The 133,832-nt window shown below is 41.1% G+C and overlaps 1 protein-coding gene across 1 annotated transcript; it reads left to right on the top strand.

Annotated features, from left to right (window-relative positions):
• The first annotated feature begins 20,566 nt into the window (after positions 1-20,566).
• LOC149289639 (centrosomal protein of 192 kDa-like) lies at positions 20,567-72,992 on the top strand. Its single transcript, XM_089490436.1, is given in 46 exon segments — positions 20,567-20,651; positions 23,110-23,159; positions 23,554-23,686; positions 39,772-39,902; positions 42,525-42,596; positions 42,715-42,863; positions 43,102-43,265; positions 44,245-44,408; positions 44,694-44,780; positions 45,202-45,322; positions 45,414-45,563; positions 45,946-46,098; positions 46,410-46,474; positions 47,025-47,231; positions 47,974-48,103; positions 48,584-48,717; positions 50,793-51,738; positions 51,927-52,044; positions 52,685-52,814; positions 53,662-54,481; positions 54,682-54,830; positions 55,095-55,325; positions 55,971-56,096; positions 56,517-56,657; positions 57,396-57,456; positions 57,732-57,871; positions 58,478-58,570; positions 58,747-58,862; positions 59,014-59,196; positions 59,938-60,028; positions 60,138-60,317; positions 61,813-62,073; positions 62,221-62,342; positions 62,729-62,838; positions 63,128-63,272; positions 63,366-63,541; positions 63,772-63,909; positions 64,021-64,115; positions 66,620-66,821; positions 67,170-67,249; positions 67,528-67,623; positions 67,740-67,859; positions 71,263-71,378; positions 71,688-71,811; positions 72,317-72,375; positions 72,860-72,992. Coding segments are annotated over 46 exon segments (7,497 nt in total).
• The last annotated feature ends 60,840 nt before the right edge of the window (positions 72,993-133,832 follow it).

Here is a 133,832-nt window from a genome sequence, read left to right as displayed (position 1 = left end):
TCTGTCAACTTCTCTGGCAAGACATCATCACCCCTTCCACTTTCGGTTGGTGTCCCCCAAGGTTCAGTCCTTGGCCCTCTGCTGTTCTCTCTTTATACTTCCTCTCTTGGCAAACTAATCAACTCATTTGGCCTCCAGTATCACCTATATGCAGATGATACCCAAATCTACCTGTCTTCTCCTGATCTCTCTCCATCTCTCCTGTCCCGTATTACCAATTGCTTGTCTGCTATTTCTTCATGGATGTCACAACACTACCTGAAACTTAATCTTTCTAAAACTGAACTCATTATCTTCCCTCCCTCCATCTCCACTCCACTACCTGAATTCTCTATCACCATTAACAACACGACTATCTCTCCTACTAACCAGGCCCGATGCCTTGGGGTCATCCTTGACTCAAACCTCTCCTTCATCCCTCACATTCAGTCCCTCGCCAAATCCTGCCGCTTGCACCTAAAAAACATCTCTCGTATCCGCCCATTCCTCACCCAAGAATCCACAAAAACCCTCGTTCATTCCCTTATCATTTCCCGTCTTGACTACTGCAACACTCTTCTGGTTGGCACTCCACTGTCTCGACTCTCTCCTTTACAGTCTATCCTAAATGCCGCTGCTAGGCTCATCTTCCTTGCACGTCGCTCCTCTTCTGCTTCCCCCCTCTGTGAAACCCTCCACTGGCTCCCAATTACCTTTAGAATTAAATTTAAGATCCTGGTACTGACATATAAGGCCATCCATAATACTGCTCCTCCGTACATTTCTGACCTCATTAGCAAATACTCTCCTACTCGATCCCTACGTTCCTCCCATGGGCTAAGGCTCTCCTCCTCACTCATCACCTCTTCCTTTTCCCGTCTACAAGATTTCACTCGAGCTGCCCCATATCTCTGGAATCTACTTCCACCGAACCTTCAGCATTCTCCCTCCCAACTTTCAAGAAACATCTAAAAACCCACTTCTTCAGAGAAGCATACCATCTTAGCTGCTAGAACTTCCTTGTCATCGATACAACCCCCACACTACCTCTCATCCTTTCTCTATGCCTTATGTTTGTCACCCCATTCCCTCAAGATTGTAAGCTTGCGAGCAGGGCTCTCTCCACCAAATGTATCGGTTTGTCTTAGTCTGTCAATTCTTGTCTTGTCATATCCCTTGAATTTATGTATTGTATTAAGCGCTGCGTAAACTGTTGGCGCTATATAAATAAAGGATAATAATAATAATAATAATAAACGCACTCGTTTTCTTTTAACGCAGAAAGGAGCTGAGTTCTGCATCTGGAGCGGTGACAAAGTTTGAAATCCACACGGTAGCTCAGTTTGATAACCATAACTCCCAGGTGTGGAGAGTCAGCTGGAACATCACTGGTACGGTGCTGGCATCTTCAGGAGACGATGGAAGCGTTCGCCTCTGGAAAGGTAAACCTCCACATGTGTCTGCTATAAAGTTTGTCTAAAATATTAGGATAAGTATTCTGTCTGTGATAAATGAAAAATCAGTTTGTGCATAAAAATATGATGCAAATTATTTTGAATAAGCTTTAGCATTGTGTAGCAATCCCATTAGAATGGTTAGCGGCTTTTAAATTACCGTATTTGCTCGATTATAAGACGACCCCCCAAAATCTGAATATTAATTTATGAAAAAAAGAAAAAGCCTGAATATAAGATGACCCTATAGGAAAAAAGTTTTACCAGTAAATGTTAATTTATGTAAACTATGTGAACAATTTTTTTTTTTTAATAAAAGCTATGATTCATTTATACAGCATTCTCTCCTGATCAGCTCGTTAATAGAGAACCCATTATGATAAAATGATAGAAGAGATTCTCGAAGTAACAAAACGTGAAAAATAAATATACAGCGAAAATTTATCCTGCAGCAGCAGTGTTTTAATAAATCATGTAATGTTGTTCTTTGGTGATAGGGAAGCCTGTTTAATGAAAATGTAAACAGGTCTGTTTCCTACTCTCCCCTTTACATGTAGCACCAATTATCTGGTGGTATTTTATGATCCACCTGTTGTGTAGCTTGGTTTAGGCGCCCAAGCCCAGTGGGATATAAAGTGAGATCCTCTAATGGAATGTTAAAATATGCTTGTTTTACTCTATATAACTTTTGTTATAGGGGTGAATAAAACATATGTTGTAGTTTCCAGAGGTCATGCATTTTAGCTAAAGACAGAATGGTTGACGTAAAGTTCTCATTAGTATTACAAGCTTAATTCTGTCTTTTTATGTCATCGTATTCATTTTCTTTAGCAAACTACATGGACAATTGGAAGTGCAGTGGGGTTCTGAAGGGCGATGGGAACCCGGTGAACTCTACCCAGCAAGGATTCTTTGTTTCGTCCTTTGGATCGACCAATCAGAGCCTGCAGAACTCCGTCAATGGCTCCTCTGCCAGCAGGTAAGATGTCAGGATGAGCTTGGGGCGGTGTACAGTTCTTGCCATTTAATTTCCTAACCTCTTCTGATAATTGGGGAACCTACATCCTTGTAGGAGTCAATCCAAGGGGTACTAGTTTCAGCATATTTTGGTTATTCAGTATATCATGGAAATGGCAAAATGTTTTCGGAAGCGATCAGTCTAGTAGATGAGTAGTGTTTGCTCATCAATGTTATTTAAGAAAACCCCCATCCACTATCACACCACATTAATTCAACTCCTTACTAACACGGGAATCCACTGGGAGAACGATAAACAAAACCTTTATGAATAAGAAATCTCCTATTTATATATTTAAAAAAAAAAATTTCATTTGTCACCATACTAATCCACATTGGAGTTGATGACATTTTCCATTGAACTGCTGAAAGGCAACAGATTTCCTATCCCCCAAATGTAGTAGACTTATGTCCCGTATGCTAACCCTGTGTTGAATAACAGCACATATTCATTTTTAAATGTCGTGTGCCATATTCATTTCCTCTTAATTGTTTACGAAAGAGAGATTCCTCTCTGTCCCTTTGTTATATTAATCTGCCCCCTTTCCTTTTAACCCTTTCGGTACGGTGACTTGGTTGTGGTTGGATGGTAATTAACACATTGCGGGATGATGGACAATTGTAGTGAATAAAAATCACTTAAATTGCATACAGGGTGTGTTAATTCTGTAATAGCATAGACAGGATTCGATGAATCATCAATGCGTAAATTGTTCCTTTTTTAATAAAAAAAAATATATATATATATAATTTTAAATAGAGAGCCCTTAATGATGGATAACAATGGAAATATATTTGGTTGTGTTGTCTGCATTGTGCTGCACAGATATAACATACCTGAGCCCACATGCACTGCTTTTATATTTATATATATGAATATATATATATATATATATATATATTATACTTCAGTTTGCATCCCTTGACTGCCCTTATTCTTAGCATATTAAAAGGAACTTTATTTTTGCCCACGTGACTGTTAATGGCATTCTTTATTCATCTGGGCACAGCTGCTGTGTTATTAGTTTTCAGTTTTGATATCTAATATTATGTACGATTAAAAAAAAAAAAGATCCACGTTTTGCTTGTGACAATAACACTGTTTCTATGGATGATGCATATGTTTTTCCCTTTTCCGTTTGTATTATGTCCTTAACAGAAAGCACAGCTGATTCCAAGCTAACTGGAGTAACTTAGCTGTTTTGCTGCTTGTTGCATGCACACAGGAATGGATGGCGATCTTTTCCCCCTCCCCAGCGCAGTTTGAGTTCTACAAAGATACACGGGCAGCCTGCTTACTACTAAATACAAATCTAAGCCCATTCTGTGTATGTGTACTCTATTTTGCCTTCCAGGAGTGAAAATAAAATGTATCTTGAGTTACCAGGTTCCCTTTGTGTATCCCATTCAGCAGATGTAGTGGGAAGACCATCTAATAAATTGTGTGCTTAGTATGTACCTAGAATACAACATGAACTGTGTGACTGAACTCAATTATTGTATATGTGATCATTTAGGACCAAATTTGTATTCAGCGTAGCATGTGCTTTGCAGTGTTCCAGGTCCCAAAGGCTGCAGATAGATCAGGGGTGTTGAATATTTGGGCTTGAGCACTGGCTGCTCGATCGAAATGCTAACAATTGATTCAATCTTTTTTTCATGTAATGATGTACAAAATTCCTGGTCTATTAGTGGCGCAATTAATAAAATAAAACTATTTTAGCCAGTTTTAGTGCTCAATGAATACAGTTTAAATCTGCACAGAGCATTCTTTTTTTAAGATGGGGCAGCCACTTGAATGGTATTGGAAATATTGCCTTGTTCTGTTTGTATATGTTTTAGTATGGAGATCTGGAATGTCATATTAAATGATGTGGAAATGTTAGAATGTATTATAAAGTGATTGTGAACGTATTATTATACTTATCACTAGGTTTTTGCCCTGATCTCCTAATACAAAGGGGCTGTATGATTTTCTAAATCGATGTAGCAGGCGCGTGTCCCATGGTTGTTCTATTTGTTCTGTTTTGGCATGATTTTAAAGTTTCTCTGCATGTCTGTATACTACCCTTCAGTACTTTTCATTTACTATACTTTCCCCCCCCCCCCCCTTCTCGTTTTTTTTTGGTGTTTTTGTTCCTTTCCCTTGTTCCAGGTGTATCTTTCCCCCACTGGACAGCACAAAGCCTGGATCAAGATGGTCCAGTCATGCACACTTTATTTCTCCACCTCCTCTGGTTGAGCACCCTTGTGATGCAGACCCAAGTCCATCGTCTATACACCCTCACAGACGATACAGACCCCCACCTCTTAAAACCTTACTTGAAAATCAAGGTGTATAGTTACATCTATGAAAAACTGCCTTAAAGCGTCTCCTATTATTCATACATGCTACCTTTTTATCCTTTTTTTCTGTTTCCTCTTTCAATTCTGTTTGGACTGCATGTTAAAACCAACTTCATTTGGAAGAAGCATTTTTCTTAGGAACCCCATGGAAGATTATAGAAATGAACCTGCCCTTTCCGGTTATAGGCTGCCATCCATCTCTTAACCCGAGTTGATCACTAATTTACAGGCTCAGATTGGGATCTCCTGTTGGCATCAGCTGAGATGTCTCATATTGCAAGTAATATTCCCAACATGCTTATACTATAGTCGGAAATCCCTGATATTTGTTCCTAAGAGGTCTTCGTTCCAAAAGATACTTAACAGGGTATTCAATGAAATAAGCAGAGGTTACTTTTGATATTGAGTGTCTACTGCAAAGAGCCAATCTTCTGCTATGATGTGAAAAATCGAAAAGAGATTGTTTTGGTTAGATGAACTCTTCTCAAATAATTTTCAAATTAGAAGATAGAGCGCCATATTCTATGTAACAAATTTGGGATTTAATCACAATTGTTAAATTGTATTCCTGTGTGTACTGCAACGAGATGTCATCTGAAGCATTGTTGAATTATAAAATCTTATTTAAGTGTTTATTCAGTTTGTATAATCATAAAAAATAGCTAACCTGAAAGCAGGTTCTGTGATGTTTTTGTAGTACAAAGGGCAGATTATTGAAATCGGAGCATTCTTAATCTCATACGCTTTTTTATATATATATACATATATATATTATATTTTTAGTTTATGAAACAATTTACATGCTGGTTTATGTACAATGCTGAGTAGTAGCTCGCAGGTTAAGTGCATAAAGTCCCCTCTAAAATACTAATTGAATAAAATAGATATGACACACAGCTGCTTTCTCACATTTTGATTGCAAATGCTGCATGAGTATGTGTTTACATTATTTATTATTATGTTTATATATTTTAACATTTATATATTAGATGTTACACACAAAACCACAAGAGAACAATTCTCTTTCTCGTCTTTGTGCGAGGTTTGATGTTTAATGCCTCTGGATGGAGGTGTCACTCAAAACGCAAGAGCTTGGGACTAAAACGGCGGGCACACCTGTGGTGGGAGCGATATACAAAAACAAAAAGACCTAACATAGTAATTCACATAGAATTAAAAAAACAAAACACTCAGAAAGTTCAACCCTGCTGTTGATGCAGAAGAAGGCAAAACTCTCACACTGAAGCAATCATGCCTCAAAAAAAGTGGAAGAATTCCTTCTTGAGTCCATAATAGCAATCGGCTTCCTCACTGGATCCCATCTCCATTCTTCAATCTAATGACACCATAATGTTCTCTAAAATTAAGAATTTGCTTTAAACACTGATACTGTCGGGATATGGAACCACAAGTATACATTCCTTGCAGAAATGAATTAACAGAGGAAAGAAAGATAAACAATTCAGCATGAGAATATGCAGCTGGGCTCATAGGTGCTCTCATGGCTTCCTCATTGGTTTTATGTGGACTCATCCTTTCTAGCAATTGGATTCTTAAAAGCAGAGATAGAAAACCAAGGGCCTTTTCATACTTAAAAGACCCAAGCTTTAGCTTTTCCAGAGTGAAAGCCCACTATGGGCTCTAATGTGAAGCTCTTGAGTAGGGCCCTTGGGGCCCACCATTTCTGACTGGAACTTTGTATAAGAGTACCACAAGACTTGATGCCAAGCTCATGGGCAGGGCCCTCAAAAGCCCACCATTCCTGACTGGAACTTTGTATGAAAGTGTCATAAGGCTCGATGGCAAGCTCATGGTAGGGTTCTCAACTCCTGATGTGTCCGTGTGCATTAAGGTAAACCGCTCCACTTAAATTGTACAGTGCTGCGTAATTTGTTGGCACTTAATAAATAAATGGTAATAATAAAAGGAAGACCAAAAATATACAGTGCTGTAATGTGGGTTAATGGTAAAGAAAATGTTTCCTTTTTATTTGATTTTGTTCCAATAAATCTGCAGACCTGGAGGATGCGATTGCTTTCGGGTGTGCCTTTCTCTGCTCATACATCACACTGAGCTGACTCTATAGCAAAGCTAATGTATTTATTCACTATTCATTAAGGCAAGTTGCTTCAGCAAAAGACAGAGCTGGCCCTATATAACATAATTTAAAGGGTGAAAACGAACTAATTTAACCATTATGCAGGGCCTGCCAAACGTTTTTGCAGCAGAAACTACTTGGGGTTGGCTTTTTATAATGTATAATGTATCATGTAATGTAATGTAATGTAATCAAGGCGCTCCCCCGTGTACGCTACCTTTACTTAACCGTTAAAAGGTGCGCGCGTCCGCGGTTAAATCCCAGATTAAAGTCACGCCCCTTGTGACGGCACCAACTGTAGCGCCACCCGAGCATTCTGAAAAAGAACAAAACACATGAGCTAGTTCTGCCACTCGTATGAAGGGGTCGTAATGACGCGTACAAATATGCGTTGTAGCTCTTGCGTTTTGAGCTCTGTTTTCAGTAATTGACCTCTATGGCTCTGCCTCATGACGAGCTGCTTTTTATATTCCTGACCCCGCCCCTTCGCTCTCAGCTGAGAGTTAAGTGTATGACGCGGGCTTCTAAGTTTGTACTGCTTGCACCGCCTACCATCTTTAGCCTGGCTCCGCCCCCTCTCTTAGAGCTTGGCGAGTGACTTGTTCTCGCAGACCGCTGGCTCGCTCTGCACGGTTTCTCCCGCTTTTTTGTTTTTCGTTTACGTTGCGAACATACCTGCCCTCCACCCCGGAGCTCGTCGGTTGCTGCAAGCCGGCTAAAGGCAAGTATGTGGCGCTAGGTCCTCGGGTTGTGGTGTGTGGACTACGCGACCTTCCTCGGGGTCCACGGAGGCCTCCTAACGGCTCCTAGCCGCAGTGAACTTTTGCAGTACACAGGAAAGTGTACGGGACATGGAGGGGTGGCAGTACGGCCACAGCTTTATATCCTGCGCACACCCGACGTGTGGTGCTGTCCCCACTGTGTGTAGAGCTCGGTGGGACTCGTATGCTGGATTTGAGATCGGTTGTGAATAAAGCTGTTTCTGTATGTTCATTGATTGCTGTCGCGCCATCATGTTAATCTGAATTCACCGAAACAGCCACCTTTTACCTGTATTAGGCTGTCATCTGTCTGCCGTCCCCTGCATTGTTTCCGCTAGGCCGGGTTCTGAGTAACTTTATAGTTCAGTGACATTATTTAGATAGATGTTCTGTATAACATGGAGTGTTGACATTGGTACTTTTTATCGGTCACACCTACAACAAGATGTAGTCTTTGGGACCTTCCTGCTCAAGAGACCTCTCAGGCTCCAAAAGCTTGCGCCACCACAGCACTTTCTATATTGGCCCAATGGAAGGAAGAGACCTAAAGAGCTTCTCTTGGATCAATACATCTATATAAAGGTTCAATATTATCTTTAAACAGTCGCTGAGTATTTGGCTCCTTTAAATGCTGGAAGTAATGTTTTAATTGCAATGTTCCTCAAATCATGTTCTTTTATATGTTCTTGATGAGAGCCTGTGAGTTACATTGTAGTTTCTTTGGCTAAACATATCACATAAATAGGTTATATTTAGAACATTTGTTAATGAACTCGCCTGTGATATAATCTGACATTTAATTGGGACAGTGAAGGACATTTTTACGTTTCCCCTCCATGCTTAGCCTTCTGTGCAAATCAGTGAATCATGTGTGCCCTGCTTGTGTATGTTATGATGTCATAACATTGCTATGTCATGCAAGAGGAAAAGTTGTTTAAATGCACACTGTGTACCTGATTTTAGTAAACTGAGGCAGCATAGTTTCTCGTTGATGTTTACTAATGAACTAGTGCTGCAACAAACAATTATTTTCATAATCGATTAGTTGGCCGATTTTTTTTCTATTAATCGGATAAAAAATAAATCACAATTTTTCATTTATTTAAAGTAATTTTATAAACAAACAGCAGAATAAACAAAACTTTAATACAAATGCATTTCTTGTTTTATACCCCCTGACATGCCATTTAGCCCTCCCCAGATATGCCTTATGCCCCCTGATATGCCATTCAGCCCTCCCCAGATATGCCTTATGCCCCCTGGTATGCCATTCAGCCCTCCCCAGATATGCCTTGTACCCCCTGATATGCCACTCAGCCCCCCTGATATGCCTTATACCCTCTATGTGCCACTCCAAATATGCCTTATAACCCCCTATATACAACTGTGCTCTTGATATGCCCCCCGTGCTCCAGACTCCTTGGTGTCTAGTAGGGGCAGCCGGTAAGCGTCTGCGCGATGTGCGTAGAAAACCTCTGCTTCTGACTGGCACTTTTGCTGGATCTTCTATGACTGAGCACCGGAAGGTCATGTGACACCGGTGCTCCATCATAGAAGCCTCAATGGAAGTGACAGCAGTAGCGGAGGATGTCTGTGCGCATCGCACAGACGCCTGCCGCTGTGCTGGCTGATACTTCTGCCGGGCTTCTATGGTGGAGCACCGGAAGGTAACATCACGCTGGTGCTCCATCGTAGAAGCTCCGGCGGAAGTGGAGAACAGTAGCGGAGGATGTCTGCGCGCATCACACAGACAACCCCCCACCGACTGTCAGAGGAGAATCCGGGTCCACTGCAGTGCTATTATCCGACCTCAAAACAACGGGTATTTTTCATCTGAAAAAACCCTCATCTTCTAATTGATAAAATCGCATCAACTAATCGATAATGAAATTCATTGGCAGCGATTTTCTCTATCGATTAGTTGTTGCAGCCCTATAATGAACGAAAGCTAAGTTCCCTGTTTACGGAGCATGTGCTTCTAGCTGTTATTATTTAATCTGTTCTGTTTTTTGCCCCAGAGGGGGTGGTTTTGTAGTAACAGAAGCAGCGAAATGCGCATATGCCTCCTCTATATCACTTGTTTTTATCCTGTGATTTTTGTGTTCCAAACTTATCAACAGAACTAATAGAGAATGAATGCACCCATTAAAGAGATGGCCGTATTCAATGCCTCATGTGATTTGCCCTGTTAAGCAATGAGGTTCCTTTGTAGCTTCTGGCACAGTCTCCAAGTTCTGTTTAAAAAAACAAACAAAAACAAAACAAAGTAGCGCATGGTTTTTTCTGAACTTTTCTAGTGATGCTTTTAATACATCCACAGCCCCAAACAATCTATATGGAATTAGAAACAGAATTCGACCGATAAGAACCATTCGCCCATCTAGTCTGCCCGTTTCTCCTGATAAGATTCAGTCGTTGGTCTAATGTGATTCAGGCTAACTATATGCCCATCCCATGCATGTTTATGTTTAGATTCTGATGTTACCGATTTCTCATTGCTAAGCATCAAATGAATCGTGTAAAAAGGATGCCAAATTCTCTGTAGACTGTAATCTCCTATACTTCTAATTTATGGTGCGACGCAACTGCAATTGTGCCATTCTCGTATGGTCCTAAATAAATCATTGTCATGCTATTTTGTATCCTGAGCATCATATTCTTCTCCTGGGAAACCAGTAAAACTGGGAAACTGTATCCTGCTACTACTGAGCACTGGGAAGCCAGGGCCTGTTTATTGAATGAGCCAAGCAGACTACCTCCTATCACACTTTGAGTGCTTGAACCCATTCAATTTGATGCTCTTGTCGCCTGAGGCCCATTTTTTTGAGATATCCTTTGTGGTTTTAGTAAATCAATTGCATTGAGAGGCACTCGTCCATTATGGCTGTGGACAATGAAATTATGATGGCAAAAAGGCCTACATATGCAAGACTGGACAAGTATGTCATTTCAAGCAAGGTCAAATTTAGAACAAAGTGTGTGTATAATTATATATCACACACACTACCGTACTACTTTTCTAGCTGTGCTAACATAATTCCAAAAGGGTATTCTAATGATCAATTAGCCTTTTAAATATAAACTTGGCTAAGCTGACACATCTTTGGAACACAGGACTGATGGGAATGACGGGCCTCTGTACGTCTAGGAAGACGTTCTATTAATTAGCTGTTTTCAGCTACAGTCGTTTTTTAACAACATTAACAACATCTACACTGTATTTCTGATCCATTCCATGTTTTATTCGACAAATGTTTGTCGGTCCACCTAGAATAAGTGACTCCGTTCTCCTCGAGGCGCTGACGCATATTTGGAATATTTGGAAGCTTTTTGACTTGTTAGACATGCTTGTGTCGCTTTCGATTTGATATATATATATCTCTATCACACTTTGTGATTCCAGTATGTTTCCGTCTCGCCGCTGGTTTTGTGAAGTAACCTAATGGCATCACTGTTGGTAGGCCCAGTAATCTACTAAATGGACTGGGGTACCAGTGCATGGAAATCGCAAAAGTACAGCACCTATTATCTAAATGATACCCGTTAGTGGGAGTACGAGCAAAGAGAGTAGCAAACAATCACAACCTCCGAGTGGTAATTCCTCAAAAAAGTTGGCGATTAGTTCTCAGCCTTCTTTTACTTTTATTCCATTTGTTAGCAGGACAATGCAAAGAATGCTATAAATGTGTTGCTGCTGTGTAACAGATGGCACGAGTGTTGTGGTCTTCCCCGTTTGGGACCTTGTGGAGTGCCTGATTATTCTGTAAGCCGGCCTTCACAAATCCATATGGAATTTAGAAGACGGCACAATGCATTTTCGTTTAGGAACAAGTTCTATTCCTGTAGGTGTTACCAAGCACTCACTGTAACCACGGGCAAATGTCTCTTCATCGGGGAAAAATGTCTTCTATTTTACTTTGGATACAAACCGCTATAATGTAATGTAACTGCTGGGGATTTTCTGTGAGTTATTATATGGGTAACAGCTACTGTTTGGCTTACTCTGCAGCTTTTTGGCCATGCTATTAAAAATTATTTTATTAACACATTTTTTGATTATGTATGTATATTATCTTACAGACATTAAATGCAATTAATCATCACTACTACTTACATCTTATCTTGCTCTTGTTCCTTTTGCTCCTAGAAGGGGTAACTCCTACAATGACTGAAAGCTACTCCAAGATAGAAGATGAAACTTTTCCGAGCTTTTTGGGCGAGTCGATAAACAGCAATGCCAGCGTAGCATTAGAAAATTGTACGCTCACATCGAACCTCGGACTGCCGGTCGCTGCCTCCACCGTAGCCAAAGCTCGTTCTGGTTTTGACAGGTAACCACGATAACTAAACTCTGGTGGAATTACATGGAAATTGTACTATTGTTCTAAGTATTATAAAGTTAAGACTAACATACAATATTGGGGGGGTTACACCATTTTTGTTGCAGTGAGCCCTGTGGAGCTTCTCCTGTCTGAAGTGCTGTGCTACCCTTGTGTAATACAAAGTTATATTACCAGTTGAACTACACATTATGCCAGGCAATGTCAGCCCTACTTGCACACGATCCTCTCCAGCGTTGGCCTTTTGAATTTCAACCACAACTCGTCTGCAAACTTACACTTTAGTGACTAGACTCACTAATTTTCTTGTTAAAACAAGTTCATGATGTTCGTAAGCATACCCTGACCCCCATTTATTAGATCACAACACATTTCCCCAAGCATATGGTAAACAAACTGCGTTTTAAGCATCATCACTTCTTTGGATCTTATTTGCAAAGTAGGTCTTTTGAAATACATCATGATCCCCATATGACTACATTATACTCTTAAAGGGCCACTCCAGCCAACATATGGGCTTTAATGCATATACCGTATTTGCTCGATTATAAGACGAGGTTTTTTTCAGAGCAAATGCTCTGAAAAATACCCCTCGTCTTCTAATCGGGGTCGTCTTCTAATCAGACCTCAAATAGAGGTCTGATTATGAGACCAAGATCCAGATCCCCCGCACCGCTGCAGGGGACCTGGATCCTCCTGTCTCCCACCCCACACACACCCCCCACCCCCCACACACACACTTACCGGTGCTTCCTGCTGTATTGCCGGGGCAGCGGGTTGACGTCTAAGCGATTCGCGTAGACAACGTCCGCTGCAGCCGGAAGGAGGTGTGGCTAGCAGCAGGGGTTGTCTGCGTCTGTCGCGGATACCTTCCCCGACTGTCAGAGATCAGGGGAACTCTGATCTCTGACAGCCGGGGAAGGTATCCGCGACGGACGCAGACAAACCCCCGCTGCCAACTCCACCTCCTTCCGGCTGCAGTGGAAGGAGACGTCAACCCACTGCCCCGGCAATACAGCAGGAAATTGGAAGCCCGGTAAGTGTGTGTGTGTGTGTGTGTGTTAAATGGGGGCATAGGGCATTTCTGGAATGCCTTATACCCCTATATGCCACTCTGGCACTTAGGGGGTTAAAATGCATATTATGGGGCAGAGTGGCATGTTAAATGGGGGCATAGGGCATTTCTGGAATGCCTTATACCCCTATATGCCACTCTGGCACTTAGGGGGTTAAAATGCATATTATGGGCCACAGTGCCATATTGGTGTGGCAAGCCTTGGGGCAGATGTGCGTAACTGGGGGACAGGTTGGAAAATACAAGGAAATAAAAACAAAAAAAAATATTTTTCTCAATCATAGCTTTTATTTAAAAAAAATAGTTTACATGAATTAACATTTACTGGTAAAACTTTTTTCCTTTAGGGTCGTCTTATATTCAGGCTTTTTCTTTTTTTCCTAAGTTAATATTCAGATTTTGGGGGGTCGTCTTATAATCGAGCAAATACGGTAATAGCTGTATGGTCCCTTACATTGTAAGAGTTGACCGTTTTGCAATTGCATTATGTGATTTTATGGAATCTGTTGATGTATTTGGTCTGCTTTCATAGGGACCGATTAAGCTAAGGGCCGTCTCCCTGCACATCCCATGCTGGCTCTGAGAGCACTGTGGGTATTATGTGCAGGTCTGTAAAGCAGTCATATTGATTTCAGCAGGACTGCAGCTTGTGTTGTGTAAGAGCTTAGTTTTTATTTTTGTTTTGGAAGAATGCACATCGAAGTCCCCTCAGAACTATCTAATATGCATTATTTTATAGCAGAGCTGTCGGGGACCCCAAACTGTCCCATTTAATGAAAGTAAAATGTATTCCATGTGCTGTGGGCAGGTTTGTACTCCATGAACCACACAGAATATTTGTCTTTGACCTATCTTGATTCTGTGCGATCTTCAGTACCTCGTCTCATTGCTGAACCCTACATTTTGTTTGTTTCCAAATCTGTTCTTGTGGAAATATTCCATACGGTCAAAGATCAGTTTAGGGAACGAACACCACTGTACATTCAGAGCCGGTATATAACCACACCGTAAGACAAAGCATGTGACATACTGTGCCAGAATGCCCCATGGACGGTGCTGAAATCATGTATGTACAAGCTACTGAGTATTCTCCATAGATTAATATGATTGTGATTGCCCTTCCCTGCCATGGACACTAAAACAGTAGGATATGAGGGGAAGTTACTGCCCAGGGCCAAAAATGATTTAAACTTTTTTTTTTTTTTTTTTTTTTTTATACAGAGTACCTGATATTCAGGCCTCATACTTGTGTAACGAGAAACTGTCCCCAACTGACTCGGGTGATTCCGGCCCATCTCGTAGAAATTCAAAAGGGAAGCATGTTCTTAGTTTCAAGGATAAACTGTAAGTCTTTATTATATACTTCTTAGTCTGTAATTTCTAATATAAACCTGCTTATGTTTAATAATTCTATTTTATCCAATCCAAAAAATAAAAGTGCATATTGAGTGATTTATGTCTCATTGTATTAATGAGAAAACATTTGTGTAACATTGGAACAGTTTTTAGTTTCGCCTATTCATCCTATCTCCGTTCAGCAATCTTATGTATTTCCTTTTTTATGACTCTGTTGAAGGTTGTATGAAAATAATAACTTTCCTAGTAGATCCTAATCGTGTTGCCTCAGATATTTATTAAAATGTCATCTTTAACGTTAATTGATCTGAATTTGTTTGCCCTATGATAATGGGTTTTCCTGGGTTCCAGTAGGAGCGCAGAGATATACTAAAACCTTACCACCCATCTCAAATCAATTTTTATTTTGCACCTTTAATAACATAAACGGTATTTACTGCCAATAATACTTGTGTTGGTTGAAATAATGGTCGAATTCTCCTCAGAGTTTTTTCCTTTATTTAGATCATGCGCATAATCGAGACAAGGCACACAACAAACAAAAGTCGAAGCGTTGTCTGATTACATGTTTGGATTACATGGTTTATATAACCCCTTATCTACTTCTAATAGCATGCATTATTATGATTGGTTACTTTTCAAGCAGGTTACACCTCTTTAAGCTACATAATTAAAAATGGCCCAGACTTGACCCTTTGCATATATATAACAACATAGAGCAGGGCTTGACAAATTTGTTGTGAATCTAGGCGCCAGGTAAAAAAGTTAGGAGCCAGGATTTTTTAAAACTAACAGTTGGTTAGGAGAGATCGGATCATCATCAGCCCACTTACTAAAATCACAGCGTTTGACCTGGAAGCACCCTGGACTTTCAGGTCAGTGCTGTTTTTTTTATTTTTTATTTTTTTTTACTCTTTCAATGCTGATGTTCCATTGGCGCACAGCATTGACTGATATTTAGTCCCCACAAGTGGGGAATGCCACGAATGTGTCATACACAAGTGTGGCATTGAAGGGGTTAACGCTGCACTGTCGCTCTCATGGAGCGATCAGGCAGCAGGGGGGTGTTGGGGCTGGTGTCCACACTCATGTGGAGACCAAAGAACCTTCTCCCCTGTCCCTGAAGCTGCCTCTGGCAGCTGGGACTCAATTGCTGGTCTATAGACCAGCCATTGCAGGGAGGGGAGTCTTTGATGACTGCTGTAGGCTTCCATGCCTACAGGAATCATCAAAGGGCTTGTGGGTGCTCGTTTTTGCTGTTGCTGGTCTGCCTGGGCTTCCAGGCAGCAGAGCCTCGTCCAAAACGGGAATTAACCCCTAAATGCCGCGATCGCGGCATTGAAGGGGTTAACGCTGCACTGTCTCTCTCATGGAGCGATCAGGCAGCAGGGGGGTGTTGGGTCAGGTCAACACACAACCCCCTTCCCTGAAGCTGCCTGTGGCAGCTGAAAACACGATTGCTGGTTTTGCAGCAACCGCGGTTTCAGCCTACAGGATCACTCCGTGGGAGGGATCACAGCTCGGGGGTGGGCTCTGAGTGGCTGTGCTGTCTGCCCAGACTCCTGGGCAGATAGCAGCAGCAGCGCCCCGTGTGGTTACTCAGCCTCTTACATCCACATTTTTTTATGGATGTAAGAGGCTGACAAAACCTAGGCGCCAGGACAAAATTCTCTGTCGCCATGGCGACCTGGCGCCTGGGATTTGTCGAGCCCTGACATAGAGGAACCGTGTTGGCGGGAACTCATGCATATGTCAGACTAGACATTTTCTACTTCCTTATATCTTTGTAAGCAAATAATATTTTCGATAACATAAGCATTTTTCCAATAACTTGATATTGTCTTTTTAAGCATATCTTGTGTCTACGGGGAACACTTGTTGATAGTGATTATTGCTCAGTTTTAGAAATTCTTTACATTAATCTCTGTTTAGAAATACACTAAATTGTTTTAGTAAATTCATAGATTGGTAAAACTTATACATTTACAGTGGCTTAAGTGCCATCTTTACGTTGCTGCGAGATCCATCAACCTTATCTTTTAACAAATACGGTGAGGAACCTCACATAGCATACAATTGTAATTTGAATTGGAGTAACTTGTTACTAATGTTAATTATAAGAGTACTTAATATACTGACGAATCCTTTCATTTCAAAAACTTTTTTCTTTTTTGGCTTGCAGAGATGGCTATGATACAACTGTTGCGGATAACACACTCACTGATATACAGCGCCCTGAATCAAAAGATACGCGAGGTAAGTAAAAATCACTCGTTGAGTATTGGGGAGACCTAGACTGCCATGGTTTTTTTTTTATGGAATTTATAACTTTATTGATTTTCCGTAGTTGAAAATCGGCGCAGCGAGCCGAGAACAAATCAACTGGTGTGGGATAAATGATAAAAAAAAAATTGGTATAACTACCCATTCTCTGTATTTGTGTTTTTTATTTTGCTATTCTATATTTTGTTCAGGTAACTGAGATTTGTGACAGGTGAGACAGCCAGCATTATCTGACTGCCTATCATATTAGAATAAAACTGGTTGTATGGGGAGAATGAAACCCATAGCAGTACAGAACTTACAGGGAAAAAAAACAATTCATTTTTTCCTTTAAATAGTTGCCAGCTCTGTGTTGATGTCTATAAAGTATATAAAAGTTATTACCGGGGCGTGGTTAGCCAGGCGAGGAAGATGGCCGCATAATCCAAGAGCTCCGCACCACCCGCTCTTACATTCACTGATTAACGCCTGTTCTACCTGACATGGGACGAAACAAGAAGGCTCCCACCGAGCCTGCCACGCCGGGGACCAGCGGCAGACACCCGCCGGCGTCCCTCCGGGAATATTTTCATCCCCCGGCACTTGCTGCAGGATCGCAAGATCGCCTACCGTTGGGGGCACCCCTTCGCCCTAGTGGCACGCAACGGTGCTACGACGGCCACGGTGCGGACCCCCGCGGACGTACCGCCGTTTCTCCGGGCCCTGGACCTGCCGGCGATCGAAACGGACGACTGGCTCAACAGGGACCCGGGACCCAGGACGCCGCGTTTGCGCGACGGGACAGGAGGTGACCGACGCACGAGCTCCGCTCGACACGGCGGTGAGGATCGTCCCCGACCACCGGAGGATTGATGGGCCCTGCTCTCTGGGTGCTCCTGCTGCGAGGCGCTCGGAGCTGGCTGGACTTTGATTTCGGGACTTTGCTTCCCTGCTCTGTGGGTGCCAGCCTGCCCGTCGTGACCGCCGCCGCGGTCGTTTGTGGGACTCTCCTTGCCGGGCCTCGCCGTGTTTAGGACGCTGCCCGCCATGTGTTCCCATGGCCCACGTGAGCCAACGTTTTGCTTGCCTTTTTGTTTTGTGATATTTCCGTTTTTTTTTGTTTTTGTTTTTTTGTTTTTTTTTGTTTGTTTGTTTTGTTTTGTATTTTTTTTTTTTTTTTTTTTTTTTTGGGGTGTGTTCTATTTCGGGCCTGCCGCTACTGTTGTCCGGGAGATCTCGGCGTTTTGCTGGGTTTCGTCTGGTTTTTGACTCCCCTCCCCCTCTATTGACACGAATGGCTCTGGACAGTTATGCTTTCCTATAGTCTCTAACCGGAGCTTTCTCTGCACACACTCACTCACTCCTCTGTATGGTCCCGTATACTATTTCTATTTCTATATATATGTATGTATGTATGTATATATATATATATATATATATATATATATATATATATATATATATATATATATATATATATATATATATATATATATATATATATATATATATAAAAAAGGTATCACCGCATACTCTGCAATACTCTATTTTTTGACATCGTGTCTACTGGACTAATACGGCTTCACCCTTTTACATTATATATATATATATATATATATATATATATATATATATATATATATATATATATTTTTTATTTTTTTTTTTATTTTTTTTTTTTTACATTTTTTTTTTGTTTTGTTTTTTTCTTCCCACCACCGGGGTGCCACTATGCTCTGCTGGACCCTCTGGCCCATTACGGTTAGATTTATCGGTCTGTTCGTTTCATGTACCATGTCGTCCTATGCTCTGCACACTTGATGCTGTTTTCTGGTCTGTTAATATTGTACCACTTTCTATACTCACAAGCATCACGGTGTCTGCTTTCGTTATTCTTGCTGGCGTTATAATGTCCGCGATTGTTCTACTGTGCGGGTGGTGTGTTCCTCGCACACTACTTTATTTGTTACTCACCGTTGCGTTGTTGCTGCTGCAACGTTCACTTCTTTGTCTCCTAGCCTCACTTGCCCCGCGGGGCTTTGGTGTCACCACACTCGATACTGGTGGTCCTGTCTTCCTCGGCTGAGGCGCAGGTTTCCTACCAGTACGCGACACATTCTCCCTACTACTCCTTTACTCTCTCCCCTGTCCTTGTTTTCGCCCTCTCCTACTTTTCCTCCTTCCTGTCGCTCTTATTTCCTCCCCTTTCCCCCTTTCTCTGGGAGGCCGGGTCTCATCCTCATATAGATGGCCTGTCGTCCGACTCCGTTGACCCTTTACTCGGTAAACGCCAAGGGCCTTAATCTTCCTGAGAAGCGGTCAAGGGCTCTCAGGGAATTTCGCTCCCATAGGGCCTCGGTAGTTTTTGTGCAGGAGACGCACTTTAAAGAGGGACAGGCTCCTGGCCTCCGGGACAGGCATTTCCCCACCGGCTTTTTTAGCAACAATCCAGAGGCCAAGGCCAAGGGGACTGCAGTCCTGTTCGCTAGATCGGTGCCTTTTGAGCTTAAGGGCACTCCCCTGGATGAATCCGGTAGATACACTGTCGTGAAGGGTCTTATTTCTGGGGTCATGTACACATTCGCCAGCATCTACCTCCCTAATAGGAGCCAACACACCGCCCTCCGCTCCTTTCGGTCCCTACTCTCTGAGTTTAGTGAAGGCGTACTGCTAGTCGGTGGCAACTTGAATGTTCCTCGCTTCGATACCTCCTCTGGTACCTGCAGTACCCCGGAGAACCAGTTGCGCTCCATGCGTAAATCCCTAGCGGAGCTCCGCCTGGTCGATGGTTGGCGTGCCCTAAACCCGGAGGCCCGCGACTACACTTTCTATTCCGCACCTCATAACCGGTATTCCCGGATTAATTACATTTTCCTCTCCCAGTCCCATCTTGACCTCTTATTGTTTTGCACGATTTTGCCGATGACTTGGTCGGACCATTCTCCTGTCTGCTTATCTCTGACTTCGCCTCTATCTAAGCCTGGGGAGTGGACGTGGAGACTCAATGACTCCTTTTTGCTAGATGAGTCTCTGGTGGCTCAGACGGGGTTAGAGCTAGAGCGGTACTTTAGCGAGAACTCTACGCAGGAGACGCCCCCTCTGGTTGTCTGGGAGGCTCACAAATGTGTGATTCGGGGATTTTTTATATGGCATGGGGCGCAGCGAAAGAGGGCTGGCGCCCAGGAGATAGAGCGCCTCACCTCACTCATCGCGCACCTGGAGGCCATTCATAAACACACCCTCTGATGCTTCGTACGGCGAGCTGTCCTCCCTAAGGGGCCAACTTGCAGACGTTTTGAACTCTCGTTTCCGGCGGACTTCGCTGTACAATCGTCGTTTTTTTCAGGAGCATGGCAACAAGTGTGGTAGGCTCCTGGCGCGGACGCTGAATCCGCATAAGAGGCTCACACATATACATAGGATTAAGACCGTTGCTGGCGCGGTGTCCCCCTTTCCCTCCAAAATAGTGGAGGCGTTTCACGCCTACTACACATCCCTCTATAATATCCGCCAACCGGGGTCCCCTTTGGGCTTGCCGTCCAGGCACGAATTGCTCCATCGGTATCTCTCCCGTCACATTAAGCGCAAACTCGCTCCTGACGAGGCGTCCTCGCTCGAGGAGCCGATCTCTGCTGAGGAGCTCTCCGCGGCGCTGAAGGCTTCCCAGAGTGGGAAGTGCCCGGGTCCGGACGGGTTGCCTTTGGGGTACTATAGGACTTTCTCGGAGAGGCTCCTTCCCCATTTCCTTAGAGCTGTCAATTCCATTCAAGAGGGCCATAGGTTTCCCCCCCAGACATTGGCGACCACAGTTACGGTGCTGCTTAAGGAGGGCAAGGACCCCTGCCTCTGTCAGAGCTACAGGCCCATCTCATTGCTGAATGCCGACCTTAAGCTCCTTGCCAAGACCGTTGCGCTGCGACTGGCTCATTTCCTTCCCCGGCTGGTCCACCCGGACCAGGCGGGGTTCGTTCCCCGCCGCGAGGCCCGTGATAACACTATTCGCCTTTTGAATATCGTCCACAGGGTGCGGGCGGAGGCTCGCCACATTCTGCTCCTGTCCACCGATGCAGAAAAGGCGTTCGACAGGGTGGACTGGGCGTTTCTGCACGCCACTCTGCAACACCAGGGGCTGGGTCCTGTCATGTTGAAGTGGGTTTCGGCCCTTTATGACTCGCCCGCGTCCGGGTCAATGGAGTTCTATCACCCCCGGTCTCGATCGGGAATGGCACGAGGCAGGGTTGTCCTTTATCCCCTCTGTTGTTCGTTCTCACCTTGGGGCCCTTCCTTGAAGCCATCCGCTCCAATCCCGATATATTAGGCTTTAGTGATGGGGGCGTGCACCACAAGGTGGCCGCCTATGTGGATGACCTCCTCTTTGTGGTCGATCGCCCGGTAGTTTCCTTGCCCAACATTCTGGAGGAATTTCGCTCTTATGGGGAGCTCTCGAATCTGAAAATCAATTTCTCTAAATCTGAAATACTAAACATTTCGGTGCCCTCGCCTCAGGTCCCGCACCTTGCCTCTAGCTTTCCCTTTCGCTGGTGTCCGGGGCAGATGAAGTATTTAGGGGTCTGGCTGACATCTGACCCGGCCCATCTCTTTCGTGCTAACTTTGCCCCTTTACTGCTCAGACTGGCGGAGGACCTTAAGCGGTGGTCGCCTCTCTTCCTCTCATGGATGGGACAGGTCAACGTAGTGGAAATGAACTTGCTGCCCCGGGTCTTGTATCTATTCCAGGGTTTCGTTTGGGGGGGCAGGAGCCCTAGGCAGAAGTTTTCGCAGCTGGTCCGCTCCAAATCCAGGGGTGGGCTCGCGCTGCCGGACTTCCATAAATATTATCAGGCCACCCAGCTCCTCCGGATCATAGATTGGAACATCCCGCCTGCACACGCCAAACCTTGGGTGGCTCTAGAGTTGGGCTCCGAGCGGGGTAGGGTGTTGCACGCGGTCTGGGGCCCCGGGACGGGCCGCGGAGTAGGCGCACACCCCTTTATCTCAGCGACTTTGGCGGTGCGGTGGGCCGTGGTGCCCCGTTCTCTTCGTCGCCTTCGCCTTTGTTGCCCCTGTGGGACAATCCGGACTTTGCTCCGGGGCGAACCTGGGGCGACCAGGGGTTCCTGGGGCTGCCCTTGCCTGTTCGTATTCAGGGGCTCCTGAGGGGTGGTCGTGTTTTGCCCTTGGAGGTGTTGCTCACGGGCGCTAGCCCTACGTGGCTGGAGCGCTTTACCCATCATCAAGTGACGCACTATATTACTCACCTTCCTAATCGGCACTTCCTGCACAGGGACCCGACTCGCTTTGAAACCTGGTGTGTTGGGGATCGCCCGCCGGAGGGGGCTGTCTCCTTGCTCTACTCGCTCCTTCTGGATTCTGCACAGGCCTCGAGGCCATCTTTCTGCCGGGTCTGGGAATCCCAATGTGACGTGCTCCTTACGGATGCGGACTGGGAGAGGATCTTTCTCTTTACACACGAGCTCCAGGGCTTCTAAAACCCAGGAGACGAACTACAAACTTCTTTCATGTTGGTATCGGACGCCCCAGCGGCTCCACCTTATGTTCCCCAATACCCCTGATAGATGCTGGCGATGTGGGAGGGACGAGGGTTCATTGCTCCACATCTGGTGGGATTGCCCCGGCGTCAGGGTCTTTTGGTCAGACGTTCACCGAGTGCTCTCCGAGCTCTCTGATTTCCCCCCCCGCCGTTCCGGGCCATGCCCATGCTGTTACATCACACTGCACACTCGGTCGCCAGCTATAAGACGTCTGTTGTTCGCCATTTATTGGATGCTGCTAAGAGCCTCATTCCCTTATTATGGAAGCAAACTAGGTCCCCGTCGCTTCGGGATTGGGTGTCCCGCGTGGAGGAGATTAGGATCATTGAAGATCTCACTGCCTTCTCATTGAAGCAGAGAGAGAGATACACGGCCACGTGGTTCCACTGGCTCGCTTATGTGGCCAGGGGCGCCTTTTAGGCTTCCTTCCGCGTCGCTTCCGCATTGTGCCTTGTTTCCTTGCGGTCCGGCCCCAGAGCCGCCTCGTCTAGTTCTTTGATGCGTCTCATTTGCTCCTTGGTTGCATGCCTTTTACTTTCATCATTTTGCCTCTCTAACTGTATGATGTGCAATGTCTTGTTCTGTACACTGGCTGCTATGGATGGTTCCGTGTTTCCCTCCCCTGCCCCTACTCCCCCTCTCCCCTATTTTTCTTCTGTACCCCGTCCTCTTTCCTCCTCCTTTTGAAATTTTGAAAAACCCTCAATAAAACTTGATTTTGAAAAAAAATAAAAGTTATTACCAAATTTTCCATTGAAATACAACCATTGTTTTCTTAAGCATGTGGGCAAAATGTCATGTAAAACGAGTTTACCTTCAAGCATTTTGGAGATGTAGTGCATTGTAACGTTTTCTTATTCTCCCCTCAGGTTTATCAGATGATTTATGCACACTTCCACGTAGCAAGCACAAAGAAAAGGTACTGCTGTGTAATTATTTTTAGGATTTGTAAAGAAAATCTATTTTTTATTTTTTTAAGCAGCTGTTGGGGGTTTTTTTGTTTGGAGGTTTTTTTTTAGTTGCTTGAAGTTGTGCATTGTTTTGAAAATCTTTATTTGCGTGATATAATAGCATACAAAAAAACATTTTTGTAGCATGTCCTATAGATCATTACTCCTAGCGCTTATCCTTTTCTGGATCTGCTTCCTGTATTTGGTGTTGGGAATTCTTTAAAAAAAAAAAAAAAAAAAAAAATCTTTTGGTAACAATGGTGAAATTCTGCTTGTCTTTTAGTTTCAGAGAATGTATTTTGCATGCTAGTCTACTTATTTAATGTGCTTGATTCTTAGTGACATTTGTTCTGTTTATTTAAGGATTTGTCTTTACCACACTTGTATAAAGATATCAGGAACCAAGTGCTTAAGGATGACTTTGGCGCATCGATATCAAGTTTCCTCGAAAATGAAAAACTGATTTCTATAGCCAGTTTAGACGGCAGCTCTTCAGGTATTGACTTCCGTTTTGGATTTCCAATTCAGCTACCCATCCTGCTGTGTTAAAAAATAAATACCGACTTGAGTTGTTTGTTTTTTAGTTTTCCTCGCGTATGCCTTTTTCATACATGTGTATTTTGTGTGTGTTTATACGTATGTAATAAGACTCACAGTATCGTATGGTCAGTGGTGTATTGTGGCCTAGGGCTCACATTGTGCCGGTTTAGAATGGAAATAGTTTATCTCCCGAGCCGCCACATTTACACTGTTGTGCACTGAGCCTGAATGCGATAACTTCATGCTCCACTTAGGATGTTAAATGTGGCCCATATCTTTTGTATAGATGGGAGTCCATGGTATTGAACTTTGTAATCTTGTGTATCTTTTGAAATGCCCTTTGGGTAATTCAAATATCCTGGACGGTTTGCCGTCTTTGGAGTGATGACTGGCATAGGAGGTTTTTGGGGGTTTTTTTTTGGTCCCCCCCCCCCCCCCTTAATACTACTATATAGGTTCACACTATTATAGTTATATAGGCACTTGGATTGAATAGAATGTTTAATTTGCTGAGAAGGTGGTGGATAAGTGGAACAGCCTCCCAGCAGATGTAATAGAGGTTAATGAAGTGTAAGCATGCATTGGAGAGGCATAAAACGAGGCCAATAACCAGATTGGATTAGGGATTTTTGCAATGGGAATAAATGTGCCAGATGGTTCTTATGATGTCAAATTCTTTTTGTCTGTGTAAATTCACCATTAACCCCTTCGCGACCTTTGCCGGTTCAGGACCGTCATGACAAGAAGGTCACTAAATGACCTTTGACGGTCCTGAACCGTCAAAAAATTAAATAAGCTTAGAAAGTGATCAACGATCACTTTCTTCGCTTAAACGGCGTTACTGTAATGCCTCGATGCCGATCTCGGTGTTACTGAATGCCTCGACATCGGGGGCCATGTCTGGCCCCTCCCCGGGGCATCAACAGCTGCCATACATTGTATGGCGGCGGACGCCCGTTTTAAAAGCGTTTAGGAGGCGATCAACTTAAATGGTGTCGCTGGAATGCCTCGATCAGGAGGCATCCAGCGACACCAAACACTTACCTTTGGATGGGCTGTGACCGCTCCGGAGAGCGGTCACAGCCGCAGCTGCCGGTGATCTTCGCCATCAGCAAGATGGCGGCGGCCCGGGAAAAAAAAACAATAAAGAAAGAGTTTGCTAGATGGTCTCCAGACCCTCTAGAGAACTCTGGCTCCCCTTGCAGGTTGAATACAGGTACTGCATTCAACCAAGCAAGTCAATGGAACCCAGCTTTCTAATCACTATGTGATTAGTAAAATATAAAAAAAAAAAAATTAAAAATGGAAAAAAATAAATAAAAATGTGCTAACATTTAAAGATAATTATGGGGGGGCGTGCCCAACCGTCGAGGAAGATGGCCGCATGATCTGACTGCTCTGCTGCCGCTCGCAAAGATTTTGTTGTCACCGTGCTCCATACCATCATGGGCCGTTCCAAAAAAGCTGCTACGGATTCCCCTGCTCCGGGTGACCGATCACGGTAGTCCTCGGCCTCGTTGCGGGAGTATTTCCGTACCCCCGCAGACCTGGCCTCGCAGGCCGCTGAGGACCACGAGGCCCCGTCTCAGGCTAGTTCCTCATCCGTGGAGGATTCTGCTTCGGCGAGCCGCTTACCTTCCGCGTCTCACCCCCCAGAAGTGTTGCAGCTCTTCTCGTCTGCTCCCTGGAAGTCGGACTTTTCCATGCTGATCACGGAGCTTAAACAGGTGGTCCGTGATGAGGTCTCTGCTCTTCGCTCGGATCTGTCCTCCCTGGAGCAACGTGTGCAGGCCTTAGAGGACTCCTCTTCCCGCCATCAGCGTACTGTGACGCAGGCTCAGCAACTGGGGGGGTGCAAAGTGCCAGGGCTGGGTGCAAAGTACCAGGGCTGGGTGCAAAGTGCCAGGGCTGGGTGCAAAGTTCTGGGTGCAAAGTGCCAGGGCTGGGTGCAAAGTGCCAGGGCTGGGTGCAAAGTTCTGGGTGCAAAGTGCCAGAGCTGGGTGCAAAGTTCTGGGTGCAAAGTGCCAGGGCTGGGGCAAAGTGCCAGGGCTGGGGCAAAGTGCTGGGTGCAAAGTGCCAGGGCCGGGTGCAAAGTGCCGGGTACAAAGTTTCTTGAACCGTAATAGTCCACCTCTTTTCAGAATGTTTGGGGTTATTTTGTTTCATAAATATTGTGTTTGGGTTTTTGTACTTTGAAAATATTGTTTTCTTATTACATCATAACAAAATAAGAATGTTAATGTAAATTTTAAGTTGTTTTTTAACATCCAGTTCATTAAATTATTTTAAATAAACAAAAAATTTGCATATTTTTTTTATCCGATTAATCGAAAAAATAATCGGCCAACTAATCGATTATTAAAATAATCGTTAGTTGCAGCCCTAGTCTGATCTCACTTTACAAGCTCGACGGGCTCTTCGCCCGCTAACCTCTGAACTTCGACGCCTGCAAATTCCGTACCGCTGGGGCCACCCTTTCGCCCTTGTGATCCGTTATGACAACAGATCCCTCACCATCAGACATCATCACGACGTTTTGCCAGTCCTCCAACTTCTGGATCTACCTGATCTGCGGATTCTAGACTGGGTCGACATGGACGCAATATCTGGCGTGCCCTCAAACCCGTTGCCACGGTCGAGGCGTCCCTCTCGTTCCGACCCTGTTCGTCGGAGCCCTCCTCGGGGGCTGCCCGCCCGCACGCCAGTTTCTCGTCGCCTGGGTGCCATTGAGGAATGACGGGTAGTAGGTATTTCAGTTTCGCCCTGACGGGTGCTCTTACCTGTACGAACTATCTGATTACACTGCTCCTCCTCTACGCCATGATGTGGCTTCCACTCTATACGCTGCCAGGCTTCGTTGGACTGCCGCTCATTGCCGTTACCGTGCCGGTTCATTTGTTTCTGTTCTCCGTCGCCTTACGGTTTTGTTCCTTTTATTGTCGATGACACTGCTGCTGCTCTCGTATTCGGGGGGGGGGTGGTGGTATTCTTCTTTGTTGTGGGGTTTGGTTTTTTTCTCTTGCTTTGGCCTTGACGTGCCGCGGCGTTGCGGACCTTATGGGCCTCGGGGTTGTGGCCCTCACGTTCATGGGTGTCAGCTGCTCCTGTTCTCCAGGGTCGTGCTCTCATATCGCGGCTGTGGCTGCCACACTCTCGCTCGTCTGTACTCAATGCCTTGCTTACCAATTATTGCCGTGGTCCGACTCCTTATGGGAACTGTGACCTGTGCACCGTTGTATCCTCTATGTGCTGCACTCATTATCCCCCTTTTTTTTTTTTTTTTTTTTTTTTTTTTCTCTTTCTTTTGCCTTGACGTGCTGCAGGTCTTCTGGGCCTCGGGGTTGTGGCGTTGCCCCCCCCCCCCCCGTCCATGCATGTATGCTGCTCTTGTTCTTCAGTGTAATGCCCTCATATCACAGTTGTGGCTGCCACATTCTCGCTCGTATGTACCCAATGCCTTGCTCACCACTTATTGCCGTGGTCCGACTGCATATGGGACCTGTGAACTGTGCGTCATTGTATCTTTTATGTGATGTGATCACTATGTGTGATTGCCTTTGCCCTACATTCCGCCGGTGCGGTTCCTCCGTTTCCGCAGGGATCCGCTCTGGCGACGGTGTTTCCTGGCCTTTGCACCCTTACACCTCTACACATCTGTCCTTTTGATCTTCCTTTCTTTTCACTCTTTTTGCTCCTTCTCCGCCCCCCCCCCGGTACATTATATATATATATATATATATATATATATATATATATATATATATATATATATAATATATATTAGTGACAGAATACCCCTTCACTTTGGTACTCTGTCCGGGAATCTTTACTTACACACAGTCTTCAAGGCTGCAGAGACGGCTCAGACACGAGGAGGGTAAAATAAAAGGCTGGGCCTGTTTTTATTTTTCGTCACAGGCATAACAGAAAATAAATAAATCAAAACAAAAAGCCTCGCTCTTGTGAGCACTAACTAATACAAGTTACTCCAACCTAACTGCAGTTGGACGGCTTATCCGTTTCAACAAAACAAAATAACACAATATATGCAATAATTGCAGCAGTCAGTGTTTTTGGCAGCTCTCTCTCAGGGAGCCAAATGATCTCTCCTCTGCACTGAGACCAGGAGGCTACTTAACTGCCTCTCCCATTAATTAGTGGAACCAGGTGAGTACTAGGAGAGTATCCGATAATCTCCGGACTGGATCCCCACCTGCTGGTCTTCGGCTGCTCATAAACTGTGGAGTGGAGCACTGGCCCGCCCTACTCTCCAAATGCTCCACCCCAGGGACCCAAAACACACAAATAACAACAGACGTTAATAAGTCCTATTGTGGGTAACCACCCTGCAAAATATAAGGGGATATATACACTCCCTCCATTATCATCCCCTGCTTTCTGTCACACATCCTCCCCCCCAGCTCAGACCTGATGGGGTGAGCGACCATAGACATCAGCGAGTGCATTCTTGAGAGCCCATCAGCATTTCCCTGTTTGCATCCAGCCCTGTGTTCTACTGAAAAGTGATAAGGTTGCAAACTCAGAAACCAGCGCGTTACTCTACTGTTTTTCTCTTTGTTCTGGCACATCCATGTAAGTGGTGCATGGTCAGTTACCAGTCTAAACTTTCTCCCTAGCAGGTAATATTTAAGGTGGTCTACCGCCCACTTTATAGCAAGGCATTCTTTCTCTACAATAGAGTAATTCCTTTCGTGTGGGTTAAGCTTCCTGCTTATGTACAAGATTGGGTGCTCTTCCCCTCGGCTTTCCTGAGAAAGGACTGCACCCAGTCCAACATCAGATGCATCTGTCTGCAAAATGAATTCTTTGGAGAAGTCAGGGGTTACTAACACTGGTTGGGTACAGATGATTTCCTTCAACTTTTTGAATGCTTTCTCAGTTTCTGGGGACCATTTTACCAACACCGGGGCTTTTGCTTTTGTAAGGTCTATTAACGGACTTGCAATTGTAGCAAATTCAGAGATGAACCTCCTGTAGTATCCAATTAAACCTAGGAATGTTCTCACCTGTTTCTTAGTGGCTGGTTGCGGCCAATTGCGTATGGCTTCTATTTTTGCCTGTTGAGGTTTCACTAAACCCCTTCCAATTGAATACCCTAAGTATTTGGCTTCCTCTAGGCCAATTGTACATTTACTCGGGTTAGCCGTTAACCCAGCATCTCGGATTGAATTCAACACGGCTTGCACTTTTGGAAGGTGAGATCCCCAGTCTTCACTATGTATTACTACGTCATCCAAATATGCAGCTGCATAACGCATATGTGGTTTCAATAACCTGTCCATCATCCTTTGAAAGGTGGCAGGGGCTCCATGTAACCCAAAAGGTAAAACCTTATATTGAAAAACACCATCGGGGGTAGAAAAAGCAGTTTTTTCTTTCGCTCTCTCGGTTAGCGGAACCTGCCAGTATCCCTTGGTTAAATCAAGTGTAGTAAGGTAACGGGCTTTCCCCAGTCTTTCTACTAGCTCATCAACTCTGGGCATGGGATATGAATCAAATTTTGAGATGGCATTCAATTTACGGTAATCATTACAAAATCTTATTGTACCATCCGGTTTTGGTACAAGTACAATAGGGCTACTCCAATCACTGCATGACACTTCAATTACCCCAAGGTGTAGCATTTTTTTAACTTCTGCCCTAACTGCTTCCCTGCGAGCTTCAGGTATTCTATAAGGTTTGAGGTAGATCCTTTTACCTGGTTCTGTTATAATATCATGTTTTATAACATTTGTTCTGCCTGGGTTTGGAGAAAACACATCTGTATTTAATCTAATAAATTCCTTCACCTCACGTGTCTGGTGTACTGACAGGGTTGCTGGTATGTTAACCTCTGGTTCCACATTATCCTTTAGGGGAAAGGTAGTGGCTTCCACTGCAACTAAGACTTCCCTGTCCTTCCATGGCTTAAGCAGATTTACGTGATATATTTGTTCAGGCCTTCTTCTGCCTGGCTGTCTCACCCTGTAGTTTACTTCTCCTACCCTTTCAATAATTTCATATGGTCCATGCCAGGTTGCTAGGAATTTATTTTCTACGGTGGGGACCAGGACTAGGACTCTATCACCAGGCTGAAACACCCGAACCCTGGCGTTCCTGTTATAACTATTCTTCTGATCCTGTTGGGCCTTTTCCATATGCTCTCGTACTATGGGCATAATAGCCTCCATACGTTCCTGCATTTGGCTTATGTGGGAAATGACGCTACGATATGCAGTACCTTCTTGTTCCCAAGTTTCCTTAGCTATGTCAAGTAGCCCCCGGGGATGCCTACCATACAATAATTCAAATGGTGAAAAACCCGTAGAGGCTTGGGGCACTTCCCTAATGGCAAACATTAAATAGGGTAACAGAAAATCCCAATTTTTCCCGTCTTTATCAATTACTCTCCTTAGCATTGCCTTTAAGGTTTTGTTAAACCGCTCTACAAGGCCATCTGTTTGTGGGTGATACACAGATGTTTTCAGGTGCTTTATGTTAAGGAGCTTGCATAACTCTTTAGTGACATTAGACATGAATGGTGTTCCCTGGTCTGTCAAAATTTCTTTTGGGATCCCAACCCTGCTAAACATCATCCACAACTCTTTGGCAATAGACTTTGCAGAGGTTGTACGCATAGGTATCGCCTCGGGATATCGGGTGGCGTAATCCAATATTACTAATATATATTGGTGTCCTCTCGCAGATTTCACCAACGGGCCAACAAAATCCATTGCAATACGTTCAAATGGGGTTTCAATGATGGGCAAGGGCACCAATGGACTACGGAATGCTTTAAATGGGGCGGTGCGCTGACAATCAGGACAGGATGCACAGTAATTTGTTATGTCTGCAATCACCCCTGGCCAATAAAATCTTCTGAGTATCCTTTCTCTTGTTTTGTCCACTCCTAGATGACCCCCTAAGACATGGCTATGTGCAAGATTTAACACTGTGCGCCTATAACTTTGTGGCACCAACAACTGTTTTGTTGCCTCTTTTTTACCAATTCTATATATTAAGTCATTATCAACTTCAAAATACGGATAGGTAAGTGGTTTTCCTGGGTCAGTAGGCGATCCGTTGCTTACTGCAATAGTGCTTCTAGCCACTGATAAAGTAGGATCTGCCCACTGTGCACTATGGAAGTTACCTGGGCTAACTTCTAAATCAATTAACCCCATGTCTTGTTCCGGACTATTCAAGGTGTCAGTTTGTTCTGGATTGTCACCAACTAGTGTTTTAATAGGACATAACAACTTAGCTTCAGGCTTCTCATCATTATTCAGCTCGTCTACCAACATCTCTGCAAAAGGAAAATCATCCGACAACCTAGATGCATTATTCTCAGAGGAATCCCATAACCCTAAAAAATGTGGGAAATCTCTACCGATTATCATGTCGTGTGCTAATTTTGGTACCAGGCCAACTTGACAGTTTACTGTGCCACAATGTGTCTCAACTCGTACTATAGTAGTAGGATAATTGTGTATGTCCCCATGTATGCATGCGATATCTACCTTATTACAATTATCAATACAAATGTCGGGAACCAAAGACTTGTCAAGCAGAGTCACCATACTTCCAGAGTCCAGTAAGGTCTGTACTGTTTTCCCTTCCACAGTCACCGAACACCATGGATGATTTTTTTTCACAACCACTTTTGTTTGCAGAACACACGGATCGTGAATATAATGAATAACCATCCCTATTATTACCCAAGTTACACTCCATTGGTTCAATATTATCAGGGCAGTCTTTTGCTATATGTCCAAATGCCCGACATTTAAAACATTTTATCATTCTAGTGTCCCTTGTAGGTTCTTCCTGCATGAAAAAAACCTCTCTCTCTTGGCGTTATGTCCCTGGAATTATAAGAGCCTACTTGCTCTTCAAAAGTTCCCCTTTTCCCAGGAGCAGTCTTACCATATTTGCTGGGGCTTTTTAGGTTTCGAGGTCGCTCCGTTGCAGGATGTTGGATTACTTCTTCGGCTGCAATGTACCGCTCTACTAAAGCAACCAACTGGTCAGCTGTCTGGGGTTCGCTCTGACTGACCCACCGGCGGAGAGTAACTGGTAAACCTCTCAAAAATCGGTCCATCACTAGTTGCTCCACTATGTAGCTTGATGAGTTGACCTCCGGCTGTAACCACTTCCTGGCGAGATGTATCAAGTCAAACATCTGTGACCGAACGGCTTTTCCTGGGCTGTACATCCAGGCGTGAAATCTCTGTGCGCGGATAGTGGCTGTAACTCCCAAACGTGCCAGGATCTCCAATTTTAGCTTGTTATAATCCCTTGCTTGGTCTGGTTCCAGATCGTAGTATGCTTTTTGGGGTTCTCCACTTAGAAACGGTGCTATTAAGCTTGCCCATTCAGCCACAGGCCAGCCTTCTCTTTCCGCTGTTCGCTCAAATGCCATAAGGTAGGCCTCAACATCATCTGTAGGCACCATCTTTTGCAGATAATTACTTGCTCTGATTACCTTGGGACCTTGCAGTCCTTCTGCGGTGTCCCTGGTAAGCCTTTCAGATAGGACCTGGATCTCTTGCTGCATGGCACGAGTGGCATTTTGCTGCTCCTCTCTGAGCATTTGATGAGCTTCAGCTTGAGCTAATGCGGCTTGCCTGATCATAGCTTCTGTGTTTTCTTTTTGGGCTAGCACCAGTTGCTGTAGTGCAGCGATATTCTCTTGCTGTATAGTATTAGTCTCAGCTGCCCTTTTGTTAGTTTCTTGCTGCACTGTGGTGCACTGGATAAGTGCTTTAATGACATCCTCCATTTTCTTTAGTCTCTTTTACACCTTACCGACTTGTTCGTGTGTTGCCCGCATTCTCCACCATATGTGACAGAATACCCCTTCACTTTGGTACTCTGTCCGGGAATCTTTACTTACACACAGTCTTCAAGGCTGCAGAGACGGCTCAGACACGAGGAGGGTAAAATAAAAGGCTGGGCCTGTTTTTATTTTTCGTCACAGGCATAACAGAAAATAAATAAATCAAAACAAAAAGCCTCGCTCTTGTGAGCACTAGCTAATACAAGTTACTCCAACCTAACTGCAGTTGGACGGCTTATCCGTTCCAACAAAACAAAATAACACAATATATGCAATAATTGCAGCAGTCAGTGTTTTTGGCAGCTCTCTCTCAGGGAGCCAAATGATCTCTCCTCTGCACTGAGACCAGGAGGCTACTTAACTGCCTCTCCCATTAATTAGTGGAACCAGGTGAGTACTAGGAGAGTATCCGATAATCTCCGGACTGGATCCCCACCTGCTGGTCTTAGGCTGCTCATAAACTGTGGAGTGGAGCACTGGCCCGCCCTACTCTCCAAATGCTCCACCCCAGGGACCCAAAACACACAAATAACAACAGACGTTAATAAGTCCAATATTAACAGTACATCTCCCTGGGGCTAGAAAACCTATTGTGGGTAACCACCCTGCAAAATATAAGGGGATATATACACTCCCTCCATTATCATCCCCTGCTTTCTGTCACAATATATATATATATATGTCGCGGCTTCTGTCGCTTTTTTGGCAGCGTCTCCTCCTCCCATACTACCCGTTACCTGCGCAGCGGGTGTTCCCTCTCCTCTTCTTGGTTTCCTCTGTGCCCTGTTCATCTGTCCTTGACTCTTTTTTTCTGCAATACTTGCGTTGTGAGCGGCGGCTCGCGTCGGTTACTTTGTTGTTTTACGGTTCTTTTTTCTTTTCTCTAGTTACTGTTTGTGGTGGGTCTTCCCCCTACACAGTGACGCCATCCGTTGCCGGGTAGTGTCCCCGGCAGGTGTAGTTTGTGTCTGTTTTGTTTCCCGCCTTTCCCTTGCTTCCCTTCTGTCCTCTTCTTTCCCCTACCCCTCTCTCCTTGTTCTCTAGTCGTGTTTTTGTGAGTCTCCCCTGTTTCTTACCCTCCCCGCCTTTGCCCTCCCCCCCCTCTCTTCTCTTGTTCTTCTCTCTTCCGTCTTCGTCTCTCCCTCTCTTTCTCATCTCCTTCTTTCTGTTTTCCCTTTTTTCTGTACTATGGCACCTCCGGCCTGTGCCAAGCTCGCCCTCTTGTCTCTCAATGCCCAGGGGCTCAATACCCCTGAGAAGCGTTCCTCCCTTTTCCGGGACCTGAAAAACTATAGAATTGATGTCGCCTTTGTGCAGGAGACTCACTTTTTTGGGCCTAAGGCCCCCCGGCTTTATCACAGACTTTATCCCACCGTCTTCGTGAGTAACAATCCCCTAGCTAAATCTAAAGGAGTGGCGGTGCTCTTCTCCAGCCGTGTTCCCTTTACGATGACGGACACTCTGGTTGACCCTGAGGGGCGATTCCTGTTGGTGAAGGGGACGATCTTGCAGCAGGTGTACACTTTTGCGAACGTTTACCTCCCTAACCGGGGACAGCATGTTGCTCTCCGTGCGGTCCTGCGCGAACTTGACCTTTTCCAGGAGGGTTTACTGGTCTTGGGGGGGGGCTTTAATGTGGCTCTGCACCCTGCGTTTGACACCTCCGCGGGATCCACGAGCACTCCTCGCCATGTCTTGCGAAAGATTCTCTCTCTTCTCGCGGACCGCAAACTGATTGATTGATTGCTGGAGGGCTCTTCATCCTGCTGTTAAGGACTACACTTTCTTTTCTACGGCGCATTGCACTTACTCTAGAATTGATTATTTTTTCGTTCCGTGTCAGGTGGCTCCGCTATCGGGGTCACTACGTGGTCCGATCATGCCCCTCTCTCCCTCTCTCTTTCCTCTTCTCTGACCCGCCCTTCGGGACATTCCTGGCGTCTTAATGAGTCTGTTCTCACGAACGTATCGTTTTGTGAGGAGACTTCTCGCGTCCTTGAGGGCTACTTTGCTGACAACTTGGTGCCGGAGACCCCCTTACTGACCGTGTGGGAAGCACACAAATGTGTGGTTCGGGGTCACCTTATCAGCGCTTGCTCCCATCGTCGCTGCCAGGCGGCGAAGAGGATTGAGGAGCTTTATGGGCAAATAGCAGTGGCTGAGCAAGCTCACAAATCCTCATTGTCGGGTGCTGACCTCCAACACCTCCTGGCCCTGCGGGGTGAGTTGGCCTCTCTTCTTAATTATAATATGCAACGTTCCTTTCTCAAAACCAGGGCCTTGTTTTACGAACATGGCAACAAGCCGGGTAAGTATTTGGCTAGGGCTCTTCGTGCTAGTCGGAAATCTACCTATGTTTCCAAGATCCGCTCTTCTGATGGCGTAGCTAGGTCTCTCCCTGCGGACATTGCCAAGTGCTTTAGGGACTATTATGAGGGCTTGTACAACCTTCGTTTGGACGCTGGCGCTTCGCGCTCTCCCACTGCTGTCTCCCCGGTCCGCTCCTATCTGGAGAAGTCAATTGGTAGGAAATTGACGTCGGAGGAATCTTCGCCTCTGGATTCCCCGATTACCTTGTCAGAATTTACGCTGGCCCTCCGCTCCTCTCAATCTGGTAAATGCCCTGGCCCCGATGGGTTCTCTTTGCGGTATTACGCCGTGTTCCAGGAGCGTTTGGGTCCTCACTTTGTGAGGGCCTTCAACTCCATTTTGGACGGCGGTCGTATCCATGAACATACTTTGGCGGCCACCATTGCCGTGATTCCTAAAGATGGTAAGGACCCCGCATTATGCTGTAGCTATCGCCCTATCTCTTTGCTAAATGCCGACTTGAAACTCTTTGCCAAGATCCTGGCCAACAGAATGAAGCCTCTCATGCCTCTGCTGGTTCATCCCGATCAAACCGGATTCATTCCGGGCAGGGAAGCTAGAGATAGCACTATCAGGGCCTTATCTCTCATGCATTATGCTAGGCACACCTCCACCCCAGCCATCCTGCTGTCCACTGATGCGGAAAAGGCATTCGATAGGGTGGACTGGGGCTTTTTGATGTCCACCCTCGCTCACATGGGCTTTGGTCCTGGGCTACTTACCTGGGTGGGCTCCCTGTATACTATCCCCACGGCTCGTGTTCGCATTAACGGCACCTTTTCCGACCCTTTTTGTATTCGTAATGGGACCCGGCAGGGTTGTCCGCTTTCTCCTCTTCTCTTTGTGCTTGCCCTGGAGCCGCTCCTCCAGGCTATCAGGCTGAACCCTGACGTTTGCGGTCTTCGCATAGGGGGTGCTCACCATAAAGTATTAAGCTATGCTGACGACCTTTTATTTGTGGTCACCTGTCCTTCAGTCTCCCTCCCTAACATTGTCCGGGAATTTTCGGTCTATGGTACGCTCGCCAATTTTAAAATTAATAACTCCAAGTCGGAGATTCTTAATGTCACTCTCCCCCAGGATGTCTCGTCCCCCCTGCGGTCCTCCTTTCCTTTTGCTTGGTGCGGCGCTAAACTTAAATACTTAGGGGTTTGGCTCTCCCCTGACTTCTCCCAACTCTATGCCTATAATTTTTTACCTCTTCTCGTTGCCGTTATCGCTGATCTTCGGTCTTGGAGGCGGTTGTCGGTCTCCTGGGTTGGTAAGATTAATATTGTTAAAATGAACATCATGCCCCGTTTACTGTACCTGTTCCAGACACTCCCTATCGCTGTTCCCCCTACCTTCTTTGCCACTCTTAAGACGACGCTTCTGCGTTTTGTGTGGCACTCGCGGACCCCCCGGATCCGCTTCTCTACTTTGATCCTCCCTAAGTCCCGGGGCGGATTAGCTTTACCTTGCCCCCGCTCTTACTATAGGGCCTGTCACTTGCTCCGAATTTTAGAATGGTCTCATAATCCTAGTCATAAGCAATGGGTGGGGATTGAGTCCGCCTTGTTGGGCCTTCCTGTCGCTGTGTTGCCATGGCTCTCGCCCCAGACGTCCCGGGGTGCTGCGTCGCACCATCCTTTCATCCGCGCTACATTGGACACCTGGCTTTCCGTTGTGCGACAGACTAGGTTATCCACCATTCCCTCTCCCCTGACGTCCATTCGCAGTAACCCTGATTTCCCTCCTGCGATGTGCGCCCCCCTCTTTCCTTCCTCCTCCCTTACGGTGAGGTCTGACATCCGCTCTTACCTGACTGCTGCGGGTGTCAAACCGCTGGCTCAGCTTGAACGCGCTCTCCTCCTTCCCTTACTGATGTGCTCCATCACGCTCAGCTACGAAGTTTCTGTCGGTCCTTGGTTCAAAAACATAATGTGTTTTGCGGGACTTAACTAAATTTGAGGACCTTTGTGTGGCGCCCTCCCTTCCACCCCATGGCATATCACGTCTTTATGGCCTACTTCTTGAGGCCTTCAGCTCTGGCTCTCCCCTCTTTATGGGGCGTTGGGAGTCTGACCTACAGATTGTCTTATCCTCCGAGCAGTGGGAGAAGGTCTGTGTTCTTACTCATCGTTGCTCCAGGAGTAACACTGACCAAGAAATGTCTTATAAATTGTTGGCCCTGTGGTATCGACCTCCTTCGGTCCTCTCCGCTTATCGCCCGGATGTTCCCAACACTTGCTGGAGATGTGCCGCGGTCCCGGGCTCTCTTCTCCATCTATGGTGGCTCTGCCCGCGTATCGTCCCCTTTTGGAACTCCATCCACCTTCAGCTGCATCACTTTACGGATAGGGCTATTCCGTTTACTCCGGAATTTTTTCTCCTTTTTCACATGCAGTACTCCGCCTATTGGTTCCGGAAGTCGGTCCTCCGCCATCTCCTCACTGCGGCTAAGGCGCTGATCCCCTTGCATTGGGGTAGCCCTGACCCGCCTACTCTTAAGGAATGGATTCTCAGGGTGGAACGGACCCGGGTATTTGAGGAGCTCCAACTCTCTGAGACTGGGGCGCCTGAGAGATACCAAGAGACTTGGTTCTATTGGTTGGACTTTGTGTCTGGTCCCTTGGCTCGTTCTCTACTTATCTGATCCCTTTGCTTCTTTTCTCTTGTCCTCTCCGCTGCTTTTCTGTCTCTTCTCCTTTTCTTTCTTCCCTACTAACACCCCCCCTTTTTTTTTTCTCCCTTGTTTTTCCTTCGTCCTCCTTCTTGCCCCTTCCGTTTGTTTTGCCCCCCCTCCCCCCCCTCCTTACTGCCCCCTACCCTACCCAAGGTACTCTCTACCCTGCAATTTAGGCGTATTACCTCGTACTGCTCTTATGCACTACAGTGCACTGTAAGGGGTCGTCCCCTTGAGCGGCCCAGGCTAGCTATGGCCGTGTGCTAGCCCTGCCCGGCCTCGGCTGGGTCTGGGGTTTGTCTCGCCTTTTCTCGGCGACCTCCCTGATTGATCTTTCCAGTCCTTTTTTCTCCTCTCACACGCCTACTCAACCACCAAGGCGCACTGTCACTTTTGCTTCCGGTGTAGTACGCTCCGCCGCAGACTCTCTGTGAGCGCCACCTCTTCTGTTGGTGTGCGCCTTCTCGCATTGTTGGTTCTCCATGACTGCCTGTGTTTTTTGTCTCCACTAGTTTGTGCGGGGTTCCGGGGCTTGTTGTTGCCTCCAGGGTCCTCTCAGGCTCGCTATTGTGTTGAATGCTGTATTGTCCTGTAATGTACTTTATTGCAATTTACCTTATCCCCCTCCCTCCTTCCTTTTCCTTTTTGTATCCCTCCCCAAAACTTTTGAAAAATCAAAGTTTGATTTACCCTTAAAGATAATTATGCAGTGATGTCACTTGATGAACCATCCAGTACCAGCAAAATGTGTAAAAAAAAATATAAAAAAAGTGTTAAAAAAAATTAAATAACGTTTATTTTGCTAAAATTTCTCAAAAATCTCAACAAAGAGTTAAAATAAAAGCACTTCAAATACCCAAGGGGTGTCTAATATATATAAAAAAAAATGGCTGATGGGGTAAATTGGAGTGGCCGAGCTCAAAGATAGGGCATAGGTACAGACTGACCAAAATGGAGGAAAAAAGCACACTTCCCAAATGTGGCATTTTAAATCTCAAACAACCTGACAAACCCATGCATGTGGGGTATCACTGCACTCAGGAGATGTTCCTGAACACACATTGGGGTGTTGTTTGACAGTGACATATACCAGAACCTGTATATCTATAACTAAAGTACAATTTGTGTGGAAAAAAAATTACTATTACAAAGTTTGACAAAGTGTAGTTCTATAATTGGATAACAGCATTTGGAATACCCTGGGGTTGTCTAGTTTTCAAAAATATATGGTTTGAATGGGTTAAATTGAGTTAACCGGCTTCAAAGATATTCCAAAGAGGAGATGGAGGCAGACTGACCAGATTTGTTAAAAAAGATTTGGAAATCATAAAACGCTGCTTGTACTTATTGCCCTATAACTTACAAAAAACAGCAAAAAAACATATAAACATTGGGTATTTCTAAACTCAGGATGAGTAGTAGAATCTATTTAGCTAGTTTTTTTACTTGCTTTTTTAGGTGAGTAAAAGATTTTTCAAATAAAAGTCTTAAAATGTGGGTTTTTTTCAAATTTTTCACCATTTTTTTTATTTTTTTTATAGTAAATAAGATGATACGATCAAAATAATGGTATCTGAAGAAAGCCCATCTTGTCCTGAAAAAAACAATATATAACTTATGTGGGTACACTAAATGGGTGAGGAGAAAATTACAGCTGAACACAAGCACCACAAAAGTGTCAAAACAGCCTCGGTCCCACAGGGTACAAAACGAAAAATGAGCCCGGTCCTTAAGGGGTTAAAATGAGTTTTTAGCCGGTTTCAGACTCATGAAAACATATGACATATACATGTATATACTGTGCCTGCAGATGCTCATCACAGCGATCCTTTGTTACTGTGTTGCAGTATTGTTGATGAGCTTACAGAGGTTGTAGCCGCTGGTTACATGGTCTGGTCCCGATTTTGTGTCTCGGCCGGTCTGTTGATTTTCTATTGACGAGGTTTTGTTTGAGGTTGGGTGGCTGAGATTGAATTATAAATTATTAGGGACTCGCATCCATTTCTAACCTCTGTATTTGTGTATATCGATATATAGATATAGCATGTTGAGTTACACTTTAAATGAATAATGGAATATAGTTAATGTATTCATAATATATATATATATATATATATATATATATATATATATATATATATATATATATATCTCTGTTATGCTACAGATGACCTGGATGATGAAGAGTTTTATGATGACCAGTTGGAGTCCTACTTCAGGAAGCTTCTCCCACCGGGAATGCAGCGTGAAGCTATTGAAGGACAGGAGATTTCAGAACCTAAACCCATCTCCTACACGGTATGCAATGGCAAACTCCAATAAATTAGTTTTTTGTGTGTTTAATTTCTTGAAAGCACTTTTTATTGGTGGCACATGGTATTTTGTATTAATAGGAAAAAATGTTGAATGGAACTGGTTTACAATGTAATGTACAGTTTGCTAATGCTTTAGAATAAAGATGAGACAAGTGGTCCCTTTTGTTGGACAGATGGGGTGGATAGAAACTTGTCAAGTTGTAGTTACTATTGGAAATGAGTTTTTATATATTTATATACACTTTTTTTTTTTTTGTAATGTAGACCTCGCCGTGCATGAAATTTCAGGTAATGCTAATAATGAGAGGCTTCTATTAACATGCACAGTTTGAGTGCTTAATATTAATCACAGTGACCGATGTACCCTGGAAATGGAACGACACTTGTTGTTTTACTTAAGTGTTATCACCAATTGCATGTTTCTTCTCAACATTTTAACCCCTTCAGTACCGGGACGTACCTGGTACTTCCTGGTTAACAGTCACCGGTAGACCGGGACGTACCAGGTACGTCTCCTCCAAAAAACGCCCCCACATCACCACAATCGCGGTGATCGTGGGGGCGCTGCTGCTGCTGTCTGCCCAGGAGTCCTGGGCAGACAGCACAGCCTGTCTAAGCCCGCCCCCAAGCCCACGATCACTCCCACGGAGTGATTCTCTAGGCAGAAACTGCGATTGCAGAAAAATCTGCAATCGCGGTTTCAGCTGCCACATATAATAATAATAATAATAATAATAATAATAATAATAATAATAATTAAAAAAAAATAACAGCACTGACCTGAAAGTCCAGGGTGCTTCCAGGTCAAATGCTGGGCTGATCAGATCACTCCTGGCCAATAGGAGTGATCGGATCATTATGGCAGCCCACGGATGACCCTGCTCTACAAAGAGAGAGGGGTCATCTAGGGTAATTATGAAAAAACACAAATTATTAATAAATGAAAAAATCATAATTATTACCTGATCACTTGTCGGTGACATTTTAAGTCGCTGATTATTGATCGGTCTCCCTGATTGATGTCAGCGGCCTAAACCTGTCACTTACAAGTAATCTGATGAAAAAAAATATTTAAAAAAATGTAAATGCACATGTTCCAGTTTTGCCCTCATAGCTTCCTCAAAAAATACATGAACCATGCATGTGAAGGCCTTGTTGGAACCGGGGGGTGTTGGTGAACAAAATGTGGTGTTTTTTTTCCAGTGTTACACATATGCTGTGCAAGAAATAAATTGCAACATTGAAATGTATGCGTTAAAAACGCAATAAAATAATTTCCCTGTGAAGTTTGGCAGACATCAGTGAAGAAATGGCTGGCTGAAAACTGTCAAAACTACCCTAGTTGAACACCTTGACTCGTCTACTGTTCATAAATATATACTTTTATGGGGTAATTTACAGTGGGGGGGCTTCCAAAATGTCCCAAATGGGATATGGGCCCAGGAAACCAATTTCTGAAAATTCCAAATGTGAAAACGAAAATGCGCATGTTCCAGTTTTGCCCTCATAGCTTCCTCAAAAAATGCATGAACCATGAGGCCTTGTTGGAACCGGGGGATGTTGGTGAACACAATTTGGTGTTTTGTTCTGCAGTTGCACATATTCTATACAAAATATAATATAAAATCTAAAGCAACATATGCAAAAAAAACCCCAAAAATATAAAAATACCTCAAAATTTGGCAGCAATTGGCGATAAAATCCCTGTTTGAAAAGTGTCAAAATGACCTTAGTTGTACACCTTGACTTATCTACTTTTCATAAACATATAATTTTGGGGGGATAATCAGTATTTGTGACAACTATTGCAGTTATTAGACTACCATGCCAAATTTGAAAAAAATTACATTTCAAAAACGTGATGCATGCCTTGCAATATTTGCCCTATACTGGTCAAAATAGATAAAAATCCTGGCCATGTTGGGTGGTTTCCAAATCAGGACAAGTTAATGAATATATTTGGGATAATTTTTTCCCATTGGTTTAATGTGTGTACAATTTGTATGTATACAAAACTGTAAAAAAATGCGTTTTTTTTCATTTTTTCCCCACTTTTTCCAGTTTTTTTCAAACAAAACAATGTACTACCCAGCTTACTATGGTTTCAAATGAAAGCCCTACTTGTGCTGAAAAAAACCAATATATGATTTGTGTGGGTGCACCAATTGATAAGAGAGAAATTACAGTTGAAGAAAGACATGGCAAAAACACAAAAACGGCTCCGGTCCTTTAGCGACACCCTAGCTTAAAAATCCCGGTCCTGAAGGGGTTAAGGAGTGCATTTTTTTTATTTATTTTTTTTGTGAGGTCCATATCTGGGTGCAGTCACTTTAGCAATATATTATTCTTACTGAATACTTAATTTCCAGCACACAATCATTTAGAAATATTGCTGCTCTAATATTCAATTGTGTAATAGATTAAGCTCACAATAGCAGGGCCCCCTTCTCCCAATGTCCCTGTATGTCTTAATATGTGTAAATGATGATCTGAGTTTGAATGTAATTGGTGAATTATTATTCTAATGGCTGTACTTGATCTACTGGTGCTGTGTTAATCCAATTTAAAGAACGGTATAGTAAAAGTTATTTCTTTGTAACTTCAGCCAGTTAGCAGTCCTCCAAGCACACCGGTCAGCCAGCAATCGGAACAGCTACAGTTTCTTGAAGATTATGAGGTATGCACAGTTATTCTGAGTCGTCGTGTCGGTTGCATGATGTGGGGGTTTATAGTTTTTGAGTAGTGATGGCAGAGCACTTGTAAATTAAGCTTTGTCCAATGACCCCCCACTGTAGGAAGACTTCCAGATGCTTCATGTGCGCTTGGCGGCTACTGGCATGGATTCAGCACCAAGCAGTGATGAGGATGATGTTGAACTAGAGCTGGAAAATGCTGCACGGCAACATCTGCAAAGACAACTGGTATACACTACATGCAAGGAACAGCTTAGGAATACTAATTTTACTTTTTCCCAGTCTCCACATCTCTTGTGGGTGCTTCTCAGAATTTCTAACACTTTCCATAACCTGCTTTTTATTCTTGCATTCCTTTCCTTAACTCTCTGAGTCTCCATTATTTTTTGTTATAAGTTACTTATGGAAACATTTGGGGCCTTGGTGTATCAAAATTAATACTGGCAGTTTTTAAATTGCTGTCATTTTACTAAACAATGCTATTTACTTTTAGGTTGGTGACCAAAATAGGCCGAGTTTTAGACCAGGATTGGAAGGTGGCAGTTCTGAAGACGAGTCCTCTAAACAATGTAAAACTGCTTCTGCTGTGGCAGCTTCTAGGCAATCTGCAGAAGGCCATGTTCTCACCTCTCAGACACCTTCACCTGTTGCAGGTATGTGTTTTGAGATATATATATATATATATATATATATATATATATATAGTAAATAGAAGTATTATTAAACACCCATCTACACACACCAGACAAGCCAGAAGGCTTGCTTTTCCCTCAGAAATCTCATGGTGCTTTCACAACCACAAGGGATTCTGGATAGGCACATGCAAACAAGGTTAACAATTATCACCTTTGCCTCTATATCCACTTTATACATGGATCCCTTGAAAGTAATTGCCCGCTGTACAAGACAGCCTTTAGACAAAACTCAGAAAGAGGTACAATAGCCAGATCACCACTCATGGACAGCTGTTTCGTCCTTCATGGGACTCGTCAGCATGAGGTTGTGATACTGGCTTAATAGTATGAGGCTTGGGGTAGCTATGAAATACCAATACATAAGTTATGGTGGGTAAAAGGTGATGGAAACCCTTCCACTTAAATTTAAGGGGTAAATAGAAGTATTATTAAACACCCATCTACACACACCTGTAGATATATATTTAATATTTTATATTTAATAGTACATTTGTCCTTAACGGAATAGTATTTTTGCAGACTCCGGGCAAAAACATTTTTTTTTTTCGGGGGGGGGGGGGGTTACCAAAACAATCAATCAGTGATTCAAGCGGTTTGCTTGGCTGATGCCAGAAAAGTCAGGACTACTTTTTTTTTTGTTATAAATTTAAGATTGACACACATGTTGTACATATACAGTTTCCAATATGTCTGTAATTATTAGTTGTGGCCCTGAACAGCTGCACCTTTTTTATTTCATGGATAGCCATATGTAGTGAGTGCCTGTATTTTGAACTAAGAATACATGTACAGTGAAGACACTCAGTCTTATCTACAGTTATTGTTCTCCTTTATCTGGATGAAGTTCAGATTTTAATCAGATGCTGATGGACTGTACCCTATTAACAATGTCAAGTTCTCAGGCAGTATGAAGTATTGACACATTTATCATTTTTAGAAGTCTTCAGCGCAGGAGATGGTAGCAGTGGAAGTGACGACGAAGACAAGACAATACAAATGTCTCCTGCTCACATGGCAGAGTCCTGGGAAGCAGAGCTCGTAACAAGAAACGTGGCTGGTGAAGAAAGTGAGAGTATTACGCAGGTTACATCTGCAAAACATGTACGTCACGCAACTATGTTGCTGCATTAAGCTTTCTGCTTTGGTGAATTCATAAATATGCTTATTTTAATTTGTAAATTCAATAGCTTTACAAACTATACTGAACTGTTAAAATTAAAGATTTGAGGAATACCTTCAGCGCAATGTACAACTATGTAGACAACAGCAGTCTGACAATCTTGGGGGATGTATATTTTATTGCATATCGGTGTCGCTAAATGGGGCTTGTTCAGGCAGAAAAATCCATATTTTAACCCTTCGTTCTATTAAAATGTAAACCTTTAGGTAAGCAAAGATCGCAAAGAACCTGTTGGAGACGGAACCGCATCTAAAGCAAGCCAACGTATTTCTTCTCAGTTTGATGCAACACAAGTAAGGGATTTATTTTTTACTTATCTCACTCATGTCTGATTTTGCCTAATGGGATCCATAAAGAATAAATTCTTTATAATGCACAAATATATAAACTGCTGTTACTTGTTAATAGTTTTTTGGTATGTCACATAGTGTGTTCTCTAGGAAAGGGAATCGTGTGTACAATGACTTCATTACTTCTGCAATTGGTGACCTTCTGCTGGAGGAACGGTTTGCCCTGTCTGAATAGTTTAAATATAGACACTTTAGGAAATACCTCTACATTAACCGTTCGTTATGCAGGGCCAGCTCAACTTTTCGTGCAGGAAAATCCCTCTGGGGTTGGCCCTTCATAATGCTTTGTGATGTGGCTGCCTACTAGTTCTGTGTTTTTTAACTTGTCTAACACTTACTTTTAAAAAAAAATATATTTTTTTAGGCTTCAAAGTATAACAGCATGTTTAATGATATCGCTGATGGGAAGAAGCTAGATTCTTTCTATTTTCAAAAAGGAAATAACTCGGACAAGCAGACGGCTTCTTTGTTCAATGATTCTCAAGGTAACGTGTTGGTCCCAGATACACTGCGTTCTTTCCTGGGAATTAACAATCGTGTTGCATAAGCTTTATGTTTTTGTTTTATATAACTCAGGTAGCCAAGATGTGAAAAGATTATCAGATGCCTATCTGTCCCCTACATGCCTAAGAAGCCACAAGGATTGCCCGGATGACTCTGGAGCCTGGCAGTCTACGAACAAGCAACTGTTTCAGTGGAGCTTTGGCCAATGTGTGAATAGTAAAGGTAGAATATTACGTCATTTGTTACTTAAGCATTCACAGTTGCGCTCTTGACCTTGAAAAGGCCACAAACAGGCACGATATTCGCATATCACAGCAACAGATCAAGAGTACTTCAGGGTTCTTTTGATTGTAGGGTACAGGCAATGTGAGGGAGCTTCGTGTGAATTACGTTCCACAAATACTTTACATTTGTAATGGTACTTAAAGTATTAACAACCCCAAGGTTCACGGATCCGTATCTGGCAACAGTTAAAGTTCACTCTTCACACAGCTTCGAAAAGACTCAAAATCTCAGTTCTAATAACCAATTACGGTAGACATTTCATTATTTTAGCTGTATGGCTCTTCCTCTATTACTTTTGCACTTTTTTTCCCCATCGCAGATGGAAGTCCACAACATAGTGTCGTTTACCAAAATGAAGAGGGCAAGTGGGTGACTGATCTTGCATACTACAAATCTTTTGACAATGAGCCTGGTGTGCGGATCTCTGAAACGGCAGGAAACCCAGTTAATGAGAGTGATTTTATTGTTGGAAGTGAGTAACCATTATACACTGTATTTTATATTTTACAAATTTACATTATCTTTATATATTTTTGCATGTAACATGGATACCCAGAATGTTTGCAATAGTTGCACATGAAATGTGTATGGGCATTTTTATAGCGGTGGTCAATACATAGTTTTGTGGATCCAACACAAAAGGCTAGCTAGCATTGTTGTAACAAGTCATTAGCAGCTGATGGATTATGAAATTTAAAAAACTTCCTATTGACTTGGCTATTTAATTAAACACCAAATTGCCATCGACTTAAAATTTGTGCTGTTTTTTCTCATTGTGGCTAGATGATGCTTTAGCCGTCATTGAAGAAGATCAGGAGCAGTTTGAGAAGGAACACAGGTTTATTCAGGTAAAACCTATAATCGTGTGTGTTTTTTAAATGCTATTGCATTTATTAATCTGGCTACTGCAACACTCATTAACAAAAAATATGCAGCACGGTTAGTCCCTAGAGCTTTTGGGTATATATTCTAATTTAGTCAATTTAGTGAGCCGTCATGGTTTTTAGAAGTTTATAAGTCTTAAATAATGTCTAGTTCTTTTTGTTTAGCAGGGGATGTGCGTAGTTCAGGCATGCTATTTTAATGCCAATCTTGTGTGAAAGTTAAGATTTACTTTAATGAATGTATAGCATTTTGAGTACAAACCCTGGGGGTTTGAGTTAAGCTATGATCTGCGTGCATTTGGGACTGAAGTCATTGCAACCCAATACTTTATAGCATTGCATCTTAAATGCTAAATATATTTTAGGCCTATGTTATCGGCGTGTACAGCAGAACAGTATATTAGTTTGTATCCATGCTCTTCATTAACTATAAAAATCATACCTTTTCTATTATTCATATTCATACTTTGTACATGTTTCCCCTATTGTGTCATTACATCGCTTGATCTAATAGGAGGAGAAAATGGATTTGGAAAATATTTCTCTGAACATGGGCGACACCTCATGGAAGCTGCCACCAAGTCATGTATGCCAGAAAACCTCTCTGGTGTCCTCTGTGTGTCAAGAAGATGCAAGCTATTTACGCCTTTCCCTTGGAGAATTTTTTGGTCAGAGGTCCGAGGCTCTGGGCTGTCTTGGTGGAGGTCGAGATGTTAAACGGGTATGTATGGAACATTATGGTAGCCGGGTTGGTGTGTTAAGTAATTTGAATGTTTCCTGCGTGGATTTAATGGGGCTTGTACAGTACAGGTGAGGGTACACAACATTATGCAGGGTAGATGTATAAGAAGGTTGAATTCTATAACAAACTAAATTCAAGTAGAAAATACGCTTACTAATGCCTTTTTGCGCATCTGGTGCACCACCTTCTTTAGAGAACTAAAGCTCATCACCCTCACAATTATGGCTCAGATTGGTGGGAAAGGTAAATGAAAAGCACACCAGTTAAAAATGGAACTTCTATACTCGGACACCCTATCTACAGAAGAATGCTTACTAAAGTACTCTAATATGCATTCTTCCAAAACAGGGAAAAATACAGAAGATGCTGCCCTACTGCTGCACTTCCTCCTATCACGTGCAGGGACGTGTGTGCGGCCAAACACATCTCCTTCAGGGCATTTAGCTTGGGATATGGAAAGGGTCTAATACATCCGGGGGGATTCCGCAGACTCTCCACATGCCTTTGCCAATGAGACAACCTGAAATGTAAAGGGACCCCACAGCTGCCATGCATTCAAGTGCATATGATCAAATATGCATTTAATCAAATACCATCTCATATGCATTTAATCAAATACCAAGAGACGGATATTGTTCCGTTTATAGGCTTTGTCAAGATGAGATGCGTGGGAGTATCTAATATTATACATTTTCAGAATTCTCCTTTAATTTTTCTGCAGCCCTCCTTTGGTTATCACATAATTTCCCCGGAGAAACAGGAGCCTATTACGTTATTAAGGACATCTGATGTTTCAGGGCACTCGGCGCATGACGATACCATCAAATTTTGTGATGACACTTTAACTCCAGGTTTGTTGTGAAAAATTAAATGAATAGAGAATTTAATAATTATACATTTACACAAGTAAGCAGTATGTGTGCTTTGTGAACCTATCTTTGTGTCCTGGGAACAGCCATCTTGTGCTCAGAATCTGCATGGTTTTTCCTCATGAAGTATTTCCTTACCTTTGGAGAAAGCAGCTTTGGTTCAGAAACCCTTTGTCAGAGTTAGGAAAAAGTAAGAGAGGACCTAGAATAGGGACTTAATTGTTTTGGGAATTTCTGCCACCTTTTGGAATAGCTCTGCCACCTACATCACAAGCTTTAAAAGTATATTCTTCCAAACCAGTACATGGCTTAACTGTGCAATTCATACAGTAAAGCTACATTTCAGAAGGCCACGGTTGCTCTTTAAGTGCTGAAAATGTTAAACTGAATTTTATAATGCTTTCTTTTATTCTAAACTATTTTAAGTCTGCTGTCCATAAACTAATTCTGCCTTTTGTGCAGAAGACCTTGGATGCTTACCAGATGATCAAAAACTTGCATCAGCTACGTTTGATGTTAGACTGCCAGCAAAGAAGACCGATGGGGTTAGTTCTGTTGAGACGGAAGAAAATAATCATCTGGTATCAGATAATGAGGTATTGCGGGTTTTGATCTTCGTGTATTTTTGACCATTTTAAATATCTGTGGATGGAAAGTGGGGTGGATGCTTTAATTCCTAAAGTACTTCTAAACACCCTGTTGTCTGTAACACCCTGTGGAAAACAGTTTGACCATCTTAAGCAGGTGTGCTTTTTGGTAGCATTATGGTCCACTTTAAGGAAACAGATTCTATGTACTGAGAATTCTCTTTTCCTGATATTAGCTTGGTGGTCATATGTGAGAGACAGACCAATGCTTGTCCCCTGTTGTCTTTTCCGGTAAGGCCTATAATTCTGCTCCAAAAAGTACCCTCCCTGAGAAGGGTATGCTAAGCAACCTTGGCATGGAGGCAGTATCTGATCTCCAACCACGCAGTCATAGTGCTCTCCTAGCCTCCACAAATTAGGCTGAGGTCCTGGCACACACGAGAACGCTTTCTAGGGAAGCTTCACATAAAAAGGCGACCGCCATCCTGACAGCTGATATATTAAGAGTATCTCTGGACACTCTTGCTATTAGATCCTCCTCAATCTGTATGAGCCAGGCTTTCACTGCTCTGGACACGGATGCAGATGCCTGCTCTGGCTACCTCGATGCTTGATTTAAGTGTTGTCTCAACTTCCTTTCCATGAGATCTGCAAAGTAAGAGCCAACCTCTAGCGGGAGTGCAGGTCTTTCAGCCACTTTTGCTACTCCTGCATCCGCTTTGGGGACTTGCCATAGTTCAGGGGTGTCCAACCTGTGGCCCTCCAGCTGCTGCAGGACTAAATCTCCCATACTCCTCAGCCAGCCCCTTAGCTGAAAGAGCATTATGGGAGATGTAGTCCTGCAGCAGCTGGACACCCCTGCCATAGCTCAAGCTGTTCTGTAGAGTCCCACTCCTTTTTAATAATCTTAGTGTGTCTCGTGAGCAGGAAAGGAGGGAGAATGCTTAGAGACCCTGAGAGAAGGCCTCTGCCTGGGATCTGCTCCTCGGATGTAATTTAATGTGTTAATTGCCTCTGCCGAAAACAAATAGGAACAGTTTGATATCTCCCCTTTCTCCTCTTCTGAGGAGACGGCTCTTGACTCTGGAAATTCTTGTTCCGAAGCCAAGTAAACAGAGGTAAACCGTGAAGGCTCCATAAATCCTGGATCACAAGAAAGGGAAGTTGTTCTCTGCGTGGCGCCCTGAAACTCTGATGTAGACAGCTGTTGAGAATGCATCTGTTCGAAGGTAGTCTGCATCTCAGATCTCAGCCAGGATATAAAATATTCCTTCTCTCTAGGAGATGACATCCAGGACACAATTTCTTAGTAGCATTATGCAGAGGTTTGGAGCAAACCCCTTGGCTTGTCCCCAGGCTGTTTATCTGGCAACTGTGGAGCCGACATGGTTACAGACCAACACTCCGCACATACACACACCAAATGAGGCAGTGGAAGGAGGTTAAATACATTGTTGAATGAGCTGTTACAGCGTGTACAGTAGAAATGCATAAAGATGACACCCTCCTTTGAAACCCTGCTTCAGCATACTTTACTTTGGTGGTACAGTGTTTAAAACACTCTGAAGTACGTTGCACTGGAAGTGGCGCATATGTGAGGCAGAAACGCCAGCATAACCTGTCGAAGAGCCACCTCTATCTCTATTACCTCCACCCGAGACCGGTGCTCGGGAAACCGCATCGGGGGAAGGGCCCTCACAGGTACTCCTGAACTAGTAAGACCCTAAACCTAGAGGGTTTAGCCAGATCCTCAGATCTAACCTAGGGTTTGTAAAGGGAAAAAAGTCGTCGTGGCCCTGGTCCTTTTCTCTTTGGGTCCTATCTACCCAGGAGGGAGTAGTCTGTCTCTCACGTATGTGCCATCAAGGTTGGCAGGGAATGCAGAAGACCTGTCACGCATGCATTTGCTTGTAGGAATTCAGTGGTGGATGAAACTAGCTCTGGGGAAATTGTAGGATTGAAAGGCAAATTATTTTTACACTGTTTTGTGTTCTTAATGAAGGCCTTCCAGTTTAATGTGACAAGTTAAAGTGGTTTAAATGTGAAATATTTAAAGTGGGGTTTTTTTCCTCCCTTTTATATAGGGACAAACGATCACTGTAGAGCCTGTACAGGAATTATCAGAGCAGACACGTTTTAGTATAAGCCAGATTGCTAAAGCGATAGCCAATGCCTCTTCAAGTGCGGATCAGTCTCAGTTAACAGCTATGATAATGGCCCTTTCCAGTAAAAATAGAAACATTCAAATGGATTTAGCTCCTGAGAACCTAGACTGCTCCGACATCAACCAGTTAACCGCATCGCTACAGAAATGCAATGCCGAAAACTTTGACATGGAGAAATATTTGAGAGCAGCTGATATTAGTGGCCGTGAAAGTGATGTTGAGAGCTTTGTGCAGTCTGTGAAAGATTTCACATGGGACATGTCTTTAAGATACACGCAGCCGTTGCAGGATTCTGTCGGGGATCTAACCAATATCACTGATATTCAGAAGCAAGATCTGAAGAAACCGGATCCATCCAGCGAAATACATGGCGGTCCCCTTCAGGTCGAGAGCTCTTCTGAGAAATCTAAAGGCAAAGCTGTATGTCATGTTTCATCTTTGACCAGCGCTTCCAAAACTGCTGACAGTGGAAAGTGCGTGGAAAAACCCAAACAAAACGGCCGCTTATCCAGTGACAAATACACGGGACAGCGGAAAAGTGGTATTCCTGTATTGCCCATTCAAAGGGATTTTAACACTCCAGAGAAAGTAAAACCTTTGTCTGAAAGGGTGAACGGAGGGACGCAAGCCGCTGGCACCAAGACTGTACAAAACGAAAGCTATTTACAGGCCAAGTCACATGTGTCCAAGAGCGCAAACATCCTGAAGTCACCCAAGAGGTTGAGTTCTCGTTTGCCCGATGAGCCGCCAGATGTCAATGACGCCAAAAAACTTGGTGAATATAGCCACCAAAAGCGTGTTAGTTTTCAAACGTCTGCTTCCAATGCGGGACCCCACAAGGATACAGGACCCCACAAGGATACAGGTATGTCATGAAAGCAATGGTGTTCACTTTGGTTTTCACTTATCAGTAACTGGCTCTTAATTGATTTTTAAACATTAAAAATACTGTTGATGTAGAAGGTGTTAAGTTGCCTCTTTTTACAGCAGAATATAATACGTACACCGTGTGTGTGTATGTATATAATTTTTATATTTTTTTTTTTTGTAAAGTTTTTACAGACCATGATGCTCATGGTTTGGAGGAGGAACAATACAGCTTTCGACCTTCAACTTGCCCTTTAATTCACTCTTCTCCAAGCCAAGATTCACTGAAGATCTCTGATCAAGGGTAATATTTTAAAGTACCTGTTTAGCCTGTGATATATATCAATATATCTGTAAAGTTGGATAAGCTTTCAGAAATCTAAGCCTCCAAAAGTTATATCTTTTTGTATCTTGGTCCAAGAAAATTTCCCTAGACATTGTTACGTGTCAAAAGGCATCAACTATGACTAGACATTCTTTGGCTAATATGGCTACATTTTACCAAATCAAGAGGGAACCCACCAAGCTAATATATCACAATTTACTAAGACCCATTAAAAGGAGATATATATATATATATATATATATATCACTTTAAAATTGGCAAAAAGAAAATGTCATGCTGTTGTAATGGCATGCTTGTTTTGTACTTTTGTTAACATAAACGTGATGAGAGCAAACACACAGGGAGTGTTACTATTTTTTGTCTTGCCCTATAAGTTTTCAACACAAGCCCATCACAAGAGTATAACAATGGGTGCTGAATGGTCACCCTTAAGATTTGGCAGTTAAAAGAAGGTTCTCGGCACTCACTGTTGGTGTAATTATTCTCCAGAAAATATGTCCGTGTAGCATGAATGCCCAGAAGCTTTTATATTTTTTTTCTGTTTCTTATAGCAGAGGTAAATTTAAGGGTTAAATCATTTTAAATGTTTTCATTCAAGGTCTGGTGATTGTCAGGAAAGTATTGCTTCAGAGGACTCCTGTGTTAGTCTAAGCCTAAGTCGATTGACCTATATCTCTATGGCAGAGAATACTCTGCAGACTACAACTATTCCAAGTCCAGAAAATAAGGTGAGTACTTGTCTCCTGTAAGACAGGGAGACACTCACTCCATAATGTACATTGCCGTTTCATAGTAACGTAGTAGATGTTAATCAAACACGTGTTCTACTGCTGGTTTTCGTCATTTGTGGCTTATGGCTTTATGAAAATGTGACATCTGAGCCTCACTAACATACGCTATATGGACAAAAGTATTGGGACACCTCTTAATTATTCTGTTCAGGTGTTTCAATCAGACCCATTGTTTTACAGGTGTATAAAAACGTTGCCTGGCTGCATTGTGCCAACTGTAAAGCTTGGAGAAGGGATCATGGTATGGGGCTGGTTTTCAAGGGGGAATTTCAATGCCGCACATCAGAAGTGGTAGAGGCTAATACAGTAATAAAACATAAACATGCATCTCTGTAAAGCTACCTTGGAAGACAAGACCACGGACTGAGGCTTTGCACCAGATAAATTGGCAGACCAGATTGACCAAACGGGTCTGCTGTCGGCTTCTATTTTTGTTAAAGCCTACGGTTGACGCTTATGATCTCTACTGCTTTAATCGACTTTATTTACATTTTTATTTCTGAATCTAATATTTTTGTGTTTGTGCCAATACAGAGCTCAGCAAGCACATATTGCCAGAAAAATATCAAACTATACAACATAGACCCATGCAGTGGCTAGATAAGTTCTTGCTGGTGTGTTTAGTTTCGTAAAAGTTACATCTTAAGCGGGGGTTATTTTTACTTCTAATAATAAGATCCGTTTAAATTGAAGCAGAATTATTTCATTGTGCCCTGATTGACCTTTAGAATGCAGACATTTTTACCGGACATCTTCCTCCTAAAACTACTATTTTCCCTTTCAGAGCAATAACACCATTGAACTGAGCACAACTATTGTACGTGCAAGCCCCACGCCTTCAGAAATGCAAACGAATCCAAGTTATTTATCATGGGAACAGAAAAAATGTCAGATATCAAGTACTAGCCCGTTAAAAACGAAGAATCCCTCCTTGGTGAATAACGTTGGGGTTACAAAGGATGCATTTTTAAAACGGCACGATAAAAGAGAACTCGATGACACCGTGCTACGTTTCAAAGAAAAAATGAGCGCTGCCGCTTCTAGTGGTGATGCGGTCGGCTCTTTCCAAGGAGCGCCTGTCCATCTAGACACGGCGTTTCCACACACGAAGTTTACAGCAACATCAGGTCAAGTTCTTGCTTCAGGTAACGTTATTCCACCAAGTGGCCTGGATAAGTACCCGCTAATCCAAAACATGAACCTTAACGGCCAGTTTATGTCTGGTTTCACGTCTGCCTTGCCTGGCACTGACCCGCAAATATTCCCACCATCTCTTCCGACGCTTCTCACCGGGCAACCTCTGTCAACGACACCGTTTGCACAACACTACCTCGGTAGCATGCCATCTATTGGGAATACATCTGCACAGACATACCCGGTTGGAAGCTCTGCACTTTGTTCAGGACATCCTAGTTGTCCTATGCCAACGCAGAACGCCGTCCCTGGAGTTCCACTGAGCACAAACGCTGGATTATTGGCTTCTCTACAAGTGAATAATCACATGTCTGCCAAACAAGACATCGTTACAGCAAATGATTATGGTGGGAAATATTTTGGTGCAGCTGGACTTCAACAGTGGAGTACAAGAACACAGCCTGGATTTGGTAAGATCTTCTTGTGCCGGGCGGTTTGTTTTTTGTATTTGAGCATTTACGCAAGTTTTCTTTTTTACCAGTGGTTGGGACTCTTCAGCCACAAAATATGCTCCTTCTCTGTTAGATCTGTATTTCGTAATCTAGTTAATAGTGTGTTCCTTTCTGTGTTTGAGTCCCTGAAATGTTCACCATAAATGTTTAAACTCTAGGTCAAGTTCTGGTGCCTGAAGAGCTCACATTTGCCAGCGCGTGCTGTGTTGGCATTGCTTCGCAGGCGTCCCTAAACGTTTTCAATCCAAATGATAGATGGATGCAGGTTAATCTTGGAATACTCAGTATTGCTGTGAATGGTGAAAAAGTAAGTACATAAACAGAATACCAAGTGAGATCTAATTTAATGAATGTACTGTCACTTTCTAATTGGATTACTACATTAGCTAAGCTCGGTTGTACACATGGCAAGAAGCTATGCCTAAGGTTCTAGTTTAATTTACTGATTTTTTTTTTTTATGCCGTTTTGTATGCATATGTTTGGGTTTTTTTGCGTTTTTGTATTTTTTGCTTTGCTCACATTATAAGAGATGTTATCTGTATGTGAACGTGTTCCTTATTTGTGTTTTAGGTTGACGTTGCCGCTTACCAGTGTTTGGTTTTCAAGAATAAAACAATAATTGCTCCACGAACAGCAGAAGAAATACAATTTCTCTTCTTACCGCAACGATCTGGCCTCTTCCAGTGTGTGGTCGGTGTTTTTTCTTGGCCGGTGTCTGCGGATACAGAAACAATAATGAGAGCAGAAGCCGCTCCTACCAAAGTTCTTCTCACTGCGGTTTCAGAATATCCGGCAATAGAGGTGACGTGTACATTTTCTCCATCTGACTCCAACGTGCTTACCTATGCCTGCTTTAGAACTGGTAGTGTGCTTGCCCAATAGGACATGGTCCGTCTGTTTCTTTTTTTCTCCTATAGATTTCACTAATGTGTACCAGTACTCTTCTGTTTCAATTAGAGAATTTGACAAAGTAATGTACATGCCATCTCATACTGAAATGGCATGTGCACACCCTTTTCTGGAATGAACCTAGAAACGTTAATGCTTATAATTTGCAGTTTTATTTAAATACCTATTTTTTTTTTTTTTTTAGGGCATTTATCAGCAAGGGCCAGAAAGTTTTAAGGCTACATTCCTTATGAATGCCCGACCCCCGATGAGCTGCTGCTGCTGCAGGGAGTGCTTTGCTGGCCATGTATAACTTATGTTTAATCAGTCAAGGTCTTCTCGCCCATTGAATTGTGCATTATACATGCCAGCTCAGTGGAGGAACTTGGCAATATTGGCCCTTTATAATGAATTGCAAATAGGGAAGTTAACGCTCCCATTAGTGAATAGATCCCTCTGTTAGGGAAATGTACTATAATGCTGCTTGTATACAGTGATGTATTGCAATAGCTTGTAAACTCAATGAAATACATCTAATCTATTCTGTCATCTCAACAGGTGGATACAGGGAAGATAGAAGGTTTGGATTTTGGCGATCTCTCGACAGGCTGTTGGAAAGCTCTTCCTCTTAAACTAATAAATAGGACTCACGCTACGGTGCCAATTCGGCTTATTATTAGTGCTGTAAGTACAGAGTGTGGGGGGTTTTTTTCTTCAATAATAATTTCTCATGCATCTGCTTTGAAAGAAAAATCCCTGTCATTTTTTCTCCAAATGGTTTGTTAGCGTCTGATCTTAATGACAAAACAGGTTTTAGAATAGCCTTTGTGTTTGTAAAACAGCTTTTTTTTTTGTAGGACCTCGAAGCTCTATATCCTTCTAATTAAAGAAAAATGCACTGCTTTGACTGTTTTACCATGAAATTACTATTTGTGAAAATGATGTTCTTTGCTTTTTGAAATCTAATAACAAAACTAACGGACAGACGGCTTCCTGTAAATACAATGTGGAAAAAGTTATGTCCGTTTAAGTCAAAGATGTCCCTGTTTTAGTGTTTTTTTGTTTTCTTTTGACTATTTAAATTCCTTTTCTTCTGGAAAATAGAATGCAACAGCCTGGCGTTGCTTCACTTTTTCTAAAGACCCGACAAATCTCGCGAGTGAATACCCCTTACATGGTGACATATCCAAGTTATCATCGCCCTCTGTGATAAGCCATGTGATGCATGCTACATATGATGGACAGGTAAGAGCTGTGTGTTTTTTCCTTACATGAGAGTGAATTACCTTTTCACAGAATTCATATATTTGCCCTCTTCCTGATTTTTGTTTCTATTTTTTGTTGTCACATTTAAATGTTTAAGATCATCCAATTCATTTTAAAATTACAGACTATGTGAGTGAACACTAAAAATGCAGCTTTTAATTTCTCATTCATTGAAGATATACAGCTAATCCAACCCTTACATCAGCCATGTGAATATGTATTTGCCCCCCTAAATGGCAACCAAAAATCTGCTATAACTGGCAATGAGTCTCTTACGTTGGTGTGGAAGAATTTTAGCCCCGTCTTCTAAACAGAACTTTTCTCTTTTTGTGTAATGTTTTTATTGAGGCAAAGTTGTGCGCCATCACCATAGCACATAGTCCAGGGTAACTATGTCAAATATAATACAATACTATCTCACAAAACGGGAGGTCAGACCTGTTTTAATGCAGCCACATTGGAGGGTTTTCAAGCATAAACACATCTGTACATTTTAATTATTTTCCAAGGAAGCCTCACACGAGACCTTTAGAGGAACAGACATAATTGTAAATATATCTGTATAGTCACCAGCGTTTTTGATAACAGAAGGTTGAGTTTTTCAATTTTTTTTTATATTTAGTTGTATTAAATTCTATGGGTATTTTTATAGAAGGAGGTTTTGTTTTGTCTATCTACTAATGAAATATTAAAATGAATGAAGTTTCTTTGTTTCAGGAGCCAGAATCTATTGTTGTTTGGATTGTGTTTCACGCTCCACAATCTTACAACACTTCAGGTACTGATTACAGCTATATTTAAGTTGCTAGTGATATTTTTGGCCACATTATTCATATCGTTAATTGGATCAGGGGACTTTTTATTTTCCTTTTCAATATCTTTGTAATTTCTCCCCTTTCTCTCTGTGTAACCCACTAAGAGGGGTGTAGTATAAATATGGGTTTCAGTTCTAGAATATCTCTATAAAATCACTAAAAGCAGACCTGATTGTGCGAAAACTAACATGGCAGAGTGTATCAAGAAGTAGAATGTTTTCTCTGTTCCCTATCGCAGGCTCTTTAGGAGCAGCAGAGGAGTTTCTGGCAAGGGTTGACGTGGAAGTGGATAGTCCTGGTCCTGCATGTGTATTAAAAAGTGTCCCGCTGCATGCGAGAGCCGGGTGTGCTAGGATACATGCCCCTAAGGATCTGCAGGTACGTGGATCTATGAGGTTAATATGTATGTACGTTTAGTTTTGTATAGAGGTATTGCCTCAATTTGTCTAATCTTCTGCTTTCATTCTTATTTCTGCTTCTGCACGTCATTAGATCTTTAACCAAAATGTAAGAAGATTAAAGGGAGCCCTAGCATTCTTGGAGAATAGGTCTTCTGAATTCAGACCAACGTCTCTAAGGCAATTGTTCAAAAATACACCACGATAAAGTCCACAGAGCTTGCAGAACATTATACGTTAAATAGGGTCTTTTGAGTTCCAAGGCAATCTCCTTTGAGACTTTCTGTACGACAGCTCCTTGGAAGTCATTATTTCCCCAAACCACCTCCGTGTTTAGTTCAGACAGTGGTTTGGTGGAGCGCCAGAGCCTAAACTGACCCTTTTCAGACTGACGTGTATTAAAAACTATTTTCTCTAGTTGTCGAGGGACATCTTCAATATGGTATGATGTGGCATTTGAACCTTGTGTGCTAACTTCAGTAGCATAGCATGGGACAACTTGGGACCCAAACACATAGTTGAAATTTTACAAGTAATTGTGTTGCATAAACGCGTAACAAATTGTCTTCCGTGTCTTATTTTTCAGACCGTTTATTTACTGTCTCACGTGGGTTCGTCTGCAAAACAGCTGCTGCCGCTAAAAAATGCAGGGAATATTGCTGTCCATTTGAAGTTAAAGGTAACTTTATCTCCCATTCTCCTTGTTCACGTCTGTATTATCCTTTACATATTTAAGTTTGTCTGTAATCTGTGTAGAGTTGTGTAAATGTCCTATTTGACATACTCCTTAAACATCGATGTATAAAAGACAAAGCAGAAACTACATCATACAGGTTTTATTTTTATTTTCCTTAGTCGTCTAATCCAGACTGCAGTTTTACCGTAGAACCTGAAGATTTGTTCCTTGTGCCAGGAGAAGAGCAAATGGTTACGGTGAAATTTTCTCCCAACTATTCTAAACCTCAGAAAAGGTATCCATTGTTTTGTATTTTGGAAGGTATCCTGTTAAATATTTAACGTCATGGCGTATTTACACATCCTGCTAGCCAGTCACTGATGGCTTTAAAACAAGTTGCTGTACAAGAAGTGAATGATTATTTTTTTTCCCCTCTTCCTCTTAAGCCTTCTGAAAATCATTGTGCAGCCATCGGGCCCCCAGTATGAGGTTTCATTGGTGGGGGAAACAGAGACTACAGTGAGCAGGAACTCTATAAACCCAGCTTTGGTGAATGCTCCAGATGTTCCTCCAATTCTTTCCAACAAGCAGTTTGTATCTTGGGGTGGCGTTACTCTTGGAAGAGCAGTGTAAGTAATGGGCTGGATCAACCAGCATAACCTCACCACCCAAAGGTGAAATTTGTGCCAATTGCCTGTTGTGCCCATATGACGGGGAGTAAAGATGGTCAGACCAAGCATGAGTTATCATAGCGTGACGTAAAGTGCTGTCCTGCAGTACATTCGCTCTATATAGTCACACGAAGGAATCCATTATTTGTGTCCACAAATAGCAGCGTGTATAACGTAATATATCACACTGAGGAAAATGATTTTTCCTGTTATTTCTGTATAAGCCATTGTATAAACAGAAAATAAAATGAATAAGTCATGCCGGTGCCTCGCATATCTGTATACATGATCTTGTGCTCATCTAAAGTGGGCATTAAATAGTGAAAAAGATCACAAATGTGGCTTATTTCACAACCGCTATCAATTATACTCCTAGTTACAGATATACAAGGCATAAATCCTTGTGCTATGAGTAGTAAATCACTTGATTACATCCCCGACTGGTGTTACATGTTAATGTAGCTGTATATTTGCTAATGAAATAGTAACTAAGATTACCCGTGTGTCTTATGATCCTTGGATGTCATGTGCGATTTGCTGTCTTTGAAAAGGTTTGGATTGTATTCTTTGTATAATGTTGAAGCTCTTATCATACTGGTCATAATTTCACACCTGCCATCGGGCAACTGTAGCTGCACAAAAACTGCCATTTTCCCTAAAACTTCTGTTTTTCTTTCTCTTTTCCCTTCTAATCACCAGTCAGCAGAAGCTAATACTCAGGAATACTTCTCCATCTTCAAGCCAGCATTTGCGCCTTTTAATCAGAGGCCAGGATCAAGACTGCTTTCAGGTTTGTTTCCCGCTGCCTTTTGTGTTTACGTGCATGAGACATCTCATGACAGTATTTTTGTGTTTACTAGAAATGACAGTTTCATATATATGGGAGTTTTTTCCTTTAGTTGCAGACCGTCTTCGGACCAGAGGAACGTCTGACCGGTAATAGAGAACTTACGATCCGTGCGAAAGAGGATGCTACTATCCACCTGATGTTTACGCCGACTCGTGTTGGTTGTATGTTGGCAAAGCTAGAAATTAAACAATCTGGAATTAAAACCTCTCTCCCAGGTGTCAAATTCACTGTGAGTGCGTGGCGGAAAGACGTCTGTTTAATATTTCTATTTTTAAGTTTGTGCTTATGTTTTGGTTTTTTTGCTAGTTTGTCAATCGCAAGTCGCTATCCAGCTGAATTTATTCTGATGTATTGTGTTCCTGGCTGATGTATACTATTATAAATGTTATGCGAGTCTCTAAAATAGGTTTGAACTTTGCTGCTTGTACAGTCAATGCAACAAATATACAACATGTTTTAGAGGCTATACACCAGATCTTGGTGGTCCTTATTTCCATCATAGGTAACCAGCCCTGGAATATGTATTCGTGTTCAGGCCAATGTTCCTGCCTTGTCCAAAATAGTGTTACACTAGCAAACCAGGCAGGACATTTAGGCTTCTCTACAATTTCCTTTTTACCGTGTTTCCCCGATAGTAAGACACCCCCGATAGTAAGACGTATCGGGAGTTTCAGAGGGGTCAGCTAATATAAGCCGTACCCCGAAAGTAAGACATATGTCTTACTTTCGGGGAAACACGGGGGATTTGCCTACGGCCTACGGCCGCATTAACGCAGGGCATAAGGGGCGCCTGCCCCTTAGGCCCGCCGCACCTGCGACCGGGTCCGCCACTCTAAGGGGCCGGGAAGTCCCCACCAAGGCCGGCCTTACGTGTCTGCGGCCGCACAGGATTTAAATTAAAACATCGGGGTTTTTTTTTTAACTTTATTTAACATCCTCCATGTTAAATAAAGTTAAAAAAAACTTTATTTAACATGGAGGATGTTAAATAAAGTTTTTTTAACTTTATTTAACATGGAGGATGTTAAATAAAGTTGAAAAAAACCCCCGATGTTTTTATTTAAACCCTGTGCGGCCGCAGACCCCTAAGGCCGGCCCCTTAGAGCAGGGCCGACCTTTGGGGTGTGCGACCGCACAGGGCGCCACACTCCAGGGGGTGCCAACCTGCGGCACCCGGCACCCCTCCAGAGACGGACAGTAATGTCCGCCGCTGGAGGAGCAGGCTCGCAAGGGAGCGGTATCGGAGGTCTTTAACAGACCTCCGGCTCCCTTGAGTGATTTTAAGCCGGGTTCAACCCGGCTTAAAATCACTCAAGGGAGCCGGAGGTCTGTTAATGACCTCCGATACCGCTCCCTTGTGATCTGCGCGGCAACAGCTGTTGTGCGCCGGGGTTTCTTGTCAGATCCCGGCGCACAACACTGAAGCCGCGCCCACCGCTGTCCGTGCCCTCTGACCCGGAAGGAGACAAGAACTGGCGAAGAGGAGGAAAAGAAGCTGAAAGAAGAAAGGAAAGGTAGGAAAGCATTAAATTCGAAAATTTTTTCCCAATATAAGACATACCCCGAAAGTAAGACATAGTGGGGCTTTTAGGGATAAAAAGAAAGTAAGACGCTGTCTTACTTTCGGGGAAACACGGTAGCACCAAATATATGAGAGACTTTAAAAAAGGTTAATTTGGCGCACATTTATCTATCTTTTTGTTTTTATTTTAAATACGTTATAGATACCGCTTTCTGGCTACGGTGGCACAAGTAATGTCATTCTTGAAGATGTCAAAAAGCTATCTGACAGCTACATAGTAGCCCTAAAAGGTGTTTCTCCTGGAAGAGCGAGCAAAGTGCGCTTTTGTGTAAGAAACACCGGTTCGCGCGCTGCGTACGTGAAAGCCGTGTGTTTTGCAGACTTTCAGACGAATGCTGTTATGGATCCCAAAGTGTTTAGTGTGAATCCAGAGAAGTTCGTGCTGAAGGAGAGGTCGCATGAGGTGGGTCTGCCTGATTTTACGTTGTTTCCATTTGCCATGCCACATCAGCCATCTAAATTTATATTAGAAATTGGTGTCATTAAAAGCAATAATATAACTGTAAATCCCTTCCTTGGAATTTATGACGTTTTGCCTTATATTTTTTAGTTTGTTACAATATCCTGCAATGCAACCATGAGAGAGCAAGCACTGTGTCAGAGCGGCACTTCGCTCATATCTACAGTATGCTTTTTCAGCGGTGATGAGATAGCGAGGCAACAGTTCCGCAGGTATGGCCAAACCCGTGCGGGACAAGAGCAATGTGTGTAATGGAATATATATAATGTTCTTCATCCCAACTCATATGTGGATTGTATATAGTTTTACTTAAAACCGTACTTTGCTTTGAAAGTTGACACTATGTATGTCCTGTGTAGTTTGTCCTCTGGAGCATAGCTTTGTAGCCTTTTTTGACAAGGTTGCGTGTGGCTTACCCTTTTTTCTGTGTCCAGCTTTAGATATTGCATTAAAAGCCGTGTTTGAGTATTGCAGTCTGTATTAATAAACTGTGCGAGCTCTGATTTACTAGGCATGGGTTTGTGTTCTAACTTGGTGTTTAGCTTTTAATCTTTTTTTTTTTTTTTTTTTTTTTTTTTTCCCCCGATGACATTTTTAGAGCATTGCTACATAAGCCCGAAACGGTCGGCAAAGTCATTTCAGAAAATCCATTATTGAAGAACACAAGATTTGATGAAGAGTTTCCTGGAGAACACCTAGTGTCTGAAGGTAACATTTCTAGCATTAGCATTTAATTAAAGTTAAATGTATGTTAATCTTCAAAAGGTCAAATTGGCCCTTCAGCCTTTTTTTTCTATTTGAGAGGCCTTTTGCAGTAATATCTGGACTGTTTGTTTCAGTGATCTTGTCTTGCATCAAAACTTTTAAGACGTTTACTTAGAAATCATGTTAGATTGAAACCATTTCTCTTTATTAAATCACTATGTAGCATGTTAGAAAATAAAAGTATGCTAACCTATTTTAAATGCCTACGGGTAACTTTGCTCTTCAATTGTAGTGTACGATTTGCCCCAAAGACCAAATGATGTTCAACTGTTCTATGGAAATATGAATAAAACCATACTGTCGGTCGTTGGAAGTGGGTTTGATAGAAATTCTGGTGAAGATCCGGTCCAGTCGTCTGTCAGAGCGAATGTAAACGGGTAAGGAGGAGAAGGCTTTGCTTTAAGGAAACATCTGCTCTGAAGCCCTAAAGAGTCTTGCTTGACCCAAAGCTATGGTTTGGATTTTTTCAGCATGGTGGGCAGTACAGAAAAACCAGGAAACGCCTCTCTGGACGTGCTGCCAGTAAAAGGGCCCCAGGGACCTCATTTGGTGGCCAGTGCACAGAGACCTGGCCAGGATTCTCCTGTGTCTGAGCCAACCTGGAGCGTGCAGCCAGAGTCCCTCGTGCTGTCTGCACCGTCCATTAGTACGTATCAGTTTGTCATGTACTTGGTTACCGCTTCCGTTTATCACTACCCCTGAGTTCTTGCAACAGCATCATCTGCTACCTTGCAGTGTCCAAATTACCCTCCTAAATAAATGCTCTTTTTTAGTAGCCAAATATCCCAGTTTTACCCATTTTAAGAGTAAGTATTTGGAACTGGCTTGTGTGTTTCTTGTGCAAAGTAATATTTTTTCCATATTTTTTTAAACTAGGTGGTATGGCAGGAACAGGTCATATAAAGCTGGTGAACAACTCTGTGAGACAGTTACAGTACGAGTTGTCATGGCCAGCTCATTGTTTGACTATAACACCCCATCATGGAACCATTGAACCCATGTACGTATGTGTTTGTCTGTATGTATATGTGTGTGTGTATATATATAAATATATATATATATATTTGTATATGTTATAATATGCATGTTTTTTTCCACTTTTTCTTTATTTTAGGCATCACATAGTCATCCTTGTCAGTCCCAACCCTTCCCTTGCAACAAAGCAGAACATGATTCCATGGAATGGTCAGATTTATGTGCACTGTGACAATGGACAGAAGGTACTTTCCCATTCTGTAACAAATGAAAGTGCATTTAACCCCTTAAGGACCAGGCTGTGTTTTACCTTTTGTACCACTGGGACCGAGGCTGTTTTAATACTTTTGCGGTGTTCGTGTTTAGATGTAATTTTCTCTTCACTCATTTAGTGAACCCACACAAATTATATGTTGTTTTTTTCAGGACAAGAAGGGCTTTCTTCAGATACCATTGTTTTAATCATATTATCTAATTTCCCATAAAAAAAGTAATAAAATATGATGAAAAATGTAAAAAAAACCCACATTTTCTGACTTTTACCCCAAAAATCTTTTACTCATCCAAAAAAGCTAATGAAAAACCCTACTAAATATATTCTACTATTTGTCCTGAGTTTAGAAATACCCAATGTTTTTATGTTTTTTTGCTTTTTTCTGCACGTTATGGAGCATTAAGTACAGGTAGCGTTTTGCTATTTCAAAACCATTTTTTCCAAATCTGGTAATTCTTCCCCCCATGTGCCATTTCGGGTATCTTTGAAGCCGGCCAATGCAATTTACCCCATCAAATCATATATTTTTGAAAACTAGACACCCCAAGGTATTTCAAATGCTAGTATTTTAACCCTTTCCATGCATGAGATTCTACCACCAGCCTTTGCCACACTTTGTGTTAGTATTTTTTTGGTATTTTTTTTTTACACAAATTGTACTTTGGGTATACATTTATAGCTCCAGGTATACGTCACTATCAAACAACACCCTAATATGTGTTCAATAACATCTCTCGAGTACAGTGATACCACCCATGCATGGGTTTGACTGCTGTTTGGGGTTAAAAGGCCACATTTGGGAAGTGCGCTTTTTTTCCCCTATTTTGGTCAGTCTGTGCCTATGCCCTATCTTTGAGCCTGGCCACTACAATTTACCTCATAAAACCATATATTTTTGAAAACTAGACACCCCAAGGTACTTAAAATGGTAGTATTTAACCCTTTCCATGCATCAGATTCTACCACCAGCCTTTGCCACACTTTGTGGTAGTATTATTTTTTTTTTTTTTTCACACAAATTGTATTTTGGGTATAAATTTATAGCTCCAGGTATACGTCACTATCAAACACCCTAATATGTGTTCAGGAACATCTCCCGAGTTCAGTCATACCCCACATGTATGGGTTTGTCTGGTGTTTGAGGTTAAAATGCCACATTTTGGAAGTGCGCTTTTTTTTCCCCCCATTTCGGTCAGTCTGTGCCTATGCCCTATCTTTGAGCCCGGCCACTCCAATTTACCCCATCAAACCATTCATTTTTTTAAATTAGACACCCCTTGGGTATTTGAAATGCTTTTATTTAAATTTTTCCACGTCAGGATTTTTGGGAAGATACAGCGCTAATTTTAGCACTTGCTCATAATAATAAACTTTATTTTTTAATTTTATTTATTTTACTCCTTTTGGACTTTTTTTTTACATTTTGCTGGAACTGGATAGTTCCTCTAAAGCATAATAATTTTTAAATGTTACCATTTTTTTTTAAGCTTTTTCTTTTTTTCTTTTTTTTATTTTTATTTTTTTATTTTTTTTTTAAATATTTTACTAATCACAGTGATTAGAAAGCTGGCCTCCATTGACTTGTATGGTTGAATGCAGTACCTGTATTCAACCAGCAAGTGGAGCCAGAGTTCTCTAGAAGGTCAGGAGACCGTCTAGCGAACTTTTTCAACTTTATTATTTTTTTTCCCGGGCCGCCGCCATCTTGCGGATGGTGAAGACTGCGTGCAGCTGCGGCTGTGACCGCTCTCCGGAGCGGTCACAGTCCATCAAGAGGTAAGTGTTTGGTGTCGCTGGATGCCTCCTGATCGAGGCATTCCAGCGACACCATTGAAGTTTAGGAGGTGATCGTTGATCGCCTCCTAAACGCTTTTAAAACGGGCGTCCGCCGCCATACAATGTATGGCGGCTGTTGACGCCCCGGGGAGGGGCCAGACATGGCCCATCATGCCGATCTCGGTGTTGCTGAATGCCTCGACATCGAGGCATTACAGCAACACCGTTTAAGCTTAGAAAGTGATCATTGATCACTTTCTAAGCTTGTTTAAGTCTGATGACGTGTCAGGCACGTCATAGGTCGTTAAGTCACCGTTTTGCATGACGTGCCTGACCCGGCAATGGACGTTAAGGGGTTAATATATACATTAAGTCGCTTTTGATACAGTACATAGCGAGCCAGGATTAAAAAATATTGTCTGTTAGAGATGGGACATGGTAGGGGTTATGTTAAGTCATTGTGGAATAATCAGCTGTAACAAGTGGCTATGGTAAGCTTTAAACTTTGCACCTGAATGACATTTTTTATTGATAAACTTGTGTGTTTACATACAGTAAGGCTCCCTTTGTATAAATGTTATGATTTGACAATTTAATATCTGTTTAGATGCATGTAGCAAATAATGCCAGTTCCGAGAGACCAGTGTTTCTAGATTTGGATACAAGACAAACACAATGTCATTTTCTTTCTTTGTTTAGTTTGTTAAAGTGCGGATAAGCGGGGATAGTCATTTGGAAAAGCCTGCTCTTAGCCCTGTAACAAAACCCCTTCCTATCCTTGCACCTCATCCGGAAACACCTGTCCATATGGCAAAACCACTGCCAAAGTCGTCCTCGACAAAGGTAGAAATTAAAAACCGCACGCTTGTGTTCCATAAAACACCGTCAGGAGGAAGTTCAGGTAAGTTTCCATCACCGTTTTGGCTGACAATCCATGTAGTTTGCAGTTTAATAAAGTGTGTGTGTATGTATATCTTAGGGCCACTACTAGCATGTTTATCCAGCAGGGCCGAGCTGGCCCTGTTTTATAATTTAATCATTGCACTTTACGTTTTAAATGGCTAACCAAGCTCTTCCTGCAGCAGCTCACGGAGTTTGACTCCTCATAATGTGAGCTGAAGCTGCAAATGTCTTGCATACTCTGCCTTTTGTGACTATAAACCCCCTTGGTCTTGGTATTTCTTTAATTTTGCCCGTATCTGTTATGTTGACATGCCAAACGATTTTATTTTTGTTTCTGTGTTTTTAGAGACGTTTTTGGATGTTGAGAATCCAGGAGAGGAAGATGTTAAATGGCTTTTAACCTCTTTTGCGCCTCCGTATGTAAAGGTAAATCCTATAATTAATGAGAAACTCCTATAAGGAACACAACATATTTTAGTAATCTTCACTAAGAGCTATTTCAACAAAGAAATGGTTAAATATAATATTGGTACGTTAGTCTATTCTGCAGAAAAATGCTAGTTCTATGCTTTAGGATATAGAACAGTTAAGCGTACCCTACACAAAGAGCTAGGCTTTATCTATGCTATTATTAAATGTATTATATATAGTGTGTGTGTGTGTAATATTGCCAGGTTCCTGACTGATGTCTTGTTAATTTTCAGAGAGTTGATCACAGCGGGGATGTATATCGTGTTACTTATGCTGCTTTCAGGTGTTCACGTGTATCCGGTGTGCTTGCGGCTCATGATAAATTAAAGGTAATAGAAATATGGTACATTTTAATAGTGAAAAAAACTGGCTTGGAAACCTGTATATTACTGCTAAGATGGAAAGAGAAGCACTAACATTCAAGGCTTTTTTTTTTTTTTCTCAGGTAGCCATTTCATTTTTTCCTCGCGACAGAGGGGATTATACCCAGTACTGGGACCTTGAATGTCACCCAATCTCAGAACCACATTTGAAGCACAAAGTGAGATTCCAACTGTGTGGCGAAGTAAGTTCTATTACTTGTGAAGTCTTTAACCCCTTAATGACAATTGCCGGTCCTGGCACGGCACGGAAAAGCATGTGCTTTACGACAATTGACGTGCCAGGACCGGCACGTCTTTAAACGGGTGCAGAAAGCGATCTACTATCGCTTTCTGCACCCAAAAAGCGTTGCTGAATGCCTCGACCTCGAGGCATTCAGCAACGCCGCGATCGGCACGAAGGGGCCATCTCTGGCCCCTCCACGGGGCGTCAACATCCGCCATACTTTGTATGGCGGCGGACGCCCGTTTTAAAAGCGTTTAGGAGGCGATCGACGATCGCCTCCTAAACTTAAATGGTGTCGCTGGAATGCCTCGATCAGGAGGCATCCAGCGACACCAAACACTAACCTTTTGATGGGCTGTGACCGCTCCGGAGAGCGGTCACAGCCGCAGCTGCCGGCAATCTTCGCCATCAAGGAAGATGGCCGCCGTCCTGTAACAGGAACCACAAATTTTAAAAGTTCGCTAGATAGTCCAGACCATCTAGAGAACTTTGGCTCCACTTGCAGGTTGAATACAGGTACTGCATTCACCATGCAAGTCAATGGAGCCCAGCTTTCTAATCACAGTGTGATTAGTAAAAATAAATTAAAAAATAAAATAAAATTAATAATAATTAGAAAAAAATAGTAAAAAAACAGTAAAATGTAAAAATCATTTCCCACTGATGTCACTATCAGGGGAACCTCCAAGTTGAAAAAAAAATGTTACATTTTTTTAAAAAAAAAATAAAAAAAATATATATATATATAAAAAATATATTTTTGTGAGCAAGTCCTAAAATTAGCATATTAGCTTAAAACAATTCTCGCATGGAAAGAGTTAAAATACTGGCATATTAAATGCCCGTGGGGTGTCTACTTTTAAAAAATGTATGATTTGATGGGGTAAATTGAATGGGCCAGGTTCAACAACGTCCCAATTAACACGGGGGGAAGGATGGCCACACATCTAATTTCCAATTAGAAAAATGCACACGTACCAAATGTGGCCTTTTAGTTCCCCCAAAAAATGACACACCCATGCATGTGGGGTATCACTGCACTCAGGAGATGTTGCTGAACACATTATGGGGTGTCGTGTGACAGCGGCATATACCAGGAGCTGTAAATTCATACATAAAGTAGGTGTGTGTGGGAAAAATACACACACAAAAATATTACTGCAAACTTTGAAAAAATGCTGGTGGTAAAATATGTGCATGCAAAGAGTTAAAATACCAGCATTTAAAATACCCTGTGGTGTCTAGTTTTGAAAAATATATGGTTTTGTTGGGCACACTGAAATGGCCTGGCTCAAAGATGTACCAAATAGGGCATGGGCAGTGGATCCCAAATGCCAAAGTTCAACATTGAAAAAAGCGCATGCCCCAAATGTGGCCCTTTTGCCCCAAAACAGCCAGGCAAAATCATTCATGTGAGGTATCGCTGTACTCAGGAGATGTTGCTGAACACATATTGGGGTGTTTTGTGATAGTGACATATACGAGAACATTTTAATTCATACCTGAATTAAAATGTGTGTGGAAAACCAAATGCAAAAAAATGACTACCACAAAGTTTGACAAAGACTGGTGGTAGATATGGTGCATGGAAAGAGTTAAAATACTAGCATTTGAAATACCCTGGGGTGTCTAGTTTTCAAAAATATATGGGTTTATTGGGCACACTGAAATGGCCCGGCTCAAAGATGTACCAAATAGGGCATGGGCAGTGGATCCCCAAATGCCAAAGTTCAACATTGAAAAATGCGCATGCCCCAAATGTGGCCCTTTTGCCCCCAAACAGCCAGGCAAAATCATTCATGTGGGGTATCGCTGCGCTCAGGAGATGTTGCTGAACACATATTGGGGTGTTTTGTGATAGTGACATAAACTAGAACATTTTAATTCATACCTGAAGTAAAATGTGTATGACAAAACAAATGCAAAAAAATGACTACCATAAAGTTTGACAAAGACTGGTGGTAGATATGGTGCATGGAAAGAGTTAAAATACTAGCATTTGGAATACCCTGGGCTGTCTAGTTTTCAAAAATATATGACTTGATGGGGTAAATTGCATTGGCCGGGTTCAAAGATACCCGAAATGGCACATGGGGGGAAGAATTACCAGATTTGGAAAAAATGGCTTTGAAATAGCAAAACGCTACCTGTACTTATTGCCCCATAATGGGTAGAAAAAAGCAAAAAAACATAAAAACATTGGGTATTTCTAAACTCAGGACAAATAGTAGAATCTATTTAGCAGGTTTTTTCATTACCTTTTATAGATGAGTAAAAGATTTTTCAACTAAAAGTTAGAAACAGTCATTTTTTTCTAAATTTTTCACCATATTTTATAATTTTTTTAATAGTAAATAATATGATACAATCAAAACAATGTCATCTAAAGAAAGCCCTTCTTGTCCTGAAAAAAACAATATCTAATGTGTGTGGGTTCAGTAAACGGGAAAGAAGAAAATTACAGCTAAACACAAGCAGCGCAGAAATGTTAAAAAGGCCATTGTCACAAAGGGTACAAAAAGTAAAATCAGCCTTTGTCTCGAAGGGGTTAAGTAGATTGTGGCTGAATTGCAAGCTTCATCTTGTCGAATTAACACCTTCTGGAAAGCCAATTGGGTTCTTGCATTAAACTTTTAGGTGGGCCTTTCAGCCTGATATAACACTCCAAATTCTGCTGCCAGCATCTTCTCCAAAAAGCCCAGTACTTGACACGATACCCCTTTCTGAAAAAACTACTGCCTTCCACTCATACTCTCGAAGCGTTCAGCTACGTCTTGTGAACATAATGTCTCGTTTCTTCTTGATTCTGGGACAAAATACAGCACGCAGGTGTCTGCTCATATATACCCTGATTTTGTATCGGTACCTTCTCCCATACAGTTAAAGATCACTCTGTTATATCCCGTTGAATATTTGATCTGGCAATTACATGTTTGTTCAGATCAACTTGTCTCGCCAGTGATAGGCTAGGTCTGTCTAAACTGGACTTGGACTATCTTCGCAACTTGCTCCAGGCTTTAAGCTTATAAAAAAAACTTTTGCAATAGAATCCACAGGTGGGGTTTGACACTACTTCCAACAGATCCGAGATTTAAACCTTGCCTTTAAATATTTATTTTATATAGTGCCATCAAATTCTGTAGCGCTGTACAATGGGCAGACAGGACATAATAAGTAGTATATAACATAACAACAATCTGACTCGCAGAAACAGGTGAGGAGGGCCCTGCTCAAACAGGCTTACAATCTGTTAGTAGTTTTTTTTTGTTTTGTTTTTTTTAATACTAATTACTGTCACCAAAATGGTTTACTATTCTGTTTCCTCCTATTGAATACTGTTTAATTAAAATATTTCTTCTCAGGGCGTCAACGAGGAAGTTGCCCCAGGGGCAAGTTTAGGAGAGTCACAAGTAAGGGCTGATGAGACGGTGAAGCCTAGGAGAAGATCTGGCTCTGAGGCATCCACTTTGAGGCCTGTGTATGTATCATACTTTATTTTTAACGTGTTGTTTTCAAGTGTCCAGCTAGTTATTGAAGCTTGGTGGGGGACCTTTATGACGGTAGTTTAATACAATTTCTAAAACCATAAGCAAATAATGTTGGCAGAGGTTACGGGAAGTCCATGAACGGTAGGAGAATCCTGCAGATGTGAGACATGGAAAGTGTTGATGCTCAATGTAGTAACGCTGTCTATATAGTATTGGAGCCCTGTGCATCCGCTACTAACCATCTTATATTGATTGAGTCGTATACTTTCCCTTAAATCAATGCCTTTTTGTCTTCTTAGGCAAGATGACAGGGTCCGTGGAGTGTATGCGCCTGAAGAATTGTATACGTTTCCTTCGACAGCAGTTGGCACCTCAAGCACCTTGAAAGTGAACTTGCAAAATAACTCATTCTCTGCCTATATGGTAATAACTGCATATAGCATTAACAAACGCAAAATGACTCCGAGTGTGAGAGGGATGTTTGTAATGTAGGCTTGTGTTTGAGATCTTGCTGTAAGCTTCATACTTTACATTGAGCACAATATGTATTTTGTTAAATACTAATCACTTAATACAAGGGTGATTTTAATAACACGGGTTATGATTACCGGGCTCCTAAACTTCAAATGCCGTCTACATTTCTTTAATGCAAATGTCCATTTATCCAATCATTTACCCATTTATCATATTATTTTCACACCTGATATGGGTCAAAATAAAACTGTTCTTAGTGAAAATTGTACGCTACGTTTGACTGCCATTTGCAGGCTGTTTGGGACGGCAAACCTGACTGCATCGTGTGTACGCAAATGGCCAAAGACGTTTAGGAGACCTGGCATAATATAGTTTTTCTGGAGAATGTTATATGCATGATATCTCACCAAGTAACTTGCATGTGTGTGTTAAAGCATTTTGTGTTGACTTGCAGCTGAAATTTGTTAGCCCAGGCGAACCTTTTCATATGAAGTATTCCAAATACTCCTTAAGGTGAGTGTGTATAAGGTCTGTTAGATGGTTTACGTGACTTTCATAGGCAATATTGTAAGTTCTTACATGGTAGGCCATATTTCCCATACCGATAAGTCGCCGTTGCCACCAACGGATGAATTCCAGACTGTAGAGGTTGGGTTGTTGGTGACACCATATTCTTAGTTGTCTAATTCCTTAATTTATGCTGTCATTTGGAGGTGTTAGTGAATGCTTCATCGGCATGTGAGTTCTCTGCTCCTCTTACGGCACTAAAGGGAACTTTTATGTACATATTAGATCCGTTCAAGAGTACACAATGGCCGTTTTCATATAAATGGGACTACTGTGCTAATATGGATACAATGCATATGATCATACACTGCATTCAGTCATGCAATGATTTGGAGCATCTATCTATCTATCCCGGTTTTTTTGTTTTTACATCTTATGGTCTCTTGAAAACTAACATTGGCTACTGTTCTTTAATTTTATTTATATATAGAGCTCACCATTATATCAACCTCCCGGTGAAATTCAAGCCAAGCTCCGCCGGCAATTTCGAGGACCGCCTGGTCGTACAGACAGACACCGGAAGTATCTGTATTCAACTTGTTGGTGAAGCGGTGTCCAAATGATCTTTCCTGTTCATCCCGTTGTAGCTCTTCTTCCACACTGCTGTCATGTAAAATATGTATATGAAACTGTCAAAACAAGTGAATATTTATATTTAACACTACATATGAACAAAGTACATGCTCACAGCAGTCAAACTGAGGTTATATTGAACATGCTTGTAATTTATTACATGGGGCAGCAGTGTGTGTGTGGGGGGTTCCTTTGATTAAAAATGACTCCTTATTTTGGACACATGCTTTCCTTTACCTTCCCACTTTTTGACACGTTGACTAACGACATAGGTGTGAAAACTGACCAACTTTACCAAAATTGTCATTTTCTTGGGTTAATTTCACTTTTAAACCCTTTGCCTGTTTTCGTGACGGTTGTTTAAGTGTAAAACTAACAACGTTTGAATGAACTTTTACTGTACTCCTTTTCATGTAGCTTGGTTATTTATTGTGTGTGTTTGTCCCCGGAAAGAGCCGGAAGTTTCCATAGCATCTCTCCTTGGTATGTTTTTCTGTTGGTCTATTGATTTGTCAGTTGTGTGGACTGTAAATATGTGTTCATTATTAAAGCAGTAGTCCAAAGACTACCTTAAACGTGCCTTTCACTAATGCAACTTTACATTTCAGAAATTGTGTGGATCACAATATTTCAGTATTTGTAGTAGGATCTTCTAACACGATCTACTCGGAAGGCTGGTTTTATGAGCTTTTTCCTGTCTGTAAATGCTAAATATTTTTTTATGAAAATAAAGTATTGAATTGACTGCTTTTGTTGGAGCCTTCTTTGTACTTTTAGGTAGCTTAATTTCTTAATTAATTATGATGGCAACTATGGGCTCAGATTGGTGACTGTCAAAGACTGTCTGCAATCCAGCTAGCATTTGAGTGTCTCATTGCTCAGTGACTTACCTGACAGCTCCCTCCTCATATCACTAGTGTCGGGTAACTATATGTACAAACACATACATTTTTTTTCCTCTACTTTGATGTTTTAACAACAAAACCAGAAGCTTCCTGTCCAAATCCTGGCTAAACGGTTCGGAGTGCTGCTAGGGGAGAAATGCAGAAATAATATTGGGTGCCAAAATCCATTCCGTAAAGGCTGCTAACTTGAGGACAAATGAGGTCTTAAATCTGTTACATTTAAAGATGAAATAATGTGAGCTTCCACTCTAAAGATTTCACAGCAGTAGCTCCTACTTGTTGCCACTAGAGGGCAGGCAATTCTAACTTCCCGATCGCTGTTATAAACCTCCGCGATGTGTAATACATGTGTTGTGGAGTTCTGCTGACTACTATAAGGCAAAGGAGGTTAACATGAAAAAGAAAATACTTTTTATATGGTTAATCCACTGGAATAATGTCTGAAGCGCATAATAAAGATACTTTGTGTGAAATAGTACCTTCAATAGATACAAATATCAAAATTACAGGGTAATAAAACAAACATAACCATAAAATAAAAAGCGCAGACTAAAATTGGAGCAGTTCCTCCAATCATAATCATAATACCCTTGAACCATTAAAGGAACTGGTGGGGGTTCATTGTGTCCTGGATAAAGCTTCATCTATCTTCTTTTTGGGGTAATATCCCCGTATGTCCCCATCCTGGTAAACTGGTGGGATGTGTGCTAATCTGTGGTATTCTGTTGGATAGATGGCACATTGGCAAAAGAGGTTGGGTATCTCGAGACATTTAGGAAAGTTTAAATCTTTTAGAAAATAAATGTGGGTGGCACGAATGCGCCATTAAGGCATCCCTTCCTGGTGACCATTTTCTGAATAGCTTTTTTTCATGTTTTTCTGGTGGCAGAGAGAGCGCAGAGAAGCTGAGTGCTCAGACAAGCCGTTTAGAGACAAAGACGTCAAGAGACTAACAATGCTACCAGTGAGGTTTTTTAGAGAGCGCACATGTCCAAAAATTGTGCGCACAACAGTTTTTCCCCAAAAAAGGAAAAAATTTAAATTTTCTTGAAACTTTATCGGCGTGGATATTGTGCGCACAAAATTTTTGCTCTCTAAAATTTTTGCACAAGAGAAATTTTCTGCGCACGCCAACTAAGAAAAATTAGATGGAACATTGGTCATGTGATGCTTGCGCTCCGTCATAGAGGCCCCGGCATAAGTGCCGGCAGCAGAGGAGGTTGTCTGTGCGCATCGCACAGACGCCCACCAGCTGCCAGAGAGGAGGATCCGGGTCCCCTGCAGCGCCGCGGGAGATCTGGATCTTAGTCTTGTAGTCAAACCTCTATTTGAGGTCTGATTATAAGACGACCTTGAATATAAGACGAGGGATATTTTTCAGAGCATTTGCTCTGAAAAAAGCTTGTCTTAAAATCCAGCAAATACGGTACATAGTCTTTACCAGACATGAGCTGTCTCTGACAATGAGTCCCTATCCATTACCAGATATGAGCGGTTTCATTTAACCCCCCTCCATTACCAGACATGAACAGTATCATTTAACCCTCCAATTACCAGACATGAGCAGTCTCCGACAATTAAACCCCTCAATTACCAGACATTGGCAATCTTAGACAATTAACCCCCTTCATTACCAGACATGATCAGTCTCAACCCCCTCTATTATAAGAACAAGAGCCTTGTTAGCATGTTGTGTTAGGAAACGTGTGGGTATGTTTAAGGTGTAGGAAGCCGTTTTTGAAACAGACTGGATGTGATGGGTAAATGCGAAGTTTGGGTGACACCAACACAGCAAGCATGGTGTCAGCATGAAAAACCATGTGAGTGTTAGCATGGGAGGGGGCTTTAGGAATCATGCAAACAGTTTGAAACAGATGCAAGATAGTGACACAATCTATACGGGGGTGGCGTAGATAGATCTGGGTGAACAGGTCTTAGAACTGAGTCTTGTACACCAACTGTGAGGGAAAGGGGAGACGAAGAGTTACTGCAGAGGGAGACAGTAAAGGTTTGATCAGAAAGGTAGAATGTGAACCAGGAAAATGGTGTCACATAGACCAAGAATGTGAAGAGTTTTAAGGAAAACAGGGTGGTCCGCAATAGCCACCTTCTGAAACCAAGCACTTACCAACCAACCACCCCCCTCTTCATTTTATTCACATATCCTCTCATGCACCCTGAAACCACTTAGCCCTAATTATTGCTACAAGAGAGCTACTACTCCCTCTTTTCACCCCTCCTTTTGTTTCAATTACCCATACTACTCCCTTGTGAGCTTACGAGCGGGCCCCCAAAAGCCAACCATTCCTACCAGGAACTTTGGCTAAATGGCAAGCTTACAGGCCAAGTTCTCAACTCCTGATGAATGTATTAATTTATGTGTTATGTATGTGTTAACTGCCTCATTTAAATTGTACAGTGCTGTGTAATTTGGGTTCCATTTGTTATATTAATCTGCTTTACCGCTTTTTCTTTGTTGTGTTTACCTGTGACCCTGGCCTATAACTTGTTCCGTTGACTATGAGTTTTAATTTCATTCTTCTATACTGCGCTTGTGGATTTATATTGTTGTCACTGCAATGTATTTTCTATAACATTTTGGTGGGAGACACATTCATTTTGCATTATACAGGCCTGTCCAACACAGACTTACAGAAAATGCAAGGCCCGTATAATGCAAAATGAATGTGTCTCAAACCAAAATGTTATTGAGGTCTGCTTTTTTTTGGCATACCTGGGAACTTCTCGGGTACCCAGAGCCTTCCCTTGCGGGACGCGACCAGGACTGCCCGCTGACGTCGGGGGTGTTCCTGCTGACGGTGGTGGGAAACACCCCCATATAAAGGAAAAAATTAGCGGGGCGTGTCAAGACCCCGCTCCCGCAACCCGGAGGATTCAGGCCTTGACCCGGAGAACCGGAGGAGCGGCGCTCACCCGGCAATCTCTGAGTCAAACCCGGAGAGTTCCCAGGTATGGTTATTGGGCTCCCTTGGCTAAATGTCACCAGCCCTCGCCCATGTGGCAGACCTGATGACTGTAGGTTTGGTCTTTGAGCTACTTGAGATTTTTTATACAATGGATTGTGTAAATTACTTTTTTCGTACTTGTTAGGGTGAATGTATTGTGCTAGAATACCAGTATAATGTTTTTTTTTTTATGTTCGTTACCTGCATGGCTCTAATTGAAGATCAAGTATAAAGCCAAGAAGTGGACAAATAATGCGTAGACTTAATAAAGAACAATGGTTTCATACAGAGGTGCTCTTGGTCTGAACCATGGCTTCTCAACATACATTTTTCCACTGTGTTAATTAAAAAGTAAAATACTTAATGAGGTGGTTTTGTGTTCTATCAACAATGTGTTCATTAGGTAGCTATGTACACTTTGGGCTTTGCTCAACAATAACATTCTCACCCTGACACTGGAAGACAACAGAACACAGCAGGGGTTTGGATGGTGGCTGAAAAGCTTATGCCATGCTCCTTTTTTTACCTTTCTTGTAGATTGGGTATATTTGTTAGCTTGCTGGTAGGTAATACTCATCCTAAAAAGGCTTGTTCTTCATTGTGGGAGCTGTGTCACTAGTGGGAGCTGTCAGGTACGTCAGTCAAGTGGCATTGTCGATGTGTCAGTGACACAATCATAAGAGATTAGGTGAATACAATGTACTCTGAATGTGTGTCTGAATTGCAGTCAGGACAATAAGAGTTAAAGAAATGTTCTTTTCTTCCAGTGTCTATTAAATACGTGACAGCTAATATTTTAAAATGTTGGAACATGGTTATTGTGGAAAGCAAATCTTTGTGTGTTTTCTATTCGAGTGCCTAATTTATGCTACGTCTGCCAAAAACAAGTTTACTTTACAAGTCCGCTCACACAACTTTCAATAGAGAGACTTCAATTTTTTTTCACAACGGAACAAAGCTGATACATGCTTCGTTTTCTGAAAAAGTTAAAAGTACTGAAGAGATATCTTAATGTGCAACTACATTTGAAACACTATATGGTAGTATACCAGTGTACAAAGTCTTCATGTAGACATCTTGGTAGCCCTAAGGACCACACAAGCACCTTCCTCGGGTTTAAGTCCATGGAGGTGGTGAGTGAATCTATTGGTTTCAGCTGTGGTTTGGGAATGTTGCTTACATTTGAAATAATTCAATTTGCTCTGTAGTTAGTTTCATTGCGCTTTCTCTACAGTAATTATATTAAATAAGTTAATAGTTTTCAGTTGAAATTTTAAAACTTTGGTTAAAATGGAAATACACTTTTATTTGTTTCCTCTATAATGCTAGTTATTCAGTATTGATGACTATCATTCACTATGCACAAGATACCTGTGATGAAAGCCTCTAGAGGTTGGACGTCTAGAAGGTTTTTCACCTGTGATAGCTGCCTTTTCCCATCAGTTGAGCATCCGGGTTCTGCCCACTGGGTAGTGAGTCTAGACAGGAGGAGAATCTAGAGCTGGGCATATAGACCCCAAATTAGGACCAAGTTGTAAGAATTAGCAATGTAGCCAATGGAAAAGGAAAACCCCATCATGAAAAAGCGCTCATGAGCTAATGAACAAAAGCAGCCATGTGTCAAACCAGGCAATGAGAAGGGAGCAATGTTATAAACTACAGCCATGGCCAACCGTAAAACCTCTTCCGTGAAATACAGCACTCAGAGACAGAGATAAAAAGTGGCTTCTTAACTTGGTGCCATACACTAGACTAAAATGCTGCTATTTAAATAACTCTTTATGTTTGATTGCTCCCAAGCTGGTTGTCTGTTTCTGTTTCTACTTATATACGCACAGTTCAGTGATTAGTGGAGAGGTGGTATTTGTTGCATTCATATACATCTAGGTGGTTGGTGAAAGGAAGCCAACACACCTCAGCATCTGCCTTAAAGGTGAGTTACTTACAATACTCAAGTCAAAAATAAGTTGAACATCCAAAGTTAAATTGTGTCGTTGGAAATTACATAACACATAAAGCATGTTGGCTCAAGGCATGGATGTCAAATAAATGACAAAATCATGTAGACACGCAGTTGTCAGGAACTGCTTTGTGGTTTTCTGTAGTAAAGCTCCCTGCTCACTACCAAACAAAAAATAGACATCAAAATTTGAGAAGCAGGCTCTCCCGGTCCATGACTCTAGGTCCCCCAAGATTAATCGAGATAAAAGCCTTAGAAACAAACCTGCCAGAGGAAGAAGGGATAGCTTTGTTCTTCCACAGCATGACACCAGAAGCTTCAGTTCCCTAGCCAGTAGGCTGAAATTCTTTCTTCCCACATTAAAACAGATCAGAAACCTCAGATATTAAGAATTTCGAGGAGCAGTTGTGCATTGGAGTTTCAGAAAACTGAAAACTGTTTTTTTGTAGGACAAAATATATACACTGTATCTATAAATATATTTTTAGGCACGTAATCCTGAATGATCAATTTCTTGTCTACCTGAATTCTACCTTTTTACTTGTTCTATCCATATAGCATGTATCAAACTTATGGATGTGCTGGTTTTAATACATCTATGGAAGCAGGGACTCTCTGCCATACCCATTTTGGATGAATGGTTTCTGAAACTAAAGTCATTATTTCACTTGTTCCATGAGTCCACTTTGGGATCAGGCAAGAAACATCTTGTACAATTGTATGATATATAAAATTCCTTTGGCTAACTACAGACAAGAGTGATCAAAACTTTACTGAAAATTGATCAACGTGCCTTTTTGGGGGGGGTTGGACGATAGTTGTTATATGCTATATTTTAAGTAATGGTCAAACTAACCTCAGCAAGAGCATGTCTAGTCACTAGAGCAATTTCAGCCCCTGTGGTAAAAACTTAACCTTTAGGAATAGGACTAAACAGACAAAAAGTGCAAAAAAACAAAAGCAAAATGGTTCATATTCTCTATTGGTTTAAAGAAGATGTGACAAAACAATGTAAGAAGGCCAGCAGCCTCTAGGGTTCCGAAAAGGTTCAGGTGTCATACCTTGGGAAGACAGATGGTCTAGTATAATTTGGTCTCAAGGCATGAAGAAAGGGATCTGGAATTTGTATATATTCCCCCATAGCAAATAAAATACACCAATCAATACAGGCACATGCTTTTTCATCATCCAACATCTTTTACCCCAATACAGGGTGGGTGTTATGCGATGCTTGGTCATTGGATATCAACCAAGCCTGATCAGCGTGTATAGGAACATACTTGGCCAAAAGCTTTGGATTTTTTCTCAAGCCAACACCAATGAAATGCTTGCAGTTTCCAGCTTTACATTTAACATCATATGTTTTTTTAGCATATTTGTAGTTTTGCAGCCATTCTCCAATATTTCACCAAACCCTGATAGTAGTTAGGGGGTCAAAGTTTAGAATTAAGGAATAAGATACTCGAAACGTATTACCACTATCTGCCCCATGGCAAGGAAGACGAGTCTGTTTGATCACCAAGGATACACAGGAAAAAAGGAACTCGTGTGATTAGATTTCATCCTTTGGCACATTCTTTATGGCAACAACCTTGGAGACCAAGAATGTGGGAATTTTGCTGGCAGAAGTCTTGATTGCCGTGGGTGGTTTTAAACTAAGGTGTGCTTTGAGCATGTACAATAGCGTCATAGAACGGGGGGCAGTTAAGTTGGTTCTGGGTACCTTCAGGGGTCTGTTATACTGTATATATAGGGGAGAGTTTGCATAGGTACAGAAAAAAGCAGAATGGACAAATGGAAGCACAGAACCCACATTCTTGTCTACCAAAGCGCTGTGTCTAGGGAACAAATTAGTTATAATGAACCTATAGGAACACATCAAGCAGATCAAAATGCTTGACAACTCACTTTTCACATTGAATCTTAAAATGATATTACAATGTTCCATGCAGCCTTTCTAAGTAATTTTATGTGGATTCTTCAACTTGTTAAAGTGCTTGCCATTATTAAAAGCTCCAGTTCCAGAGCTGCAATAGAACACCTTCTTGGTGGTCCTATATTCATGTTAATTGCTGCTGTAGTTTAATGGGTATTACCAATCAAGATTTAGATGGCTCCTTGAATCAGGTTCAGTTTCTCTAAAGCTGTATTGTACCAGGAAAGGTTGTTCAGTCTAGCATTATAGCCATTAAAAGGACTCTGCACCATTAATTCTTTTAAGACTAGACACTCCACTATCACAGTCAATTCTAAGTTTCTAGCTCAATGGTGTAACAAAATTTAGCAGTAACACCTTCAAACGAGGCAGTTATTAAAGCCGCCTCATGCAGGCTTGGACCATCTTCCTGGCTTTCTATAGAGCCTGTTAGTGAGCACACATATGCAGCACCTATAACCATCACACTGCTGACCACTATTTTAAGAATGTTTAACCCATTTCGGGATTTTTGGTTGCGGACAACAACGTATAGTGATACTGACACTGACGCAAATCAGTTCCTTCATCAAGTTTATTTATCCACCATAATGCTGGACATTACTTTAAAGGTGGTGGTCAGCAACATGTAAAAATGTTACAGGAGTGACAGAGGACATATTTGGTACATCTCCTGTTCTGCCTCTTGTCCCCCGTAGATCTCCTTTTCTGCCCCTTGTCCCCCGTAGATCTCCTTTTCTGCCCCTTGTCCCCCGTAGATCTCCTTTTCTGCCCCATGTCCCCCGTAGATCTCCTTTTCTGTCCCTTGTCCCCCGTAGATCTCCTTTTCTGTCATTCTGCCCCATGCTTTCAACAGCTTTATCCAATCGTGATAAAGTATTTAACAGTTCACGTAAAAGTCAGCAAACATGACCATTAAACCTTTGGGGACATTCAAGTAGAAAACCAATGTTCTTCTGAATATATTAATTGTGTTAATGATGCAGTAAAATTCAATGTAAAAGGCATGATTTGTGAATTGACTTTATCAAGTATGACCCTATCCAATCTTTGTCCTACAAAGTGTAATTATGTGCCACAATACTTAGTAATGTTATATGAAGGGCCAAGGCTACTCCAAACAATATAAATAGAACCTATCAACCAAAACACAATGCAAGATTGTCAATGTCAAACTATCAGTCCTATTCTTCTGCTTCTTTACAACTATCAGCATGTTAAAGAAACGCATTGAAGCAAATCTTTACTAAGCTTTGGGTATGTCAGCAGCAGAAAACATGCATATTATTTATGGAATTTAAGAGACATTCTCTAATTTACATAATAATTGCAAATGCCTTAGGAATTCATTTTAATATGTTAGTCATGATCTCAGGATGGCATCGGAGGGTCAAAGGACAGGGGTGGAATTAGTCACGGATCAGACTATGAGGCATGAGATTTGTATGCATCGGGGAAATGTTTCTCATTATCATGCATTAGGATACAGCTTCTGCGCGGCATGAGTCATTCCCTCAGTGTGCGGACCTCAAACTGAATCATTGATACCTGACAGTGCTTTTGCTTTCAGATCTGTTTGTATGACTAACACAGATGAGAAACCAGGAGTCATAGATATTTAAACATGACATACGTGAGTTTTGTTTTGTTGAAAATGCAGGCATTCCAATGACGTCACATTACATTCCAATTACCGCACACTTTAACTGAAAAAAGTAACATAACACGTGAAAAAAGCTATTCACAACTGAATTGGTGTAGATCTCATTAAAAGCGTGAAAGCACAACACACTTAAAAAAAGTCATATTTCAGATATACACTCCCTGTGTATCTCTTGACACCATGTCTGACTCCCTTCCCCCCATGAACATTAGACTGAACCCTCCGTTCTACAAATTCCAAGGCTTTTAAAGTCCTGTCACAGCCTATGAATGCAGGCCCTTTTGAATTAAAGGGGTTTCCAAGCCTCAGGATTTTTGCAGTTTTGAACTGGAAACGTCTAATTTCCAAATACAATTCAACATTTTGAAGTGTTGTATTCTGCACTGGTGTATATTAGCAATGATAAGAAACCGAAGATATGTCTTGGATCCCTGTGCACAATGCTCTTAAATTAGTCATTTTTATGCTTTTGGGGACATTATAAATGAGCTGACCCTGAGATTCCACAATCCTTTAAAGGTCCATCACAAAGATTCTATTGTTGGGACTCATCAACAGTGACAACCAAATGATTCCGATAATAGTCCAAATATAAATCATTACTTGACAAATGTGATATGCTAGTGAGAAATGAGGCACTTATTACATATTTTTAAATGCATCGAGATCCCAAGTGCAGTCATTAAGCTAAGTTTCATGAACAAAGATCTCTGCATGTTGGGTATTCCAATTGTTCTATTGTTTAATCTGGTACATTTGATCTAGGCCATGCTTAAGAGTATTTGCAATCATATGGATGTTTCAGTGTATGTGCCTTTGGGTTTTTGAACTTGACCTTTGCTCTTTCATGCCTTTGCACTGATCTGAACCTTGCCCTCATCCCCATGTGAACCCTGCTATTATCCTTTTTTGTTGTTCAGCAATGTAATAAGCCTGACCGAAAACTTCTAAAGAGACAAGCAACTCTTCTGTGCATATTGGAACCCTACATCAGTTTTTTTTCATTCTGATAATGATTGGTTGTTATCAATAAGTGGAGCCATGTTATTCACCATGAATGTTTTAGGCAAAAGTATTTTATGTGCTAGATGCCAGGTGAAGTGAATCTTATTATCATGACACCTGTCAGTGGGTGGGGTATATTAGGCAGCAAGTGAACATTTTCATCCTCAAAGTTAATGTGTTAGAAAAATGGGCAAATGTAAGAATCTGAGTGACTTTGACAAGGGCCAAATTGTGGTGGCTAGGTTAATGGGTCAGAGCATCTCCAAAACTGCAGCTCTTGTGGGCTGTTTCTGGTCTGCAGGGGGCAGCGGTGACCCGGTGACAGGGTCATGGGCGGTCAAGGCACATTGATGCACGTGGGGGGGGGGGCGAAGGCTGGCCCGTGTGGTCAAATCCAAGAAACAAGTTGCAGAAAAAGTTAATACAGGTTTTGATAGAAAGGTGTCAGAACAGACAATGCTGACCCCTGTCAACTGCCAAAAGCGCCTACAATGGGCACATGAACATAAGAACTGGACCACAGAGCAATGGAAGAAGGTGGCCACAATGTTACAGCTTATTGGTGTATATGGCATGCAGCACTGCCTCATACTTGGATCAAATCAGACACTCCAGATCTTGAGATGCCAAGCAGCAGAGACTTTCAAGAAAGAACTTGAGCAGACATAATTAGCTGTTAGGATAAGGATACTGATTGAGGAGTTTGGTATGCAGGATGACGGTTATCAGCTGAGACGGCAATGAGAGGACACCTCCAAAGGACCAGTGCAGCAGAGGGGGTATTCACCTAAATGACCACACAATCTGAGGTAGAGCCTAGACAGGAGAGTCACCCAGAACTAGCAGATAGAGGTGAATGGTCTGTAGGGATGCCAATGTTGGGTACTGGAGGACAGGTCAGCGATTAGAATAGCCAGGGTAAGGATGCCAGAAAATCAGAGTAGTCAAATAGGTAAGCCAAGGTCAGGGGAGCCAGATATACAGGGATGGCCACGACAAGCAGGGTTCAGCAACATGGTAACTGTTGTAAACCAAGAGAATACCAGCACAGGTGTTCGCAGGAAGCAAAACAACTGAGCACAATAAAGTTCAGTGCTGCCTAAGGCGATAGACCATGCCCCTTTTGTGACAGGGCACGCCCCCTTGTGGGACAGGGGACATCACCGAGCAACATGCGCCCGCCTCCATTCAGGAGTGAATAAAGTGCGGGGAGATTGTGCAGAATATCTAGTAGCGTCAAACCAACTATTTGCACAAATGCAAAGACATACCTAAGAAGATGTAGTACTAAATATTAAAAGGAACAATTCTTGCTGGATCGTCAGTTCGGAAGGAGAACACTCACATCATTACAAGAGAATATAGGCCCCAAAGAAGAGAAAAAAGATTCAGAGATAAAAGATGCCATCCAGGCTTGTGGCAGCAGCAATTAATACCTGTGTAACCAGGCAAAAGAGGCTTTCATGAAACCTAAAATTGCAATCCTGCTATGAAGCACACTTGGCTTGGAACTTATTACTAGATAGGATTACCAAATTATGATGGACTACTACTCCGACTTCTGGAAGATCAAGGCAGTTGCAGATACCACCACAGAGGTCATTATATAATGCCACAATATACAGTTTAGTCGCCATGGAATTCCAGAGTCTATAACAACAGAAAATTGGCCACAGATTGTCAGTACAGAATTTTCACAATGGCTAAGGAAAGTGAGTTTAAACATGTGACCTCTTTCCCATATCATAGCTAGCCCAATGGTAAAGCTTAAGCTGCAGTGAAAATTGCAAAAAAAGTTTATAAAGAAAGCTATTAGAGATGGGAAAGACTACTGGATAGCTATACTGGACTGATGAAATATACTAGCCAGGGGCACTAACATATTACAGAAAGTAGGTCCCCTCTCTTACATTGTTGAAGCACATGCACACCTGTACAGAAGGGAAATGAGATTTCTCAGATCTACAACAGAAACAGAACCCCAACCCACGAGGAGAATGCAATAGTTACTCCCATTGTTAATAGGACTGTGTATGCAGAGTCACTTGAAATACTGTAGATGGTGAAGTTGCAACTACACCTGGTGCAAACACTGAAGACACAGAGACACCAGTTACAAGAACACCTACCAGATATAAGTTATCAAAGTATAACATGTTGGTATTTTCTTTGTTTATAGGAAAAGGGGGATGTTATAACATGTAACCACTGCTGTTCTTTAAGGACAGTTTATCTTGTGCACACAGGTACGGCATTGCAGAAAACCTGACGGTATAGTCTTCTGGAACACATGAGGTAGCCATAGTGAAAGGTTACAATCATTATGTGCTATACTTCTAATTTTGGTCAAAATGGGCTTTAGTAAAACTGTTTGCTTAAACTTAAGTTATGGCATCTCCTCCTTAAAAATGGAGGAGATGCCATAACTTCCCCTTTATTGTGTATTCCTTGAAAGAGAGAAGAGAAACCTTGTTTTCCAGGAGCCCCCCACGTGCTATGCCATTTATATATTTTCCGGCAATGCATAGCAGGAACACAGTGCATGTGCTGGGTGCCATAGGGGCCTCCCTTGGTGCATAGGGTTCCTCTAATGCAGCAGGGTATTTGCAGAGACACAGACAGATACTATTTCTTCACTATGGTGATCAGTGATGACAGAGGAAACTTCTCACTTCCTACTGTGACAAGGTCAATAGGAATGAACGGTGCACAACTGTATGGTTGTGTGTCTGTTCTGTATAATGCAAAGTTAATATTTGAGATTTCTTCTTATTTATTTAGCTGTGTGTTATACAGAAGAAGCTTGCTGGGGTTTGCCCTTCATAATGCATAGTGATATCAGGGGGTTGAAATGCTTAACTCTCCTGCAAACTCCTTCATTAGGAAACAGAAGACATGTATGTCTATGTACCGCATATCGGTGCAGCAGCACAAGCACAGCAGCAATGAAAACTCACTTTGTATGTTGGTTCCCCTTGCTGTGTCTGTGATCCACTTAAATGCAATTTTTGGGGGCCACAACTAACTGGGTCTTACCAATCCCTGGCTGACTATCCTGCTGAGCATCCAACAGCTAATACTGTTATGCGTTTATAGGATTTTGGAGAGGACCTATTGTGCCAGATTTGCTGCATGGCTCAACTTTATTTTGATCTGACACTGGAGAGACCGGAGTAGAGACCTTATAGAAGACTTCAGCTATTCTTATGGATTTCAGAATGAAATCTTGCCTATACAAAAAAGTTTGTAACAGAAATAACCACAGATTTTGAATTTCCTATGTGAGTGCTGGTACAGCCTACAGCACCTTTTTTTCTTTTAATGGTAGTGGTATCATATGGTCACATATTACACCTGCATTTTCTTTACACTACTTTTCTGCCGCTGTAAAGAGATATTCTCTTTGTTCTAAATGTTTTGTACAATGAAGTTGTGTTTGGAAATACATTTACCACTTTTACTATATCCAAGTCAAACTCATTTACGGTAGGCTCTATGATGCTGTTTTAACAACTTATTGTTCTGTCTAGGGACATTTCCTTCTTTTTCAGAAATAGCTTGCCCGATCTGCACTGATTGTAGCTGTCACGTTCCACATGTCAAAAGAGCTAAGATTTGAGCAAGAAATTATGTTAACAGACTACTTTGGGTTTTAATGAGCAAGACTGCATGGGGTCTCTTATGCAGCGTGTTGACATGACTGCCAAACAGAGACACTAGCAGCATATCTGTCAGACTGCTGGGATTTTAACGTCGCTGGGAATATCGAACAAGAAAAAAAAAATCAAATCTGCTTGCAAGAATAAATAATCACTTCAATGTATGAAAAAAAGAAAAGCAATCAGCATGGGTTCCCTTAGACTGCTGAACTTCTGGCACTCCATTGGGTATTTCCAATACATTGTAGTCTGTTAAAATTGTTCCCGGGTCTTTTCTCTGGAATCATTCCTTCGCTCTGGAGCGTAAAGAAAAGCGATTGTTGTCATTAGGGAATACCTTTCAAGTGAAAGTTGTATGATAATTTGAGGCTTTATGAACTAATACTAGAAAAAAAATTTGGTCTATTTAATTAGGCTATAGTGAATATACAAAATAGTTGGTTTTGGAAGTTAAATTCTCTTTTTACTGAAACATGGTCAAAACATTGACATCTTAAGGTAGCGGCAGAAGGATGCACTTACCCTACCACCAGTCATCCAGGGCCCAGGGCCAGTCCTTGTCCAAATGGCACCCAAAGCAAACCTCTCACCCCACACACACGCCATGTCTTTTTCACCTTTAGAGTGCCAGTGGAGGCATAGATCTCTTGTGCATGATCAGTATGTATTGTAGAGGTTGTGGTTAAACCGCTCTAGGCCACTAGACCTAGTTCTGCAATTAGGACCACGTTTTAGAGTGACAGCCTGTGTCTGAATCAACTAAAACTAAGACCGGCCCTGCTGAAGACCTTTGGGAAAGGGAAATTAGAAGAATCAGGCATCTGCAATGAAAGAAGAGATAAATGAGAGCAATATTTAATAAGAGAACATAATGATGGAAATTAAGGCGAGGAATGGATTTTCCGCAATCTCAGAAAAATGTCTGTGGACACCTAGAAACAGCTTTGTAAAGGATGCAGAGGATGTTATCTTCTCGTGACGTTCCAAATTCAGGATTCCCTGCTGCACCGTGCAGCACAGGAATATCGCGCATCATCGCACATTAACATCACTGCATGCCTCTTTTGGGAATCCCTGCCAAAAAAGCCATCTCATTGCCTAACTCTTCTGTTCATTCATTAACCTGCTGGCAGTATTGCACTGCAGAGTGAAAACTAATTTCTTTCTGTACTGGCATTTAACATAGAAGTCCTGTAGAAGATCACATATAATGGAATCCTATACATTTTGATCAAGTAATGGCATTGGCAGTAAGCTGTTAATAAGCCTCCACAAAAAAATGTTTTTTTCTTCGTTCAAACAATACATGTTGCTAAGTCACTTGTATAGCAAGGCTTTTCGGATACTGTTTTAAGGTTAGATGGTACGGTGAACCAAGAGTTGGGTGGAATGAGATTCTTCACTCTCTAGCGTCTGCCTTTTGTGTGATATTGCTATGTGGTGAACAGGATTTTGCACAGTCTAATCCTCCTTTATTCCTTTCTGTCTTTACATTGGCCATCGAACGGGAACGTGATGTGCTGAAGATCGAGAGAGCGCTTGATTGACAAGCACTCCCCATTCAGAGGCCTCAATGAAAAGAAAATTCTTAAATTCCAAAGGGTCCAATTGAGATAATTGTATAAGACTACAATCACTTTTCTATGCAGCCTTTTCTTTAATTCATGCATATTGTGCAAACATGTCACTGAAATTATAAAATAATACCAAAAAGAGACCATTTGGGGCTATCAAGGAAGTACTTAATGTTTAACAGTCAACAAGTACAAGATAGTTTCTCGATTTAAATGAGACGTGTATTGAGCACATCCAATGTCCTGTTTTTGATAAGGATTGAAAGACTGTGTCGCAGCATGCGGAGGGTTAAAGGAGTTTTGAACAAAGAGTTATTTACCATACTTTGAGTTCGGAGGTGAGATGTGCTGACGCACAACATTTCGACTCGCTGACTTTAAGTATGCGTTATGCGTGGCTAACCCTGGGAAGTTTCTCCTACAAGATAAAAGGCTGTGAGATCTAGAATGAAAAGATATAATCGTATGTACGCCGAGGTTTTCGTCGTTTAGCTGTATGCCATAGGCACGCAGCACAGCATGTGGGCTGAATGCTCATCCATAAACTCCCACAATGCACATGCATTTCATTCTGTGACAGTGACAAGTGCACTCGGGGCGTGCAGGAATGTTCGTACAGCCGCCCGCCCGCCCGCACGGGCAGAAGACTTCAGGTAACTAGCTTTTCATCTATACGTTTCTATACGTTTCCTAGTGATTTCACGAGCACAGCGTACACACACTTATGCCTGAAGAAGGCCTTTTCGTTCAGTTTATCCAGGAGGGGGTGAATGGCACTGGCATCCTTCATGGTGATTCAGGAAAGTAACAAACAACGGGAACTATCATTCATTTTAGCTGGGTGTTTTTCATCTTTTCACATTTAGAACGTTTAACATCTTAACGCACGTAATCACTATTCTGAGCCCCTAAACACAGAAGTGACATCAGAGGAGGAGAGGGGGACAGGTAGATTTGAGTCCCAAAGAAGAACATCTGAGAGACATGACAGTGTTAACCCCCTAAAAACACCTAACATTCAATGTTTAACTGGGACAGAACTATGAATGCTGGGAATTGTGATTTCTACCTTAAAGGGACTCTTATAGCCATCATATTTACTTTAATGGATATGTTATCTGAGAGGTCCCTTTAAATTGACATGGCATTCCCCTACAAATGCATGGCGGGGGTAGCATTTGCCCCTTCCCTTGCCCCAGCTATTTTCTGCCCAGGAGATGTGTTTGCCAGAGCTGGCCTGGTGAATGCTGTCCTGGGCATGTGTGGCCTGGGAGTTCTTTCCTGCTACTTATTGGCTGCCACAAGCAGCCAATCAGTGGCAATAATGGATGGACCAACTAGGATGAGGGCTGCTGCAGCTTCTACCTCGATGGTGCCTTTCATTTATTTACTATTTTTAAAGCATACATGTGACTCATAAAGTACGTTCATGTGCGTTCACTTTTACTCGGGCTGTCAGGTACATTAAACTGTCCCTTTATGCCTAAGCCTGTATTTAGTGGATCTGCTTGGATCTGCTTCACACATCCACCCTGTAGGTGTCAGTGTAGTCTGTGAATGCCAATGTCAGGGCTGGGCAGGGAGCCTTCCCCCTCCCCCTCACACCTCCCTCCAGAACTTGCCTTCTCCTCCGGCTGTCAGAGTGAGATCCAGACTGGCTGCAGACTGAGGGGTGGAGGAGAGAGAGAGAGAGAGAGGGAGAGGGGAAGGCTGCCAGTCCCAGGCACAGGAGCCCGTGTGCGCAGACATACTGCAGGGGGAGGTAAGACCCTTTCATCTGCTCTGCACTAAACACGCCGAGCTTTACACCGGCGTCAGGGGCAGCTGAGGGGGGGAGGCGAGTGCAGGATGTGGGACTTGCTGCTGGGGAAGCCGCATCTGGAGTGGGAGTCGGGGAGAAGCTGCCCTTAATACTGTAGGCACCAAAAGTGACAGAGGCCCAAGTTTAGTGCAGGCTTTGGGGTGAAAGAGCATGAATTTGCCCGTTCTGGGACTTCCATGACCATGGACCTTCTCAGGAGAGGTGTAGGAGGTGCTGATCCCACTGCACTGTTAAGTGTGATGAGGACTTGCTGGGGGACTTTGGGAAGTAAAGCATGTATTAATGTATGGTAATCATGGAGGGCTATTTAAATCTACTTCTGCCTGAGACCCCCCTGCGTGACAACCTGTGGAATTAGTCACCCTCCCCCCCCATCAGCAACTGGTGCCCACTCAGGTACATAGTCACTCTGATGCCCACTCAGGTACATAGTCACTCTGATGCCCACTCAGGTTCATAGTCACTCTGATGCCCACACAGGTACATAGTCACTCTGATGCCCACTCAGCCACCTGCACCTCTCACCTTTCCACATGACCAAGTGTATGATTCTCTGAGACCAACATGTAGATATTTACACTTGAATTCGGTTTGCATTTGGCTTGTTTAAAACCCTTAGCCTTTTAATACGTCTTGGGCTAATGGATCCTGTGGCTACTGTTCCTTTTATTTCCCTCCACCCCATCAAGAACAAACTATAACACACAATATTATGATCAACTTTTATCAAATGTAATGACAGTTGGGCCTTCATGTAGTATGGCGCTAATAATGATGCTCCAGATAGAACTGTGTTTTCAGAAAAAAAAAATAATGGCAATGTGATTTTTACTGAACATATAAAAATAAAATGCAATTTAATTATATGATGATGTTTAGATGCCTCCCTTTTACTTTTTAAGGTGCTGTCCCACTTAGCCAAAAACTTTTATTCTGGTCTCTTGTACACCTGGCAAATGATACCTTAGTAGATCTGTCATTTTACTCTTTTCAACAATGTTTAATCACATAGCGCTTTTAACATAAAACATTACAGTTTTGTTCTTGTTTTTCACTTTTTAGTTTTCCATGGCAACAACTTATCAGTGCCATACTTTGTGCCATATGACAATTTAATATTATTATATTATTAATTCATGTTTAGGAATTTTGTTTCTAATGCTGCAAATGGTTACAAACAGGTCAAAAAGCACCTTAAATTATTAATTACAAATTATTATTTATTATTATTTTTTTTTTTACAAATGATTAAGATTGCATGCTGTGCATAAACATTTTGGAAATATTTTTTATTTATTTAAGATCCTAAATAGAAATAATTAGATCAAGGGCGACTTGTTCTTGGTGATGTTTATTGGGTGGACACCACAGGTAGATGTACAACTTTCCCTAAAGAGTGACAAAGCCATGAAATAGTCTTCCAGTAAGAGATGAATGACATCAATGAAAGGATATCCCGGTGAACAAACTGGGTAGATAAGAGCAGGGGTGCACAGTAGGTTCCTGCAGCACCCTTGGTGTGTGGATGACAGGGTTCCAAGCCTCGTCCGGTGCACAAGTGGTCCATCAGCAAGTAGCACTAATGACAATGCTAAGGACTATGTAATGTAGTACATGATTTGCGCAAGGTGTTTAACATATCTGTGTCTTATGTTTATGCAAGATCAGAATGTTGCAGAATAATAGAACAATAGATGAGTTCTGACCTTCTTTGTGCACAAGGATCTGTCCCTAGACATTGCCGAAACAGGTTACATACATGGTGGACTTGTGCGTGGGACACAGCAATTTGTCTTACAACACTGACTGAAAGAATGGAATTACATGGTACAGTAGCCAGTTATTGTCGCCTTGTGTCAACAATTCAATGGTTTTATATGTTAGGCCCAGATGAGAATCTTTGGGAAGAGTTCTATGCTTAATTATGGCTTTTCTTATTTTTGACCCCAGTCTCCAAACCTAATTTACCCTGGATGCTAATGCCAAGCAGCATTTTTACTCAACTTTCTTTCTGTACAGCCAGGTTACTTTCACGAGAATAAATACCTGCATTTTCCATATAGCTTTTTCTTTCAGAGATGCCGTGTATTGGTCGTATCTATAGCATTTACCCCTGATGAGCTACCTTGACATTTCCAGTGTATACACTAAATTTTGTTATTTATGCCCTTAAAAAGTGTCAACAAAAGAAAAATAATAAAAAGCTTTTTTATGCTCTTATTAATAAATCTTCCGTATCTCACTGTACTATTCCATCTAGACCTAGTAAAGTTCATTTTCTTCTTTACTGATGCGACTGTAGATAATGTAAACACCAAAAATAATAGTTATTCTGCAATGTATGACAGAGACTGAATAATGAACCCAGCATTTTAGTTCTCAGCTAGTAACTTGATGATAGGGTAATCTTAAATGTAATTGCACCCTTAATATGTCTTGGTTCCTGTTGGGTTGGTACACACCAGGTACCCCAGCAGCATAGGGTTTAGGAATTTTCAAAAAGTGGGATCAGCCATAAAATCTGGAGGTCCTGCCAGGCGACACTTTTAGACGTGCTGTCCGCAACATGTGAAAAGCATGTGTGGTGTTCAAAAATACTAATATGGCAACCCTACTTACTGACGTGTCCTATTGACATCAGCAAATACATTGCCCGGAGTGACAGCTTTAGAGTTTTGACATCAGCCTAAGCTTTCAGTTTATTGGACCACCCCATCTCCCATCATGACTCTAGTGTGGTGAGGAGGAATCCGTGGCAGGCTGTTATAGGGCTTTTAGGTCCTTGTGAATGACTTAATTGGAACCTGTAAAAATTACACTTTGCGTAAAAATGTATATTGGCATTTTAAGTCCTTTTATTAAAGAACCTACCACCTAACAAACACATATTACTTAGGAGCCTACATTCTAACGTTTCCTGTATATGATGCCGTGCATGTAAAACCAAACCTATGCTTTTATTTTCAGTAATACATATATTGTATTTTAAAGGCATTTTTGTCATAAACCACACCTTGCCCACATTACCATTGCAACAACATTTCTCATTTAACTTGTTATAACAATTTGAAGCTATGTATCATGGTAGGATCTCATTAGATCTACTTTTCTCATTGGTTCGAATGAGGTTTGTATGGAAATCTATATTAACTTTGTTCTTTGAATTCGTAAAGTAAGATTTATTATCTGGTAAGACGTGCTAAGGACTCACAGAAAAAGTGAAAGCCTTTTCAGCAGGATCCTTAACAATTTTTTCCCCCCAACAATGGATATTAATGGTACATTTTCTACAGCACAAATAACTATTTAGGACATCTGGTTTATACAACATAACAGTGATCCATTTTAAAGGCTATAATTAAAGGGACCAGTAGCGTAGACCACACACGCTGACTGATTCGATTTGTGTTAAGTGGCAGGTCTGCACATTAAAGTTGTTGGTCGGTTTCTTTTAAAAAAGAAAACTAGATCAGAATCATTGTACTCTACCAGCATATAAAATACAATAAAGTTTTATTTCCTTTCAGACTTGAATCCGAAAACTTGTACTTTTGCAATATAATGGCATTTTCAAAATAACCCGTAGTGTTCATTAACAAAAATATATATAATGAAGTCTGTGTAGTTGTATGCCCGTCAATGGTACAATACAGTGCTGCCTCAACAGACCCAAAATCCAGGCTTACGGTGTATTAATGTCATCCACATCCTCGTTCTAAGGTTTATATTCTATGAGCACTAGAGCAGAGTCTCATGTTGTAGAATAACATTTAGATAACCGGACACTTAGGCCAAGACTCAACGTACAAAAGGGGTATTCACTTTGATGGAGGTTTGCAGGGACGTTTAACATCTTGACTCCTTGATATCACTGTGTGTTGGATTTGCCTTACATAATGTATAGTTAAAATGGTGAGAGTTCTCGAAAAATCTCACCTATTTGATTATCCTATGCAACGCCAGCTTAGTCCTCCTTGCAGGAGAAGCTTTGTCCCATTGTAACACGTGGTGATATCGGGTAAACAGTTCAACTATACCGCAAATTTTATTTATATTTTTTTTTACATGTTATGAGCTACTAACGTTTTCTGAGGATCAGCAAACCGCTTTTCAGGTGATAATATATTTTAACACTTTTTCATGTGAAGTACACATTGATTTTTTTTGTTTTGTTTGCAAATGTCTACAGACTCCCAGGTTAGTAAATATTAGTTACCAGACCTTGTGGGGAACAACCCAAAACACTGAAGCAAATACTTCAATCTTGGATGAATAGTGTATCGTGGTAACCTTGCTGCACATTAGCTGTTTGTCTAACTTTTAGGTAACACATTTGGTGCGGTTGAGGTCCCAACAGACTGAAAGTCAGCACACAGCTCCACAGACATGAGTCCTACTATCATCAGCTAACCCAGCTACAAATCAGAGTTAGCTGATGATAGTAGGACTCATGTTTGTGGAGCTGTGTGCTGACTTTTAGTCTTCCTTCCAAGGACCTTGGCACGGTGACATGTGTTGCGGATGTACAGGGTTATGCTACACTCAGGGCCACCTTTGTAAATGACAGAGGAAATTGTTACCTGGGTATTTTAACATTATTGGGTGCCCATGCCATCTATTTTGCTGTCAAAGTTTACTTTGCATCACATGCTCTGTTATTCTATCATAGAGAGTGCTTCTGAGGCTTGGCGTTAATTAGTGTTATCCATGCCTTCATTAAGTTGGAGAGGCACATAGTAAGGCAAAAGTACTGTAATGATATGCCTCCTTCCTTTTTGTGATGTTGCACTTGACTTTTTCCTGGGTGCTTAAATACAGTAAATAAAAATCAGCCCATTTATTAAACTCGCTGAGTGCTTGGAAGGCGTTCGCCGTTGTCTACCAAAACCTGTGCTAGCTCTATTTTTATAGAATTAGGAGGAAGCTGCGGTTTCTTTATCGGAGGTGCTATTTGAATTTGTTTGTAGTTGTAGTAGTAAACCTGGTTACCTTAAGCTGCCGATGTACTTGGTCTGTGCATCGGGTCTTTGCTTTGCCTTTCTGCATGCTATTAAACTCTTCAGTGCTAAGTGGGCCCTGGAATTCACTGACTCTTCAGTGGTCTCTCCAGTAGTGATACAAACTCATCATTAGCCCCCAGCGGTGCTGGGAAAAGCCAGTGTTGCCATGTCTGGTCATCACACGCTCTTGCGAGCTTGCAATGTATTAGGAGGGTGAGTGACTGTTTTGAGTGAGAGTGATTTGATTGTAGTGAGGGTGAAGAAGTCGGTGACGTGGAGATCCTAAATGTGGGGCAGACAGAAGGTTTCATAGAATCTCACAGAATGGGTACAGCACCTTGATATGAGAGACAGGGGAGGTGATCACAATAGAAGAGAGGTGCAAGTCGTTGGCAGAGTATAGAGGGTGATAAGTGCAGAGGTGTATGGGGATACAGTGTAGTTTTGGGTTTCTGTAGGTTCCCTGCGCCAGGAACAGGCGTACACACTGCTACTTTCTTCATGACGTTCCATGTTGCCATAATAGGGTTTTTGGGACATTGTTTTGTTTTTGATGGCAGCTTGGGGCATCATGAAGGTTTTAACAGGCTAAACTTAATCCTGGAGGTTATGGGGAGCCAACGGAGGGACTGGCTTAGTTGGCAGTCTCTCTAATTGTCCATGGAATAAAGTTTATGCTATCAGCTAACTCATTGAGGATCATATACGTTGCAGAATAGTAATCTGCTAATGCCTAATATAGTACAGTGTTTATCTTATGATTTATGAATCTGTAGCAGTAGGTATGAATGAAGCATTTCTGTGTAATCTGTGTCATGAAAACATCTAGGGTGCAGCTGGCATTTGAATTAAAATGTATAATAGGTTGTAGATTTATTTTTTTTTTACTATAAGGCTATGTTGCTAACAATAATGCAATAGTGGTGTAAGGGGACTTTCCTATATCTCAGTTGGATACATTTACTGTATGCCCTATCTACAATATTATTAATTTGATTATATATATATATATATATATATATATAATTTTCTAAATAAAAATAAAGCTAAATGGAATCCTGATAATGCATTTGTCTTGCATCTAGAAGTGCTCAGCAGCCACAACTTTAGATTTTGCAAGATCCATGAATAATCTACGATAGACAGAGACAAAAATCACAAAGTAAAGCTTAATCTTCATATGAAAAAGCATTGTGTGTGGCAAATGTATATTTTGCCAATTTACGTTTCGTTGCCCGTATTGCATTTTTTTCATAGGTGACCAGCAAACTTTTTGAATAGGGCATTATTTTTAAATCCTTCAGTGCAAATGTCAGTGGAATTGCTGCCTTCCTCTCAGTCACAGTTTCTTTTTAATGCTCATTGAGATATACAATAAGAATCACGCTCCTTGAGTGCTGCTATGTAACCAGAACATCACAAAAACGCCTTTATCCGCGAATGATCAACTCTGAAGTGAACTCTGTGTAATTCTAGATTTCGTGAATAGACTCCTTTCTGAGAAACACACGCACCCTGAATGTAGCACAGTATCTTGGATATTCCAGAGCCACGAAGAACGATGCAGTTGTCTGGAACAAAAAGCAGAAGACCACCCACAGTGCGATGTTAAAAACATTATATACTGCAATAAAAATGCAATTTTATGAACTTGCAACTACTTGACGGAGTATCTTATGGCAGTAAATAAGCAGCCGTCCGGTCTTATAAGTTGCTCTTATCCAAACATCCTTCTCCTTGCGCTAACGCTGGCTCCCAGTTTGCATTTTGATGCTAAGGAAAACAGTTTTATTCTCATGCAAAATCATAGTATTGCGTGCAGCGCGAAGTCAAAGTATGGCAGGCTGAGCGTTAAAAACCATTGTTTGTCGCAAACAGTTTGTTCACTGCCAGAACATCCTCGTGTGTTTGCAAGTGAATAACATTTTATTTCTTTTACTAAAAATAATGTACGTGCGCTGCATAATGGGAGGTCTGTGCACTGCTTTTGGTTCAGATCACATCTTTATTTTATATATATATATATATATATATATATATATATATAAGGGCTGCAACAACTAATCGATAAAATCGATAATGAAAATCGTTGACAACAAATTTCATTATCGATTAGTTGAATCGATTATGAAAATCGTTGCCAACGAATTTCATTATCGATTAGTTGAATCGATTTTTATCGATTATAAAATGAGGGTTTTTTCAGAGCAAATGCTCTGAAAAATACCCCTCGTTTTATAATCCGTTTAGTCTGACTCACAGCAGCAGCTCCTACTTACAGTTCCTCCCTGCAGTCACTGCCGATTGGCCCGCCCACTTCCTTCTTCCAGTCCCTCCCTGCAGTCACTGCCGATTGGCTGCAAGGAGGGACAGTGAGAAAGGGGCGGGGCCAATCGGCAGTGACTGCAGGGAGGGACAGGGAGAAAGAAAGGGGCGGGGCCAAAGTGCCGATTGGCCCCGCCCATTTCCTATACCGTTAACATGGCTCAAGAACTCACTGGTGAGTGTAAAATTTATATTTGGGCTGCTGAAAGTTAGGGACAGTTATAGTTAATGGGGTGTTTAGGGTTAATTTAGGGGCAGTTATAGTTAGTGGGGTGTTTAGGGTTAATTTAGGGGCAGTTATAGTTAGTGAGGGGGTTTAGGGTTAATTTAGGGGCAGTTATAGTTAGTGAGGGGGTTTAGGGTTAATTGTGGTTGATGGGGTGTTTAGGGTTAATTTAGGGGCAGTTGTGGTTGATGGGGTGTTTAGGGTTAATTTAAGGGCTGTTATAGTTAATGTGGTGTTTAGGGTTAATTTAAGGGCAGTTGTTATTAAATAACGTTAACTTAAGGTGCAGTTAGAGCTAAAGGGGGGCAAACTGAGGGAATCTAAATCCTGGGGGCAGTGAAGATTAACCCAGTACTTATTTATAAACGTATTGTCTGTGAACCAGTCTGCAAATCTGTGAGTGCACTATGGCATAGGGGGGTATATGGCATACCTTGGGAGGACGGAGTGACATATCTGGGGGTATAAGGCATATAGGCTATATAAGGCATATGTGGGGAGGGCAGTGTGGCATTTCGGAGGGCAGTGTTGCATTTTGGAGGGCAGTGTGGCAAGCCTGGGCTCAAATATGCATATCTGGGGGGAGGGCAGGTTGGGAAATAAAAACAAGAAATGCATTATCATTTTTTTTATTCTGCTGTTTGTTTCTTACATCTTACGTTACTTTATTAAATTATTTTAAATAAATGAAAATCGATTATTCGAAAAAATAATCGGCCAACTAATCGATTATGAAAATAATCGTTAGTTGCAGCCCTAATATATATATATATATATATATATATATATATATATATATATATATATATATATATATATATATATATATATATATTCATTTACGCTCTCAAATGCATTATGTTGTACACATTTGCGTGTTCCTATAGTTTGATAAAACCAGAAAAGGTAAATTCTATACGTATGGCTCTTCTTTTTTAGTTATTTGTTTTTTTATCTCGTAATTGTTCATCTGTGTTGTCTAAACACACATGGGTTAACTAAAAATATTACAATATAAGTGAACCTATTGAACGCTCCACATTTGAGGAATTGCAAATACATTTTGCAATCGAAACAAGACTCTCTGAAACAACAGTATTACGGCAGGAACATAGGGGTTAGCATAGATATATGCAGCTATATGTGCTAAGGGGAAATAATACTCCTAAAACGTATCTATAGAAGGGATAGGGGTACACAGCATGGGCCCCGCATCATAGGCTTATTGTGCCATTTAAACTACCTGCATATATATTGAGGAGCACACGGAAAACACGGTATCCTACATGTCCAAGACTCCATTCGCTCCCAGATACTCTTCTTTCCTGCTCATTTCCGGTCCTAGAAGAAAGTGGATATTTATATAACAATCCAAATATTGTTAGAGAATAGTAAAATGTACTAGGTAGCGCTCAGAGGGGTAATGTCACTTAATGTAAATTAACAAATGTATAAAAAAAAAAAAAATGGGTTGACTGCTGACTGTTGCTTCCAGGTTTTCGATGTCGAATATGTGTTTTAAACCTCTTTCCACGGTGATAATTCTTTTAGTGCTGACGTTATTGTTAGTAGCCAAATAAAACCCATTGCGTATGGGAAACAGGACTGCAGATTGCAGGGTTACTTCCAATGAGGTGACTCACCTATATAAGCCAGACGGATAATTATAAAGGGGAAAGAATACATGCGTCCGACCTCTCCCTTGCTAATATTATTATTATCTTTTATTTATATAGCGCCAACAGTTTACGCAGCGCTTAATACAATACATAAATTCAAGGGATATGACAAGACAATAATATACCTGTTACACTCCTAGCAACTGTGATACACTTGACAAAAATCAGAAGAAAAACAAACTGATGCTAAAAAGAGCCATCAGTGCTAATATAGAATGTGGGGGAAGCCTGTGTGCTATTTTACATAATTTAAAATCGGATTAATGGATGAGACTATAATTGGAGTCTGGGAAGTATATACATAAATGCTGCCTTGTTGTACTTCCAACGGCGTAACAAAGTATGGTGCCCACGTATTACATCTAAAGGGACTTCTGAGGTCTTGAGAGAGTGTACATAGCTAGTTTTCTCATGAGTATATTGCTTTTTCTATGCGAGTGACTTTTTAGAGTGCATTCTGTTTTTAATTATTGTTTTCTTTTTATTATCTATCTATATATATATATATATATATATATATATATATATATATATATATATTTTACCTAATTTAACCACTTATTTACAGAGGGTGTTTGGTACCCAAACCGGAGACAAAAGTGTATATTATTGGGGAAGATGAGCCAGGGTATTTCACAAGGAGCATTTGTACACATATCATGCAAACAGTTGGTCCCCAGCCCTTGGCAAAGGAAGTCGTAACATTAATTTTTGTTGCTTTTTCACCAAACTTTCCATGTTGTTAGGATTGTTTTCCCAGATTACATGCAACTGCAGAGAAGTCCACCAACATGTATCCAGTTGCATCCCCAGATGACAGAAATACCCCACATGCATAGGCTTTTGTATATATATGCTTTTCTCATGCATCCACTTTTGTGATGAGTTACCCAGAGTCACCAGCCCATTTCTAAAATAACATTTTGTGAGCTAAACTGTGAGCATAGGATATTTTTTCCCCTTGTTTTATTTGTGATGTGTTATTGATTTTATTTGTATGTGGGGTTGGCTGGCTGTACCACAAAGTCTGATCCCCTGCATGACTGCAGGGATCAAACAGTTTTTTGTTTTGTTTTTAGCTTGCAACCTGTTGGCACATTTTTTTTACTTTTATTTCATTTTTATTTTTTTTATTTTTGCCTTGTTTTTCTTTCTAAATATTTAATTATTTTTTTTAACTTTTATTTGACCAATCAGCACTCACAACAGATGAATGAAGCATTGCGTTTATTGAGACAGCCATTGGTTGTTCCTCACTGTTTTGTTGGGTCTCTGCTGGTACCTCGCAGAACCAGTTTTAACGTTTAAGGCCTCTGCAGTAGTGGCTGAGGATCACCTCGGCACGTAGCATTCCACAACACTACATAAGGTATTCATAAATCCCAGCATGTCAGAAGGTAAAATCGGGACACCTGCGTAGGGTGTGGCAAGAGGTGGGGAGGGGATGATGAACCAGGACTGTTGTGTGGTATGCGGATTACGTTTTCACAAAAAGACCTGTTTAGGTGGAAGTATGACTCAAGGAGCGTGTGTGTGTATGTATGTACTGTATATAGAGTGTATATGTGTGTGCGTATATGTGTATATGTGTGTGTAAAAGTGATGATTACCATAGCAACCAGTGGAATGTTCATGCTGGTCATTCATGCTGTCATTCATGTTGTCATTCATACTGTCTGTTTCACTTTGAACCTGAACTGCACTATATTCATAGCCATTAATGTCTCACATTCACCACGACCATCATGGAATTATGAGTGTTCCCTGTAGGGTGTTTTCTGTTTGTTACAAAACATTTAAATGTAATTGCCTTATAAAAGTGACACTTAACAGCAATCCACTTTCTTATAGATTATTTGTCAGTGTTTATTTGAATATCTAAAGTAATTTTGATAGAAGATGTTAATGTTAATAAAATATTTTCAATCAGGCATTGTCAGTTAATTTAATATAATCAAGCATACATCTGTAACACTGTTAATTGCCAAGCTATTAATGCTCAATTAATTTGTTTGCCAATAGCTGCGGTAGAAGAAAGCCAAATGAAGCCTCCTGCCCACAAAAAACCCTGCTCCAGAAGCCCGTTAACATGAATGATGTCATAAGATACCACCAGTAGATGATGTAAATGAAATCAGAACACTCACAGCTTTTATCATAAATTAATTTATTGAAGCTTCCAAATGTCATTTTTATTGGTATGGAGGTATTTAGTAAGTATCTTAATCACGAACCAAATCACATGCATAATAAGTTGAGATCTATTTCCCCATGCTATACATATAACTTAGGCTTTTGTAGTTATATATTGCCCTACCTGGGAATACTGTAGGCTGCCATTTAGAAGCCATCACCTTTAACTTGGCGTTGAGGAATAATCCTACCTATTAGTAAACTTAAAATACATTCCCCATGTTATATGCATAAGGTGGGGTTCTTATAGGTATATATTGCCCTTTGTTACTATAACATAGATCCAGTTAATGCACGAACTAAAAAAAAGGTCAGAAGGGATGTAGACTGTCTACACACACCTTTATATTATGGTAGGCCATTTTAGAGGCACTTGGGATTCTGATATAGGAATGCTTTACTGGAGCTTCACACTGTTCTCTGCTTAAATCCATGCTATTCTCAAAAGCATTATATTTTCTTATGAGCCACTCGGCTGACATTTTCTTACTTTACAAATCGTTCTACTAACTTCACAGATCCTAAGGCAATACAGGCTATGAATTCATCAAGAAGGCCATATAGGCTATGAATTCATCAAGAAGTCAGGATAATTATCCGGAACACAGATCATTTTATTTATTCATTCTGTATATACGCTAGTATATTAATGATCGGTGCACACTCTGCTTAGCATTATTATATGTTATTAGGCAGAGAGCAGAGACAAAGGCGGTGCTCGCAGGTACCAAGTATGTAATTGGCTCTCTAGGGACACATTTTCATGATGTATCTGGTACATCCTTGGTTGTGAAGGTGTTTAAAGTAGATAAGCAGCACCTGGTGCTATTATTTGATTTATATGGGGACCCCACATAGCGCAGCATTGTACAGGTAAACTGGACATAATGGGTAGTCTAACAGTTTGGAATCCAGGTACTAAAGATCCTGCTCAAATGAGTTTACAATCTAGAAGAAAGTGGGGGGGATATTACACAAGAGGTGAAACTACAGAGGTTTTAAAGTGGACCAGCCACACAACTGTATCTCAGTGTAAATAGTGTTTAAACAAATTATATGTGCATGACTGAAGCATAAGATGGTTTGATGGAGTGCATGAGTTGAGGATGTGGCATTGGAAGGTGGGGGAAGGGGTGTTGTCCCAAAAGACCCACCTCTTCAGGGTAGAAGGAGAGTATGATAAGTCAGTGTGGGGCATTCCTAAGGATGGGGACTGCCCTTGAGAAGTCCACTATATAAGCATGAGGGTTAGAGGGTAGAGCAGAGGACCTGCAAATATCATCAGATCTGTAATAGGTAGGTGTATTTTTGAAGATGTTAGAGGAGATGTAGAAAGGTGAACCTTTATGAAAAGCTTCAAAGGGAGCTGGGATTTGTGTCAGTGAGCCCGAGGTGTTACAGTGGTGTGTGGGGGCACGTTATTTTTACTCACGGTGCATGTTTCAGGAAGAGCACTATAATCACAATGATCCCTTTACTAGATGCAGTGTTTTAAACCCACCCTTTGGGGGTGGAGGGGGGATTTTTAACTTACCAGCCATTTGGCTGGGGCTTGTGTATAACACTGGCACAACTTATTGCACCTTCAGTTTGTTTTTCAGTGCACATGTGTATTTTGGTTTCAGTAGTGCCAAAACAGTGGGACAGAGTTCCCAAAGACTGTGTTTGGTTTTGGTGGGAGGAATGGATTGTGCCTTCTGGCCCCCACTCCCATCTTAAAGACTTCAGTGGGTCTCCTCTAGGGGAGATCTTAGAAGATCCGGCCCACCCAAGGCTTATGTCTGGGAGGGAAGGAAGGGGAGTACGGCACACGAAGATTGGAGATTCGGCTTCCACGGTGGCCCTACCACTTTTGGGTCACCCATCACCCCTTTTTTCACAAGCGCGCAGTATTAGACTGATTCCGCCCCAAAAAGAAAATGAGAGCTGGCTACTGCACCTCTTTCCTGAGTTTTGTCTAAAGGCTGTAGTACAGCGGACATTTGCTCTCAAGGGGTCGGTGTATAAGCTGGATATGGAGGTGAAAGGTGATCATTGTTAACATGCACCACAAGATTTCTGAGGCAAAAAAGCCTTTTGGCTTGTGTGGTGGGTGTAAATTAGTGTTTAACCCCTTGATGACAATTGCCGGTCCGGGCACGTCACGGAAAAAACATGTCGTTAACGACAAATGACGTGCCAGGACCGTCATTTGTTAAAACGACAAAAAAAAAAATCGATCCGTGATCGATTTTTTTTTTTTGTTTTTTTTTTTTGTTTGTTTTTTTACCTAAACGGCGTTGCTGTAATGCCTCGACCTCGAGGCATCCAGCAACGCCATGATCGGAATCAGGGGCCATATCTGGCCCCTCCCCGGGGCGTCAACATCCGCCATACAATGTATGGCAGCGGACGCCCGTTTTAAAAGCGTTTAGGAGGCGATCAACGATCACCTCCTAAACTTAAATGGTGTCGCTGGAATGCCTCAATTAGGAGGCATTCAGTGACACCAAACACTTACCTCTTGATGGACTGTGACCGCTCCCGAGAGCGGTCACAGCTGCAGCTGCCGGTGATCTTCGCCATCAGCAAGATGGCGGAGGCCCGGGAAAAAAAATAATAAAGATGAAAAAGTTCGCTAGACGGTCTCCAAACTCTCTAGAGAACTCTGGCTCCACTTGCAGGTTGAATACAGGTACTGCATTCAACAATGCAAGTCAATGGAGCCCAGCTTTCTAATCACAGTGTGATTAGAAAAAATAAATTAAAAATAAAATAAAATTAATAATAATTAGAAAAAAAATAGTAAAAAACCAGTAAAATGTAAAAATAATTTCCCTCTGATGTCATCAGGGGAACCTTCAAGTTGAAAAAAAATGTTAAAAATGTTTTAAAAAAGGCAAAAAAAAATTAAAATAATATATATAAAAAATATATTTTTGTGAGCAAGTCCTAAAATTAGCACATTAGCTTAAAACAATTCTCGCATGGAAAGAGTTAAAATACTGGCATATTAAATGCCCATGGGGTGTCTACTTTTAAAAAATGTATGATTTGATGGGGTAAATTGAATTGGCCGGATTCAACAATGTCCCAATTAACACGGGGGGGAAGGATGGCCACACACCTCCCCCGGGTTAGCCCCCCCATATTAAATTTTTTTACAAAAGATCATGGCATTTGTTAGATCATTGTTAGATCAGGTTTGATCAACTGTTTTTTTCGTTAGATCTACTCTAAAATAGGCAATATTAACAATCTTTTTCAAGGGGGGCTAACCCGTAGCCAGCCCCCCCTCAACAAAAATTTCAACAAAATGTTACTGATTATGATAGCTCTACGTTAGATCAGGTTTGATCAGACAAAATTTTTGTTAGATCTAGTCTAATTACTGAGATACTGCATATTTAATGAGGGGGGGCTGGCCCCCCCTCAACTGAAATTTGGATTTATGTATGTATACCCATCCCCCGCACACAAAATAGGATTGTGAATATCGCCTCCTGTGTGATAGATCTAACGAAAAAAACTGTTGATCTAACCTGATCTAACGAATATCTACCAAGATCCATTAAAAAAAAATCAAAATTTCAGTTGAGGGGGGGCCAGACCGTATGTGTACCCATCCCCCGCACACAAAATAGGATTGTGAATACCGCCTCCTGCGTGGTAGATCTAACGAAAAAAACAGTTGATCTAACCTGATCTAACGAATATCTACCAAGATCCATTAAAAAAAATCCAAATTTCAGTTGAGGGGGGGCCAGACCGTATGTGTACCCATCCCCCGCACACAAAATAGGATTGTGAATATCGCCTCCTGCGTGGTAGATCTAACGAAAAAAACTGTTGATCTAACCTGATCTAACGAATATCTACCAAGATCCATTAAAAAAAAATCAAAATTTCAGTTGAGGGGGGGCCAGACCGTATGTGTACCCATCCCCCGCACACAAAATAGGATTGTGAATACCGCCTCCTGCGTGGTAGATCTAACGAAAAAAACAGTTGATCTAACCTGATCTAACGAATATCTACCAAGATCCATTAAAAAAAATCCAAATTTCAGTTGAGGGGGGGCCAGCCCCCCCTCATTAAATATGCAATATCTCAGTAATTAGACTAGATCTAACAAAAATTTTGTCTGATCAAACCTGATCTAACGTAGAGCTATCATAATCAGTAACATTTTGTTGAAATTTTTGTTGAGGGGGGGCTGGCTACGGGTTAGCCCCCCCTGAAAAAGATTGTTAATATTGCCTATTTTAGAGTAGATCTAACGAAAAAAACAGTTGATCAAACCTGATCTAACAATGATCTAACAAATGCCATGATCTTTTGTAAAAAAATTTAATATGGGGGGGCTAACCCGGGGGAGGTGGCCACACATCTAATTTCCAATTAGAAAAATGCACACGTACCAAATGTGGCCTTTTAGTTCCCCCCAAAAATGACAAACCCATGCATGTGGGGTATCACTGTACTCAGGAGATGTTGCTGAACACATTTTGGGGTGTCGTGTGACAGCGGCATATACCAGGAGCTGTAAATTCATACATAAAGTAGGTGTGTGTGGGAAAAATACACACACACAAAAATACTACTGCAAACTTTGAAAAAATGCTGGTGGTAAAATGTGTGCATGCAAAGAGTTAAAATACCAGCATTTAAAATACCCTATAGTGTCTACTTTTCAAAAATATATGGTTTTGTTGGGGACACTGAAATGGCCTGGCTCAAAGATGTACCAAATAGGGCATGGGCAGTGGATCCCCAAATGCCAAAGTTCAACATTGAAAAATGTGCATGCCCCCAAACAGCCAGGCAAAATCATTCATGTGGGGTATCACTGCGCTCATGAGATGTTGCTGAACACATATTGGGGTGTTTTGTGATAGTGACATATACCAGAACCTGTTTATTCATACCTAAAGTAAAATGTGTGTGAAAAAACAAATGCAAAAAAAATTACTACCATAAAGTTTGACAAAGGCTGATGGTAGAATTAGTGCTTGGAAAGGGTTAAAATACTAGCATTTGGAATACCCTGGGCTGTCTAGTTTTCAAAAATATATGACTTGATGGGGTAAATTGCATTGGCCGGCTTCAAAGATACCCGAAATGGCACATGGGGGGGAAGAATTACCAGATTTGGAAAAAATGGCTTTGAAATAGCAAAACGCTACCTGTACTTTTTGCCCCATAATGTGTAGAAAAAAGCAAAAAAACATAAAAACATTGGGTATTTCTAAACTCAGGACAAATAGTAGAATCTATTTAGCAGGTTTTTTCATTACCTTTTATAGATGAGTAAAAGATTTTTCAACTAAAAGTTAGAAACAGTCATTTTGTTCTAAATTTTTCAGCATATTTTATACTTTTTTTAATAGTAAATAATATGATACAATCAAAACAATGTCATCTAAAGAAAGCCCTTCTTGTCCTGAAAAAAAACAATATCTAATGTGTGTGGGTTCAGTAAACGGAAAGAAGAAAATTACAACTAAACACGAGCAGCGCAGAAATGTTAAAACGGCCATTGTCACAAAGGGTACAAAAAGTAAAATCAGCCTTTGTCACGAAGGGGTTAATAATGCTTCTGCTACCACCTTAATGTTTAGAAATACATTTGTTCTGTTAGGCCCCCTCTAGACCACAGCAATAACAATTCTTTATATAAACTGGTAGGCAGCAGCATGTAGCAGATCTGTGTATGAGAGCGCTGTGGGGGTGTTTAATAAATGGACCGCTGCATTTATGTCAGTGATATTGGATGTAATGTGTCTTGCAAGGAAAAAACGGATAACTAGGTCAATCCTTGAGAGAGAACGATTGTGTAATATATATACCTTTTCTCTTTCGAGTAATAGATCTAATTGTCTGGGGGTTTTTTTTCTCTCCTATATATTACCTCCTTGACTAAAAATAGTCTGAAACCTTGAGATGAAAATGGGTTGGCATCCACAAAACTGATTAAGTACAGAAGGTGCTTTTTCATTGCCTTGTTAAATGAATTCTTAGAAGGACTGAGATCATTTTAGGCTATTATCTGTCCCTAAAACATATTGTTAATGTAACACTAGCATAAGTATAAGCACGAATAAAAGCCCCGTCCTTGCCATTTGGTTCACGTTCGTTCAGTCCTATTAAGATCTGTCTGCTTGAGTTGCCAGTAAAAGCCACATTGGATTCCAAATCCATTCAGTGCTCCGAGGTCCAGAGAGTCATTATTACCTGTAATTCACTCGGCTCATAAAAATTCTATCTGGATGGTTCAAGGGCTAATTAGAATTTAAAAGGGCATAGTTCCTATTGTCCCAGTCTCATTTAGCCTTCATTGAAATGTTAGACAAGAGGTAGGTGGGAGGAGAGGATAGGGGACTGCTTAAACCTTGCATGTATTTTTCTCCCCAATATGAACCCCAGTCCACCCTCCCCTCATGCTGCAGCTCCTATGGCATTGCATGGAGTGTTTCCATGGATGAGTTTTCCAACTTTTCATCCAACGGTCTGTGCTTAAAGTTCTTCGGCCCAAATTGGCTACATTTCACGGCAATTTAACTGGAGTTTTTTCTGTACCTTTCCGGTTTTTTTTCTTGTAGGTGGGTGGAATTAATTCAAAAGCAATTAGGGCTCTTCTGTCCAACACCAGCCGTGGAAGGCTAATTTTAATTTGTTTCAGATGGACCAAAGGTTCCACCTAAATAGGACAACTCAATAAGTTGCTTTTGCCTGACAGATTGGTTATAAAAGAGCATAGTGTCCAACTCCTGAACACTTCCAGTTGCTAGCGTGTACAGGCATAGATTTATAGTTTAGAAGTAGACAATTCCACTAAGATCTAGAAAACATGCAAACCTGACACAAAGAAAGTAGGTCAAGGTCCCCGGAATAAATGAGAAATGAACTAGCTGTAAGCGAGCAGATCTTGTTATAGGAAATGTTTTGTTCTAAAAAGGATACAATAGAAGTTATTAATCTTACCGTGCAATATGTCAGATAACACAAACGTTGTGTGTGAGATGTAATTTTCATTTTATGTTTTTAGATAAGATGAGCTAATTAAAACATTTCCAGCAGTGTTGATGTTACTGCGGTGGGGACTCCGTGAGGAGGATAGTATGCTGAGTGCTTTGCCATGTGCAATGGGTGGCAGTATGTGAATTTTAGTATATTTAATAGGCATCTTGGGCATGACACATTTTTACGGTTTAAGATAAAAGTTTTTCTTGATTCTAATCATAGCAGAAACGGCATATGCAGCATTTTATCCATGTTGGCTTTCTTCTTTTCACAAAAGTATTTATTAATATAAAAATGATTCCAGCAGTGTCCAGGAAGTGTAACAGTTTCCTGCTTGGGTTAACATATGGATTCTAGTGTTCTTTTACATAAGTATAGTGGGAAATAACGGTAAATGTGCATCAAATGACCTGGCTGTGCATTTGAGTGAATGTCAGAGTTTAAATATGAATATTACTGAAAAAAATAACACAAGACACCATTTTTAGAGATGCATTCAGTTATGGTTTTACCCCATCTGTGTAAAATGTGTAGGAGCAGTTTGGGGAAGGCCCTTTCCTATTTCAGTATGACTGCTCCCCAGTGCATTAAACAAGCTCCATAAAGACATGGTTAGATGAGTTTGGTGTGGAAGAACGTGACCGGCCGCACAGAGCCCTGACCTCAACCCCATCGAACACCTTTGGGATGAACTGGAACAGAGATTGTGAGCCAGGCCTTCTCGTCCAACATCAGTGCCTAACCTCAAAATGCTCTACTAGATGAATGGGCAAAAATTCCCACAGAAACCCTCCAAAATCTTGTAGAAAGTCTTCCCAGAAGAGTGGAAGCTGTTATAGCTGTAATGTCTATGTATTTAAAATGGGATGTCATAAAAGTCCCTGTAGGTGTGATGGCCATGTGTCCCAATACTTTTGACCATATAGTGTGTGTGTGTGTGTGTGTTTGTGTAATATATATATATATATATATGTGTGTGTGTGTGTATATATATATATATATATATATATATAATAAGCAGGTGTTCTTAAACCTTTTAACCCATTTGTTAGCTCCTGGTCTTGTTTCTTGGGAGTATGTTTTGACATATGCTGGTGTTAATAGTTTTGATTTGTACTAATGCTAGTTACTTAGTGGCATCTAGTCGACGACCAATGTTAAGGCACTAACTGATCTTGACTCTCATGCCACATGAAATGTCCTTGAAGACTGAAATACAGTACGAGAGTAGGTATGTTAGCCTGACTTTGTACTTGAGCTATGCAGTTTTAACCCCCCTTTAGTGTACAATGAGTGTCTCTTGTAGTATTTAATGCAAAGACTTGGGCTTTTGGAACACAAGTTTGTTAGTGAGCGTTTATGGTTTCTGCACTTTTATTTTACAGAGGCTGTTTGTACCTAAAGGTAAATAATCCATATAGTTGTTAAAAAAGAAAACAACAAAGACAGCTGCTCGATTTATCCTACTTGAAAATGTTTTTGCTTGCATAACATTATATGCGTCTTTAAAAGAAAAAAATAGATGCCCATAGAAAGAAATGTAAGCGTCTCACGACAGATTATATTAAAATTCGATAGTTTTTGTGAAAGAAGTACTTTCTTACTTTTCAAGGACTTTAAGACCTTGGAATGTATATTATGTATAGGAATTTTCTGTGTACTTCTAACATACGGTTGACCTAGCTGTCTGACCTCCAGAGTGTTTTATCTCTTAATTGGATTCATTTTACATGACGTCTGGGAAGCCAAGGGAGTATATTATTTTAATTTCAGACGTTCCTGTGCAGCGGCATATATTACCTCCCAATTGTCTACCGTTGTCATGATGCCTAGTCTCTGTACGCTGTACTATGGAACTTTCTGGTTTTAGTCTATAAAGGGAAGGCAGATTTAATTAGAACACTTTGTGTTTGGTGAAATATAGACTTTGATAGTCTATGTGGGGGTGAGTGTTTACGTGAGGGGTTGTATAACACAAAAGCAATGAGATGGAATCTAAAGGTATGGTAGGGAAATCATTAGGAAATGGTATAGAATGACGTCTGATGCATGAGCTATAATGGCAGAAAATGTGAATGAATTAAAAGTGTACTGAGCAGGAAATTAAATTGTGAAAACGGTTGGGTTTCTTGGTAAATGGATGGACCCCAACTATTTTTATATGGACAGTCAATTTGTGTTACACGTTCATATGTTTCCGATGTGTCCACCACTTGTTAAGCGTTCTGAATATTGTTCCTGGTTCCCAACCTCACGGGACTTTGTTTTGGAAGGCTTCTTTCCCCAGTTAAGTAAGCTGCTCTTAAGTTCTTACTCCTTTTTTCGAGGGGGGAAATACATTTAGAGACTACGTTCTTAAGAATCCATCTAGAGCCAGGCCTAATGATTCTGAGCTTGGAACTGCCTTGCAGGAGTTATAAACTTTCTTTGGTTGAGAAACCGTGTGCTTGGATATTTTATATGGTCAATGTACATAAATTCTACAACTAGGTACTATACTACTGTGGAAATGAATCGAAAATAGTGTTGTAGATCATTTTCTGCATTTTGTTCTCTGTTATATTAGCTGGCGGTACAGAATGCATAGGTAAAGCATGCAAATATAAAGGCACGTCCTACAATCTGAAAAAATCTTACTATATTGCAAAAAACACCATTTGTAATATAGATGCCAAAGTGTATTGATTATCATGCTTATTGTTTGTTCTTTCGCACGCCAGGTAGATATCTCCCACGTGCCTTATTTTAGGAGCCAAATGTCTGTGTCCCTTCTTCCTCCCCCGATGTTTACTTATTTGCTTAGTTCAGAATGTTTGTTGGCTATGAGCGTGTCACACAGTTCTGTAGTCTAACAAGTCATATGAATGTCTGTGAAAATAGTAGAAATAGTGTTCATAAATTCACCTTCTAAAGGTCTGAATGGGTGAGTTACATAAATATCTGTCAGTGTCCTGTTAAAGAGTGCCAGAAAAGACATGCTGCTAGCCATACCTCCACATACACCACCTAGAACAACAGTGTCCATGTTTGGGGAGAGAATCTATATATTGGATGGCTTGAAATAGGTTATTTGAGAACTACAAAGACATTGGGAAAACTATTGTTAAATCTAAATTGGGTAGCGTTTAAATTATACGGGGACTTGGACGGTAACTACTATAGCTGTTGCTAAGGGGGGAGTAAATGCATTTACCATATATTGATTTATACCACCTATGTATGTTTTTTCCTATTTTTGTCTTAATCATAAGGGCTATTTGTTTCCAGCTTATCACTCTTTGAATGTACACACTTTATTTTATTCTTTCATTTGTTGATTTTTTTGTTTAATTTTAGCATAAAATGTGTACGCTGCTGTTCCAGCTCTTGGTTATATGTGTCCTGGGTTCACCCAGATCTTGCTACCCTTAAAGGCAACTTTTTTTTATTTTTAATCCTTCTGGGGTTATCTTTGTTTGGAGATGTGTACTTTGACATGTCCTGAACAGTTTACATGGCAAGCGGCTGCAAGCATATTGTGTAGCTGACATTGATGTTGGCTGTACATGACTACTGCACTGACGCCAATAAAAAGTGACAGGAGCTGACCGGCAGCCTTGTGTTGTCATGTATTCCATGCTATCGATTGATTAAGACAGTAACAAACGCCCCTCCAAGCTGAAATGACAGCAAAACCATAACTGGTAATTGTGGGTCATCTGCAAAGGACGCCTGTCATTTAGCCAAACCATGCCATGGGGAATGGATGTCTACTCCTATCGGAGAACACTTACGCAACTTTGATAATTATTGCATGGAATTTTTTGGAAATTCTGTTGATTTATTATTTTTATTGCGTAACACTTCAAAAATCGTGCTGAGTAACCCAAATAAAAAATATTACCTATTTGTTCCGGCCCTCCTCAAGGTTCTCCTTCCTTACTAAATTTTCTTGGTGTCAAGGTGATCTGTAAGTGTGTTTTTGTCCCGCGGTTCTAAACTTGTGTATAACATAACTGGATATTTGTGTAAGTAATCTTGAGCTGTTTTTTATTTTCTAGTAAATATATATTTTTTCTACTTTAAAATACTCTTGGTATATTCTGAGTTATAGCTGGTACGTAAATGTAATCTAGAGAAGGCAACCTTGTATTAAGCCTTACATGCAGCCCTAGAAAATTCAGTATTTTCAGGAAATGAATCAATCTTCTTTGTGCTCTGCGGTATACTTGTTGGCCTTTGGGTTTTTTTTGTTGAGTTGTTTTTATGTGATCTTTGATATTTACTTAGACATTAAGATGTTGTCCCAAAGGAAGCGCTCAAATATACAAGTATCTAGAATACTCTGGAGAAAACCATTACCGATACCTGTTGTAGAAGAGGAAGGAATGTATTCCATGACTGTTAGAATGAATGGTATATTGGCCATAGAAGTGACAGGAATCCGATGGGGCTACAATTACAGTTTCTCCATCTCTTGCTGGTACTTATTTTAAGATTGTGACATATGGGCGCTGTCAAAGGAAATTGCTGGAGGTGTATTATTAGGAAGAGGAAGTGGCTCTTGGCTTGGTTTAGGAGTTTGATATATTTCCCCTGATAGGCAGAGGAAATATCCATGTAATACATTTTCCAATAATATTCACCTCGCAGGCAAAACTATTCTCCTTTCTTTGTAATCCGAGTTATTGAAATAGGGGCAGAAGCAAAGCACATGTAATGGTCTGATTTTTGCTTATAACTGAAACTTTGCATGTCTCGCACACCTTTTATTAATTTGAAGATTTTTAAAGGTTAGCGGTGAGATGAAATTATATTAAACCTTTCGTTCATTAATATTAAATGAATAGACAAAAAAATAATTCTTGGCTTTGGTATGGGTGAAAAAGCCATTCATTTCAATGGGAGCTCTTTCCTGTCATTTTTAAAGTACTTTAATATGTTTTTTCGTTTACCGCTGTCAGGGACATTAAACTGTCCATTTATCTGGATTTACATTATTATGCAATTATAGGGGGCCCACTGTATCAGTTCCTCATTGTAAGAAGAAAACATGGAATCTAACCCCCTAGCTGTGGGGGCATGAATTAGAGTAAATGAATGAGGGCTTTGTAGTTTATCTATAAAGACCTGTCCAAAATAGATACTTTCCATGATTAAAAAATAAAAAAAGAATAAGTAAAATAAATGTAGCTGGTGACTGTAGCAAATGATATGATAGGAACGGGAATGTATTGCTTTGTAAAGTCAAGAGCGGGGTGTAGAATTTTTAATACTTTTATTTAAAAAAAAAAACAACAAAAAAACATTTCACTTACGAGTAATGTAATTTATTCTACATTAAGGTGATGGTGAAGCCTAATGCAGTTTTCAAATCTTTATTGGTGCATCCATGCAGCAGTCTATGTACACATATTTCACGTGTGTGTGTTTGTCTACGAAATACGCTAGAGGGAAAGTTTAAGGATCTGATATCATCCGTTGACCTTTTAAGTACTTCAGTAAGCATTATTTGGCTGCGAAGCTGTCTCCCAGAGAGCTGATAATGATTAGGGCTGCAACTAACGATTATTTTAATAATCGATTAGTTGGCCGATTATTTTTTCGATTAATCGGATTAAAAAAAACAATATGCAAATTTTTCATTTATTTAAAATAATTTAATGAACTGGATGTTAAAAAACAACTTAAAATTTACATTAACATTCTTATTTTGTTATGATGTAATAAAAAACAATATTTTCAAAGTACAAGAACCCAAACACAATATTTATGAAACAAAATAACCCCAAACATTCTGAAAAGAGGTGGACTATTACTGTTCAAGAAACTTTGCCCCAGCCCTGGCACTTTGCACCCAGCACTTTGCACCCAGCCCTGGCACATTGCACCCAGCACTTTGCCCCAGCCCTGGCACTTTGCACCCAGCACTTTGCACCCAGCACTTTGCACCCAGCCCTGGCACTTTGCACCCAGCACTTTGCCCCAGCCCTGGCACTTTGCCCCAGCCCTGGCACTTTGCCCCAGCCCTGGCGCTTTGCCCCAGCCCTGGCGCTTTGCCCCAGCCCTGGCGCTTTGCACCAAGCACTTTGCACCCAGCCCTGGCACTTTGCACCCAGCACTTTGCACTGTGCCCCTGCACCCAGTCTCCAACTCTGCCCTGCACCCAGCCCTGCCCCCACATTCTGCCCTGCCCCCACATTCTGCCCTGCCCCCACACTCACACCCTGCCCCCACACTTACACTCTGCCCCCACTCTGCCCTGCACCCCCACTCTGCCCTGCATCCCCACCCCCACTCTGCCCTGCACCCAGTCTCCCACTCTGCCCTGCACCCAGTCTCCTGCCCTGCCCCCACACTCACACCCTGCCCTGCATCCCCACCCCCACTCTGCCCTGCACTCAGTCTCCTACCCTGGCCTACCCCACCCCCACCCCCGCGAATCGCTCTGTGCGAATGGAGCCACTCGCACAGAGCGATTCGCACAGACATGAAGAATACTTACCTCCGGAACGCGTCACATCCGTCACGCAACTAAAAGAAGGCGGAGACTGCAGAGCATGTAGCAGAAGCGGGGAACACTCGCGGAGGTAAGTAAAAGGAGCCGAGTGCTCCAACAACGAATCGATCACTCGATTAATCGATAACGGAAATCGTCGACAACGATTTCCGTTATCGATTATCGATTTTATCGATTCGTTGTTTCAGCCCTAATAATGATCATGAGCTCTTCAAGACCCACAACTGGAGGGCGCTATTCCAAGTCTGCTGCAGTGAAACTGTAGGGGCTAATGATGTGGCATTGAGGTATCGGCTTTAAAGATCTGCTTCACTGTGTTCAGTGGTTTGTATATTGTGTTAATTTAACATAAGTAAATAAAATGTTTATGTGTATAATAGGCACTATGAGATCTCATGTATTATAAAACAGTACCATTTATATGTACTTTTTTACCTTTCTCTGAACTGGTTTTGGCTGCCAGGAGGAGCCAATTACTGGCAGGAAAGTGCTCTCAAATTATTGTTTCGTTAGACCCCTTTAAGATCTCATTGGAGGCAGTGCTGCAGCTGGCAGTGAGCATCCGCGCATGTGCACTCCTGTGCAGAATAGAGCATAGCATATAGCTGGGGAGGGAGGAACCAGAGCAAATTCATAGGGAGGGTTATGGTGAATCCTACTTTACATTTGCATGCAAATCGTATGCATTAAAGTGCATAAGGTGGCTGGTGTGTACTTTTTTTTGAGAAGCATTTTTTCTAAATGTAAAGTAGTGTGTGCAATATAGATATTTCAATCGCTAATGATAGTTTTTGTAATGGTCCCTTGCAGCTTACATATTCCACTATGTATAGCAAGCGTTTACTAAAAAGTGTTTCTATTTAAATGCTACCTATTCCCTTTAAACCTGGTATTTTTCAACATACTGTATATGTGCGAGGCTTGGGATCGCATTGTACGCATCCTCCATACCCATGATGATATGATATAATTGCAGGATACAGTAGTGCTTATGGTTCGGTTGAAATGGACCTTCCGGTGGCCTTATTCTCATATATTGATCTTGTTCGGGGACAGTGATCATGTATACAGTATGTATTGTTACGCATGCAACTGTCCAACCACACTGTAAAGACATATAAAGATTTTCAAATCTACGTCCATGAATCTATACTTCCTTGGCTTTTGATACTGTTTGAAAAATTGTTAGCTTGTTGTTTTATTTCATAAATGGAAACACAATTTTTGTGTATTAAGTGTTGCCTTTTAAATATTTTGGGCCAAAAGTTAAGTTTTCTGTATGTTTTTGCACTGATTTGTCTTGGAATGGTGAGGGAGTTTTGTGACCCTGCATATATTATTTTCCAGATTTAGGTTAAAACTTTCTAGATTAAACTCTCCCTGTTTTTTTTCCTCTCTGGATATATAATTACATTACAATATATTTTGTTTAATGCTCTGCCTGCTTGGCCTGCAGCATTTTCCTTATGGTATATTTTGGTGGCAGCGGTTACTACATTAGAGATTATGGCTTTCGCAAGTATTGTATTGTGAGTTTTGTTACCAATGTTTAAATTAGAAAACGTTTTCTCTGTTTACAAATGAAATGTAGCAGGAGATTTCTAGGTATTACTAGATGACGGCGATTTTATTTGGAATGCCCCAACGACTCCCTGTTCCGGCAAGACAGAAACATAATTCCGGACTTTGTTTACAATTTTGTTCGCTACCATGCTGTGACATGTCGATCTTCATATGCTGTAAAATCAATAAAAAGATATTAAACAAAAGATAATGGCTTTATGGCTGGACTGGTGGAACTTACTAAACAAAAGTGTAATAACGGTGGTATATATAAAGATACCAGTGATACTTGATTACAGAAAGACTAAAGAAACAGTATATCATTGCATAGCTAGCTGTGATGGAAACTGCGTATGATCAAACTCATATTTGTTCAACTAGGTATAGTTGTGACCCCAAAATGTTTTTTAAACATTGCCGAACCGGAAAAATTTATAGGTTTTGTTATATTTTAATATTTAATAGGCTGTAACCTCCCACCATGGGATTTTGAGTAATATGCATATTTGCCCCTTATGCTTTTCATGTAGTGATGTTTACAGTGCACTGTTTATGTATTAGAGATCTACTATATGTAAATACCATGGGGCCAGCTGTCTTAATATGTCAAGATGTAAGATGTAAGTTGGCCAACTTTGGTCCATGGTGGGCAGTTGCTGTTCTTCAAAGTGAAAAGCTGTAAGCCATGAATGTGCAAATGAACAATTTATATTGATTTACCCTGTTCCACGTTGTAAATTATGCATGGATGGGCAAATGTTACTCCCATCATTTGCTTAGTAGCTATGAACTGTATAATATAATAACTCAATCCTACTTCACTCTGACTTGTGCTGGTACTTAACCTGGCCCCATGCATTCACGTGTACCTTCCTCTAAGTGGTTTAGATCACAGAGCTGGTTCTCTGCCTGCGCAGGTAATAAAGTTCACAAGAGCTGTATTTTCCTACGTGAAAGGCTTTTTAGGAAGCAGCAGCTGCTGTAGAGCACTCTATTATTTTTTTGTGTGTCTCTTCTCAGAGTCTCCAAGATGACTCTGGGAGCTGGTCCAGCCTTTTAACGTCTTAAAATAACTGTTGCATTTGAGTTTCATTTGTTTGTAGCCTGTTTTGTCGGAGGTTGCGAGGTGCCCGGAACATTCTCTTCTAGTTTCCTGTGGCTTCTGCTACACGATCTGGATCTGACTGGGCACGTTTCACATCATTCCTAACAGCACTTTATTCATAGACCATGATTAAACAGACATTTGTGCACAGCTACTTAACTCCCAAGCTGCTGAATAAATGCACAGTAAAAAAGAAATGTTTACACACACACAAATAAACAATATAACATATTCACATTATTAGAGAGGCTTTCTAGGCTGTTCTGAAAGAGAAGAGTTTGAATGTTTCTTTGTTTCCATATATTAAAGGTTATTCTGAGGTCATATGAGTATACCTAGAGCCTTAATACATTAAGGGGAATGGCTTTGCAAAGGGACGGGGTTAGATGCACAAAGGGGTGGGGTTAGCCACATGTAGGGGCAGGTTTAGCATGCAAAAGCTTTTAGTGGGTGGAAAGTAGGCCGTGCAGTGGGTGGGACCAAACACTGGGGAAGTAGAGCTTCACTCGGAGACTCAGAGTGAAACCTGGAGATTCCAAAAAATCTGAATTTCAACTATAAAAATTTGACTATTTGAGTTGCAGCATGATGGCATTTCTTCCGTATAGAGTAAGTTAGAAACGAGTATATCGATGAAACAGATGTCCATTCATAATGCTTAGTGCATGTGTTTCCAGATGAATTCGCTTACAGCTCACAGTTTAGTGAGTAATGCCAGTGTATTTTTGGGATGTGTGGTAAGATATTGTAGTATGCAAAGCAGAAGATACCACACTTCAACACTCCTTCATCCCACTTGGCAGAATCTCCACCCAGGATCCTCTCCATCTTCCCCCTCAGAAATACAAAAAACTGGATGGGAGCTCACTTGGTCTCCGTAAGAGCACTTACTTTATTCAGGCATAAAAATAACAAATTAGTTCATATCAACAAAGTGGCTTTGGTGTCGCCAACATGGTGATTGCCTTACGCATTTTGCCTCCGTAATCGCGAAACGTGTGAGGTGGTCAGCATGTCCGAGACACTTTGTAAATATGTACTAGTTTGTTACTTTATTGGGCAGGTGTAAAAAAAAAAAAAAAAAAAAAGTGTCTTTACCAAATGAGCTCCTGTCCAGTTTTCACTTATTTTTTTGTTAAATTTTTTACTATTATTTACACATTAGACGTATACGTCTAAACCTGTAGTTTATATTTGACTATTACTACTTAACTAAATTAGGCCTGTTTCCCTCAAAGGGAAGCAAATAGCTATTTAATTCAATACTTAAATTATCAGTAGTTTAGCTATATCGAAAACATCTATAACACTTGCCGTATCTCTGTATGTCCTAATGACAGTAAATCCATATGTCAAATAAACCCACGTATCAATCATACAGATGTATCTCACAGTTCTCAGTAATTCTGGATATTCTAAAGATATTCATGTTTTCTCTAACATACAGTAATTATCTGTTATCGTAAGAAAAGAAGCTTAGAAATCTACACAACTGAATCTTTCATAGTCTTGAAGAAAGTTCTCATCTAAGTAACTAAACTCATATATAAAGTTAAATCTGCCAGTTTCACGGGTTAGAACACTGACAACATGTCATCAATTTGACATGTTTGTATTCAGAGGTAAAACAAATGCAAAGAGTAGGGCAATAACCAATGGGGCATTGTGTGCACACTACACTGTAGGCATCGACATCTCACTTTTTATTTTTTACATTCTCAATTGGACATGAATTAATTTTGTTTGTATATAGTATCTACTGGCTAGGTAATGACTTGAAACCAAGTGAAGGTTTATATTTGCTTCTAGAGTGCCTAGGAAAGAGTGCATCAATAAGTTGCAGTCATCTGAATGTCTGCAAGCAACAAAAAATACAATACGTTTCTGCAATTGTAAACATGTATTGTGAGCATAAGTATCAGCTTGTTTCAGCCTATGGCAAGCACATTAGTCTGGGCTCACTACTGAACTTAGCCGCGAGAAGGAAAGACACTGGAAAAACATGAATATGAGAGCAGATACCAGGTGTACCTGCCTGATGTCAGGAGGCAGCTAATGGGTAGAACCTAGAGCAGTGTTTCTCGTGGACCAAAAGGCAGCAATGTATAATAATAAACCACCTTTAAAGTCATTAAACCACCACCATTTAAGTCATCCATTAAAAATCTATTTAACTTATTTTTCTTCATTCATCCTGTTTCTAATTTGCTCCAGATAAATCACCAATTTCTTGGACAAAGCACACATTCTCTTTAGCCTAAGCTTATCTTAAAAACAATCCCTTTGCCCAATCTCCAATAAACTCCCTGCTATTCTGTACTTTTATCCAAAGGTAATTGCTAGGCTAGTAGGCAACTATGATTCTTTTTTTAAATTGAAATTATGTTTTACTCTGATACTTTTTTTTTTAACTTTGAAGAATGAAGTTATATCCCTGAAGTTATGAGACAGTGTATCAGCTTTCTGCATCACCTTTACTGTGTGTGATTCATACACATACTTGTTGGTTCTAAGGACCCATGTTGTGAGCTGTATTAGAAAGCAGCATATACAGGAATTGTCAGCCTCTCTGTGTGCTGAAGCTGCTGCATAAGAGGACAATTGTTACACTTTTGTTAGATGGTCTGAAATCACTGCACTGCATTGTTTTCCTCCAGTTGGCTTTATTTTTGTCCTTTAAAAAAAAAAAGGTAGGAAAATTGAGTCTAGCCACTGCCATAATGCTTCATGTTGCATTGACCTCTTACTTTGTATTTAATTGCATTTCTTGCATCCTCAAAAAGTTTTCATTTTTCTTCAGACTATAGTAAAAGCAAATCACTTAAGGGAACGCTCCAGCCACCATATTCACTATAATGCAAAAGATAGTTGAGAGGTCCCTTTTTTTGTGCCCCTTATGCCAGGGCTTGACAAATTTGTTGTGACTCTAGGCGCCAGGTAAAAAAGTTAGGAGCCAGGATTTTTTTAAACTAACAGTTGGTTAGGAGTGATCGGATCATCATAGCCCACTTACTAAAATCACAGCGTTTGACCTGGAAGCACCCTGGACTTTCAGGTCAGTGCTGTTTTTTTGTGTTTTTTTTTTTAACTCTTTCGATGCTGATGTTCCATTGGAGCACAGCATTGACTGATATTTAGTCCCCACAAGCTTGTGGGGACAAATTTTAACCCCTGGAATGCCACGAATGTGTCATACACAGTTGTGGCATTGCAGGGGTTAACGCTGCACTGTCGCTCTCATGGAGCGATCAGGCAGCAGGGGGGTGTTGGGGCTGGTCTCCACACTCATGGGGAGACCAAAGAACCCTCTCCCCTGTCCCTGAAGCTACCTCTGGCAGCTGGGACTCAATTGCTGGTCTATAGACCAGCCATTGCAGGGGGGAGTCTCTTTGATGACGACTGTAGGCTTCCATGCCTACAGGAATCATCAAAGGGCTTGTGGGGGCTCGTTTTTGCTGTTGCTGGTCTGCCTGGGCTTCCAGGCAGACCACCAGCAGCAGAGTCCCGTACAAAACGGGAATTAACCCCTAAATGCCCCGATCGCGGCATTGAAGGGGTTAACGCTGCACTGTCGCTCTCATGGAGCGATCAGGCAGCAGGGGGGTGTTGGGTAAGGTCCCCACACTTGTGTGGGGGCCCAATCAACACACAACCCCCTTACCTGAAGCTGCCTGTGGCAGCTGAAAACACGATTGCTGGTTTTCCAGCAACCGTGTTTTCAGCCTACAGGATCACTCCGTGGGAGTGATCTCTGGCTCGGGGGCGGGCTCTGTGTGGCTGTGCTGTCTGCCCAGACTCCTGGGCAGACAGCAGCAGCGCCCCCATGTGGTGACTCAGCCTCTTACATCGACAATTTTTTCTGGATGTAAGAGGCTGACAAAACCTAGGCGCCAGGACAAAATTCTCTGTCGCCATGGCGACCTGGCGCCTGGGATTTGTCGAGCCCTGCCTTATGCTTATGGGGTTCAGCAAAATCCCCCATATGCTTTTGCCCACCCTCCCCAGCTGTTTTCTATGCAGGTGATATGTTCGGCATTGCACTTTATAAACTTACCACAAGAAATATTTTGGTGAATGCTGTCGGTGGGATGTCCAACAGCCAATCAGTGGCAAGAATATTTAGATCACGGAGGAGGAGGGCAGCTTCAGAGTTGCAGCTTCAAGCTCAATTAAGTGCTTTTATTTTTCAAGAATATGTATTAACCCCTTAAAATCAAAGATGTGCATTTCACAGAAAAACATACGTGCCTGACACGTCATGGGGTTAAATGAAGTTAGAAAGTGATGAACAATAGCTTTCTTCACTCAGATGGTGTTGCTAAAAACAAATGTAGTGGCACTGCGTGATCTCTTTCCGAAGTGATCGCAATTGCCCTGATAAAAGACAGCAGGCCTCTTAAATATGGCGGCGCCCTGCCGCTGCAAAGAGTTTAGGAAACTATCTACGATCACTTCCTTTACTCAGCCAGTGTTGCTGAAATGCCTTGATATGATAATTTTTGTATGTAATTAAATTACTGCCACAAACTTTGACAAAGGCTGGTGGTAGAATTGGTGCATGGAAAGTGTTTAAATGCCACCATCTAAAATACCGTGGGGTGTCTAGTTTTCTAAAACATAGGGTTTGGTGGGGATACATTAGATTGGTGGGCTGCAAATATGTCCCAAATAGGACACGAGGCCGGGACACTCAGATATGAAAAAATGTTTTTTAAATGGCAAAAGCTACTTGTACTTATTGCCCTATAACTTACAAAAAACATTGGGTATTTCAAAACTCAAGACAAATATTAAAATCGAATTAGCTTTTTTTTATTAGCTCTTTTTAGATGAGTACATTTTTTTTTAACTGTAAATTAGATTATATATCCAAAATAATGGTGCAAATATCAAGGAATCCCTTGAAAAAAAAAATTATATTTTTTGTTGTACAGTAAATGAGAGAGAAGAAAGTAAAACAAATTACGGCTAAACAGAAACACACAGCCATGGTCATGTGGGGTACAACAATTTAAAAATACCCAGTTTCTTAAATTGGAACTTTAAACTGCCCCTGTAAGATTATACACTATATAATACACTTTTACAAAAACAACAATAATTTAAAAAAAAACTTTGTCCTGTTAATGAAAGCTATTTATCTGTGATAGATTCAAACTGGGGGAGTTTGTTACATTACAAAATCTATCTTCACTGTAACCTTTTAGATGACCTAACAAGCTATTACCTACAGTTTACACTGTAGGAAGAGACATATGAATTGGTTCTCACAGGCTTAAAAAAATATTTCTATCTCTGTGTACAGTTTTGGGGCTTTGGTTTCTTAGAGCGTGGGCAGTATCAGCGCTCTGAATTAAAGGATGTAATTGTTTGTTTTAAAAACCTTACTAAATAATAACGGCAAGTGTATGCATATCAGCGATGCTTGAGTGCAGCCATGCTCCATGCTGTTTTCTTTCACCAGTTACATCTACAAATCAACATAAATACAAAGTAAAATTGAGTAAGAATTAATAAAATGAAAAAATGCATATTTTTAGAAAATCAACTGGCAATATCAAAACAAGATAGAAAAAAATAAAAACGAGACTAATTGAAAACCAGACTCTCTGAGAAGATTGACAATACCACATACAATTCAAGGTGGATTCTACATCTTTTATTTCAGAATCCTGCAAGTCGATGTGTTATGTTTACTGCGGCATAGTCTCCAAGCCGGCAGATATTTAGTACAAACTTGCCTGGGGTGGCTTTGTCCTATTTTCCTCTTAGATGGTTCTGGCATTTGTAAAGATTCAGAGATCGGGCTTCTGATTTTTTTCCGGTCTGAAGAACTCGAGCCAAAACAGCAGGGAGGACTGCAAACCTGCACGTTGGACGGCTTAAGGCAGCTGGGCCTGTTTTTTTTCCTTTGACCTGGAGGAATTGTAGGTTTGGCAGGAGAAGATGGAACAAAAAGAACAGGAGGAAGCAGTTCTGAACAAAGGAGCATAAGTAAGAAGTGAAACCTTGATTCTTAAGAAAGAAAAAGTATCATTCTCCTGTTTTGTATAATACTGCATATGCAAGGCAGGCTGTACGCTCCGTTTAGTCACTAAGTGCTCCCTTAATGAAAGTCTCATTAGCTGTCAGAAGAAGAAGACTGCTAAAAAAACCTCTGAATTTTGATCTCATAGTCACTAAATCTGTGCAGTAGATAGAAAAGATGAACTATAGAACAAACAAAATGTTTTTAGGTTTAATTTACATTGTCCTAAGTAGTTCACATCACTAGGTTTCATAGAGCTTGTTTTATATTTATGTTTTGGTTCTAGTAAATAAGGGTACCTGCATTGTAATATTTTCCTTTAATGTGTGTGTTCAATGTTGTACGGTTTGAAAGTCCACTTGGATCAGGCTCTATAGTTTACCTAATGCATAAAGAAATCAGAAATGCTGACACTTGTCAGTTAAGAAGCACCTGGTCAATAAGTGCCTCGCTCAGTTAGATACTAAACATTCTACCAACACCACAGGTTTTCAGCTCATTTAATAAATACCGCTCAGTGACGCATGGTGTCCTACCTAATAAGTGTCCCTTGTTTGGATGGAGAGTACGTACGTCTTTAGGACCTGTTCCTCTTCCCTTCTCTGATACCTTGTTTTTCTGGGATCTCAGGATATATGGCGGGTACACAATGTTGTATATAAAAACAATATTTATAGTGTGTAAATGAAGAGCAGAAAATGTGTTTACAAATTAAATAGTATAAATAATACATAACCACGCTACCTCTAAAACAAGGTTTTAGCAAGTGTTGGAATGCATGTGTTATAAATGGGTTTAGCCAATGTTAACATACATGTTGTGGAAGGGGGGTATTGTATTAGATGAGGAGGAAAACAAGGGCCACAGGATTGGTAGGAGGGCTCTCCCTGTCATAACTCAAGGTAGTAGCACTTGATGCTCCACTTGATGCCCAGAAAGCTTTGTTGTCCATGTGTGAAAATAGCCTACGTGCTTATGGAGCAAAAAAATGAGAATTTCCCCAAAAGTAACCAAGTGTTACAAAAAATTACATTGTATATGCCTGATAAATAATTACAGTGATAATTAACAAATATTGCCATTATGATACACCCAACATTTCAGGTGTCCAAATCAAGACACCTGTGTTGAAGCGTGTGGCCCCAGAAATGCATCTTTCGATGTGGGATCTACAATGCATCGATCACCATTGCTTTTTCACCTCCCTGGGCAAGCCATGTTTTTTAATTTTAACATATTGCTGACCAGCCCAGATAAAATGCTGCCCTGCATTATGGAGGCTGTATAACTGATAATTAGTTCCATTCGATCAGTCTATATATCCCACATACTGCAGGGCAGCATTATATCTAAAAATTATACATGTCCTGGAAAATATGGCCAATGTGGTCATCCTAAACCAGGGGAGTTTCAGAGGTATTGCCTGCTTCAAAGAAGAATTGGGAGTTTCAAACCACAGTAAATATCTGAAGACTACCATAAAGTTAATAATTACTATATTCAGTTCTTGATCAATTGCTATTCACATATATATATATATGTCTCGGTTCTGCAAAGCCTATTTTTCTTATTTTTTGACAGTTGATATTTTTTGTTGTGGATAACTGGGAATTTCTTAAATCTATACTTGTATAGAATAATTTATAAGCCACTGTAGGCAAAGTCCCTTACCTTTTGGTCTGTACATTAAATATATAATATGTATAACATACTTCTCAGCATTTTTCTTTGCCATGGGAAGGCTTAATGATTTAATAATTAGCAATTAGAAAATCTATTGTACTGCAGGTAAAGGAATTTTTCAATATCATTTAAGTAAAATATCTTATAACATTGTTTTACATCTCATTACCGGATTTGCAAATCCTGCTTCTTATGCCGGAAGTAAATTCTCTAATCTTATTACTCAATAAACCCTTTGGATAAATGGAAAACATTTCTTCTCCTTGTGTGATGACTTGAATTTGAATCAGGTTAGGAGATATTGCCTTTTCCCTTTGGGGACAAAAAACATTGCAGTAGCTAATTTGTTATACACAATTTATTGTACTGGATCTATACTTTATCTAAATATCTTATGGTTTTATGTGAAGTGTACCTATATACGTTTTATTAAGTAGAATACAATTATATTGGAATGTAACATAGTTTGGGATTAAAAAGTATAGGTGGGATTATTAAAGTAATTGTTAAAGGTGTAGTTGTATGAAAGACTGCCATCTGTAGCTACCCTGATTTTCTTTTTCCCAGTGTACCATCCTGATTAGTTTAAATATCAGAGGTTGGATACATTGCTCCTTGCAGACTATATTTTTAATCGTATTTTCTAGGAAGTCTTTCCAAATCTATAGGATTGATAATGTAACTGAATTTTTTAATTATATTTTAACATGGCCCTTTGTCAGTTGGAGTTCGGCCAATATCCTTTAAGGAAGACCTTTTGTGACACTTTCTCATTGAGACCCCCTGCCACAAATTGAAAGGCTATAAGGAGGAGAACGTTCCATGCCAAAAACTCAAGGAGAAGGTGATTAAAATATGAAAGTTTTCCCCTGCTTAGAACAGACATATCATTCTCCACCTCTTTAGCGTGTGGCCAAATAGCCCGGCCTTTCATTCTGTCAGTTGCCTAAAGTGTAAGCTTGGTTTACTTACCTAATCATATTTGCATGGACTGGTTCAATATACAGTATTTACATTGCAGCTCCAACATGGCCCCCGCTACCTATCCTAAAATCAGGTTTGTGCGCAAGTGGTGTCATGGGGGAGGGGAATGTAGTGAGGAAATGTTTTGTGTTTGGGGCATTCCAGGCCTTAAGCGTAGTGTAGATCAAGGAGTGCCTTTTCAACAGACTGCTCCACTGGTTCAAGGGTAGCCATATCCCCCCATGGCAAGGCGTCTCTCTCTTGATCCCGACCCTCTGTTTATCTGCTGGTGATGATAGTCTACTAGTCTACCACTTGGAGCAAATGTGACACCTAGTAATTGGACTTGAAGAGTGTCAATTGAGTAGATTAGTCTCGGCCTTAAACTGTGCCACATGTGTTTACATGCTTTTGAGAAAAACGATTGCGGCGGAGCTATTGGTATAGTTTGAAAGAGATAATGTTGCCTGGGCAAGAGGTTCATCTTTATGACATTTATCCTGCCCAGCCAGATGCGGGAACACCCACAACACCCGCATGGTCTGCCTGTAGTTAAAGCATCAAGGGCTGAATGTTGTGCTTGGCATAGTTGGGATAGGTTCGCAGAATGTTTGTGGGCATTTTGAGGGGCTTTGTGACCAAACATCATCAGCATATACCTTTTAATAAGAGGTATAAAATAAGCTACAATATTTACATAAAAGAAGTTAAAATAAGAGATTTATTTACTGTAGTATTTCTAATAATTGAGAAAAAGACAGTTACGAAGAGCACATTCATGCAGGCTATGGGTGCTTATATTTCTCGTGGTTGGGAATGTTGGTTTGTTTGTTTCAACTGCTCAGGGATTGTTGATCGTATGGGTGCATGTGGTCTGGAATTATAGTTTTACATGTTCATACAAACTAAAATGCCAATTTTAAAGGCCAGGACGTAAGAGTTCTTTCACCTTTTAGCATAACGTTTTTTGTAATATTATGTCTATAGATTGTGCAGTTTGTTTTCCAGCCAATGTAATTTTTTTAGAGATATTTAATGAATGAATGTGGGACTAATTAACTTAAAATAAGCTATGGTCTGTGTCAAACAGTAACAAACCTAGCAATTTCCTGTTCTGCAATGCTCTCCCTTCTTCTACCCTAAGAATCGTTGTCCTGTATGAATACGGTCCATTTTCGTGTGATAGTGAATTTTCACTTGCCTCTATTGTAATATCGCTACAGAATCTGCTCTATAAATAAATCTTAATGTAATGTATAATCAGCTGCCAGCAATGGGGTACTTAACAATAGGGGAGATATCTTAATGCAGAGCAATAATCATGCAGGTCCTGAGAAAAGGAAGATAAGATAGCTGCTCCTATGGTACACACTTAAGGTTGGCTTCCAATACATGTATGGTGTATATTGTAACTGTAAACATTGTTACATAGGCTTATTTAGGGTACAATAAAATGTAGGCTTAACATAAAATGTATGTTTGATAATTTAAATCAAGTAACTATGGCTGTGGCATTTTCTGTTACGAATTGTTATTTATTTGTAATTGCTTCACTCCAACTTTTGTAGGAGATGTCTGAACGGCCAAGGTGGTTTATGTTCCTTTGACAAGATGGAGACCCATGAACAGGGTTTGATTGGAGAATTAGACCCTACCAATAAACTCATGGATATAGTTTATTTCTGGGCAGAAAATAAGTATTTTGTCTCCTTACTGAAGTTAGAACATGTCTTGTCACATTCTGACATGAATTGGGAATTCTTGAAGCTTAGCGCTGGCCAATTAATGTCTGCCCTGACATTTCTGGGGATCACATAAAAGTCTGCACTCCGAAAGGATCTCCAGGCCTGCTTGTTATGCTGGCAGGTTTCAGCTGAGATCACAGAAGGCCTTCTCTTCTGTAGATGCTATAGCATTATGAAGAACATGGAGGAGGGGTCCAGATATTATGTACATATAGGACAGATAGCCTTTGTTTGTGTCGAAGCTTTGGTGCCACAATGAGATGGGTTTATTGAGATTATATGTTTACGATGAATAAAGAAAATTAGGGCTGAAACAACTAATCGATAAAATCGATAATCGATAATGAAAATCGTTGTCAACGATTTTCATTATCGATTAGTTGAATCGATTTTTAAAATAATCGTTAGTTGCAGCCCTAAAGAAAATATAAGAAAAGGATAAAAATAAGAACCCCTTTCTTTAGAACAGCTTCTTCGATACTTAAACTACCATTCTAAAGTTTAGGGTCTCTTAGCTGTTTCCATGGGAACCAAGTAAACCTCTGTAATGACTGGAAAAGGTTTTTTTTTTTTATGATCAATTAGCCTTTTAAGCTTAAACTTGGATTAGCGAACACAACACACCAATGAATATATTCCATTAAAAAAAATCACCTGTTTCCCACTACAATTGTCACTTACAGCATTAACGTCTACACTGTATTTCTGATCTGTTTGATCTTTTAACGGACAGAATTTGCTTTTCTTTTAAAGACAAGGAACTTTCCAAGTGACCCCCAAACCTTTGAACAATAGTGTGTTTGTGTGTGTGTATATATATATATATATACATGACTTGTATATGTATATTATATTGTGACATGGTGAAAGATGGCTTCTATGTAAGCAGGAGTTTGGAAGTTTGGAAAGAGCAGTTCATCCGAGTGACCCGGAGATTGCCGGGTGAGCACCGCGCCTCCGGTTCTCCGGGTCAAGACCCGAATCTTCCGGGTCGCGGGAGCGGGGTCTTGACACTCCCCGCCTATTTTTTCCTTTTAATGGGGGTGCTTCATGCTGACGTCAGTGGGCACGCCGCCGACGTCAGTGGGCACGCCGCCGACGTCAGTGTGCAGTCCCAGCTATACTAATGGGTTGACTGGCCCAGGTTTAAATCTACACTGTGAGATAAATGCAGGGTGGAGGAAACAGCCTCTCTCTCTGACTGAGAACAGCCTGCTTTCACTACAAGCACTAGACGTGTGCTAGCAGGTACCTTACTAACTAACTAACTAACTAATATATATATATATATATATATATATATATATATTGCAGCAGAAGGTAGATTCTTAGAGATAGAAACATGGATGAGTGCGTTCTAACGCCTGTACAATAATATATTCTGATACACTAGTTGTGTAGCTTGTATTTGTCACAGACTCTATTCTGGACACATGGTAAGAAATGCCCTACCGGCACTGAAAATTGTATTTATAAGCATGAAGAAAACATTTCCAGGGGGCACGTTCCTACACAGCAAGGGATTGGTTTGCAAGCAAAAAACACCCCCTTTCTTATCTCAAAATAACATGGCTTGCCGTCTTGAATGAGGATTAGGGGGGAAAAAAAGCTTCACGAAGAGCATGTACACCATGGTGCAAGACACCCCGTTGCATTCTACACCTGTGCTTTTTTATTTTTTTGTTTTAATCCTCCTCCGCTCATGCTTTTGAAGAAATAAGATTCATTCAAAATTCATAGTCTGCTTTACCAACAGCGTCATTCCTATCACCTTTCAGAGCTATGTTTTTAGAACATGTGATCTCTGGTATATAAAATAAATATTATAAAACAATTATTATTTTGTTTAACATAATTTTGTTTAATTAACATACTCTCATCTGTTTGGGACCAAATTATTGTTCTTGGTCTACTGATTGTAGAACTTTGAGGTCATTAAGGATACACTTTCAAAGACCAAGGGGGCAATTCTGCATGAAGGCTAAGATTCCCACTTGACGTAAAGACATGCAAGAAGAAAGCAATCCCGGGAATATTGTGGTCTACACATCAGCAGAGCAAGTGACTTCATGTCTAAGAGAGTTGAGTAAATTCACGTTATTAATGTCTTTAAATCTGTAATTGAGGAGACGCTGCAACAATTTTCTTTTTTTAGATTTGCTTATTTATCTCACTGGGCAGGCTAGAAATATGTAATGAATTTTGTTTGGAGCTTTAATGCCTGACAAGTGACGATAAAATGTTTTTTTATTAGCATGAATTAACAATGAAGCTGTCTCAGTCTTGGTTAACAGAGCGATAAATTTGGTTTGAAGCCGAGCCGAATGATCTCCGCTTATGTACGGTGTGCCTCGAAGTAAAGAGATGTAATTCCCCTAATTCAGTTTAAAAGCGGCTACGGATAGAGTCTTCCATGTTGAATGAGGGATCTTTGTGCTGCTTAATGTCTTGGTGTTACTGATCATTCAACAGTAACATATGGTATTAACATACTTTTAAGGAACAAGTCTCCTAGATGAGACTTCGCACCAGGCAAGATAGACAGATGGCAGCCTGTTCAGGCTCAGAAACTTGTCTAATCTTCAATCCTGGCAGCACTATCCTAGTGCTTTGTCGAGCGTAAAGTGACTGTATGAGCCCTGTTAATATGTGAAATATTGGCGTGTTGATTCACTGTACGTTGCCTTTAGAGAGAACACCCACCACGGCAACACCCCTCTCCTTTTCATATTATACAAATTCCGGATCTCAGGGCTGTATAACCTAAACTAGAATTTCTAGAGAGTGAAAATGAAGTCATAATATAACAGTCGGGTAAATACCCGTTTAGTCACAATAATAAAATAAGATGAATCTGTGGTAAGATTTGCCCATACCCACATACTAACCGGTAATATTACTCTCTAATGTTCTGAAGCTATTGACCTCGTGATTGCACTACTGTTCCCCATCATAGGATGACGTTACTGATGGGCATCTTGTATTATTATTAACACATGCAGAATGCTTAGAGCTCTGTTTAGAGATGTAAAGGAGGAAGTGTATTTTTTTTTTTACATTTATATATTTCTACCCCAATTGCTTTTTTTCCCTTTCTCTCCCTTATCTACCTGAAATTGTGTCTTGATCTCTTCCCCTTGATGGTTGGTCATAAAATATTTGTAACATGTTTTATTCTTCATTTAGTTCAGAGTTGGGGTATCTATCAATCCTCTCAGCTGACCTAATTGCCACAGGAGGTCATACATAAGAAATGTTGAATAAGTTCTGGCCACCAAGCCTATGTGTCTGTATGTGACCTTTTTAATATTAAGTGACAACCAACCTTTATCATTATGGTTCTTTAAAAATAGCTCTAACCTGAGGGGTTTTTTTTTCTAGATAATATAAGACTATTAAGACTTACGACTATTCAAGTAAATTGGGTTTTTAAATTGGCAACTACAAGATTTTATTAAAGGATCTCTAGAAAAAGGAATTATGAAAGAAAACATTTGCATAGTGGAAGTACATAATTATTGTATAACTGTGATTAATGCTACTCCTGCAAGCCCAATCTGCATTATTTTCCAAATGGTAAAAGGTCAAAAGAGCCAATATCATACATTTGATAAAAAGTGGTTATTAAAATACTGTATAAAATGATGGTTCATTTTACCCATTTATTCTTATCCTTTTCTGTTTTTAAATCGTGTATGTTATTATTACATTGCATAAAATGAAATCCCTTTTGCCTAAGACCACATAAAGCTTTGAACTTCCAAATCTGCATTAAATTCGGCACACTTTGATGCAGTTCCCTGGGCTGTACTAGAATCATTTCACGGTTCTTAAATGCAGCGTGGTAAACAATCTTGTAAACTTTTTCGAATGTAATCTTCCCATTTTTTTTTATTCTACAGTAGTAATTTCCTATCTCCGATAAGAATTTTAGACCTAAACCTTACAACCTATTAATCACGAGAAATGCAAAAACAGGACTCAAACACTTTTGGCAATACACTTCTGATACACTCTTTCCATGGCTTGTACTTATTCTAGGCTTCTGTTAATATCCTCTAGATCAGTAATGGTAAAAGTTTTTGGACCCGAGTGTCGAATTTTCTGCATGAAACCAATTTGCAGACCTCAAAGTGCTAACCTTGCATGTTGGTGCCTACCCCTGATGTAATGCTATGTTGTCTATACCTTCTAGAAGAAAAATAACATATGCACACAATAACTCACAATCACATGCATACAAAGACATACTCACAAGCACATACACACAACATATCTTGGCAGTTATTTCGGCAAGATATGTATAATTCTGGTGAGGGATAAATTGATCTGTATATTAAGTGTTCTACAGCTTCTTCTTTTAATCTACTAAATAAAGTCTTTAGTAAGGCATAGGGCAATAAAGAAGCCTTTACGTGTTGCCTTTAGCCCGACGGCCCTAACCAAGGCTTTTATGATTTCAAAGTGCAGTAATCTTTCTCCCAACAGTCCAGGTTTTCTTGATCTCGTAATACAACCCCTTTGGGCATAAAAGCGTCCTGGTGAAACAATTGCCCACGCAAAGATATTGTGAAAAATGTGTTCAATTGGGGGAATTTAACTACAGATTGCGTTTGGCTTGGCATTATTGAGGACTGTTTTAAAGCCAGAACAGAAGTCGCTGTAGACAGTAGAAGACCCCCTGTTGTTGTCAATTTGGCATTTGTAGCCCCTCTACTTCAACCACAGTTCATAAAAGATGATTGGCTGATAGTACTCCCACGCATTCAGCTGAGGTTTGCAGCTACAAAATGCACAGAATGTGTGTTGTGTATTATATCTGGCGAGCCTCATTTCTGACACAGATTTATAGTATCTGCCAGCATTTCTACACCAAATACAGTATATAAACGACACAATGGCAGTATTTCAGCGACTTGTGGAATCCAGCGTGCTTCATATTAACAGTAATAAACGGAATTTTGTCTCTGCTTTGGCTTCCAAGTCTGTGACTTCGAGACAGTGAAGCCAATCACTTTCATAATGGACAAGCGGCACAAATAATGAGCCTCTGAACATGATTTCCATGCCACAGTGCAGTTAGCTGCGGTATTACATTTCCCATCTCTTATCTGTGTGCTCTGTACATGATAGAGCAACAAATCTTGAACTTGGCGAGGCTGTCCTTGGAAATAAAGATGTCAGGCTGCAGTGAGCCTGTACCCTGTTTGATTTGTTGTCTTGATTTATCCATCTCCAGCAGTTTGCAGGATGAAATATGCGGCTCACCTTATGTAATATGTATTCAGCTACTCACTTCCCATCACAGCAGACTTTCCTATAGTTACTT

This window comes from Sceloporus occidentalis, unplaced genomic scaffold (genome assembly GCF_023333645.1).
Source record: "Sceloporus occidentalis isolate IW3139 unplaced genomic scaffold, rSceOcc1.0.p SCAF_44, whole genome shotgun sequence".
NCBI lineage: Eukaryota > Metazoa > Chordata > Lepidosauria > Squamata > Phrynosomatidae > Sceloporus > Sceloporus occidentalis.
This window is presented reverse-complemented; position numbering and strand designations above follow the sequence as displayed.